General features: G+C 43.9%; 1 protein-coding gene and 1 long non-coding RNA gene across 2 annotated transcripts; one reads left to right on the top strand and one right to left on the bottom strand.

Annotated features, from left to right (window-relative positions):
* Positions 1-34,555: 34,555 nt before the first annotated feature.
* On the bottom strand, positions 34,556-87,402 carry LOC125746659 (GDNF family receptor alpha-2-like). Its single transcript, XM_049020918.1, has 8 exons — positions 86,530-87,402; positions 81,224-81,538; positions 65,842-65,925; positions 52,815-53,226; positions 44,716-44,825; positions 44,303-44,443; positions 40,336-40,511; positions 34,556-35,842 (listed from the first exon to the last, which is right to left on the bottom strand). The coding sequence occupies exons 1-8, from the start codon at positions 86,606-86,608 to the stop codon at positions 35,708-35,710; spliced, it is 1,452 nt and encodes a 483-aa protein (XP_048876875.1). The 5' UTR covers positions 86,609-87,402; the 3' UTR covers positions 34,556-35,707.
* Positions 87,403-91,482: 4,080 nt separating this feature from the next.
* LOC125746513 (uncharacterized) lies at positions 91,483-125,616 on the top strand. Its single transcript, XR_007398996.1, has 3 exons — positions 91,483-91,558; positions 116,491-116,612; positions 124,736-125,616. It is a non-coding gene; the product is annotated as an uncharacterized LOC125746513 (long non-coding RNA).
* The last annotated feature ends 18,563 nt before the right edge of the window (positions 125,617-144,179 follow it).

Genomic DNA, 144,179 nt, shown 5'->3' with positions numbered 1-144,179 from the left:
CAGACAGTCCACATTTTTCCTAAGCATCATTGGCGATTACTGGAAATATCAATTTACGTATTTTTATAACATTATTTTGATTTGCAAACATGCATGCTTGTATTTGCGGCTTTTTCACTCATGTCGGTCAGACCCCGCGAGCTGCATGGATCCGTGACTGGGAGAAGATCAGTGATTCACCATAGATGTGGTGTGTGTCACTGCAGGTGGCGGGATGACTCCATGGTTTTACTTTCAGATTTTGTTTGTACAAATTGCCCAAAAACATGGTTTCCTGAGAAAAAAAAACAGAAATGTGGCGAAGTTTACTGTAAGTGCGATACCCGGCTCGTCCGCTCCTCGTGTGTGCCACGCCCCCCGGTTTCCCACGTGTGCTTCCCTGATCGTCTCCAGCTTTGTCCGATTCCTTTGATTAGTCTTTGTGTATTTAAGTCCTGGTCTGACTTGTTTCCCCTGTCTGTCATTGTGGTATTGGTGTGGTAAATGTCTCCTGGTCATTTTTTCCCAATAAAACCCAGAGTTTTGCCTGTTCGCCTGCTCCTTACCAGCCTGCCCGCACGATCGCCTGCCGTGATCGTGACAGTAAGTGCACTGTACTGTATATATCCTGGCATTAATGCATTCGCTGACTGGCTTATCAAGTCAGACGATCTGCTGTCTACGTGCCAGAGAGACAATGAAGCCATATTGTCACAATCACAAAGGATCCTACAGCTACTGGCCGGAAAATCAAATTTGGCTAAACACCGAAGCCGTTTTCCAAGTCTTCGTTTTTTTTTACGTTCTGTTAAGGTTGCTGTGAAACACAATCACATGAGCCAGAGGGCCAATAGCATGATGCTGTCTACAACACAATGGAACGACCAGATTTAATTGGCTGATTCAGATCTGCTGCTGACAGTCACAGCAAGATGATAAAAGTCATTAACTGGGAGGCACCTACTGCAAATGGCCATCGAGCAGATAGCCTGGCTGTCAGAGGATTTCCTTTTGGTCGCTGTGGCACAAACGCTGTGCAAAAATACCGAGCAGAAGTAGTCTGCTAATCGATACCTGAAAGCCTCACTAGTAGGGAATGGCTAATCATAGCTTCTGGTTTTGCCTCATTACACAGTATAATGCTTCCTGGAAAATATTCAGGTTTCCAGTGTTTTGGGGTTTGAACCTTGTCAAGAAGTCTGTCTCTCCCTTCTACCCCTCCATACTACTTATTAGAAGGGACCAGTGAAAAGCTGATGGTTGGAGGAAGAAAACTTTACTTATGCATGTGAGACAAACAGGACCAGCAGCTTCTAAAACTTTGATTGGATGAAACCAATTAGAAACCAATTTGCCATTGGCAGTATGTACTAATACTATTAGTAACCACTAGTAACCATTTCTTGTTCTTCATTCTGTCAATCTGACTTTTCTAACTTTGAACTAATATTTTAACAAGTGGGGAAACTCACAAACAGCTTCCATTCTTTTTAGTAAGATGCCAGTTTCTGCAGAGGGAGAAGATACGGATTTTATTTCCTTTGTAAGACATTTCGTTAAGGCTTCTTATCTCACCTGGCTTCAGGTAGTTTATCTGACCTGTAATCCAGAGCCGCCCCAGCTCCTCGCCCCACTGGAATGATAACTGGTTTGGGTCGCTCGCATCACCAGTTACAATTTGAATCGTTCATTTCACAGTTTGTGCAGTCATACCCAGATTACCTTGTTTGTTTACACAGGGCCAATTGCGCATTCAGCCTGCCCTCAAAGAGACCCCCAACTTCTGCCAGCGTTTGTTTGAGGTCCTGTAGTAAACAGCAGAGTTCTGGGAAGGCTCTGCTAATGAACCGTGAACAGGGGTCAGTGCTGATGCAAGGGTACCACAGTAATTGCTCGTTAACCCCAGGTGTGGTTTTGTCAAAGTGCCTGATTTCCTTTGGCCAGAGCAGATGTATTCGTGTTTGCCCTGAGGTTCTGCCTAGCATCACACCTGGGCACTGGATGAGACGAGGCCACATGTGACCATGACGAAGTCGAACAGCAACCCTTGCGGGTCTGTTTACCGCCACTTAGACTTCATGTCCTGCATATGTCTTGTTTATGGGTTTTTTCAGGCAAAGGGTAACCAAATACTTCAGGCTGTGGTTTAACACTCATAGATGGGATGGCCTTCCTGAGAGCTTCAAAACGCTATGTTAACTGAATTACTCATCCCATACTGCCAAAGCAATTGTCATTGTACTGAACGTGTAACATTTTGGCTTGATGGCATATCAATGGAATATAAATGTAAAAAAAACCCAAGAGGAAGCAGACAGCATGGAGATGAAAGACCTGAATCTTTATCAATAAGGTTCTCTCTTTCAGCCCGATGAATGCACTGTGGTTCTACTCTTGACAAGGATCCTTATATGGACTTTCCCATGAGATATTCAGCTGTAAATGCAACAGCAAAATGAGTCACAACATGAACATGTGTCACATTTAATATTTTCTTAAGTAGTCATTTCTGGATTTCTGTTCTCATCCTTACCTTGATTTAGATGCAGAAATGCCGCGTGTGACAGCGGACCCTGTGTTCCCATTTTGAGCAAACAGAAGCCTCTTTCCCAGGACGCTGCACTGAAACCCCATTTCCGTTTGCGAACCCCGCACAAGAGATAATTCTGGAAGCCCCTTTCACAAGCATTGCACAGGCCAGCCTACTGCCAGTACTGTGTTTAATGCTCAGCAATCTTCCTGGACATGCGGGCTGTAAAGCGATGTTTTATTTTAATGTCGAGCTCTCCTCCACAGAGCTGTTTTCACTGTGCCGTTCCAGATAAATTGGAGACACGCGTCCTATCCATTCGTTTCACATTATTAATTCACGGCATATGTCTCCCCGCGAAAGGTGAAACAATGTCAGCCACTATCTAGTGTTTCATGCCGAGAACACTTAGCTACTCAAATCGTCACTCAGCCGCTAAAATCGTCAGTTTGTGGTTTTCTTTTTTATGTTCCTTGCACATTTTCTCAAAGGAAATGTTCCCGAAATTATCGCTCTTTGGAGGCCTGACATTTACTTGTCTAGTTAGCTTTTCTACTTCTGACATTCTTAACCCTGTAGTTAAGAAAACTCCTGTTACTTGTCAAGTTTTTTTGTACACCCATTAAAGTATCCATGTAGGTGATGTAGAAAAAGTCTGTTTATTTATATGCATGTTGCTATTGGTAGAATTGATGTCCAGTCAGCCTCACCCCTGATAGAATATAGGTCTCCTAATGACTAATGACAGTGAAATGGCAAAGTTACGGAGGAGTATGTGGACATTTTATAAATAAAGCATAAAGGCACTGGTGATGGGGGGAGATGAATATCCAACCCTACTGTAGGCCTTCCCATACTTTGATTCTTGAATCCACTCCCTGATGAAGACCTTCCCATGCTCTGATTCTTGAATCCATTCCCTGGTATAGGCCTTCTCATGCTCTGTTTCTTGAATCCACTCCCTGATATAGGCCTTCCCATGCTCTTATTCTTGAATCCACTCCCTGGTGTAGGCCTTCCCATGCTCTGATTCTTGAATCCACTCCCTGGTGTAGGCCTTCCCATGCTCTTATTCTTGAATCCACTCACTGGTGTAGGCCTTCCCATGCTCTGATTCTTGAATCCACTCCCTGGTGTAGGTCTTCCCATGCTCTGATTCTTGAATCCACTCCCTGGTGTAGGCCTTCCCATGCTCTTATTCTTGAATCCACTCACTGGTGTAGGCCTTCCCATGCTCCGATTCTTGAATCCACTCCCTGGTGTAGGCCTTCCCATGCTCTTATTCTTGAATCCACTCACTGGTGTAGGTCTTCCCATGCTCTTATTCTTGAATCCACTCTCTGGTATCGGTCTTCCCATGCTCTTATTCTTGAATCCATTCCCTGGTGTAGGCCTTCCCATGCTCTGATTCTTGAATCCACTCCCTGGTGTAGGTCTCCCATGCTCTGATTCTTGAATCCACTCCCTGGTGTAGGCCTTCCCATGTTCTTATTCTTGAATCCACTCACTGGTGTAGGCCTTCCCATGCTCTGATTCTTGAATCCACTCCCTGGTGTAGGCCTTCCCATGCTCTGATTCTTGAATCCACTCACTGGTGTAGGCCTTCCCATGCTCTGATTCTTGAATCCACTCCCTGGTGTAGGCCTTCCCATGCTCTTATTCTTGAATCCACTCACTGGTGTAGGTCTTCCCATGCTCTTATTCTTGAATCCACTCCCTGGTGTAGGCCTTCCCATGCTCTTATTCTTGAATCCATTCTCTGGTATCGGTCTTCCCATGCTCTTATTCTTGAATCCACTCCCTGGTGTAGGCCTTCTCATGCTCTTATTCTTGAATCCACTCCCTGGTGTAGGCCTTCCCATGCTCTTATTCTTGAATCCACTCCCTGGTGTAGGTCTTCCCATGCTCTGATTTGTGAATCCACTACCTGGTGTAGGCCTTCCCATGTTCTGATTCCAAATAGTTTGAAAACCTGACCCCTGGTCTTCTTCTTTCATATTACACTAAAGGGCTTTTCTGTACCACTGCACCCTTATAAAATCTCCTTTTCTTGCTGTTATTCCAGTGCACGTGGTTCAGTTTGTCATTCCACCTGGTACCAGCCTTAAGGCTCTTTAATGTCATCAGTTCACGAGCCCAGAGCCAAAGCTACTTCCTCATCAAAACCACACAACCTGGGACCAGTAATGCCGACTACAGAACTGACAGTGCCAGATTTCTCATGCAATGCACACTATGATACCGAGTCTGATATCTGTTTGTACCGACATATAACTGCTCGATAGTGCTCAATAGTGAAATTCATCCATGTGGGCAACTTGAGTTTTCACATCTTGCTCAGTATAAATGAGCTTGCCTCACAGGTACAGTACAGTGCTCACAGAATGCCTTGGTACACTTAATTGAGTAAACATATTGCAAATTTTTCGGTTTCATAACAAACGTCCATGGATAAGCATTGTGTAACATATGTGCACATATCTTCCGAATTTACATTTTCTTTTTAGCACACGTCCACGTTTTTTTTTTTTATTCATTCATTCAGTTCTAGTTTTACCATTTTGCTATTAATTGCAATTGTAGTCACTGGCTCCCAAAGTGATATTACACACAAATTTTCAGAGTTTTATTTTATTTCAAAGCTGCTACTAATTAAAAAAGGCACATAATGTAACTGCTTGTCAAAGAACTAATGAACTTTTTAACTCAAAACAGCTCTTTTAGAACTATGATTTGGGTTGCAATGTATTACTGTAGAAAACAATGTTTTACTTAAAAGTAATGCTTGTTTCTAATGTGAGCCATTTTTTTGTAAACAAATGATGAAAGTAATGATTTTGGTATAAAACCAATAATTCTGCAATATTTTTACTGAATTAAGCAAGAATCCCAAGACTTTCTGTGAGCATTGTACCGTATATATAAGAGAGTGAGTGTGGGGGGCAGGGCGCAGAGCCAGCCAGTATCCAGCACATCTGGAGCCCAACCTTGATATGAACTTCTGGCCAAAGGTCCCTAACTGGCTGAGCCACACACAGCCCCCCCCCCCCCGCATATGAAAGACAAGAAGGTGTATCCCGAAATATGTAAGGCTCTTTCATTTTCCCCAATGTTCCATGATTACTTAGACCTTCTCTTCCCACATTGACTGGCATTTGATTCTGGACACAGAATTCTTCACAACGCTACCTGAAAGCCCACAGACATACCTTACTGAACAGAATCCTGTTTCCTCGTCGGGCCTTTAAGAGATTTATCCTCCCTGCATGGATTTTGGAAGGCTGGGTTTCCCAAGTACATATGCAGGGCAGGGAGCAGAAATGATGTTGTTGCCATGGGGATATGAATGGGATGCCCGGAATTCCTTGTTTCCTCCCCTTTCTGTGATGACGGTGACGGCATGTGTGTGGCTCAGCCAGTTAGGTCACTGCTTCAAATCCCTGAATGGACGGTCTGATTTTGCCATTGGACCCCAGAGAAAGGCGCCAAACACCAATTAGTCCAGGGACCAGCTGACCCTGCCCTCAATTGCACGTCACTTTGGACACTGTAATGTAAAGGCAGCAGGAAGCAAAGCAGAGCACAATTGCAGCGAGTGCTGCGGGAAGCTGACTGGTGATTTTCGGGCCACTTTAAATGAGGGCCACACTCAGGCAAAACAGGTAATATCTGTTTTTTTTTTTTAGACAAGTGGTGCTGGATTCAGAAACTCTCATTTTTTTGTGGGCTGCTTTCCGTTGCATCATACTGCCCCCCCCCCCCCCCCCCCCCCCGCAAAAATCCCTGATATTTGTTTGTATCCACTCAGGTACGAGCCCATGAAAGGGAATTTTTAAGGCGAAACAAGATGTTTGCATACTGTAGGTGCAGACCCCACCTGCATCCCACCTCTCTGCAGCTTCTCCACCTCTATTTATGTTCACTCTAATGAAAGCCCACCTCCATCTCTCTGCATTCTCTAAATTCCCCCTGTGAAGATGTTGATTAGAAAATCAGTTTCGCCTCACGTCAAGGACAATGATTAATGTTCTGTATATGTGCTTAATAAAGTCTCTTTCACCATCTGGCCGTCCCCTCTGCCTCCATCAATAAAGTGTATTTGCAATTCCATAGGCCTGCAACCACAGTGAAAGCTAGTGGTAAATTATAAAAGCAGGCAGGGGTGAGATGTGGTGGCTGAGGGGGATTAATTTGCTCTCAGTGCTGTGTGAGGCAGAGTTTCACGCGCTGAGATGACCTCACAGCCTGCAGAAGGATCTCTGACCCAAATTACATACTGTAGATGGCCCAGCACATTTCGGACAATTTCCAGCGACGGCATGGGGCCACCATTCAGCGGAGTGGTTCCCGACACAAACACTTCAAGTGTCCTTCTGCCGTCCCTTTGAATGAAGCGATTAACCTGAGTTCCTCTAGCATAATATACAGTTTCGTAAATGTGCGGAAACCGTGAACTTTGTGTCAGCTAAGCACATAAATGTAAAGCTGTGTGTATGAAGCTGATACTTTTGCATTTTCATTAAAAGTATCTTCACTGTTCTTCCTCCAAAGTTCGGCAGCAAATATTGCAATGAGGTATTTGTAGTGTGGGGGAAACAGACAACGCAGCTATTAGAAGGAAACACGTTACCTGCCTTCGTGTGATTCTGTGAGGCTCAGTGCTTAGGAATGAAATGGACGGCATTCGGCACAATGCTGGAGGAAGTGAGGAGGAAAGGAAATGAAAAGTTCTCTGCGTATGCTGTGTGTCTGTTATGAAATGAATAGATGGATGGTTCTCATTTTAGCTTTAGGAGCGGTGAATTGTGTGTGTGTTTGTGTGTATGTATATGTGTGTATGTTTGTATGTACGTGTGCGTATATATGTGTGTGTGTGTGTGTGTGGACAGGGGTTGGAGGAGTAGTACTTAAAGTAGTGCATTTAAAAGAGCAAAAGGTTGTAGGGACAAATAAAAATAACCGTCTTTACACTGAGTCATTGCAGATGTTCGAAGGTTACATGCAGTTTGAAGGTTATGCGTCCTGATGGACTCATTCCGTGACTGCAAATGACCAACAGTACTGATCTTCAGCTTGCTGACCGACTCACAAAGGACTCATGACTGCAGCTTACAGCGGTGCAAAGGTGCCGACGTTCATGCGAGGAGCTTCGCCAGCACATTGGTCGCTGCACACCTCCAGGCTGGAGACAAGGTGACCACAGGATGTCGGAGCTTCTGTTCCGGCTCAGAAACGGGGCCTCCCTGTGCGCCAAGCGTATTCAGGGGTCACTCATGCCCTTCAACCACAACTCAAATTAATTTAAGTTAAAATGAAAGGCGAGAGAAGTACAGAAAACTCACGTGTTGCCACCATATGAGTGTATTTCCTTCTTCTGGCAGGATCTTTTAAACCTGCGGACATAGTAAGGTGCTTTTTTCATCAGAGCAATTAGAATAAAAAAAAAACAAGGATTTCGCTTCAGGGCAGTGTAACCAGGACCCTCGAGGGACTTGAATTTACACTAACAACCAGTTCTTAAGTCCATATCTGTTTAACAACCCTGCTACCTGCTGATGAACCTACATGGGCTTCTTCATTACGCCGACCGCCCAGCCGTCCAAAGCTGATGTCACATCACACACAAGCTCCGTGAAATAACAATGTGAGGGGAAAAGAGAAAAAATTTGGCATCACTGTGTCTCTTGGGGCAGTTGCTCAGCATGTCCTGGTCGTACAGAAGGCTGAGGAGGACAAAGGGAAGGGGAGGAATGAGGGACAATGGAGGACCTGCCATTCCCGAGCTTCAGAGTCCTACATCAGTTTGACGTGACACCAGTGTTATCTGACAGTGTACAAGCCGCCAGAACCGCTAGTTAATACACCTTTAAAAAAATCACCCGCTCCTCAGCACTGCATTAATTTAGGCCTACACTTTGGCTCTGTGGAAGCACAGAAAGTTTGAGGCTGTATGCATCCATGGAATTAATTAGCAGAACAAGGGGAATGTGCGATAGTGCCTTCACACCCATACGAACAGCTCCAGGACTGCAGCTATTTATGATACTACACTTATAATAGGTTTTATCTTATTATTTACTGTTAGGTATCACCGTACTACTTTTATAAAAATTTAATGCTAATTGTTGGTAATTTTTTTTTTTAGCTTTTCCAGCTTAATTGTCTGAGTTAAGGGTACAACAGAAAGACCTTTTACAGAGCTTTAAGTAACTTTTTGATTGGCCCAGAAACCATTCAGGCTTTGCATTAATTGTATATCGAGATGCAATGCAACAAGATTTCTATTCTCAGCTTAAGTTTGGTGGGAAGACCTCTACCATATAACTACTGTGTATAATAGCATGAAAAGAGATTAATGATCCCCAAGTTCTTCACACCATGGATTGCCAGTCTTCTGTTGGTCCTGTGCACTGGTTGTACCAGTGTTCAGATATCCCAGATAATCCACATTGTTGCTCCCTCCCGGGAGCAGGGAGGATGCAAAAATGTGGACTGTCTGTGGCTCCCGGAAGACCGGACTGAGAATGGCACCGCGGATTTGCTGCTGAGGGTGAATTTAAAGGAAGAACGTCAGAAAATATCTAAAGTTGCTGGCAGCTGTGCAGGATGAGACACTGTTTCATCATGTCCCCCAAATTCAATATTGCAGTTTATAAATTCCTTCTCCGGTGTGAATGTGAGTGAAAGAAAATTGATTGTAATTTTCAGACATTTTATGCATCCTGTAATTTCACTATTTCATATCTTTATGAGGCTTTTATGATGTGCAGATTCCATAATTTTACAGTGCAATTGCAATTATTTATCCAAAAAAATGACCTGACCCCGGCAAAACAAGGGCGAATGAAGAGGGCTTTGGCAGAATGCAGTGCGTGTGCAGTAACCAAAGTGCTGTGTACATCATCACTGTCATGATTCTACCCAGGTTCAGTACAATTCCTATGAATGCACTGTCTATAAGAATCTATGAACATATTCATGGCATAGTTTAATGTATTCATAAAGCATTATAAACATGGCTATAAATATTTATAAAAAGGCATAACCCATTATAACCATGTTTATTATGCATGATGAATGCTTTATGAAGCTCTCATCTGTAATGCACTCTAGATAACGTCATTATGTAGTACAAAACGTCCTTAATGCTTATACCGACTATTATAATGCATTATGAAGGTATCTACAGTACAGTATAGAGGAGAGTTTCATTTGAGCCTATGAAGTACTATAATCAACACTATAATGCCTTATGACTGTCAATTGAAGATACTGTAATGCTTTATTACTGTAATTATTATACCAACCATTATGATGGATTATAGATGACAGCTTCAAGTAAAGTGTTAGCAAACTTCCCTCATAGTGTCCCACCCTACCATGAAAATAAGAGGAAATCGCAGCCATTTCCTGTGTTTGCTTCCTACCGCTAAACCTTTGACCACTAGAAAGCCATTCGTTTCTGAAGCTAAGATTTGGTGCCTTTGGTCTTATACTCTACATCGGAAGCTTTGAACTTGATACCAATCTTGAAAATAACGCACCTCCAGGGATCAACAAAGTAACATCTCATCTCTCATCTCATCTCACACACCTCTTAATATCCACAACCGGCAGAACAAATCAGTGTATAAGTCCTGGAAAGCTGAGCAAATGACACAAAAACTGTGAATAGCTCAACAGATACATTAATAATTACCATGTGTCATATATGCGGAGCAACGAACGAATGACATGTAAAAATGGCATTGAATAGATTAGGATGCCATTGTATTTCCATTCTTAGTCCCTTGCACATTTCTCAGCAGGATATTTTAAAAGGTGTCTTAGATTGTCTGTACTACATTTGGGTTGACCTACCTGCCACATTCAGGGCTGCTCCCTTGGATTTGAGATGTGGCTTCTGTCCTTGTTGGTTGCATGTCACTATAACTAATATCACACTAATATCAATGCGTACATAACAACACAGTGAATTTACTAATTTATGCAGAAGGATTACTTACGTTAATGGACTAAATGTGACTGGTTGAGCCAGTATATTTTCATTTATTTTCATTCAGTTTCTATACATATCACAAATCCACGTCTAAACTAGCCACCGGCTTTCCTGCGTGGATTGCGCTGACTTAGATAAACCTCTCTGAGAAAACTTTTGATATATTGATGTACTTTGACAAATATGTGCATTGATTGATTGACTGCTATGCTACATTTGAGGTATTTCTGTGCCATATTGAAAACATTTGTGCTGTGTTGCTAAGTCACTGTGCTGTTCAATAAGTACCTGTGCTACGACGATATAGCTCTGTCCTGTGTTGATAAATCACTGTATTGGTTTATAAATGTGTGGTTCTTTTGAGAAATCGTTCTGCTTCTTTTCTTACACTGCTGTGCTAAATTTGATAAATCACGGTGCTATGTTTCATAAATATTTATTTATATGCAGCTTCCTTTTGGAATGGAGATTTGCATGTTAACTAAATGTGCTACCAACCTGCTCACAGTAATGATGGGAGAATGCGACATAAGTCAGGTGGGTGGGATTACTGTGATTGACAGTCTGTGATAATCCCGCCCACCCAGGTCTCAAAATGCTCTTCCTCCTATTACTAATTCAAAGACCACAACTCAGAATGAGCACAAATCCTCTTGTTAATCCTTTTACTTTTTTGCGTATCCTCCATGGTTTATTAAATGTACGACAGGTGGCAGGGTATCCCTACGTTTAGGCAAAAAGCAGCTTTAATACTATAAGATTCAGGATCAGATGGTATTAATTAGCATTAATTAGGTTGTCTTGTTCTTGGGAATTACCAAGTTATACATAGCTATATTAATTACACTCAATCTTTTATATTTTCTTTTGAAAGTTCCATAACCAGTTTCTTTCCCTTGTTTTATGTTTTAATGAGCATATCTGAATTATTTCTAAATCTTATCCTCTAAAAAAACTCCCCACTACTGCTGACCTTTTCAAAATTACACTGTAACAAACTTTTCAAGTCATGGACACCTTTGAAAAGATAAACTGCCATGTAATTTTGCTTCAGAACTTCGTGAAGATTTTGGAAAATCTCTGGCATGCCTATTCTTTATGAAAATGTCACATCTCTCTCCCACCCTGCTCATTATCTTTTTGGTCCGGTTTGCCTTTTAGCACTTTGAAATCCCCGAGTTGGGTTTCCTTGTGTTCAGCCCATGGAGGCATGATGGCTAAGGAAGGTCCACCAGGTGGAGCTGCCAGTAATGAGAGGACTGTTGCCTCCACTATCACTGTCTGATTAAACAAAAGGTAATGAGCGTTTTGGAGGCTGGACAGTGAGTATGCAGATTTCACAATCCTGGTATCACAGGAAAAAAATTCCATCAAGACAACGTCATTAAATATCGAAGAGAGCAAAACTCTCTGGATGATTTTCTCTCTTTGTAATATTTATTACAGTCTATGGATGTCTGTAAATTTCTAAGTATGTAAATCACAGGCAGCATTAGATGTTATAATCAGGGATTGACATAACTGGTACGCAAGTACGCATTCACCTTTAAAAGCGATACGTGCGGCAATTGGTTGTAATGTGTACATATTATATGTGCATTTGTGCCGATATGACAAGAAATTATTGTGCATTTTAACCTTTATATGCTAATTCGTACTTCATTTGAGGTATAGAGGTTAAAATGCACGGTGATTTCTGGATGTTGCATGTTCTCCCAATGTCGTCGTGGGGTTTCCTCCAGGTACTCCAGTTTCCCCCCATGGTCCGAAGACATGCTGAGGCTAATTGGAGTTCCCAAATTGCCCATAGGCAGAAACCATAGGTGTGTGTGTGTGTATGTGTGTTTGAATGGTGTGTGAATGTGCCCTGCGATGGGTCATCCAATTTTGATTAGAAGAGTCTAGAAAGCCATTTGTGACTCTGGGCCAAGTCAGTCATTCTAACATTCTAAACAGGAGCAGCACTGCAAAGGCCACTCACACTGGTTTTTTTTTTCAACCCAAACTAACAAAGGACCTCAGATCTGTCCTGCAAACCTTATGATTGCCTCCGTGGTCTTTCACAGAGATTTCTTGAAAAATGGACAATGACATCCGGCTCTGCTCTGCGCCTTCCGACCTGGGGCAGTATCAAGCATTTTATCAATGGCACTTCTATGGTGGTGGGATAACTTTACAGAGCTGACAGGACTGAGGCCGATGTCAAAGCCTGTCAAAGACAAATCCTCTTCAAATCCAAGTCCTCCAGGGCTCGGAAACTATTCAGCTGTACATAATGATACGAAAGCCGTTAAATTCTGATAATTCTGACCTGCAAAATAGCACCTAATAGGAATGAATTTTACCAATGTCATTTTGAAATGATGTTATTCTTGCAGGAGGCGCAGTACAAAGCAAAAACCTTTTTTTTAAGGGGAATTTGGTACTGTGACTTACCAGAGTAGATGATACGCATATGGTTATATATAGCTTTTATTGTGATACTTATTCAGTGGGCATTTATGTAAGTGTGATGAAATGTTTACACTGTCGTTTGTGACCTTTGACCTTTTGTTCTTTCTGTCAGTGATCATTGAGAGCAGATGTGGCACCAATGGCAGCAGTGCTTTGATTACGAGGTTAAGCCCTTTGTTTTGTATGGCTGTGGATGGATGCGATTTTTTCAGAGGCTGGCTGTCAATGGACACTTCACGGTTGAATCAGTGGGTTTTGAAGAGCCACAAACGGTGGAGGGTGTCCCTGAGATTTCCAAGTCTCAGGACCTGTGTACCATCCTGTTCAGTCCTTAACTGCTGCTCAATCAACACTTAGTCGCCTTAACGTGGAATTGTGCTGCGTCTTCCGTACACCATTCTATTAATGTAAAAGTAAATGGAACTAATGTGGGCAGGATGCTGTCACATGGTGGTTTGCGCATGTATGTAGGTATGTGTGTATGTGTGAATGTATGTATGTAGGCATGTATGTATGCATGCGTGCATGTATTGATGGATGGATGCACTTGTTTTATTCACCTTTTCCCATCTGATGCCGGTCCTCCAGCCTTCCAAAGCAGTACAATTCTCAGCTACACCAGTCTCTTTCCTCCTGTTTCCCCAGCTTATCTCAGACAGCTCTAGATAACAGCTGTTTCACAGTTAAGCTGGATTCTTCATCTGTTAGACTGAAGATGACAGTCATACTTCCCCGGGCACAAGCACATGAGCTCCCTGCTACCCCAGAAGCATCATTGCTCTGTATGGATATCACATTCTGATCAATTATAATAATAACACCAATTATTACTATTACCACAATTATGCTGGTTTGGGTGCCGGCGAATTATTGTAAATTACAACGTGTCAGAGCTCTGGGGAGATTAACTCCCAGATGTTACTCATATAAGGGACTTACTGTAGTGTCTGCCTCAGAATGATCTCCTTCCCCGTGTAGATTTGTTTTATTTAAAGAGACACAAAGTCAGTCTCCATAAGAATCAATGCTGTGTTAGGGGCAGTGAGGCGAGGATGCGCTCAGTGCTCTGTTACAAAGGAATATGTTAGGGGCGGTGAGGTGGGGATGTGCTCAGTGCTCTGCTGTCACTGGTAATGGAGTAGAGACAGATAAACTGCAGTGATTTGGTCATGATCTGTAAACAGTGCTGGGTCACTAAATCAGTCAATGGTTTAAGTGAACCTTCTAGTCTGGGCAAGTAATGATCAGTTCTGATCATTACTTGTTATCCAGCTCATGAGAGATGCAGGCAATCAGTGGCCAAGGAAAACAGGGGTAAGCATGAAATACATAAAGCTCTGGGTACAATGAGTAATATGAGAGATACACAGAAAGACAGACAGCTCTTAGTGAAGTACAGTGAAGATGCACTGAAATGGGATCGTCTTTATATTTATATACATATATATATAATAGGTTCTTTGTCTGAACTGCCTGACTATTAACTCTGGCCGTAAGGGATAGTTGATCTTTCCCTGGTTTGGTTGGGGATGGTTCCCTGGTTGGTATGGGAATGAACACACTGCAGTTTCCATCCTTTTTGTATGGTCCAGCCATCCATTCATTGTCTGCACCTGCTTGTCCGGAGCCTGTCTTAGAGGGAAGAGGAAGGAATTATCCAGGACAGGGTGCCAATCTATCACACACCATTCACACTTACGGGCAATCTGGTAACTCCAATTCACCTTAGCAAGTTTTCGGACTGCGGCGGAAACCGGAGCACTGAGGAAACCTCAGGATGACACGGGAAGAACATGGAAATTCCATACACTTAGAGCCAGGGCAGAAACTCGAACCCCGGTCTATAATGGTGTAAGGGAAGATGATCTCCAAATTCTAAGCACTGAATAATTTTGTGGGGCGGGGGGGGGGGGGGGGGGGGGGATGGGGGGGTTATCGGGAGATGATGTTCCAGACCCACTGCAGCATTTAGAAATTACTGGGAAGTCAGAAGAAGGTTCTTGAGATCAAAGCATTATTACGGCCAGACTAACACACCTGTTGCTCTTTATATATATGGAACAGATGGGAATTATTTGTTTTACCTTCGTATGCTGAGGGGGAAGAATACCTCCGACAGGAAGGAGCATTGTTATTACAGGATGAGTACACAGTGTGGTGGATTCAGCTAAAGTTTACAGCCCGGAGCTACTTAGAAATGTGCTGTTCTCCACATTGTTTATTCTCTGTTGATAATTTTGGGATATTTGCCTTGAGTATTTGGATTGATCTGTATATTTCCATAAAGGTTTCTGCTCTGGAATCTCTTTGGCGCTGGGCACTGTGCATCCTCTGAAAGTGAAGCATTTTTTAAAGCTTTGACTGATTTTAATGAGTGGGCAGACGTCAGGTTTAATGCTATGCGTCACATCATTAAGCAGAGCGCTAATTAATAAACAACTATTAATGAGTATTTAAAAGGCAGATTATTAAGGGTTTTCAAATATGATTTTAATGGCTTTATGGAAATTATGCTCTGAATGTTAAGGTTTGATTATGTTGCCCCTCATTTTTTGACTAACGTCCAGCGGTCCTGAAGTCGCTGCTGGTCCCATGGACGGTGGCTGAAGCGCCTGCTCATTGGGGAACAGTGTCCAACCTCCAGTGATAAAATCATAGGACCGCTGGTCCTGGGGGTGGGGGTGCGGGGGGGCGAGCAGGCAATCAGGCAAGCAGGAAATTTGTCTTCAGAAAAGAATTGAAAAATCCCCTCCAGTTGGACAGAGACCATTAAACGAACCCTCTGACCAAAAAATCAGCCTAATTTGTGAGAAACATTGTTCCTATGGGTGCTGATCAGCAGCTGGAGGTTGTGCCAAGGTCTAGACACCGTCCTCTCATGTCTTAATCCCTCTGTGAGCCCCAGGTGAGGCAGGATTAAATCAGGACAGTTTCTTTGAGCTGTTTTACATACGGGTGCCATTTTCCTCGGTACTAGCTGGGATCAGGTCTCTAAATCAGTAGTGTGGATGGCTACTGTGACTGATGAGGGAACTCAGTGGACTTTCAGTGCCAGGAAACCTTACAAAAAGAATTTTTATGGCACTGCTGAAGTGTCACAATTAGAATTTCTTTATGAATTTATAAATGGGGGGGCAACATCCTTCCAGAATACTGGAAATAACTCATGATTAACAATTTATAAATATATATATATCCATCCATCCATCCATCCATCCATTTTCCAAACCGCTTATCCTACTGGGTCGTGGGGGGTCCGGAGCTTATCCCGGAAACAATGGGCACAAGGCAGGGATCAACCCAGGATGGGGGGCCAGCCCATCCCAGGGCACACTCACACACCATTCACTCACGCATGCACATCTACGGGCAATTCAGTAACTCCAATTAGCCTCAGCATGTCTTTGGACTGTGGGGGGAAACCGGAGTAAACCCCACGACGACATGGGGAGAACATGCAAACTCCACACACATGTGACCCAGGCGGAGACTCGTTTTTTTTTTTTTTCTGCAGCAATGCTATTGGAGGGTGTCTTAAATACAGTGTTGATAGGCAGAGGGAAAACTTTCTCCTTCTTGCCAAAGTGTAAATACAATTTTAATGGGCAGATTCATAGGTGGCGGATGTGTGCGGTGTGTAGGTGCGGTGAGTTTTCGCTACACCCACCTGTGACCTTGGGCACTGTGTTTGGGAAGATGTCAGTCATAGGTCAGTCTGCACGAAGTCTGTAACCTTTCAAAGACAGACTGAACCAATCTCACTGCCTTTTCTTTGTCTACATTTTACAGGTTTATTTTCTCTCTTTCCGCCTCCATCCTTTGTTCCTTAGGCTTTTCTCATCTATCTCTCCCTTCCATCAGTCACTAATCCATCCTGGCCTTGTTTAGCTACGATTCGCAGCTTCCACACCGAGGCAGACAGACCTGCATCCCAGAATAGATAAATAAACAGGGTGGAGTAGCAGCCAGCTGTGATGCTGGTGGAGTGAGTCTTTCACTCAGGAGGATCGCAGGGGTGATTACAAATCGAAAGGTCATAATCCGGTCACAAAGCTTGGGATGAACGAGTCTGGAGTGGCAGAAGGAGCGGTTAGGCTTTGCCACTCAAGGGAAACTATTTGCGAATGCAGACTATTTGAAATATGGAGACCGTTCGTTGTATATGGTATTCACTGAATGTATGTGATCAATTTGAGCATATTGCACTTCCTTTATCAATATGAAGGTTAACGACATATATGTTCATCTATTTATTTTACATTAACCTCAGATGAGATAAGATGAAGTCAACTGATCGCAGGGGGAAAATCCTTTAATTTCATTGTCATCAAATTAAATCTGATTCCAGTATGAATGACAAGGCATGGAACCCACCATTGCATTCTGAGCGGTTTCAGCAGGGCTGCACAGACTGTTCTTAAGGGGCAAGTCGTCAAAAGTGAGAAAATGCAGAACTCAGTGCCTTTAAATCTCACGCACAAGTTCACATTAAATAGTTCTGTCAAAACAGGCAAACAGGCAGGGGCTCAGGTAATCCTGACCCCCCCCCCCCCAGTGCCTGGGGGTCACAAGAGGGTTACAGGATCTATACCTACCTTCCTCCTTTTCTCATTTAAAGATAGGTGCTGTTACATAATTGTCAAACGCTGTGAGGAAAGCACCGGAAGGCAGCGATAAAGCGACTGGAGAGGAACACCTGTTGTACCCTAGACAAACTTAATTTCGTAAATTGCTTCAGCAAAGAAACATGCAGCTGTGTAAATGCCACGTTATGCACGGCATTCTGGGTAAGTGCATCTGCTAAGATATTCAAGTATGGTAATGTGTGTTCCCTTCCCAGCAATACAAACAGCATATTCTGCACCACGGGCATCTGCATTCAGTTAATACTTTCGTCCTTTTGTGCAAAAGCAACGTATAACTAGAGCCGTTTATACCTGTCATAGCTGGACATCATACTACACAATTCATTCCTCGAGGGCACAGTGACTCACACGGGACATTACTTGGTGGAACGACAGTGGCGGTGACTGTGCCCACTGCTGCCCATAAAGAGAAAGCTTCAGGTGTGTCACTGGGGTCGCTTACAGGTCAAATGGCACTGGGTCATGTTTCCACGTTCACCACCATGAGCTCCCCATTACTGTGTTCGGGTTACCCTGGCAAACGTCTCTAAAAGCAGCCAAGACTGCTGCTGCGTCTAGCCACCCCAAACACCATGAATAAGTCAGGGTACATCTCAGGTTACGCCGTCTCACCGATCCCCCACTGCTCAGCTTTCGTCCCCCCACCCCCCCGCACTCAAACACCTGCTCTCAGGGGGTCCCTTGTAGCATGACAGAATTTTTGTTGAGAACGCAGTTATGGGTGGGAGGGACCTGCAGCTGCAAGGTTCAAGAAACACACAGGGGTTTTTATTTCCTGTCCCCTGTACACCCCCCCCCCTCCCCCCCACCGACTTACCCATAAAGCTTTCGCTGTAAAGTTATCATTTCTGCAATCCTTTAATGTCATCCGACTTTATAACTATTTGGTATTTTCTTCTTTCTTCTTCTCTGTTTGGGGTCTAAAGATGCAGCAGCAAGAATTCATCCAACAAATATATGCATAATTTGGTTAATAAGGGGACTGTGGGGCTCAGCGGGCATCAGGGGGCATCAGCGGGCATCTCTGGTGACTCGCCATTCATTGCCCTCACCAACATGTGTGTCATAGAGAGCAAGGTAGCAAAAAAAGGCTGACAAGATGAGAATTTCCTTGCAGTCCTCAATAAAGTGTTACTACTGTTATTACGAATATGATCATTGCATGAGATACATCATTAATTAATTCCTGACCCGTTCCAGCCTTCCAAACTCTGATGCTGGAAACTGATCCTTCATTTATGTAAAATTCCGCTATTTCAAATCCAGCACATAACAACCACAGGTAGCACGCCTCCTGCCAACGAGCTCGCGGTGTGCAACATTTACCAGTAGATTTAAAGTTACTGGAAACATCGCAGGCAGATGTAACAGCGGGTAAAGTTATACAATTTCAAAAGCCGCAAAGAAAATGAAATTAAATGAAGGCAGGAAGCAATACAGAAGAAAAAAAACTCCAGAGGGAAGAGTAGGAGAAAAAAAACCTTTGGAGATCCAAGGCCAGCTAGTAAACAGCACCCCCCCCCCCCCACTTCAGCATGCTAACCTTCATACAAGCATATTATTCACAGTCACAAAGACATATTTCCATCTAAACATCTTCCTCATCCATCATACTTTTTTCCTTTAGGCTTTGATCACGCTGTAGGCAAGTCAAACTCTGTATCCTTTGAGTACAAGAAGCAAAGAAGCGAACGAGGAACCAAGCAGCTGCTGAAGACTGTGAAGAACTTCAGTGGCTTGGCGGGTAAAAAGCAGCATGTCTGCAGATCTAAGTCACCAGCTGAACTTGCAGAAAAACATGAGCACATATGTGACCCGTCGCCTCGAAATAAGTCTTATGTCGCAGTGGTAGAACTGCACCCATAAGACTCATTTTGTGGTGATGGGTCACATGTACAGTACATGTCATATGCGTTGTAAATGAGAACCTTCTGAGCCAGACTGAATTCTCATTTTTGGGTCTCAAATAATTCTCCGGGCCTTACATTCAGACGACCTTACAAAGATGTTATAAAAACCATGCTGATTTAGAGTTTGGTCTGTTGTGTAGTGGACAGCAGACTCTGGGCTGATTAAGGGAATGAAGGGAATGCATGATTCTGCATAATTCTGCCCTTACAGCCAGATCAACACATCCTGGAGGAGATGGAACATATCAGATGCCTTTGCCTCTTTCTGATAGATGTCCTTTCTCTTGAAATACACCTTGAGCCTCTTTTATTGAGAATCAATAAAAAAAATTAACAAAATACCATTCCTTATATTAATCCTTCTTATCATTTTTCTAATTAAAACATTTATTGCACATATACTGATGACATGAATCCTCAGTGGAAAGTTTCTAAGAAATATAAAAATGTTTTAACGTTTTTCCCGTTTATTTGATCATTTTGAGCATAATGAGGTTATTACTGAGTAAATGGAGCAAAATCTTTATTTGCGGGTAATAATTCAAAACTAAACTTTAACATTTAAAAAGGCAGAATTCTTTGCGCTGATATGAAGGTTAATCAGGCATTTAATTAAAATGCAAACACGGAGGTATCTTGAGTATTTCCAACAGGGGGATTTAAGCTTATATTGAGAATAGCGTCACAGTACCGTTACACGGAAGTCTAAATAAATCAGTCACCTGTCATGTCAAATACCGCTAAACAAAAAAAGGGGCTTATGTCCAGTCCGTATTACACATTGCTTAGTCCCAGTCCGTATTACACATTGCTTACTCCCAGTCCATATTACACATTGCTTATATCCAGTCCGTATTACACATTCATTGCTTACTCCCAGTCCGTATTACACATTGCTTACTCCCAATCCGTACTACACATTACTTACTCCCAGTCTGTATTACACATTGCTTACTCCCAGTCCGTATTACACATTGCTTACTCCCAGTTCGTATTATGCATTATGTCCAGTTTATATTACAGATTGCTTATGTCCAAATCTTATTACTCATTGCTTATGTTCAATTACTATTTCACATTATGTCTAATTCGTGTTACACAATGCTTATTCCCAGTTTGTATTACGTATTGCTTACGTCCAGTTCGTATGCATTGCTTGACTATAATTCAACTTTTGATTGTTGAAGTTGCAGAGTTAGCGAGTTTAACATACTCTGGGTTATGATATATAAATCAAAATGCAAAAACTGCTGGTTGAAGCACAGGATACGGTTATAAATAATCCAAAACAGGAGGGATACCAAATGTAAATCACAATCCACATGCAGGGTCAGAAGACAGGTGCTATTATAGAAATCAATGGGAGTCGAAATAGAAGCTCAGAGCCACACATGTTCACAATGAGTTCAATATCTCACAAAAGCTTTACTTCACGAAGGTCATTCTATCATCCTTAGTGCAATCAGGGACCATGAAAGAGATGTGCTAGTAGTCATCTGAGACAGGGTGTAGTTTGGCTGGGTGCGACTGCAGGGAGTATTTTGGTGACAAAGACAACAAAGGCACTGACTCCCTTTAACAGCTCTCTCTCTCTCTCTGTTTATATATATACTACATATAAACATACACTGTTTTATCCAAACTAGTTAACAATGTTTTGAGGCTTTTTCTGTTAACTCCCAAAGAGCTATAGGTCACTCTTTCCCAACCTGGAAACACTGACCTCTAGCTTTCTCTCGCTCCCTCCCAGACAGTCCTCATTTTGGGTCCTTTCCAGCTCCTAGTATGTGGACTGTCTGGGGGGGTTGGTGAGGGTTGGGAAACACTGATATAGAGCATGAGGCAGGTCCTTTGCAGGTTACCCACATTCACCACTATATGCTATAGATAACTGAAAAAAATCAAGTTGATTTCATGTGTTTAGACTGCAGGAGGAAAGCTGAGAACTCAAACATGCAAATTACACACACATACACACAGAGTAATTTATAAACATATTCATAATGCATTATAATGCATTCATAAACCAATATAAACATAACTATAAATTAGTATAAAAAGGCATACCACATTATAGCCATGTTTAGAATGCATTATGAATGCTCTATGAGGTTCGCATCTATAATGCACTATAGATACCATTATAATGCAGAACAAAACATCCTTAATGCTTATACTGACCGTTATAATGCATTATAATGGTATCTATAGAGAATTATAGATTACAGCTTCATAAAGTATTTATAATACATAATACACTTGGCTAAAATGTGTTATGCCTTTTGATAAATATTTGTGACCATGTTTATAATGCTTCATGAATGCATTATCATTTGTTATGAATGTGCGTATAAATTACTAAAAACATTGCTTTAAGTAAAGTCTTACCCAACAGTGTTACCCACGAGCTACTATGGAACAGCAGAAGTTAATACTTAATAATGATACAAAATTTAATATCTTTAAACTGGATGTAATTCATTAGGAATATTCCCAGTCAGTGCCCTGGTCAAGGGCTCTACAGAAGAGCCCCTTATTGACTTTTTAAAAGCTCTGCTGCAGAATGCATTCCTCCTGTTATTTTATCTACAGATCTAACCCACCATTGTGCAGCGTCTTTATATAATGGAACAGAGTGCCAGGATAACAAAAATGAGGAAGAGGAACTACAATGGAACAGAAACCATTCACCATCGTTACTGTGGAAATCAGTGTCTGCTATGAAATGACCTTAATACTGATGTACAAGCTGTTTTCAGCACTTCCTGGGGAGAGTGTTATGTGCTGTACACATGGATGTGAGCGTGCCAGTCAGTGTGTAGCTGTGCAATCACAACCACACTGACTTGGTTCCTGGAGTAACAGTCCCTGGTTATTCCCTGATGGTGGTAATGCTTTGAATAGAACGGACAACACAGCTTTGGTTCCAAATAAACTGCGTTACATTTGAACACGTCACAAAAATTGAAGAGGCTTCATCGCGTATTCAGCCGAATGAAGATGGTATCTGTAGGAAAAACCGATAGCGATGCCTGTGAAACTGCGGAATCCAACAACCTCCTGAGCTTCGCTGTATGAAACTTGTCTTGTCTTTTCCCTCCTACTTTCTTCCTGCTGGGCAGAACAATGTGGCACCAGGTAATTAAAGGCAGCCACGGGCTCACTCACGTCAGCACCGGCGAAAACGGGAAATACTGCGTTTGGCAGCTCTTAATAGCAAGCAGACAGCTGCCAGTGCCGGAGCGCCTGATTACTACCTTTCAGCACACATTTTCTCCTGTGAACCCGCTGACTTCACGTACTGCATTATTGAGTCTAAGAACTTTAAGACCTTTCCAAGCCGCCTTTGGCCAACAGCAGGTCCATGGTGGCTTGCAAACCTGCCAATGGCCTTTCGTCCAGGAGTAAAAAGCGTTGATGTCCAAAGTTCAGACACCCATCTGAAATGCCATGGATTATTTACCCGATTAAATTATCTCAGCTGAATCATACTGCAATATGTCAGTTGTTCGGTTGTATGATTTCTCACTGTGAGTGTTTCTCAATACCAAGAACACAAAGATCATACTTCTGGTCTTGGCAAGACAAGTCTTGTTAACTTGCCTTCCAAGAATGAACTTGGGGCTCAATGAATCATGGGATTGGTCTTGCTTGGCGAGGATGCAACTGATGTATCCCTGATATTTGGGATTGGGCAGGAATGGCATCCGGAGATTTTTACTATCCTCTTCACTTCTCTTCTTGAGTATTTGAACTGGTCTTCGGCAATGTAAGATGACGTAAAACGTCAAGTGTTTATGAGCGTATGTGTATTCATGCCCACTCTGCCACGCTCTCTGCGTCATTACGCCGTCCCTCCTCTGACGCACTTACGACTGAGATACCAGCACTACTCCAGAACGTTATTGCTGGTTTATAACTGAATCATTTGGCATTTGAAAAACCGCAATGGCTTCACTGCAAATCATGCTACAACACAAACTTCGTGAGTCTGACCATCTTAGCAAAGACATTGCTGGGGCATTCTAAAACTTAAATATGTTACAATATATATTCGTGTGTGTGCATGTATATAGGGTTATATTTAACAGCCGGGATTGGCATTAGTACAATCAATTGCGGTTCGCTTTCTCTTCAACGCCATCTCTAATAAACAGAATCTCAGCACCATGGAGAGCTGCCCTCCTCCGGTTTGCGATGTGCCTGCGGAGAAGTAACCCCTTCACAGCTGACCAGTCGTGATCAAGGTGATGGTCGGCTTCTTTCAGAGAACCTGTTGGCTGTAATTTGATTTGCTAGTCGCCACCATCAGATGTGGTGCGTCCTCCCCCTGCATGATTAATGCTTGCCGTCCAAGACATCCAGGGGGCGAGAACATAATCATTGAAATTCTTGACTAATTTGCCCGTACCTCCTGCTATTAAAGTACATCCCTTTAAATTTCTACTGGGCAGTGCATTGAATTTACAGATCTGTAAATGCGTTTTATTTCCATCTTTTTTTTTTAAACCACTCAATCCCAACTGGGGTAACAGGGGGGACCGGAGCCTAACCCAGCAAGAATGGGCGCAGGTAGGAAACCAACCCTGGGCAGTTGCCAAGACATCGCAGGGTACAGACAGTCACAGGGCCAATTTAGACTTGTCAATCAACTGTGGGAGGAGACCCGGTGAAAACCCACGTGAACAGTCATTATTCAACATCGTTTAAGGGTATTAGCAAGTACTAAGAAGTGGGACGCTGTGAGTATGCACGCTATGTTGCTACGCGGCGGGAATAGCGTCCAGGAGTCGCACTAGGCCGGAATTGGTGCGCAGAAAAAAAAACTTGATGTTGCGGACAGGAAACGGGAGCCCGATGAACACAATTTGGATTTGCAGTCCTCTTTGCTTGTATGTCTAAAAGTTCGTAAGTTGAAAGTTCGTAAGCAGAGGAGCATCTGTATTCCAAATTTAGTGCTTGTAGTGCTGAGTGCTGAGACTCATGGGCGGTTTTTTACTGCAGTCTCAGGGATCGAAGATTACACACATTTAGTATTGGTTTCTGAACTTGTCCTTCACGCACAGTGATTTCTCTGGATTCCTCAAATCTTTTAATAACATTAAACACTGTAGAGGGTGAAATCCCCAAATTCCTTGTAATCGCACTTTAAGAAATGGTCTTAAATTGTTGGATTACTCAATCACAGAGTTTTGCGTAAAGTGGCGAGCCTCAACCCACCCTTGCTTGTAGATGACTGGACCTTCCATCCATGCCGCAAAGCGTGACATCCACATTTCGCATTGTTCCTAATTACTGTCCCAACTTTTTCTGAAGGCACCAAATTTGGCACGAGAAAATATTTCAAATAATAATAATAATAATAATAATTATAAAGTTGTCTCTTTGCCGTTTCCAATTTAAAACAGATCAAAGAAGATTTTCAGATCACAGCTCTATGATTGTATTTGCATTTCACACCCTGTTCCAGCTTTTCAGTAGATTTGTAAGCAAGTGTTTGCTTCCTGCTTCCTGTCAGGCTGGTTTGTCTTCTGTTATCCATCCAGGTCTAGGTGCATGTCAGCCCCTACAGCACTATTGACGGCTTATCAGGAGGTGGATTGGCGATCGGCTGCTTCGCCTTCACGCTTCTTACCCCAGTGGGAACCACGGCCTGGGGAGCAGGAGGAGGACTGGAATTATCTGACACAGATCTCTTTGGAGGGAATCCAAAGCAGACTTAATGGTTCAGCTGTGGATGCCAGATGTGCGGGGCGAGCGACAGCTGTGCAGTTCCTGAAGGACAAGGACAGATAATGTCATCAGCTGTGTGATGCCCCCAGTTCCCGCCTTCCGTGTCGGCATATTGTCTCTGTACGTGCTTGTGTGTGCGCGTCCGTGTGCCGCGTCTGTGTGGGTCGACAGATAAACGTCTCCTGAAATGCCACCCCACTGTGGCGGCTTATGCGGGAGCCTCCAAATCCGTCGAATTATGACACATCAGTCACAGGCTGGATAAGCGGACAAACAACTGCCACCCCCCCGCCTTCTCACCAGCCCCTCCCATGGATAAACTTCTCTCTGTATGTCTATGCTTTGGACAAACCATACATGGTAGGGGGTGAGTAGTTGAGACGTTACACAGAGTGCTGCTGGTCTGTTGCCTGAAGAAGACACCTAGAATTACGCTTTATTAATGCGTGCGTAAGACACATTGGCAGCTAAACCGCTGCTAGCTTAATGAGTAATGGGTGAGAGAACTGACAACTTCAAGCCTTTAACCACTGCAGTTGGGGCAGTTCTGGTGACAAATAGTGCTGTAGTTTACAAATATGGTGCACTAATGGTCACCAGTTCCAACCCCAAGGAGCTTCTAAGCCTAAATTGACCTCCAGCTGTAAATATAGACAGAGTTTCCTTGATTGGTGTGTAATTTACTGGACTGGGATGCTGTGGTTCCCAGGCCAACTGTTACTCACTGTTTCACGGGTGATCCTCTGCCAGCGAGAACTTGGCATTTGTTTTTTGTTTTTTTCTTTATTTATATGACATCTTCATTAAGCTGTTCAGGGCTGTTGCAGGCATATCAGTCTTGCCAGTGAGAGTCCCTTTCTTACACTAAGTCCCAAGGTCCCTCAGTCAAGACCATGATCGGTAACTTGTCTGACACTAGCTTGTCACATTCTAATTACTGGTCGGCCTTTTGTCGTGAAGCTGCCTCACAAACTAAATCGATCCAGGAGAAACTTACTGAAAATCAGTCAAAAAAAGGAGAGACTTAATGCATCTATTAATACATCTACTTCTGTTTTTTCTGAGTAGAAAAAAAGGTGATGAGTAATCGCCAGGGGAGAGTGGCTGTTCAGGGCTTCTATATATAACGGCTGAGGCGCTGGCATGTAACAGCACGACATGCCTCGTCTCCCTGCGACTGATACTCTGTAGCTGATGCGATGTCTGCGCCGCATGGGGTGGAGGCTGAACTGAAGACTGCAGGCGACTGCTAGGTATTGGTGCTGGGTCAGGGGAAATGGACTGCTCTCCCAGCTCAAGCTACTGTCAGGATTCTGTTTCCAGCCCCGCTACCAAGTTCCCACGACAAACTCTCCAGCCAGGGGACTGATACTGACCCAGTCCTTGGAACCCTGGCGCTGATTCTGCTGTTGTTTTACAGGTTCCGATCTCGCCCCTGATCCCAACGGTGCTGTTAGGTTCCTGCGTTTCCGTTCCTCCTCTCCTGTCCAAATCTCAGGCAGCGAGCTCCATCACTAACGGATTTCAGCTCAATTCATCTTCATTGTGCCCTCCCAGAAAATGTTCTCCCCAAAGCACTTAACAGTGGATCCAGCAGCAATATAACAAGTAAATGAAAATTCATCAGAACGCAGACAAAAAAAAAAAAACGCAATTAACATTAGTCATGTGAGTAGCAAACAGGCTTCAAACTCAAATTGGATGAGGTGACAGTATCATCCATCCATTTTCTATAGCATTCCCAAATGTTTCTGGAATACTGCTGCTGTTTCTGTTGTTCTGTTTCATGACAATGTCATTATGATGATCTCGCTTTATGCCGAACATGTCACTAGGCTTTGAACCGCTGCAAGAGGCTTCACATTGCCGTGTTCCTTTATAACTGTGTGCAGCTATATAATTCAGATTTCATACCTAATGGACAGACTTGAGTGCCTGATCTGGCTCAGTGTCCCTGTATACCACTTTATATATGTGTGTATCAGAATGGCTGATCTGAATTGAGTGAGTATGTGAGTGTGAGATATATTTACTTCTGTTTAAGTCCGTCTTTCATTTTATACATGGGGTGTATTTTCCTTTGTTTTAGCACTCGCCTGAGTTCAGCGCACACACACACACACACACACACACACATAAAATTCCTGTTTACAGCTCAGTGCCCGCTGTGTGTGCGTTCCCGCACAGTTGGAGTGGTGTGGATGACATTAGGGTGAGTGAGGCAGACACAGCCGGGTGGGCAGGTGGGCAGGCGGGGGCGGGGGCCGGACAGTCACGTCCCAAACTCCGGACGGCACAGTGAACACACTTCGCACGCCACGCCTGAAAGTCCTGATCTGGGTATTTTTAGTCCACTGCAGTCGGACGCTGCTGAGAAAAACTCGACTGACTGAAGGCTGTGACTTGAAGAGACCCTGCACACTGGTGGGAACCGCAGTGCTAATTTACAGTACAACCTACAGGACCCCAGTCGCTCAGTCTCCTGTAGCCTTTCTTCATTTCAGCAGGACCCCTTTTCACCATTGGTAGTTTTAATTTATAGTGGATACTGCAATCTCAAATCCTCTCCTCTTCTTTCAGAATTTCCTGCCTAATATGTTGCAGAGCACGTTTACCAGGCATGTTTTCTGTCCGCTTATGCACGTAAATAACTCAGTCTAGCAATCTCAGTAAGCAATGTAGCTATGGCTGCAGGCTCTGTTGAAGAGCACAGCAAGGTGCATTGGAGTGCTAGCGGTGAAATTTCCTTCATGCTCCATATGATTTAACGCAGATGCCCCCCACCATTGGTGCCTTTTATGGTCGTTATTTTAAATTAACATCACATGTTCTCCATACCCCCCCCCCCTGTCTTAGCTAGCCAGTGGACACCCTCACAGATGTTATCTTCCAGCCTGACACCCCCAGCCAAATCTCTGACACCCCCAACCCCTCTCGACGGTGCATCATCTACCCATAAAAAAAAATATGTGATGAAGATAAACCTCCTTCTGTTGATCCTCCACAGTGTTTGATGTTAAAACCTTTTCCTTTAACCGTTCTTTCTTCGGCCCCCTGTTTCTCGCACAGACGGAATGGAACGGCTTCCTTTTCCAGAGCTGGCCACAGAATTGCCTCTGTACTGTTTACCCTGGGTCTCTCTGCTCAGCCAGTAGCCAGACGGAGACCACATTACCTGGTGTCTCCATGTGTAAATCACGGGGAATTTAATGGAGTCCTTAAAATCCATTTAAGCACTTGTGGGATTACAGAATGGCCACTTTGACAGGATTGCTAATTGTCATGTGACGCTAAACACAGTCTTCCACAGCTCTGCTGGAAGGTCGAGGGTCGGTTGGGCAGATACTAAAAGGAGGGTGATGATTCTTTTGTTTCCACCACCTGTGGAAGCCCTGCTATCTGTCATCCCATATAAATCAGCTGCATTATATGAGATTCACAGTTTTACAGTGAATTTTCTGGGATACACCTAATTCTATTTATCAAATTAGGTACTACTGAATTTAAAATTCTTCACCACTTTAGCTGATTAAAAAATCACGTTGGTGTAAAACTATGATATTATGCCTGTACAAATGTGTCAACTTTTCCATTTCAAAGCCTCTGCTAAAATCACCCAGCAAACCTTGCAGTAACCATCCAAAATACCAATGTCTTTTTTGACTAGACCACTACCCCACCTGGTTTTGGCCAATCAATGCCTTGCTGACGTACTTAACTTCCTTAATTAATTAATTGGCAAAGTTGGTGGTGAAAGGTAAATACATGGAACGGCTGAGGTGCCCCTGAGGAGAGGTTTGGGAACTGAAGCGGCGTCCATCCAGCCATCCAACAGGATATCAGTAACTTTTTGGGGAACAGAAGGAATTCTTGTTCATTTTTTACTGTGTTACATTTAATTTGCGTGTGTTTCTAATGCTTTTTCCTCTGAGCAAACATACACCAGTTATTACAGTATGGTTACCACCCAAATAAACAGCTTTAAACATTTTCTTTGACTGCATAAGACATTTGCAAAGAACTGTACTTTACATAAAATTCTTCCCGTAAGAAGTCAGATTGGCTCAGAGGTTCTCCGTGCTCGGCTCAGAGGTTCTCCGTGTTCGGCTCAGAGGTTCTCCGTATTACCCCAGAAACTGATATTTATCTGAACATTAAATACATGTACAGACCAGAAACGCTACCATCCTATTACTAACGGTTACATTGCAGTAATGCTTTCGTTTTTATTTTTCTTTGGTTGCTACAGACTCATGCTAGTTTGCTAGATATTTGTTACATGTAGTTTGTTTTGTTAGTTGCATGGTGCTGTGTATCCAGATGTTTGCACTCCAAACTCCAATCAGAAGTTCTGCTCGGTTGTTCATTTGCAATAAGCGTGACGGTTCGTTCAAGAGGCGACTCCTGGCGCACCTCTGCTTTGGCAAACCCAGACGTAACATCTGCCATCTGATCCGCATCGATCTTTACGGTATTAAATAGGGGATGAATGAAAATCCCTCCTTTCAACAACAGACACAGAACAGATGTGGAGCTCGCCATGAGCTGTAATTATAAAGCCAGATTAAGAAGGGGGCAGGTGCTGGTGGCTGTTGGGTGTCACATGCGGTGAAATCAGGCGTCGCTAAGATGCCACTTTGGAGTGTGGACCAGACTTCACTCCTTTCGCGCCGGTGTAGTGAAAAGGGGAATGGTGCGCCAGTAGGTCTTAAGCTCAGGGCCAAATCGGACGAGTGGGATGCTTATATGATATGGCTTCCCATTGTTGTCGAAGTCAGGCTACTTGTTTTCAAACAAGGAAAATATACTTCTCTGCAGGATTATTCATACCCAGGGTAGACCATGTAAAATGTGACAGTAGGGGTGGGGGGCACATCCCCTTTCATTTATTTATGGGGCGGGGGCAGCCCTGTGGAAGTCACTTAGCCACTTAGCTACCACATTTCAAAAACTACAGCCACTGCTCAGAGGATTAGCTGGCCCCAGTTAGCCCAGTGTTGAAATGTCCTATTTCCCCCACAGGCCCCGGCACCGTAGCAAGACGACAGGTGAGCAGGCGTACGTGTATCGGATTGGTAGTAGGAGGATCAGCGGATGGGGGGTTCACGGGGGTTAGAGCACGGAAGGGGGGGCACAGAGATACGTTTGGCACCAACAGAAAATTAATCTTCTCTGAGGAGAGTGGCTGTTGACATAAACACAGATGCACAAGGCACCTAGGGAGGCAACATTCCCGAGGTTACAGCATCCCCGAGAAGACCAGAAGCTGCTGATGGGACAGGCCTCGTGTTGCAGCCCTGATGCTACCCTGCACCTCCTTTTCCGGCCTGACATGGTTTTGCCCTGATGGTGCGCCCCCTGGGGCCATACCCCTCATTGGTGTGCCTCTGAAGGCCATCACGCCCTGGGGATGACTGGACCCCGCAGTACACCACACTGCCTCTGCATCCCCAAAGGCTATCCTCCCAGGCCCAACTGCTCCACCTAAGCCTAAACCAGAGCCTGGTACCAGCTCCATAGAGCACTTGCAGGAAGTGTGTTACTGGGTCCGGTTCGTACTGCCTCTGTTCATCTATCATTTTCCATAACTATCCACCCAATGTAGGGTCATGCCATGACTGGACCCTATAGCAGGGAGCAAGGGGACAGAGCAAGGAATATTCTGAATGGGATGCCAATCCATCACATTCAAACACATACAGGCTTAGATATGTAAGCTGAACATGTGATTTACCATCACAGTCAATTCGCTTTCACTGGTTAATATTGATGTATTATACATGAGGAGTTTTCTGAAGAACAGGGGGATGCTTTTTTAAGACAGGAAGTCTCTTCTGCAGAGGACGTGTTTTAAATTAACTCAGAGGTACAGGATGATATGCATTTATTTTCTCACCCTACCATTCTGGATACCCTAGAGGAAGATGTTTTGGTTCTGGAAATGAACAATGTTACTAGATGTGTGAGTGGATTTGTTTGGGTAGAAGGTTTTAAATAGATCACTGGGGCAAGCGGAACATTTTTGTACGCCTGTCGTTCAGTTTCCTACACTTTGTGGAACAAAAGCGAAAAATAAGCATAGAAGGTTTACACTTGCGCTTGGTTGCCATGCTGAAGTCAGGACTCCAGAGAGCAAAGAAATTTCTGGAACAATGAACTAGTCAGATTCTGTAGATACTGATATGATGACCTCAAATGAAAAGCACAAGGAACCATTTCTCAAGATCTACAGTTCCAAGTGACCATCGTGCATCTTAGATATCATAACGTCGGAATGAAAAGAGCTAAACGAGAATTACACAAAATAGTCAATAAAAATAAACACAGAAATTTAAATGAACACTTTAAATAAAGACTGGCTGTCTCTCTAACTTTGACATGAGGCTGCGTCCTTTAATGTTTAGTGTCACCTAAGAATCATTTCATGCTTTTTTAGTCATTTATATTCTCAGCCTGACCTATCAATGGCTAGTTCAGAGACAGAGGTCATACATTGCTGTCTACAGCTTGTCACGTCTATGGATATACAGGTTATCATTACCTAAGCTCCCGAATGATCCTTTTTAAACATTCATTCAGTCTGGGAGATTTGTTTTGATTACTTGGTCAATTCTCTGACTCACATTGGCTCCTGCGTATTTATTACCTTTGCTAGTTGGGCCGATGTCTTCACCTTAATCATTAAAGTGCAGCTTTAGGCACCATTCACCCAGGGAGACGTCGTCATGGGAGACATATGCTCATGACGCAACCTGAGCTTCTGTCCCTAATAAGCCTGTTGTTTGGCAAACATGAGTCGGCCTCTTCTTTATAGGGCCAACCTAACTGTTAATGCCGAACCAGCGAAAGAAAAAAAAAACACAAGTAGCCTTTTTACAGTTACTTTTGGCAGCCTGCTTGCATATTATTTTGAAGCTGGGCTTCACTCTTGCTAATGCATCTTCCTTATTTATACTCATTGTGTATATTTATTTATGTAGCATCACTTCTATCCAATGTGACATACAGTTGAAAAAGCAGGGTCAGTCATTCCCTGGAGTAGCTGGAGATAAGAACCCTGCTGAAAGGCCCAACAACGACACCACTCTGCCAACCTTGGGATTTGGCCTGCTGGGATAGGGTCCTAACCTACTGAGCCAAACACCATGCCTACATGTCACCAAATCATCAGCAGGACTTGACCCCGGGTTCTTTTTGAGCTTTGACACAACACCTGTGATGTTTAATCCGACTCTTGTATGATGGGAACTGACCCAGCAACCTTCTGATCAGAGATAAAAAGTCCCAACCCCTAGAGCCTCAAATTGGTCAAGACTCAAACCTGAATCAACTGCTTGGAAATCAGGTATGCTAACCACCATACCACCAGTGCTTTGGGTGTCATATTAGATGTGTAAAAAATATTTAAAAAATTGAAAGAAGTTTTCATTGGAGTTCCCCAGCTAGCAATGAAGCGTTTTCATTGTAAACAGGGTAAGGAGATGCATGGTGGGCAGAGAAGACCTGTCAGGTAAACGTTCAACTCCACACTCCCTGCTAAACTCTCTAGTCAGCAGTTGGACTAAAACACATTCTGCTGAGGTCCAGATTTGGGGAAGGTGACATTCTTAAAACAAGTGCAGAAATACGATCTGAACAAATACATTTTTTCTTTATTCATAAGAACCAAGCACAATACTACAACGTCTGCAGGACCTTGCTGCTGTCAGCAAAGGTAGGTGACATTTCAGTCCACGTAACATACGTTTTGAACAAATGTTAAATCAATATCAGCCTCTACTGATGCTCACAGTCCTGGAGGCAACAGCATGGTCAGTTAGAATGACTCTTTTAGCTTATTACCAAAGGCATTTAAGTCCGGGTTCAGTTTGCTGGAAACTCGTATCTGCTCATTTTTGTTGCTGTACAGCTGCCATGTCTGTGACCTTAAGCTGACTTTAATATGGGACCATGAAATCTGTGGAAAGGTTCCCCAAGCAAGTCTGGCAAAAGCAGGGGGGTAACAAAAAAGGTGCCAATATTTACTATGAAATATTTGGTTCAAAGGTCTATAAGCTATTTACTCAAAATGTTCTTGTGTTACGGTAAATGCCAGCAGAAACGCTTGCCTGACAGAAAGTATCACCCAAGAACTTGCAGTGAGTCTTTCTGTCTTCTCTCTGAGCTATGAGTCAGAGACACACAAGGTGAATGGCTTGGCGATGACCCCAGCTATCAACGCGACAGCTTAGCTTCATTGTTCAATAACAACAAAAACCAAAAAAGACGACCCAATGATGAAAGCTTGTACTACTTGCTGCCAGCCACATGAGGATGGGCCTCACAAGGCTTCTTGCTCTCTCAGGGAGGTTCACCTTGCCATTGTCACCTCAGACTTACTCTCTGGGGACTTTGGGACTCTGTAAAGTGCTTTGTGACAAAGAGCTATACAAACAAAATTAAACTGAAGATACCTGATATCTTACCTGGTAACCCCAGAAATGCTGTCTAAACATTTTTTACACATACATTTGGTTGATTTATAGACAAATGTACACGTTTTGGTAATCACACAAATCCATTTTTATGTGTCATAGTTTTACTCAGTTCAGCATGGGTGCTACCACAAACACACCAATCCGTCTCAATGCTTAGCTAACACATTCAAAGCAAATTTCCCTACAGTAACTCACTGAGTCGTAATTTTAATAATACATTTGAGGGAAAGTATTTCGACCAAGATTGAACAAATAACCTTTATAGTACTAACCTACCTCAATAACTGACTGACGTCCCTCAGGACTGTCCCGAATAAGCCCTACATCGCAGCATCTCACCAAGCGCGGTCACCATTGTGAACAACATCCCATAATTCATGATATCCCAATGTTCGGATCGGCTGGTGTCTCACTCATACCAAGGTCAGAATTCCTGCCAGCTTCCCATAAGCTACACCACCGCATCTCCTCCATACTCTTCGTACAACGCGTCACTGTCCAGTTGCAATCTGCAGTTGTGTAATTGTTCTTTACGCTGTCATTTGTACTCTGGCAGCTTGTAGTGAGGCTGCCTGCTCGATTAACGAACCATAACAACAGCAGTATCTCTACCGCATTTATTTACTGTTATTTAATTACACAAAAAGATCAGAAAGCAATTGAGTTGAAGGTCAGACAGTAAAATACAGCTAAGCTCGATTCTGCTTTTAAAAAGAGATATTTAATTTGTATTTTAAGCACTGGAATGTTGATGTAATAGGTTTCAGCTTTAGCTCGCTCGCTAAAAGCTGCAACTTCCAAACACTTGCCAGCTCTATGCCCCCCCCCCCCCCCCCACTCCTTGTACTCCCTCACCCACTGGTGGCTCTCTTTGAAATTCAGGGGCCGTTATGTAAAAGGAAACGAACAAAGACGGGTAAGTAAGGCCACGCGATGGATCACACGCTATAACGAAAACATACGGGCAGTTTCCTGTCCCCTGCAAACGGAGACCAGCTCTAGTGTGCCTTTTTAAAAATGTCTCAGTTGGCAAAAAAAAGGAAATATGATGACACATAATAACACCTCGAGACACCAGATCATTATTGGCACTGTCAAGTTCCACAGTTGAACGTCGAATGCAACCTCCTCCTTCCAATCTAATTAATGTTCATATAGCACCCATCCCCAACCAAGCTGCCCAAAAGTGCTTTATTTTCTCGATACTCTGACCATCCTGTTAGACCCCGGGAGTAACTTATAGTTATATATCTGTGATTTGTATAAAGGTTTTACATATGTACAATAAATGGGAAATATCTCTTATCTACTCTGAGAAAGGATAACACACACACTGAGGTTGGAAAATGGCCAACTTCCTTTTTGACTGTAAAAGGCTCCTCAATGGAGCTCAGTTTGAGTTTGAAAACCTCTGCTTTCTGTCTTGGTCAATTTTTTTTCTTCATTTAAAATTCATTAGTACAGTCCCCAAGAGCTGCAGGTTTTTTTTGTTTGTTTCGTTTTCTCTACACCATTACACACAAATAGAGGTTTACACCTGAAGGTTTCCCAACATCTTGTGAACAGCTGAGAGGAGTGCAGGAATTCAGGGGTGTGCAGCTTACATCCCTGTGGGAGAGAGATAAGGAGAAAGCGGAACTGTGGGGCTGTGAGAGCCAATAGACACTCCTGTGATTGATTATGAGGTGCGAGGGGGTGGGGTCATGAACTGATTCATATGCAGGTCATAGCGATGTCTTCTTTCCAGTCCTGGATTTAGGATTTGGAGTCTGCAGCTGCTCCCTCTCTCTCTCTCTCTCTATTCCTCCCAGCCCTTGTGAGAGTGGTTATTTTAGATTTTCCCCTCCCTGTGTTGTCACTGTTTTCCATACGAAAGGTAGAGCAGGACGGCTGGGTATCCGACAGTCTCCGCAGGAGGGCAGTTTGTATGCTGAGTGCATGCTCGTCCAGTTACTCGGTGTCATGGCCCGCGACGGGCCCTATAGAGCCAGTCCAAGCAGGACGCAGGACATGCCGAGGGCCCACGGCCAGATGGCGGCCCGGTCACCTGCGGACCGGTCACTCCCCACTCCCTGTGAGGTGCCGGAACTTTCCGTGATGAGGTCCAGAGGTGTCTGTGGAAGTGGGAAAGACCAACGTTTCGAATGAATCAAAGTGAACCTAACTGTGCCTACAGCAAACACACAAAGCCACATGACATTAGCTATTTATGTGCGTTTGTCATCCATTCTTCCAAAGAGCTTTCAGGTCCCAAGCTGTGTATGAGCGGGTTCTGGTCAGCAGCGGACATGCAGGGGAAACTACATCCATCATCTAAGCATCACCCCCCTACTGGAGAGGCTCCCGGGCCCCCAGGGAGCAGCGCCTGTCCGAGGACCAGTCTTTGCGTGACCACTGCCCGCCCAACTGACTTCATGTCACTATTCCATTACCAGCCAGCCCAGCGTAAGCACACTTCACTGAAAGCCTCACACACACTGAATAGTGCCTTTCATTTGATCGTATCCCTCTAATAAGATACAGGTTTCTCGGTTGATAATCATGAATCTCTACATACTCCACATAGTTTAAGATCCTTTCTCATTCCAATGTATGACTACAGAAATTATTCAATTCACATCAGCAGTTAAAGGAAAATTCAAAGTCTATTGAATACTATTCATCATGGCCATTAATGTCTTTTTCAATTTTTAAAAATAAACAATTGATAGTATGACGACTAAACTAACACTTGTTTGAGGACGCGTGTGAATGGGATCAAAGTTATGGGATATGCAGAATACACTGGCATATCACAGAGCCTATCAGCTCTTCTTTTCAAAGGAAGCGCAACTATTGTGTTTTATTTTACACGGTTTACTGCTGCCATTGGTGTGATTACGAGTCCATAGCATCAGGTGGCACTGTGGTCTAAGGAAGCAGATATGAAACCAGGAGGGTTATGGGTTCAAATCCTGGGGTCGGGTTCTCATGCACTACAGAATGCCACTTATTGTGGCGACTGCTAATTAATTAGGCACTTCTTATGCTGTTTGTTATTCCAGTAAAATAGAAAATGACCAGGGCATTACCAAAGCTGATTGTAATTAAAACTGTTGATATTGTACACTGTCTAATATTGTCTGATATTGTGCATCTAATAAGCTGACTGGGAGGAGATGCGCAATGAATAAAATCACAAGGACTTTTTTGTTTGTTTTTGATCAGTTTCAAAGAACAAGGACAGTTCTGACAATGAGCCCCTGCTGGATTTCTAAGGATGTTTCACGACAGTACAGCAGTATTGAATTTATCAGAAGGAGCAGAGTAATGAGGAGTGTGAGAGGGCCGACACGTGGCTGCAATACACTGTAGCGCACGGCTGTGAGATGGGATTGCAACTGTGTGCCGGCTGACTCGCACTCCCTGACTCCCTGACTCTTCTTCCCTCAGACAGCCAGCAATCGCACCACTATGAGATGGAATCACAGCCACATGCAGGCTGTCTCATGCTCCCTTGCTCTCCCTCCCTTATCCAGCACGAAGGCACACCATTATGAGATGGGATCACAGTTGCATGTAAGCCATCTCACACTCTCTCGCTCTACTTCCTTCAGCAGGCTTGCAGGTGACCGCTATGAGATGAGATCACAGCCGCATGCAGGCTGTCTCACAGTTCATCGCTCTTCCTCCTTCAGCCTGCATGCAGGTGACCGCTATGAGATGGGATCACAGCTGCGTTCAGCCTGTCTGTCACTCCCTCGCTTTTCCTCCCTCAGTCCGCATGCAGGTGCACCGCTATGAGATGGGATCACAGCCGCATGCAGGCTGTCTCACGGTTCATTGCTCTTCCTCCCTCAGCCCACATGCAGGTGCACTGCTATGAGATGGGATCACAGCCGCATGCAGGCTGTCTCACGGTTCATTGCTCTTCCTCCCTCAGCTCGCATGCAGGTGCACCGCTATGAGATGGGATCACAGCCGCATGCAGGCCATCTCACGGTTCATTACTCTTCCTCTCTCAGCCCACATGCAGGTGCACTGCTATGAGATGGGATCACAGCCGCATGCAGGCTGTCTCACGGTTCATTTCTCTTCCTCCCTCAGCTCGCATGCAGGTGCACCGCTATGAGATGGGATCACAGCCGCATGCAGGCCATCTCACAGTTCATTACTCTTCCTCTCTCAGCCCGCATGCAGGCGCACCACTATGAGATGGGATTGGAGCCGCATGCAGGCCGGCTCACGGCCCATGGCCCCTCCTCCCTCAGCCCGCACAGGCAGGGCACCTTCCAGCCAGGTGATTGATGCCACGTACCACTGAAATACTTGTGCTGCTCACTGCAAATTAAAGCCGGAATTTTCTTGGGGGGGGGGGGGGGGGGGGGGGCGGGGAGTTGCAGTGCGGTCCCATCTCTCAGCCTTTGATTGCTTGTCTGGGCGTGGATGGGGAGAAGCCACCATTTATCACGGTGTCTGGAGACTAATAATAAGTCTTTGGTAGTGGGCCTAGGCTGCTGTTAGCCCGTAATACAATATTTCTCTATTAGTGCCCTTGGAAATTTTCAAATGCTGCATCTATTTATTTATTTACACACTAACAAAAAATGGCTTTGTAAATATAATAGTGGATCATAGCCCTGCTCCCTGTGCTTGGAGGCTTGCATTCTGACAGACGCTGGGGGTCAGTAGATGGCGTAGCTATTTAACATTCCGTCCATCTTAGAGAAACTCTTGCGCTCCTATTTTTTTATCATCTCACCAAAAATTGCAAAGATTATTTGCGAGGTGATTGATGCTGTGCCAGCCCCTCTTCTCAAACTGCAGTGCCCCTTCCTGCAGCAAATGCAGTCAATCTGTATATAAGTGCATTACAATCCCACTGACAAGACACGGTTCCCCTGTGACGGGAAGGGCAGGGTGACCCTGCTTGGGGCAGACTGCATTCTGGCATAATGACTATCGTCTCTTGCTGTTGGTACTGTCCCTCGTCTGAGGTTTCCTCTGAGTGAGCTGCGCCGTGCCACAAAACGTGCAAAGAGGGGAGGGGGGATACATCTGGCTTGAAGTGCAAAGGGTAGGGAGTTACAATGCTTGAATATGGAAGTTTGGAGAGTTTTGAACATAGTTTAATTACCACCTAATTTACAGTACAATCACAGCCATACCACCTGCAGTTCAGATTAAGTAATCCATCGGAAGCTAAGCAAGTTTGGGTCTGACTGGTACTTGGATGGGAGACCAACTAGGAAAGCTGTGTTGCTGCTGGAAGAGGTGTTGGTGTATCTAATAGGTCAGTCCATCCTATGATCTGTGTGGATCGTAATGTTAGAGTGCAGTGACGGGGACGCTGTGGCCAACAGGGGAGCCCATCCGGTGGTCTGTGGGGATCGTAATGTTCCAGTGCAGTGACGGGGACACTGTGGCCAACAAGGGATCCAATCCGGTGATCTGTGTGGATCGAAATGTCCCAGTGGAGTGACGGGGACGCTGTGGCCAACAGGGGAGCCCATTCGGTGGTCTGTGGGGATCGTAATGTTCCAGTGCAGTGACGGGGACGCTGTGGCCAACAGGGGAGCCCATCCGGTGATCTGTGGGGATCGTAATGTCCCAGTGCAGTGACGGGGACACTGTGGCCAACAAGGGATCCAATCCGGTGATCTGTGTGGATCGAAATGTCCCAGTGGAGTGACGGGGACACTGTGGCCAACAAGGGATCCAATCCGGTGATCTGTGTGGATCGTAATGTTCCAGTGCAGTGACGGGGACACTGTGGCCAACAGGGGAGCTCATCCGATGGTCTGTGTGGATCGTAATGTCCCAGTGCAGTGATGGGGACACTGTGACCAATGGGAGAGCCCATCTGGTGGTCTGTGTGGATCGAAATGTCCCAGTGCAGTGACGGGGACACTATGGCCAACAGGGGAGCCCATCTGGTGGTCTGTGTGGATCGTAATGTTCCAGTGCAGTGACGGGGACACTGTGGCCAACAGGGGAGCCCATCTGGTGGTCTGTGTGGATTGTAATGTTCCAGTGCAGTGATGGGGAGGGACACTGTGCTGTGAAAATGGTTCTGCTCTTCGGATGACACATAAAATTGAGGTAGTGACTTTCGGGGGTCAAAAAAGATCCCTGGCCATCTTTCTAAAGGGTGAGGGTGATTGCCCGATGTCCTGGCTAAAATTGCCCACTGTTGCCCTTTCAAATCTGACCTCTTAATCATTCCCTATATCTAACTGCCCCATCACTACCTTATCTATGGTGTGGTGAGCATACTGGTGCAGAATGGCTGCCGTCTCTTTCATTCAGGTGGGGGCTACACATTGATTGTGGTCGATGTGGCTCCCCATTGGTTCTGTAAAGTGCTTCAGGTGTCTTCAAAAGCGCTATATAAATGTGACATTCATTCTTTCGATAAGGTGGCTAACCATCCATCCATCCATCCATCCATCCATCCATCCATCCATCCATCCATCCATCCATCCATCATGCAACCACTTATCCTGGTCAGGGTTGTAGGGAGACCTGGAGCATACCCCAGACAGCTTAGTGCACAAGACTGGGAGTAAAAGCTATATATATGTACTGTAATATCAGGACAGAAATGCCACGGCTGACAGACGCATACCTCCAGGCTAGCACACTCTGAGAAGATGCAGGCGTCTGTCTCCGGCCTGGCAGGTGGGGCAGTTTCTGTAGAGATGCTCATCGGGCCTACATACGTCTTGGATGAGGGGGTCACCGGCTGGGGGACGGGGTGCATGCCGGGGTCTGGACCATACTCAAAGGCCTGAATGGCGTTCTCTATGCAGGAGGACAGAAAGAGAGCAGGGTGAGGCGCTGGTTGTGCCGCAGAGGATGTAGAGGAGCATCCTGTGTAGGAGCAGGAGCCTTAGAAGCAAAGCAGAAGCCTGGACATGGACCTTTACCTCAAGAGTTTCCTCATTTTGGCATCACAAGTTCAGCCCCTGGCTGCCAGACCAGTTACTTACCTGAAGTGTCCAGAGAGGTGGAGTTTCATTTCTGCACAACGAATTTGTTACACAGGAAGGACTAAATTGACTCCCCCAGCTGTGAACTTGCGTCTGCAGCTCAGCGGGCTTAGATCCCTTGACCAATTATGTTGCCTTGCTTGGGTCACTGAAAGCAAACATACCGGCAAACCTAAAATCATGCTTTGAGTAGTTCTCCTAGTCATCAGTCAGGCTGTAACTGGCACTGGTTGGATCTCTTGCAATCACTTACGTTTTATCACCTTATGTGGATGGACGCTTGTGATGGGACCCTTGACACGGAACCGAATTCCTTAATTACTGACCAAGCTGCTGCTTTTACAGGTTATAGGGTTTTACATTCCTTTTTCATGATAAAGATCATAATTATGATCTCAAGGTAACTACTCTGCTGTTAGGGAGATGAGGTGGAGAGATTTAAGAACACTCCTGGAATAAAGGCTTCTGATAGATATAGTATCGTGTGCTGACATCCGATTGAAAAGTTTTTATTTTAACTTGTGTCCTTCTTATACACTCTGTGGTCAGTTCATTAGGTTGACCAGCTTGTTAATGGGATTGGCCTGCTTCCGCAAACAGTGAATCATACTGTATGACTGCAACTGAGATACAGGGTCAAGTGGTTTATCTACTGTTTGGCTAAGCGCTGGAGGAGATGCATATTTTAAATGCGGGTGTGATTGTTGGTGCTAGACTTTGTGGATTTAGGATCGCAGGCACCATTCAGGAATTTTCACACGTTTTTACTACAGTGTCTGCAAAGAATAACGCAATAAACCCAAAACATCCAGTTAGCGGCTGGTCTGTGCATGAAAACACCTGGTTAATGAGAGAGATCAGAGGAGATTGGCTAGATTCATTAAAGCTAAAAGGCCACAAGGGCAAAAATAACAGCTCAGTACAACAGTGATGTACAGAAAGGCTCTCTGTGAACATACAGCTCTACCCCTAAAGCAGAAATAGAGGCAAAAACAGGTCTCAGCGAAGAGGGCTTAACAAAGCGGCCAGTGAGTGTATTACTGGGCATCACTTAGGTGTTTAATGTCTATAACATTTTAATTTATTACCACAGCATTGTTGAATTCTTAAATCTGATTGGTCAGAAGGATGTTGATTAATTTTCTTTAACTGCACACATAGTGTCAGTCAGGTATTAAATCAATGCACGATTATAACCCATAACTCTAACCAATGCTGTTTCAAATGTCAGCTGTGGGACACAATTTAAAATGAACAGAAATGACACAGAAATGTTTAATCATTAGCTAGGAGAAAGCAGTTCTATTAATGAATATGTTTTAAGCTCATAAATGTGGAAATAATGTCTTTAGGTACAAATGTGTAAAGCCAAATGTATTGTAACTGTGGCACAAGCGGGTTGATGCACTCCAAGCTGCGCGTTACACGTTTTTAAATGCACTGCATGTCGGCTTGTTCTCTACCTCCCCAGTCATGTCTTTAAAAGCATAAAATGCAAAGCTTGTCGTGCACTAACCCATGCATAAACATTTACATCTCACTATTTTATAATTTATACATGTCGTGTTACTTTTTTTATCATTCTCCCAGCCACAGAGATATATTAAGCCAATAAGGAAAAGTTCAAAATGAAGAATTTTGTTAAAAAAATAAATTAAAAAAAAGTGTGACACTGTGAAAAAGGCCTAAAGCCGGAATGTTCGTAGTACACGCGCGGAGGACTGCCGGCAGAAGGATTGTAACCGTGCGAGTTCAGACCCCATTATCGGTTGTATAAAACTGTGAATTGCAACTGATGTCAATGAAAGCAAATCTGTAAAATGAACATTGTAGCTCTCAAAAAAAAAATAATGTGAATACAAGCAGCTGGCACATTGGGACATCCTGCGTGTGAGCAGTCAGCGCCCCCCCCCCCCCCCCCCCCCCCGGTCGCTCAGCTGGCTCCAGTTTGTTACGGCTCATGTTGTTCTTTCGCATTATAACAAACTACTAAAGTCCCCCCCCCCCCCCCCCCCAAGTAATTAAAAAACAAACCAATAAAAAAACAGGAAACAAAGCTTCTCTCTATCCTCCTCAATGCTCCTGGAGGATGGAGAATAAGGGAACATACAGAGTTGGTGTAATGCTTCGGTTTGACATCTGCTAACAGTGCTGTGAGTGTATTTTTCACAGGATGTCTGGTTAGCTGGCTAGGTGCTCCAAAGGCGGCGTCTGCATTACACCTCTCCGTACCACATACATGACACATAGGTATCATTGCTCCATTCCTTTCTTTAAAAAAAACTTTGCACGCATGAGGTCCTCTGTGCAAATCCGGACTGAAATGCCCTCTCACCGAGGTCACAGGACACTTGTTTCAGAGTTTGAGGAATGCAGCAATATTGCATTTGTAATTACATAATTTAATCACTGTGTCTTTGTTATGAGAAATGGCCAAAAGTAGCAATTTAGCACAGCGGCAATTAAATACCAAACTGAATCATCCGCTGATGTCAGTCCTTTTGAGACACTTTTGATGCAGGGCCATTAATATTCATAACTACAGCAAACAAGCTTCATAAACATTCATAGCCCCTAATTTCCATTATCGTCGGATGACACAGAGCATCAAGTGTGTTATAACTTACTCATTCCTTAAAGCAGTGTTTCCCAACCTTTTTTGAATTGTGTACCCCCTGAGAGATTTTCTCATACCACAAGTACCCCCTTTGTCAAATGTGTTGATGATTCAATAAAAGTAGAACGTACAACTGATTATCAAATTTAAAACATTTTATTAAATCTCCATAACTTGAACATTTAATTCATTAAGCAACACATCCCAGATAGATTTTCTTTCTATACCAGGGCACAGCTAATGGAATGGCTGATAATATTTACCCATCATCAGGGAAATTAAATATAAATTTTTTTTCCACGTACCCCCTGTAATGTGCTCGCGTACCACTAGGGGTACGCGTACCCCCGGTTGGGAATCACTGCCTTAAAGGGACTTATATAAACTGCAACAGCTGTGATGACGGTATAAACTTACTGTGCTGCCTGCATCTGTCGGAACATGCCCCAGACCAGCCAAAATCACAGACCTATTTATTATACATATATTCCCAGTCAGTGCTGGGTAACTCACTCACAAAAGCCTTCTGTTAAAGACAGCGATGGAAAGTTCAGGTCTACAAAGTACAAGCCGGACTGGTTGGTTGAAACAAAACCTCGGTCTGGATTTGTACTTTCCGGAACTTTCCACCTCTGTCTGTAGTGGATCGCTTTTCCGACATCCCCAGCACTGCTCCCAGTTCACGTTCGGGCACCATAGAGTAAATAACATCAGGGGGAAAATCGAAAGTACAAAACTTTGATACAGATCTTTTGAAAATGTCAACAATTTGCCTAAGAATATGAGTCCTTACGGACCACGAAGGTGCAACGTTTTATGTGGCCGATTAATCAAATTTAGCTTAGAAAGGTTATTTTATTTAGACCCCCCATCCCAGAAATAAGAGATGAGAAGACTAAAGCAGTATACTTTAAGGCTGAGACTCATCCCTTCCTTAGGGGGGGTGGTCATGCACAGTGCAGTACCCAGAAAGGTGACATACTTACTCAGGCAGACGTTGTCCCGGAAGTCCCTGAGGAAGGCGGAGCACTCCTCGTCCTGGTTCCCGCTGCCCCGGCACGTGCACCACGGTGAGATGGTAAAGTTGCTGTGGCTGGCATCCATGTAGTTTGGCGTCATGTCCGTTCCTGCAGAGTCCCCCCCCGGCCCCCACCCCAGACCAGATGGGCGTCACACGCGTGACACCCCATGCGTCTAGGGATGCCTCTATACCAGGAAGTACTTAGGAAGTTTCCGGCGCTCTGCGGCACATGCTACAAACTATCGAGCGGCGGATTGGGCGTGCAAAGAGAGGCAGGTGTTACGGAATACGGTATGAATCAGCAATCGCAGGGGAGCTCTGACGCGTCCATAAGACCACAGGGTTTCGAGAAATGCTGGTATAATGAGTCGGACTTACCGATCAAGCCGGTGTAGGAGGCCAGACAGGCCTGGTAGTTGTCGTTGGGGCAGCTGGTGATGGAGTGCACCGTCGTCTCGCAGTTCATGTGAAAATCGGCCAGACGCGACCTGCTCACAAAGAAAAGGGGTACAGCAGCTGGTCTGGTGAAGACCCCTGTCTTTGTCACTCCTGAACTAACAGGCAGGCCATTGCTGATTGAAGCCCAAGTAGAGCCCAAGGCAATCTTTACTGCTGGTATTCCCTCATCACCCACCAGCGAGGAGTAAGTAGGCCGCCATTAACCTCTGGGGTTGACGGCACCCTCGGCGATGCTGCGGATCTTTGTCGTGTATTTAAGTTCATAACTCCCTGAAATATAATTGTAGAAACATGAAAAACGCTGGCTAAATCTGTAATGTGTCTTCTTTTCAAAACGTCCATTGTCGGAAGTATTAAAGTTTTAAAATTTAGGTTAAAACGGCAAAAAAAGTAAAGCAAACCATGTAACCTTACTTTGTTTTACCTGCATTGGGGGCGTGTAGTGCCGCCCTCACTTGAAGATCGCCATTCACATTCTAAACAGCCGCACACGTAGCCAAGACTTTGGTGATCAGATCAAATCTGGGATCAAAACAAACTGGCACCATTGCTTACTGTGTACTTGTATAATGTTTCTGCAAGTGCTCCAAACTGCATTCTGCAATATCTATACTTTGATGTCAAATTACAACTTAACATAAATCTGACATATTTACAAAGCACATTAAAATAAATGTGAGTGTAATGCCAAAACAAATATATAAGAAATAATTTATTTGCCATGAATTAAGTTTATGATACTGAATGAAATGTGTGATCATGCCCCAGTCAGTGAAAGTGTGTTCCCTACCCCTAGACCCCAGAGGGGACTCATAACTCGCTGAGTTGGCCCTCTCCCTCAAGGTGGAGCTCTAGGCCTGGATGGGCTGACCAGCACTGAGTGTGGGCCAGGGGTTAAATATCCTTGTTAATACAAATTCTAGGAAATGCATGAATCGATATTTTGGGATTATTATCATGCTCAGATTCTGATTGTGCCTTCAGCTCTCTTTACAGTCATTAAAAAGTATAAAAAGTCTCAAAATTGATTTGGTCAGGCTGATTAGCGGAATCGGGTGTCCTGGCCTAGTTTCTAATGGCCCTGATAGCGTTTATTGTCAATGAATGGATCTTCTGTCAACCATTACATTTTCTGGATAATTACAAATATTCCACTTAAGAATCGTTTTGTTACCATTTCTGATCAAAAAAAACCGCACAAAATTATTTAACGCAATTTCAGTCCCTGGTTACGCTTTTTTATGAATATGACTTGCGTTGGTCAGGAGTTACTATGGTGATGAAGAGACTAACTCAATATTATAATAGGCCGTTAAGATGAAACTATTATTTGAAATGAACAAATTAAAATATTTAGGGGCTTGTATAGAGTATTAAACATTTTTGAAAAGAAATGATGAAGGACTAGCAAAGCCATTCATTGTGTCAGTACAATAGGCCTGCAGAAGGGCCGGAGAGAGATTTGTAATATAAAAGCCATTTTGCTTCATTGTCAGAAGCAGAAAAAATAATACATTGTTTACAGAATTCTGATTCACAACAGGGAGGGACTCTCAGCTGTATGTGCGCGCTCTCTCGTCTGCTTTATCGAGCACAAGGTACGGCGACGGTTAATTAAACAGGCAGAAGTGCTGTGTTCTTAATTGACTGAATTAATCGCGGTACGTGCCGTGAATAGTGGAGCGAAAAGGAGAAAAAGCCGCCAGAATCGCGTGCAAATAGACCCAGAAAGTCTTCCCCAAGTCAATTCGCTGGAGAGGGCCAATTTGCTCAGCTAAATGGCGTTAGATGGAGGGGGCAGACTTCCAATCCCCCCCCCCCCCCGAACTCATAAACAATGCTGAAGCAGAACAAAGACACGCAGCATTTCCTGTCAGAGTCAGCGGCTGCCTTGTTTGCAGCAGACAGAGCAGTCTGGGCAACACGCGACACCGAGTCCCATCAGTCGTTAGCGAGACGCTCCGAGAGCAACCTGACTGCTCACTGGCAGGCGTAGATCGGGGGGGGGGGGGGTGACACACCACGGAACAGCACCCCTGGGGGCATCTGAGAACTTACTCTTTGGTATGGGGTGATATAGGTAGCAGGGGACAGGACAGGGCAATAGGGTGGGGGTCACTGGAGGCAGCACTGACAGAGCTTCATTCATATACATTAAAAAACTTCTCTGTATATTTATAAGCGAATCAGTGCTTTTTGATTGCAAAGAGACCCGAGACCCCTTTCAGTGACTCAGTGAAGAGGAAATGGCCCTTTAAAAATCAGGTCTATCTTGTTGTTAACAGATCACCAGCAGGGTTCATACAGCATTTGTCAATGGAAAGAAACCGCAGCTGAAATGAAAATGATTACCAGCACCGGGCCATTTCGCAGAGGCCGCTGTCGGATCATTACGACAGCTGCTGCTTAGCGTGTCTTTGTTCTGTTCTGCTGTGGCTGCTCCCCCCCCCATCCCCCCCCTGCAGTGGCTCCCGGTGCTGTTACCTCACAACCTTGGTGTTGTGGGTGCTGGCCTGCTTGTCCCACTGACTTGGGGCTACAACCGCTGGAGCTGCAGTCTGAGTATGTGTGTGTGTGTGCTTGTCCCACACATGTGCTTCTGCCTGCATGTATACACACACGGCTGTGTACGTCTATATGACTGTGCCAATACATCTTCTGCAAACGCATGTGTATATACCGAGTTACCCTGCTTGAGATTTTATTGTCAAACAGCAGCCTTACGCTGACCTACATTTTAAAGAAGCCTTTGAGAGTTACTTTCCCTAAAGTGAACCTTCCAGTGTGACTTTTCTGCAGCACATAAAAACTCCACACTGAAAACATCTTTCATAACTTGCAAATTTTCAAAAAAACTGGGCTGCTTTTCAAACTGTCACATTATGCATATCTAATTTTCCTCCAGGATAATACAGTTCTCTATATATTTACAGTGACAAAATGATGTTCATGGAAAGTAATCCGATAATCTACATCGTCACACTGGGCACTGGTAAGGACAGCTTGCTTTTCAGTGTTGTGGGGATATACAGTACTGGACTGGAGTTTGTTAAAGTTGATTAATGATCATTTTTCCTCCGGTTACTGACCTCTGATGACGCACAATCAATGAGTGAATCATTCTACATCACTGACTTCGGTGTCTGTTTTTATAGTATAAGGTTATGAGGCGGCACATAACCCACTGAGACAGAGGCCAGTTCTGCCTCCAACCTACTGCACATTCATCACCCAACTGCAAGTCCCCATGACAGAGTGGGGGTCAAAGCCCCCTGCAGGTATCCTTTGGGATGCCTGACAGAAAGAAAAAAATTATAAAAAATGCAGAATCCAGGGAGTCCTTCCTTGGTGGCATGCCAGCACTCTGGGGGGAGAGGGGGGAGGAGGGGGGGAAGGGGATTCTTCACAGTAACCGGAACACCAAGCCCAAGGGACTGTTGCAGCCAATGGATAATTGTCTAGCTGATAAGAAAACTGTGTTTAAGCCAATGGCGATGGCTGTTACTGGCATCATGATCACACCAGCCAAAGGAGAATCACACCCAAGAGGATACCAAAACTGACAGATCTAACTATCATAAGTACGGTGCTCAGCAAATTCTTCAGCGGATTACTGATTACCTTCGGTTCATTGTGCTAAACTAAGCATCGCTAAATGAGCATTAATTTGCTTCTGGTAAATGAATAATTTATCGTATGTATAAGTTTTACTCCCAGGACTTGGTTCTCTAATTAGGAAGCCATCAGAGACGGTGGTGAAACCCCAGACTCTGCATACGGATTAATGGTCAAACATTAAGGACTCGGAGTAGGAAGTCACACCCAGGCAGTAGCGTCTGTGGAGTCAGTCATTCCCAGGGCAAAAACAGAGCTAAAAAACTGGACTGCTAATTAAACAGGTATAGGGTTAAATTCTGGGATGGGATTTGCCTCTGTGTGGCAGACTTGCGGGAAACTGCTTTTATTTTATAAGTGGGCAGAAACTAGCAGTGTTTTTCTCAGGGGACACCAAGCTGAGATGTGGCGTGCATACCCAGCAGTCTCTGCACTCATCCTGCAAGCTCCGGCAAGTCTACGCAGTGTTGGAGTAGAGGGGCGTCCTTCACTGCGATCTCAGTCACGCTGAGGTTGCCCACCAGTGGTCCAACAGCTTTCTGAACCATGGCAGCGCTCATCAGCACCCCAGGTCTGAAGAGCTTAGATTTCTGCTCAGGACCTTGGAGCTACTCATCATGGAAGAATCACCTCACTGCCAGCTGAAGAATTTCACTAGGATTTCCAGCTCTGTTCATCCTGTACTCATGCGGAGGGCTTTCTTCACTGTTCCTTGCTTTGTAATTCCTGACCGTGCTCTGAACAGTCCCACAAACTCCCAGAGTTTGTTCACCCGCGGTACTGATGCTCGTTTCAGTACTTAGAGGTGATTCTCAGGAAAACGCGGTAATTTGCCAGTTTGGGGACCCGGATGAGCGACCGAATCGGTGCCTGAGCGAATCCTTACTAATGCAAAATCATGTCAGCTGGCGGAAAAATAAAATTATAAATGATTTCATGTCAGCAGATGTCTGCAAACAAATAAAAAAGGATTAAGATGTCTTCACAGCAATGAGCTCAGATTCACAGCAAGGCTTCAAAACAATTAATCCACCAGTGTGCAATTTGCTGGGATATAATTTGTGCTGCTGTTTGATGAAGCAGGTAGTGTAGCTGTTAATGGCACAGACTTGTAAATGAAAAGGTGTTGGTACCGGTGCCAGGAGAGGCCTTGCTGTAGGATATACAGTAGGGCGTTTAAAGCAACTGCTGAAGTATAAATATCTTGTTGTATTAAAGGCCAGGCACATGTCTCATCGCAGATTGACAGGCACACTCAGTGGCCTCATTATTTGATATCCCGGTGTAGTATCTGTTACGACCCCCTTTTGTCTCCAGAATCACTTCAAGGGTTGGTCATCTGTTTGCACGTAGATGCCTCTCTGTTATTTTTGCATCTGTTAGCATTAAATGTTCTGGTCAATCTCCTGTGACCTCATTAGAAGGTATTTCTGGCAAAGGAATTACCATAGACTGAATGTTTTTTCTTTATAGCGCTATCCTCTGAACTCTAGACACTGAAGAAGGCGGAAATCCCAGAAAGCTGTTTGTGAGACGCTACTCAGCCGTACCGATGCTTATCTGCATGTTAACTGAGCTTGCAGATGCTGTCTGCATGCTGCGTACATTCAATCAACAGGCTGATTGTGTCAAAGACCAGGTGTAACTAATAAAGGGCAGTTTACCTTATTTAGGGTGCATCTGAAATCACAAACATGTTTGCTGTGTAGTATGAGAAATATAGTATGAAAAGTGAGCAGTAGGCGAATGGTACCGGAATGACATACTGCTATGTCCTGCGAAATTTCTGACTGTAACCGATGGATACTACACTATCCCACAAGGCCATTGGAGTCAGGAAGAGCATCACTGGCTCAGAAATTTTTGCCAAGATGTGTACAAATTTAAGTAGAAAACAATGCTGTTTTTAACATTTGTGGAGGTAAAGCTACATCATCGGTGAACATCTAGGTCAGGCAAGATGGTGACCACAATACTGTTCTCATACAGACCCACAGTCTGTACATTAATGGCCGAGTAGAAGGCGTCTAATGAAATTTGGTACCTACTGTGTAAATGAGAGATTTTGGATGAACCGGTTATTCAATCCACCTGAGCTGGTTCCATGCTTATCGTACTGCCACAGCAGCAGTATTCGGCAAAAAGGCCAGCCATTAAACATGACCTGAGGGGTAACCAATCGCTATGCCACCTGATGGTCTTAAGCTCTGCACTCATTGGATCTAGAAGCTTCTGATGTGATCAATATTATAATAAATGAGAAAATGAATCTCATCAAGGGTAAAGCCTTAAATCAAATTATCTGGCAAAATGATTGTTACTGGTGATGCTGGTGATACAAATGCTTTTACAGAAGGTTGAATACAGAGGCGATTCCTGTTAATTGGTTTTCTCGAGGATATAACACCATGACACTTGCAGACAGCAGTACTGGACAGTTACCACCAATCCCCACGTTATCCGCCACCCTGCATAAGTCACCACCTTTTTTTACCACTCAATTCTTATTAAAATACTCCTTTGTTCAGTGACTCTGCGGCTATTTGAAGGTATTCATCGTATGTGTTGCCTAAATCTACTAAATTACCTGATATAAGGGACCGATGACAAAAACAATGCAATGAGCCCAGTAGCATAGAGGACCAGAGCCCAAATGTCACTGGCTGTTAGTGGCAGAGAGGCTGAATGTCTCCCCACTGCTTTGATTGGTGACTCATCCAGAGAAATGAACAGTCAGGAAGAGTGGGTGTCACTTAGCTGGCACTAATGGGGGCTACTGAGGGCTGAGGAAACTAGCTAACCTGTACTCTAAGAGAGCTTCCTTTAACTTTCATTCATAAGCGAGACAAGAGTGTGAGCCTGGTCAGGCCCTCATCTGGCTGTTTATTAAGCCAAGCATGTCTTCTCCACCCCAGAGAAAGCCCTTTGTGAGAAGCGTCCATCTCTCCTTGTTTGTCTTTCCTCATAAAACGATACTGTTCTTGCCCCCCCCCGCTACCAGCAGAAAAGCAGCACAAAATAATCTCCAATGCAGTGCAAGTCATTTGCCACGTTACAAGCCGTTTGACATCTCGGTCTCCGTATCAGCGATACTGGTCCTATATTTCTTAGCTGAACCCATCCGATTTCCAGTGATTTTCCTGGCAAACCATAGGCTCAGGCTGTGGTGGGATTGGAGGCAGGGTTTCACAAATCCCACCCCCACTAATTTTTTGCCTGAGGTAATGTCTCCTGGCAGCTGGAAGCCATGCCTGTAACTATAATGGAGGCAGAGGACAATAAATCCCATCTCTGCTGAAATCACCGTCTACAGTAATTTCCCGTGTCAACCCATGATGGGACGGAGGCAGGCAAATACTCCCCTGAATGACATCAGCTACCACCCCAGACTCGGAAAAGGAACGATTCCAGAGGTTGAGCTTAATGGATTCAAGTTCCTAGCTCACCTCAACTTAATGAACACACGCCTAATTCACCTGAGCTTAATGAATGTACTAATTGCTTATAAGACATTCAACATCTTATTTATATAATGCTCTTTATTTACTTTAATCAAATCGGTCTTAGCTTACAAGAACATAATAGATGGGCACATGTTGCTAAATTAAGGCTAAAGATTTTACACCCAACAATTACTGCAGTGAATCCACTCAAATGTCATTTAGTGGCACTACTGATAGCATACAAACATATTGGAACTGGAGCTGAAGTAAGGTAACTGTATAAAAAGCTGCTTGCGTTCGCTGTGTTAACTGGGCCTAGTGTCGAGTGGACAAAAGCATCGCGTTTGGGATGCGTGGCTGTAACATTTGATGGTTTATCGGCTGATAGCTGGTCCCGCGTTTGATGTCACTAACAAGCCGTGAATTCTGCATGTTCCCTTCTGTCTGTTATTGACTGCGCTTACTAGTTATGTGTTTCGCAGTTTTACTCCTGACATATTTATCTTGCTTGTTGATAATGAGCTGGCTGAATTAAAGCTTTTTTTTCATCCCAGGTTGCAGACTGCGCTTATTATGCATGTCTGTGGTTTTAACCGTCAACCTCATATCGATTCCCGGAAAGGTGATTATACCACTGAATGCTAAACTTGATTTTATTTGTGTGCACAGAGGAGAACTCTAAAGGCCACCAAGGTAGAAGAAAACCTGTAACTGCGTTTACTAATAAGATGCTCCTGGGGACATTTACCCCAGTAGATCTAATCTTTCATCTTAGAAATAGATGCTGTTATACTAGGAGAGGCTGGACCAGCTGTAAATCCATTTGAATCCATTCAAAAAGATGTACTGCTTTTGTCTGTTATTTCCATAAAGGGCCATATATCACAGTGCATTAAGCATGCAGTGCTGCTAATGGTTTCATTGCACTTGGCTAAATGGTAAAGAGGGATAGAGGCTCACCTGCAGAGCGCGTCCGAGCGGCAGATCCGCCGCAGCTCCAGGCAGTTGGGTTTAGTCCGTTCTTCGTAGGAGCAGGAGGGCACGATGGTCTGGCGGCGGCGCTCAGCGCAGGCCTGGTCGCGGCACGGGCAGAAGAGCAGCCGGTAGCTGTGCTCGGTGGGCACGCGGTCCAGGAACTGCCGCAGCATCTTGTGGCAACGCTTACGGTTGCACTGCTCGATGGCGGAGGGCGGACGCCCGCCACCGGTGCCTCCTGCCGCCGCCGTGGCCTTGACACACACGGAGATGTAGAGCGACCGCATCTTCTTGCACGTGTCGTTCAGGTTGCAGGCCTTGGCCGCATCCAGGCACGGGTTGCAGGGCCGTGCCGAGTCCGCGCATGGGTTTCCTTTCACAGTGGCCGAGTCCATTCCTGCCGCCGAGGAAACACAGACGGGATTTTAAAATTCACCGTGATGGACTGGCATCCCGTACAGGGTGCGCCCTGCCTGCTGGGACAAGTTCCAGGCTTCAGAAGTGGACAGAGAAGATTTATGAATGGACGAGTAGTTGAGGTCATTTCAGTAGCTTAACAGATACATACAGCGTCAAGAAAATTAAGCTTCCCGGGTTGTTAAACCTAGAACAATTTAATCACATTTTTTCAGTGCGGTTTTTACAGCTTGGTCGAGGAACGCCCTCAAGAAAGCGGTTAGAGTATTTCCCAAGGCTGTCCCTGTTAACTTTCCTTAACACCTGTTTTGGTGTCACACGGCTGGCAACCTATGTAGTTAATGAAATATTTACAAGGGTACGTCTTCCTGAGTGATTGATCCTGAGCGTCAAACATGCTGAAACGGTGATTAAGAGGACAGGACAGGCACGGACGAGCAGCTTCAGCTGGCTTCAGCAGCATGGATTCAGAGAGCACCTACAAAGCATCCAACATGACACTTAATGTCTTCTGATAAGCAAATCAACCGGCAGCCCATCAGGTGCCGTGAATGCGTCAACACTTTTAAAACAAAAGTAATGCAAAAGAACTAAAAGAAAAAAAGAAAAAACAAGCACCGTGGGAATTTGGAATTGTACGATCAAAGTACCTGAACAGACGCTTTCCCTGAAGTTTTCTGTGAGAATGCTGCGCACATAAAGTATATTACCTCCTGACACATAAGTACAAGATGGTTTTGCATCCTTTCCCACCTCTGTAAGGTCCCCTGCGCCTGTCTAGCCTATAAACACTCCAGTAAGCGGAAGTGAGGCTTTTAAGGAACAGACCACACACATCCTCAGGTGCGCCGTCCTCCTCCTCCGCTCAGGCTCACAATCGCCTCTCAGGATACCACTCAGAGGAGCACAGGAAGGAGGAGTAATTACAACAGCCGCTGCCATGCTCCTCCACACTGCGGGAGGGCTGAACCCGGAGGCGGAGGGGGGCGAGAGGGGCATGCGAGAAGCGTGGCTGTTGCTCTGCTCCCCAAGATAAACAAGGAAGCAAAAAAGAAGAAAGAAAAGAAGGTTCTGCAAGTTTTACACATCTGGTAGAATCGCAAAGTCCTACATGCAAGGTCGCCTGCACTTAAAAACGCTGCCGTTCGCTGACCTTGGCGGCTGATGCCGTATTCATTCACAGGGAATTCTATGGAACGTATAGAGTGCAAAGGAACCCTCTCGGGCTTAATTTTAATTGCCAGTGCCTCAAGACAGATGGTTTGACGTGATACAGAGAGCAGTCCCAATCTGAGACATAATTAAATTTTAGGCTGCGAGCTGTAATTACTGATGCCAGGGCTGTTACTGCGGCAAAAGATGGATGAATTGTAGACTGTGATTGGAGTTTCAAGTATCCTCCTATTGTCTTTAGCAGGCAGAGAACAAAAAGAACAATGAAGAGAGTGTTATTGGTTTACCAAGTATGTTTTATTAATATAACTGGTCGGGATTTTTTGTGGAGCTGGATTGATAACTGCAGGGGCACAGTGAGCTTGGAGATTATCCAAGGAAGCACTGGGCACAAGGCAGGGGACACCCTAGACAGGATGCCAGGCTTTAGAGACGGCAGTACCCCCGTCATTAGTCTACAATGGGAATCCCATGCAAACGTCATTCACAGATCTAGAGCCTTGATCTAGTAAGGCTTTAGCACCATGTACTTTGTTAGTCTGGTGTAAGATCCTGATCTAACAGCTCTGCTGAGTAAGATTAATGGATGTTACCAAAACAGCAAGATGCAGACGCAGTGTGGTGAGCGCCCTGCAGCTATAGGCAGTGGGGCAATTTGGTTTAAATGGCTTCCAAGCAGCTCTAAATCCTGCTATTTTGTGGAGGACCCAGCAGTTTATCTGCATCTGGGTTTGTTGTCTTTAGCTCTTTGCAGCGGAAGCTGTTTAACTCGTTCACGTTTAGCATCCCTGAGTGGCTGGCTTGAGTGCACCGAGCTCCCATAATTCATTATGAATGTTCTTTTTTCAGGTTGGCTTTCTTCCTGTGCACTCTTTACAAGGACTCCCTTTTCCCCACCTCATTCAGCTCCCCTCCTACAGAATTATTGCCCATTTTAAGGTTACTATAGCGAGGCCCGTGGGGGAAACCATCAGTTTATGAGCCTACTTTGGGTACTTTGCCGCAGCAGAAATGTTGTTATTCACACTCTGGTGCTGAGGAAGACGGCTCTGGATGCTGCAGCCCTGCTCACTGTTTGGCCATGTCAACGGCAAAGGTCTCACACCATAAAGATGTTTTCTCCTGAAGAGTCCATGGCTAAGGCAGATCTTTGAGTAACACGGAGTTATTTGATTAAAGGCAGTAGCGCAATGTCGGGAGCCTGTCTGTGGGATTTCAGTGCACAAACACAAACAGAAAAGCCTACAATGAAGTCAATTACTGGATGTGCTGGATGCTGGATAAAAAAATAAATAAATAAAAAAAGCTATGTAATTTTGAGCTTAATCCTAGATTTGAAATTTCACTAGTTTGTCAAATACAACTCTCTAAGCTCATTAAAGCAGTAATTTTGCCCAGTTCAGTCTTGCTGTTGACGTTCTCATTGTCATTTCTGGGTCACTGTTGCACAGTTGGGTCATTGTTAGAGTGTTCTGTGGTATAATTGTTATTTTCTAGCACATATTCTTTACTTTTTGACTTCCCTGATATTCTTTTTTTCCCCCAAGAGGTTTATTATTAACCAATATGTCATCCTTAGGTGCACCCTTATTTCACAACTGCATTTACAGTACAAGGTTGCAGTGAGCTTGGTGTCCTTATCAATAAGCTAAGGGCACAAGGCAGGGAATGTCCGGGTATGAACACTGGCCCATTTCAGGGGACAAACGGGGCACATAATGTACTCAAAGGGACATTTTGAGACACCATTTTACTTGAAAGGTTTTAGTCTTACGACTAAAAGGAAACCAGAGAAGGACCCTGTTTGAAGACAACGAAAATTCCTTGCACACTGTAAGGGGAGGAATCGAACCTACTGTATGTCCCAGTCAATGCTGCCCGCCATACCTGCTTTCAGTGCAAACCCCTGTACGCAATACAACGACACAAACTCTTCAGCTGCAATTAACATATTCGGGTCCCTCAAAATATGCTAAGATTCATTAGCTGCAACTGACACTGAACACGTATTCAAAGACGGGTGCAAATCAGGATAAAATGTCAACAGCAACAGCATGTGCCCATTTCAATGGCCTCAATGAAACGGTACGTGTCAAACACTGGCATACCCACGATAACCCAGAAGCTTAATAACGAACTGCAGCCCTTCGAGCCAGAGACTTTGGTGAATTGTCCGTTAGCAGGCATTGGCATTAGCCAATTAGCACCTCGGCGGGCTGCCCTGTTAGAAGCCTGACAGGAGCAGTTTTTCACAGAGTTCTCCCCGGCAGCCCTGCTGTGTGTATGTGTGTCGCATTTAGGTTGAGAGGATCCAATTTCGAAACTGCCTCAACTTGAGCTTCCTGTGCTCTGCACATGACTCACATTTGCAGGGAACACGTGTGGTACCGCAATGAGGCACTGGAGGCAGGAGTCAGCCCCGTGACGATGAGATTTATTAGGCTTTTCCCAGCAGAGTTTCCACAAATGGAACAAGGTGAAAATCAAAGTTAAGCCTGAAGCTTCTTACTTGCAATGTATTTATCAGTTAACTTCCGTCCTTCCATTTATATTAAATGTTATAACAACTGGCAATTAAAAAAATAGTATTTAAGAGACATACGGTTTTATTATAGTTTTTCAAAAAGCAAACAGAGGGGGGGGGGGGCCTTGTCCCAACTGTACATGGGCATCCCTGTTGCATTCCGCAATCCGTGCCGTCCCTCTCAGTGGCAAGCGAGTCGGCAGGCAGGTTTTTCGAATTCAGACACAAAGCAATTAAACGGAATGAAGATTAACTAGCATTTTGGGTTTGCTCAGTTCCAGCATGAATCGCTCTCTGCCTGTCGACAGGCAGAGAGTGGGTGTTCCCAGAGCGTAACTCCCCACCACGCGGTCTGTGGTTATGAAAAGTGATTAAAATTTGAATTTAAAAGCCAGCAGGTTATCAGCCGAGCAGTCAGCAGTGTATCACATCTCCTTGGGGAGTTCGACAAGCATGTTTTATTTGTCCAAGGTCTGACGCGAAGCCCCCTGAATCAGACCCTTCCAGGTACAAGCACAGCAGGAAACAGGCAAAAAAAAAAAAATGGGGTGTCTACGTGGATGGAGGACTCAAGTACAGCTGACTGTTGGAGGCCGGGGACAGGATCCAAAACAAAAGGAGCCAGGAGAGCAGGAGTGAAAGACAAAACTAAATAAATTACGGAACCATAACCACAAATATGGAAACAAGACTCTGACAGGCACGACAGGAAATGAGGCTGCCAGGGACACAATGGGAGCTCAACGTCTTGTCCTCCAAGAGCAGCAAGACTAACCCCCAAGCAAAGCCTGCTGCTCACTATAAACCACAATTTAGTTTATTCACTTATTTGTTTTTCAGCATCAGTTTATTTTAAAGAGACAGCTGCCTGCAAGCTATTTCTGTAAGAACTAAAAATTGATTTCACTGCTCATACTCCGTACAGCGTTTACAGTTTCCAAGTAACTGGTAGGTTTGGTAACACTTCAGGCCGTGATTTTGGTCATTTAGAAACACATTCATTACAAATAATGATGCATTTATAAAGTGTTATAAACATGGTTATAAATATTTCTCAAAAGGCACAACACATTATAGGCATGTGAAACTCTCATCTATAATGCACTATAGATACTTTTATAATGCATCTTAATGGCTGGTACAAGGTTCATTAGAGATGAGAGCTTCATAAGGCAGTCATAATGCATAATAAACATGGCTATATCGTGTTATGCCTTTTTATAAATATTTATAGCCATGTTTATAATAGTTTATGAATGTGCTATAATGCATTTTGAATGTTTCTAAAATGCTAAAAACATGACCTCATGTGAAGTGTTACCAAAGATTCCTTTAAAAATACACAAAAAATCTGAACTCAAAATCATTACAATACCCCAGATATGTCACAGAAATACTTTAATCATTCTGAATGGCATGTGAACAGTTAAAACACCTTGAAAATCACATTATATTCTCCAAAACTGGAGGTTCCTAATCTGCGCAGTCCTTGTCAAGTTGTTTGTTGGTGTGGGATTTAACTGTGTTCAGCCATTTCTGGGACAGTATGAACAGAAGGTTTAAAAAAAAGAATCTAACATTTCATTTCGGAAACCCAGATAGCAGCTACGTGCTTCCTAGGTCAAAATCTCTGCAGAAAACAGAGATATGCAGTTTGCTCGCTGAGAGGTACTGCTGTTTGCACGGGCAGAGCCCTTTCGCACAATCCTATGCCGACCCTAAACACGTTCAGACAGGGACAGCAGAGATCCTGATGCAACCAAAAGTCAGTTAACAGATGGGCACGGGATGGCACTGTTTGCCCAGGCTGGAAAGCACTATAACATAGAAAGCCTGGCATCCCCTTCAGTACCCTGAGGATGATCGCTGGGTTGCTATCCAATTGGTTTTGTTGACAGGAGTGGGACTATCATTCATCTGAACTTTGCCTTTTGGGCAATTACGCTGTGGAACAGAAGTGAATAGAAAAATCAGGTTTTCATAATAAAAACAACTAGAAAATAGATCACAAAACCTTCATGTATACCAAGTGACATATGGTTAACAGATTTATTTATTACAACTGCATATTCAAAACATAATTAAATAATTTCTGAAAGGTTAAAAAAAATAAATGACGTGTTTTTAAATTTCTGGCACATGCTTATAAGTCCTGATCAGAAGTCATTCTCATTTCTTGCATGATTCACAATGCAGTTTTATTAATAGTTTCCAAAAGCCTTGAACCCGAGAAGAAGAGTCAGGCTCTCCCCGGCACAGAAGTACTGTGACTTTTCTGCAGGTTTCTGTTTTCCGACATCCAGGGAATCCCTTACTGATCCAGGCTGAGCTCATTTATTTTTTGCCAACTCGGTCCTCAGGGACCCTCCCAGACAGTGCACATTTTTGCTCCCAGCAAGCAAAAATGTGCACTGTCTGGGGGTCCCTCAGGACTGGATTGGGAAACACTGCCCGAACATCTAAAATTCTCTACTGGCTGAGCATCTAAAATACCCTCTCAAAGCCATGCAGCTCAACTGGCATCCAGACCCCTGCTGGGCGCCTTTATTCTCTTTTCCTCTGAAAACATTTATGTCTCACTCTGCCTGGTCTCACTCCATTAGCTACCAAATGGAGCCTCAAGTTCAAGACCAATACCATCGTGCAGCTACCGTCACATCAGATCCAGTACCTCGTCGAGATTGCTGTGATCCTCAGTATTAAGGCAAGTGAATTCCATTTCTGAAGAGTGAAAAGTAAAATTCAGGGTGTCAGCACAGAGGTGTCAGCTTCATTATCACTCATTTTGATTGGGAGGTTCTCTGTGATGAATCATAAAATCAGACACCAGTCACAAGACAGCAAATCTGATAAATTCATTCATTCATTTACCCACTTACCCAGTGCAGGGTTACAGGCAGGCCTGTTGGGTGCTCCAGAACGCACAGGGCTTGAGCCCAGGGTCACCACACCCTGAATGGCATTTCTGTCCATCACAGTGAGCAAAGCCAGGGAGGCTTTGAAAGACCTGTAGCTTCTCTCCCCAGCCCCGGTCATTACGGACCTGCCACAACGAAGAGCTCTCTCTCACCCTCACTCCAGAGCTGTGACAGGCGGTCCTTTAACACTTCACTGATTTTTTTTATCTACCTTTGGATTTTATTTTAATTTGTATTATTACCATCTTATATTTTGCTTTATATCACGTATTGTATGAACCAATGACTGTCCCACTCTGTGTTTTTTCTGTTACTTACGGTTTCTACACTAATTTTCCTTGTACGAGCTGCGGTACTATAAAGTATCTTATCTCACACCTTATCTGAATGGGGTGTAAATAACACACAGACAGACTCTCATCAGCCACAACACCATCACCTGCTTCTGCCCTTCTCATTTCCCGTAATGGGCTTTTCAGTCTGCATGTGCTGCACAGAATGTACAGAGCAGAATGTGCAGAGCAGAATGTGCAGAGCAGAATGTACAGAGCAGAATATGCAGGGCAGAATATGCAGAGCAGAATGTACAGAGCAGAATATGCAGGGCAGAATGTACAGGGCAGAATGTGCAGGGCAGAATGTGCAGGGCAGAATATGCAGGGCAGAATATACAGAGCAGAATATGCAGAGCAGAATATGCAGAGAGGAATATGCAGGGCAGAATATACAGAGCAGAATATGCAGGGCAGAATATACAGAGCAGAATATGCAGAGAGGAACATGCAGAGCAGAATATGCAGAGATAGAGGTAAAGGTCTCCATCCCTCGGCCCACAGCCGGAATTCCTGTGGACTTTTGGGCATTTCGCAGATGATCTAGTTAATTTCTAAAAACAAACAATATTCTTAACATTTTTTAAGACCCCTCCCCCCCACATAAGCATGTCCTATTCTTGAAAAAATGGAGATGCTTGAACTAATGAAATTGCCAATTTACCCACCCAGCCACCCCCCACTGGGAATTTTACCAGTCCATTACATTTTTGTATGACATAATCTGTACTGCACACATGAAAAGTTGGAAATCTCTTCCCCTGCCTGCGTCTCAGACCTGCCGTGTGTATACAGCCCAACTCGTAACTCATCTTTGGAAGAAGTGCATGCGGAGTAAAGGCATTTAAACAAACACTGTTAATCTTTATTTGAATACAGAAACTGCAGCGGTATTTACATAACCTTGTTGTGTGTCGGACAGTTAATGATGTAATACTTAAATTGCGGACAGGGGTAAATAACGTGTCTGCCTACCGCCTTGTGGGCATTAATGAGTCCCCCTGAATCACGTTCGGCTATCACAATCTGCTTACTTCTACAGAGCAAGCTATTTGTGTTGTGTGCTCCTGGCCCCAAGTTTGGCTGGGGGCACGACTGTGCCCTACATGTGACAGGACAGGGAGGAAAGACCAGGAGAGAATGTGCAGGGCGATTACGGGGCAGTGAGCTGACAATGCAAATTAGGCCAGCGCAGATCTTGCCGCATGTGGAAGGAGCTGTTCAGGACACACATAAAAGGGAGCTTCGGTGTCCTCTGGTGGGACATTCTGCCTACGTATCTTTCAGCTCGGAGCTCAGAACATGAATGAAAATACAGAAGATAATGACACTATCCGACAGGTGGCAGATTAACGTTGCTTAATTCTACATCTCCTACTGCAACCGTGGGACATTGGCTGGTGTCAGGAAAGCTGATGTGAAATAGTCCATAACGGTGCCCGTTGTGCGTCTTCAATAATTTAGTGCTGTTCATGGACCAACAGGGGGCACTGTTCTCTCTGACAAAATTAAAAATCATTGTCCCTGTGCAGTTTAAGTGCGGATCTGACCCTCTTTAGTCATTAAGAATCTTCATTAAAGATCTTACTGCAGCCTCTGAAAGTACAGAGATCGTCACCACAGACTCCTGTCTGACCACAGTCAAGACCACAAAAAATTCTTATATACTAATGAAAAACAGTAATACAAGGAGATTATAGGGAGTTTCCTCACCTATAGAGAGCACCCTACCCAACCAATAAAACCACAACAAAAAAACCCAAAACAAAACAACAACAACAACAACAATAATAATAACAACAATAATGCAGCGTTATACGCAACAATAATGCGTTTCTGCATTTCTGTTTACATCCATTTAGCACGTTTCATGCAAAGCAGTTTAATAGCAAGACAAATGATTGGTCAGCGCACACTGTGAGGTGGCACACGGCCGGGCTGATGTTAATTGGCTTGTCAGCTGGAGCTGAGCCACACTCCGATTCAACAATCGCTAATGGCGACCAGCCGCCTGCCGTTCCACATAACAGACTGCCGGAGCGAAAGGCCGGCAAAAGAGGCCTGACCTGGGGAGGGACCGTCACTCCTGTCACTCTAGCTAGAATTACATGAAGACATTCGCCATTTTCCCCTCCTGTTACGACCACTTTATTACCACGAGCGAAAATAAGCAGGCATGGCGGAATCTAAAGTGGGGTTGCAGGATTTCGAATGTTGCCTTAAAGAAGAGCAAATATTTTTCAGCCCTGAGTGACTGTTGAACAACAGCTGCTACATCATAATTTGCCTTCCTTGTCTTGTTCAGCGAAGATGCTGACATATTTTGAGCAGAGCTCCATCAATATTGTGCCAGAGGACTGAATTCTGTCCCATATAACGTGAAACAACAGCAACAGTAGCCAAAGCAGAGCTGTTCTACCGGCGCTGTCAGGTAGTATTGGGTCTGGGCCCTTCTTATTAAGCTGCGGGTTACCATCGAAGCAGCGCCCTCTTAAGTCCAGCTGGGACACCACACGACGTCAACATCCAGGGAGGATAGGAAGGCAGACTTGCTGTGAACAGCTGGTTCACTCCGCAGCAGGAAGAAGCCTGCTCGCATTAAAGCGATGAAGGCACAAGCTGTGTTCGTCTGCTTGGCTTTGGAGGGTTTGCCTGGAAAAGGTCCACCTGAAGCTCATGTTCCAATTAGGCACCGCTAATCCAGCTGATGACTACGGATCCGTAGAAGCGATTATTCACGAAAAGTCACTAACTGTTTATGGCAATTCACCGGTGCCTCTGTGTTCGACGAGTGACGCGACGAAGCTATGCACTGCTTCTAATGTGTTTTGTTTGTATCAGCGTAAAATAGAACGACAAAAGGTTAGCGAGGCTAATTATCCCCTACTTCCTTTAATTTCCCAAAGGTCCTGAATTCATTATTCATAAATTCATTTTGACTGAAAAAGGCCCATTATGCCATATAAACAATAAACTCATAAACGCTGCAGATTTACAGGCAGTCAGCTTGATTGGCACAAAATATCCTACGTTACCTGATCAAAAAACCCGCTCTCCCCTCAAACAATATTTAATGGCCCGGATAGTGCGGGCCAGTCATGGAAACCGTGATTTATTGATGTACACGTTTGGGATTCATGTGGAACTGAATGAGAGACTGCAGGCTACAAGCAACAGGCGATGATCGCATTTCATTTCAGCACTGTTACACTGGGCCATAAACGACTCCATAATGTGGCCTACATAACAGCAAGGCAAACTGGCGCATCACAGTAAGGGAACGGAAATAACTTCCCATAACACAATAGTGGAGAGCTATTCTTCAGCCTGGTGAGTGCAGAAGGAGGTCAGCGGCATTCTACAGACATGTGTTCCCTGGTTGTACACTCAGGTCCCCCATTTCAGATAAAAAAAAAAACATGTTAAATCCTTTCGAGCCAAAATCAAAGAGAGACAGAGAAAGTAAACATCCAGGAAGATAACTGGACCACCTATCTGTCGTGATTCGCGCCTTTTGAAAGTTTTTCCCCCCAATGTCTAAGCAGAAGATGTCAGAGGAATTCAAATATCTCGTGAAACTCAATCTGCATGTTTTATTTGATTTAGTTATCTTTCATCTGTTTACCTATTTTATCTTGGAGGTTGCTTGCTTGGTTTCACAGAGCAAATGGAAATATGTTATGCTCTGCCGGGCGTCGGGGTAATTCCCAGAATTGCGTTGCAATTGGTTGTTCTCTGTGCTCAAAACGTGGACGATTACTGGGCAGACGAGTCCTCTGGGCACTGCCAGACGGTAGTGGAGGTCGGTAGAGTAATTCTCTGTGTGCTGGTCGTACCTGCATCTTCCACCTCGCCATATTCGATTCAAGCATTATTGTGGATCTTTGCAATCTAATCCTTGATAGATCTTTGCAATCTAATCCTTGATAGATCCAAGTCCAACTCCAATATTGCCCCTTGGGCAACATTCCTGTTGAAGATGCCCCATCCCTGCAGAAACTCAAGGAAAGTGTTTGCATGGACCTGCCAAACAGCAGTAACAGGCCTTTACAGGGACAGCAGCAATCTGCGATTGAGACTCGTAAGAGCTACAAAGGTGCCCTTGGGTGTTTTTCTATAAAGGCAAGACTTTGCTGTACTTTGTCATGATCTTTGCTTGCCCGTCTCATTCAACACCCTGCATAAATCCTGCAGCAAGCATGTGCGCTTTGTGGAGCTTATGTTTGCAGGCAATACGGCCTTCGAGAAATTAAGGCAGGAGGCAAAGAAAGCATGGCGCAGAAGTCGTGTCCCTGGGGCCCAAAAAATAAAACATCCCTTGTAGGTAAAACCAAGATGGATTCACTCGTCTGCAGACCTGCAGGTGAGGCAACAGGGAGATGTATCACTCAACCCAGGGCTATGATGTCAGCCTCATAATGGAGGTGACTGAAGAGAGATGACAGAACTTCTGATGTTGCACTGCAACAGCCATGGGGAACAAGTAGGTTGCAGTCCATTTAATGATTTATTGTGCCTCTCCTCTCCCACTTCCAACTCACCAGAAGAAAGTCTACCCCCCAGGTATCGTCATAAATTCATTTATAAAACATTTATGGAGTGAGGATCCTACCCGAAGGGGATCTCTGCTGTCAGTGGGCTGTAATTTGTGTAGACACTCCTTCCTTGTGAGAAGAGGAGGCGTTTGTGGGTGTAAACAGTCGCTGGGTTTGATGAGTGCTGTCATATGAAGTGATACTCATTCGTAGCTTGGGGAATACGCTTGTAATTACGCTGCCACAACACTGCTTACGGACCTGATGCTCCACGCCAGAGCCCAGTTCTGTTGCAAATCTACCGATGAAGGAAAATATCATCCGATGGTACGTTGTGGCAAAAATATGAAAAATTATCCTGTGAAGGGAGCCGCTATTTTTCTGGGCCTGCCTTAAACTTTGCAGCACACATTCAATCAAACGGGCTCACAGGTATACATAACGGTGCCACTTTCATCATTCCTGCCAAAGGCGGCTCTCGGTCGCGGGTCGGATGACGTAGTTGACGCCATGCTACACGAACGCCATAGATGTATATTAACTTGCGGCTCGCGTATCTGATTTTGCATAGGCCGCGTGCCTACAGCAGGCTAATTTAAATTAACCGTCCAAAAGCAGGGGGGTGGGAACATATGCGAGGGGGTGGGTGCATATGCGAGGAGGTGGGCGCGTACGCGAGGGCATAGATTTATAGCGTGCACCCGAACACATGTGACTTTCTTCCTCTGCACAAAATGCTAGCAAATTATTAATCTAATCATTTGAAAACAAATTGTTTAAAATTAATATAAAAACATAGATTGTATAATATAGACTTAAGCATGAGTGTACAGTAGTTAGCTATAAATGGATGGATGGCTAAGTCTTTACTGGGGGGGATGACTTACATCAATAAATACACTTTAATGTGGGGGGCTAAAAGCATTTTAGGGGGTATACCCATGTTTGTCAGTTTGTGAACGACAGTATTGTCATAATTTCTGCTTGCGGTTATTTTGATTCTAAAGTGTTTCTGAGGTTTCTACTGTCAGGCACTTTGCCAGCTCGGGGCTCAGAACTTCATCTGCTGCCGAAAGAGGAAAACACAGGGTTGGAATCTGCAGAGAATCATACCTGAGATAATCGAAGCCAGTCGAAAGGCGTCCGACACGCGAAACGTCAGGGGCTCGTATGGCGATGTTTCGTAGAACTCCTCACCTGTGAATGGCAGATAAACACGGGTTATTAAATGAGTGTAGAAAGTGGACTTATCCTGGCTGCTGTCTTCCAGTAGAACATGGCCAGAGGGATCAGCAGGGTCCGCTGATAGGAGCACCAGAGAAAAAAATACACATAAAAAATCCTGCTCTGAATGCAATGAGGTTGAAAGATACGCATAAGCAAATGAACAGGGGAGCTTAGACTGCAAAAGAGCAGCATTAGAATGTGCGAATTATCAGTGTGAAAGCTGTAAATATCTTACTATGTTCACCAGTTGTTCCCGAAGTGCAAAGTTTCAGGACATTCTGAAGAAAGGACTGAAATAAACTGTAGCGATAAAGATCTGGGGGCAACCACCCTCCTCCCTGGGGCAAACCCTTCCCAGCCTCATAATGCCCACTAGTCAACTGTTTAACAAAAGAACCCGAAACGTTAAAAACATTAACGTTAATAGTGACAAAGCTGACTAATGGAATCTGACTTGTAACTGATACCTGATAAACTGAGGCTCTTTAACACGGAGGCAGGTATAACTTCAGCAGCAAAGAACAAAACAACCTAGAACCTTTGGGGACATTTTCAGTGGCAGTACAGTCTATGCCAAAAGGTTTCCACAACTTCAATTCCTTACCTACTTATACAAACATATAATTCACAGTGAAGCCGAGACCAGATGCCTTGTGAAAATATGACAATGTGACTATTATTCAGTGGTGGAATCTCTTACCCTCTACCACTCCAGCCACCTCATGGTGATTTGTGAGAACAATCCAGTGGGTGTGGTAGCTGGGCAACAGGAGCCATGATTGATGCAGCTGTGTGACATCACTGCATGCCTGTCTTATGGTGACTGTGGGGCACTGTGAAGAATTATTATCCTTCAGAAGGAGGAAACCACTTTAACAGTTAGCTGATTATATGGACGGAGTAATGAGTCCCTCAAGGAACATAGTAAGCTGGACTGCATGAACGAACACTGAGCACCGGTCACAAGATACACAGAAAGGAACGCGATATAACGGGTGGAGTTAAATCAGCAGCACTTGTGTGCCGCACGATCACCACTGACGGAAAAGGAAAACTGCCCGCTTCACTGATAGCGTCAGGCATTGTGGAGATGGGTCTCACTGGGCGAAGCTACAGGAAAGAGAACCTCGGGAGATGAGGAGGGGGGAGAAACAACATCAGGATCCAGGAGAGTGAGAATCGCTGCAAACTCACATTGATTTCCGCTTGTTCAGAAACACCAAAGGCTGCACTTATCTGTCCTGACAAGCAATGGGGGAAAAAGGTGTCTCAGATCTTATCATTACTGCAGGACTGAGGGATCAGGAAGGTGAATGGTAACGCTGGCTTCAAAGTGCTTTTCTTTGCCAATATAAAATTTGACACCATGCCATGGGTCCAGGATGGGATCATCCTGCCTCTGTTCTTAAAGAAAACAATTTCAGATGGACAGTGTCATGTATGACGACCCTCTGGCAATTTTATGTCATTAAGCTTCTGCTCTCAGTAGCTTTTTTTAAATATCAAATTAATAGCATGAATATCACTGCTGATAAAGGTGTGTTTGAAGAAATTCAAGCCCGTTTCCAAAAGAGTTGCGATGCTGTGTAAAATGTAAATAAAAACAGAATGTAATGATTCACAAATCACATAAACTCATATTTCATTGAAAATAGAACAAAGAAACTGAGAAATGTTTTATGACAAATATATGCTCACTTCGAATTTGATGTCAGCAACATACTTAAAAAAATTTGGGACGGGGCATGTTTACCGCTGTGTTGCATCACCTCTTCTTTTAACAACACTCTGTAAACGTTTGTGAGCTGAGGAGACCAGTTGCTGGAGTTTTTAAAGTGAAATGTTGTCCCATTCTTGCCTGATATAGGATTTCAGCTACTCAACTATTCAGGGTTTCCTTTGTCATATTTTTGTTTCATGATACGCCGAATGTTGTCAGTGGTGTCAGTCTATCAGCCGGACTCTTCTGCTGCGAAGCCCTGCTGCTGTAACATACACAGAATGTGGTTTGGTGTCTTGCTGAAATGTGCAAGGCCTTCTCAGAATAAAGGACGTCGTCTGGTTGGCGGCAGATGTTGCTCCAGAACCTGTATACATCCTTCAGCATTAATGGTGCCTTCACAGATGTGCAAGCTACCCAAGCCATGGGCACTAATGCCCCCCCATAGCATCACGACTGCTGGCTTTCGAACTGTCCGCTGATAACAAGCTGGATGGTCCCTCGCCTCTTTAGCCCAGAGGATGCGGCGTCCATGATTTCCAAAAAGAATCTGAAATTTTGATTCGTCAGGCCACAGGATAGTTTTGCATTTTGCCTCAGTCCATCTTAAATGACCTCGGGCCCAGAGAAGTCGGCGGCGTTTCTGGATCATGCTTAGATATGGTTTCTTCCTCGCTTGCAGAGTTTCGTCCTGCATACATGTATGCAGCAACAACCCGTATTCGCAGAAGCATTTCTGAGTGCTGCATGAGGACCGGAACAGCACGGCCATAGAATATTGGTTTTTGGCTTTGTCCCAAGTGTACAGAAATTTCTCTGGATTCTCTGAATTTTTTAATGATAACTAGTACTGCAGAGGGGCGGCATGGTGCTGCAGTGGTTAGCACTGTTGCCTCACACCTCTGGGTCCCAGGTTCGAGTCTCCGCCTAGGTTAAGTGTGTGGAGTTTGCATGCTCTCCCAATGTCGTCGTGGGGTTTCCTCCGGGTACTCCGGTTTCCCCCCACAGTCCAAAGACATGCTGAGGCTAATTGGACTTGCTAAATTGCCTGTAGGAGTGTGTGTGAATGGTGTGTGAGTGTTCCCTGCAAAGAGCTGGCCCCCCATCACCAATTATCTTACAGACCTGTTGCCAAATAACCAAATTAATTATCAGATATTCAACCAGGTGTCTTGTTTTATCATTACGCAACTTTCGTTGCCTCTGTCCCAACTTTTTAAAAATGTGTTGCTGATATCAAATTCAAATTGAGCATATGTTTGTCATAAAACAATAACATTTCTTTTCCAACATTTAATATGTCGTCATAAAACCCATGTTTTATCGCAATAAAATATGGCCTTATATGATTTGCACATCATCCTATTCTGTTTTTATTTACATTTTACACAGTGTCCAAACCTTTTTTGCAAACGGGGTTGTAGACAATTACATGCCAACTGGAACTGGAAGACAGACAGTCCACCTAAGAGGATGAACAGCGGGCAAATGTGCAAAGCACTAGAATTTGTAGAGTCAACAACTGCAGAAGTCCAAAGGGCTTTTCATTGATAAGTTTCTTTAGGTGGTTACTGTGGCAGGCTTTACGATTTGAGAGCTAAATCAGGGAATCATTTTACATTTTGAGTGCAAAACGATAAATTCTGTCCCTCATTATTATTGTGCAAAGGGCCAGATATTGTGCCACCCTGTTTTGGGCCCCAAAACCCCCAAATTCCTTTGGCAGGATGGAGTCAAACAGAAAGAGGTTAGGCAGAATGTGACATGTCATCAACCTGTATAACAGATCGGATCATATTACTCAGGTAATGATATGCTCTAAGCCTAATAAACAGTGAGACTGTTGCAGCGATTCCATCACTGTTGTGATGACACATTCGAGATGAATTCCAATTTAACGGCATTCGCGTTTTCATTCCCGTTTTGTTTTTTATCGCCATTTGCACTGCCATGAATATGCGGATGTGTTTTCACAGTGAAAAACTGATTGCTGAATAGATGATCTACAACAGGATTGTGTTACTGCTGAAGTCCTTGGGTTTCAAAGATAAGTTTAGAGTTTAAATAATCAGGCTTCTAATTTCTAATTCAAGTATTTTCCTTTTCTACCCCAATGTCCCAGTTCACCACAAAATAAATATATTACTTGTTTTTTCTAATTAGCAAAACTCCAAGACATGTGCTCACTGCTTGGAAAATTCCCTAGTTCTTAAAATGAAACGGTATGTGCAGTGTCCTACTACACATCCACCACAGGAAGGCCTGAACTTCTTGAACCACATACTGTTTATCAGAAGCCAGCACTGTTTCCCAGAAACAACTTCGAAGCAAAGAAAACAATGGTCTTAAAATAGCAATAATGAATGCAAGCAGAACTGGGAAACTTGCTAATTATGAGCTGAAGATAATTATAAAGTATTTACGGGAGAGAGGACAATATCAGGGCAACTCCCCAAGTAGAGAGGGAAGGTTATAAATGTGAAATACTGACAAACATGCATCACATATTGCACATATATCTTGGCTGCTGAGACGTGTTGTTTATGCCTTAGATCTGTGTCACCGTCAAATAACGTGAACCATACTGTACAGGGGGAGCGATTTAAATGTTTCAAAACATATATATGTTCACTGACCATGCATGTTTGCGAATTATTATACCAACAGCCCAGCTTCTTCAGTCACAGAACATCATGACACCTCCAGACTATTTATTTTGGTTTCATTCAGCATGACAGTAAGGTAACTGACTCTAGTACGTCAACTTGTCTCATGGCCCAATCATGTAAACTGATGGTTAAGCCATTACTTAATATTCATTAAGTTGAATATCATATGGTCTGGGTTTAAGGTTACATAAGTTGCACAGCCTTAGGAGAGGAGGCGACCGCAGCCATAGTTTGGTTAATACAGCTTTATTTTTCCTCAGACCAAGACGGGTACAAGGACAGTACTACCAGGTCACTGCCAGTACTGGATATGGATTCTTGGATATGCATTCTTCATTTTTTTTTTCAAAACACCATTGATGCCATCTATCAGTGCCTTCTCACAATCCCCCTCTATCATCCTCCTCTGGATTTCTCCCTGTGCCTCCTGTTAATCAGTTAATCACCAAATGTTACTCATCTCCTTGTCTGTTAGACGCTGCATACTCCACGCTCCTTAAAGATTGTTTACCTGACATTTCAGCCTCCACCTCACACCTAGCTAACCAATACCTCATTTCTGACATTGCCGAACTGGATCAGAAAGATTTTGCAGCCATCTGTTTTTAAAACGCCTGACTGAGATCTTACTTACAGACTGATTACATGATAGCTAAAATTTTAGAAAAGGCTGTTAGCTCTCCACCGCTAATCTGTTTAGCTTCCTGTAATCTTTATGATTCTCTTCCCATCAGATTTCTCTTTTCTTAGCACTGGAACAGCTCTCCTTAGTGTTGCTGCTGATTGTGGGACCGTGTTTGATACAATTAGACGTGATCTTCTACTCAGTCGTCTTTTAGTTGTTGGCAATACCAGCATGTTTCTCTCCAGCAGTTTACAGCTCAGTTCACTGAGACAATACATCATCTCACTTCAGAAAGACGAATCATGCAACCGTTTCTCCCACACAAGAGTTTTGGGCCCTTTATAATTCACATGTCCACCTAGGTCAAATAATTTGTCATCAACATGTGAGCTTTGTTGTCATGACGATGACATCATAGCTTCACACCTCCAGAGCTGTGGATTTGTTTGTCATTGTAGTGACTGCATATTTGAGTATGTACATTTGTAATACACTGACGCTTCATCCAGGATGCCCCTAGCCTCATGCCCTGGCTTCCTAGGATGGGCTCAAGAATCACCATGACCCTGCACTAGATAAGAAGTTATGGAAGATGGGTAAATTAATGCTTTAAAAATATATATTAACCTGCAGTGCATGATGAGATGTATTACTAATAAAATGCTCTGCTGCACATTACTGTATCTTTCCATCAAACCCCTTTAGGTAATAGAGGTCTCATTGCTCCTAAGCTGGAGAACTATGCAATATTTCCAAGCTTGGCTGAACAATGGTTACCCCATTGTTACATCATTTTGCTTAGTAGCAGAATTGGCCTAAGTTCATACTTCACATACTCTGTCATACGCTCTGCCACACTCAGTCATACTTCTCAACCATACTATCATACAAGAGGGAATAATGTGTGGGAGAAACACAGTGCAATGTGCAAGACAGTTTGATGTGTGTCTGAGTGTGGGAGTGAATGTATGTGAAAGGTCTGATATCAAGCAACAAGTTTTATAGTGTGTAACAGAGAATGCAATAGTATATGCATGTGAGTTTGATGTAAACAGAAACCATTGTGCATGAGTAGTTTGATTGACTTTGAGGTTTTCCATTTAAATTCACAGTTTCAGCACGTTCTCACTTTCAGTGCCAAAATCCTCCCCTAAGGCAAGTAGCTAATATCACAAACCTGTGTTATAGCCCCTTACAGTTATGTGACAAATTTTAACATTACCAATGTCAGGGCTGAATGATCGTCACTCCATGAAATGAAATATTCCAGAAGCTCAAAGTCCATTTTCTGTTATTGACTCTCCAATATACTCATCCGAGCAGGGAAATGATGGTGAAAACTGCCAAGACAACATATGTTGTATTGTAGTAGTATACTACCTGATGCTAGACAGTAGGGGTGGGCGACATCACCTCAAATTATCATGGTATTTTTCACTTTTGGACGGTATTATATCACGGTATTACTCTTTTAAGGTTTTGGGAGGATTAGCACGCCCTGACTCTTAATATAAATTAAAGGAATATTTATTGCTAATGTATTATGTGCACTTTAACTGCTAATTTACACTTTAATTACAGTTGGGTATGGGCGGTTTTATTTCGAAAAGATACAAAAAAGGGACATAAGTGATTTGTTTTATAATTCTGGGAGTAACAACGCAAAAGGAACAACAAGCTGCTTCAGTCAAAAACAGTGAATTTACTTTTGATTTCAAACAAAACACAGGATTGCCAAACTTGGTCAGCTGTCTGGAGTGAGATTTTCGATTCAAGACAAGTCTGCACACCTATTTACATGTATGTAACAGTTTTCATTTTTACCGTGTAAATGGTCTGTAGGGCAAACTACCTTTTGATGTTGCTAATCTTTGTTTATAATGGAGTGACATAGATTTGCTATATTCTTGCGTGAGAGTCTGAAAGCGTGAGTGTCATGCTGGATGCCTGAGAGTTGGCAACCCTGAAAACATACGGTTTTTTATTGTTTCACCTGAGTTGATTTGTATAAAATAATAAGTTTATACAGTTGTTAAATAACGTGAACTTTGACAAACATGAAGTCACCAGTAAACTACACCTATTTATCCAGCATTTCATAAATTACATACTGCGTTTCAAAACTTTTAAGGGTCATGATTTCAGGGCACAGCAGCTGCCCTGCTAGCAAGCTTAGAGCTTTTTGGTTGAGGGTGTTAGACTCGCCGCTGTTATTTACACTGATGGCACATTAGCGCAAACAAAAGGGCTGCATATGACAAAGTACATCTTGCTTGGAGATTAAAGGAGTTTGATGTTCATTGGTCTGGGAAATGTGAGCTTCCAGAGTTAGTTGGGTAGTTGTGCTTCTTACCACGCAACTTGCATGAAGGCAGCGGCGTGTACTTATGCTGATTTAATGAATATGTTTAACTTTTTAACTTGCTAATATATATAAGTAACCAGGTTATTTTGTTTAATGTGCATAATTACATAAAATCTGTTTATTTTGAATTCGTTCATTTGCTACCGCCCCGCACAGCGCAGATTACACACATATCCCCTGCTCTTAGTTCCCTGCCCTGGCTTCCTGTTACGTTCAGGACCGACTACTGAGTTCTCCTACTTAAGGCACTTAAAGGTCTAGCACCTGCCTACCTAACAGAACTAATTCAAGTCTACAAACCACATCGTCTGCTCGGATCACAGAATGCAGGTTTCCTTGTCATTGTGGTAAAGCATATTGCGGTATGGTTTGCAGCTCGCGAGCTCATATTCGGGATGCTGACCTGATACTTCAGTTTAGCTTCCTCACAACTTAATACGTAACACACCCCAACCATGGCTGCTGGTGCTGCTATACATGTCATTTTTGTCTACTGTGCTTGTCCATTAGTGTATCTCTGCATGTTCTGACCCTCCTTCCTCCCTGCCTTCCCTCCCACATGTCCGGACGGTGCCTGGGGTGGGCCCATCTGAGCTTGAGTTCTGGTTCAGTTCCATGGAAGGGTGACATTGTGGATGTGACTTACAAACTCTAACATCATGGGTGCAGATTTTAATCTGCCACCCAACACAGGCCGGCATGGAGAATTAACTCATAGATGGACTTTGGCTGTGACCTCGACCACGGTTTACACCTTGCTTTTAGTAAGCATGCCATTCTCATTTTTCTGTAATGTTAGCATGCCTGGGGGGGCAGCCAGCTGACCTTGGACCCTGAGAGGGTTTTTTCCTCCTTACTAAGGAGTTTTTTTGTTCCTCTCACTTCCGCCATCTGGTTTTTTACCTTTCATTTCTTTCTTCATTTTCCCCTGTTTTTGAGTTATTCTGTCTTAATGATGTTACTGTAATATATTACAACATACCCCTGTAAAGTGCCTTGTGGCGACTCTCTGCTGAAAGGCGCTATATAAAAATCAATTTCATTGAATGTATATACATTAATCCTCTTTCATAAACATGTGTTCTTCATGTCGCGAGAACCCCTCCCACCCCAGAGATATATAATCTCTCTGCCATGTCATTAAAATTCCACCGAGTACAGTGGTTCTCTCTTGAGCTCCATGACTGGTCAGTAGTGGGAACTCTGGTTCAACTACTGCAACGGGAAGAGAAAATCCCATGCTGTGTTTATGTATGTTGTGGTTTCCCCCATCACATGTGTTCTCCACACGGTGTTCATCGTCATGGTGACTGTATTCTTTATCCTGTACTGTATTGTTACAAACACCCACAACCTTAATTATGCCTTTTTTAATTAGCAGGCTACTTGTTGAAAATAAACCTCCAAGAGAATCTCTGAATTTATATATTTAATTTCTGTTACCAGCTCACCACTCAAAAGTGTATTTCTTTTTTTTTTAATTAAGCCAGCAGGATGCGTGGAATTTGATTTAAGAAAAGATTTCATATTATTACTATCCTGACTGCCAGCTTGAATGTGGTGCACTGTGGAAATGGGGGTTTTCCATTAATGTGACTGAGCGGGGGGGGGGGTGGGGGCAGGGGGGGGGGGAGGAGCCATGCTTACTAGCTGTATCATTCAGACTATCCCAGTTGAAGAATCACCTCAGTACAGACCCACCCCCGCCTATACAATACTGTCACTCTTTTTTGTGGTGTACCTGTTCTGGGTTTTGTTTAATAACTTTTGTTTGAATAATAACTTATTGCATAATAAGAGAAACCAGGCTTGGAAATCCCAAAATAGGGGATTGGGGGGGGTTACTGTGTACGGGTTAATTGATTATATCCCATCAAGTTAAACTAGGTAAACAGGTAGAGTAAATCCCACGCACCCATCCATCCATCCATTCGCTGAAGCCACTTATCCCGTTTAGGGTCTCTGGGGGTCCGGAGCCTATCCCATAGGCTTCAGGTGCAAGGCAGGGAACAACCCAGGAGGGGGCACCAACCAATCGCAGACCCCATACACTATTAAATTAAAATACTCGTTTCTCCCAGATTGAATGTGGTGCACCAGGAGAAATTGAGATGTTCCTCTGAGCAGCAGTCTCCCACTCTGAAAGGCATGGTTAGCATTCAGCACTGGGCCCCCAAAACTATAGGCCAAAGTTCTCTTAGTAGTAGTGTTTGGATTGTGGCACTTTCCTGTAGCTGGAGAACAGGTCATATACTGTATTAGAACCTCAATGTACATGCACTCTTCTTATGTTCCATTTTGTACAATTCTGACTCTTTACATCCCCACAACTGCTGATGACATCATTTATATGACCAGGTGGTATAATACTGCAAAAAAACATGTTATAGTGATTTATTACTTAGCGTTATTTAACCAAGGAAATTTTTTGATATCAAGATCTCTTTTACAGACGAACCCTGGCCAAAATGACGGCGTGAAATGGTAAAAGTACCAGTAACGATAGGATGAAAAGCCGGACGAAAATCGAGGGAAGTAAAAAGAGAGGAAAATATCACCCTTTTCTTTGTCCTACATCTTCCCCCCACACCAAACTAAATGTAATGTGACCGTTTCGGTGGGACTGCAGGTTCTGTTTGCATCAGTGCAATTTATACCCTGTCTGGCTGACTTAATACTGAAAAACAACAGAGGAGTATTAGGAACTCCATCAATAATGTATCACATCTGCACATTAGATTATAGAGAGAGAAAACTTCCAATGAGGCCTGTTACTGCAGGAAGACTCACAAGCTGTTTCCATTTGGGGGACCTGCTTTAAGACCGTATAGAGGAAATGACATGTCCTTTTCGTGTCGAACTATCAGACGTATTTGTATTACAGATCACAGAGCATGCACACACTTTTTAAATGGCAGGTTTGTCCAGCCATTCCTTAATATCAAAGCTACATTATCTTTCATGTGCTTCTGCAAAACGCGTTTCTCCCATAATGCCTAGCGGCTCTTCGTTCTCGCACAAGCCCATCATGCTTTGCATTGTTTGTTTTCAGGTCTGACCACTCACAGCTCTCATTAAATTAAGCTCGAGTGGCACTCGCGGGACGCCATGTGGGCACTGATTATTTTAATTTTTGCCCCTCTCCCCATATGAAGGAAGCCTTAAAACTTGCCACTTGACAGTTCTAGCATCATTAAGGCTGATTCACGCGGTTTCAAGGACATCGAGATAAAGTACTGGGCCGAATCACTATTTCAGCGCTGATGTGGGCGAACCGCAGGCTTTCTGATGTGCATTCAGATTGCACTGACACAAGTCTGCCTCCTTTAATCATGACGCCGCATTCGGCCAGTCGCTCAGCATCTCCGCTCGCCGTTTTCATGGCCATATAAATCAAACTGAAATTACAACTCCTTGTCTTGGCCCCATTCAGAGCTAATTGGGATGCAGGAGGAGACGGGGGAAGCAGCAAGCTGCATAATTAATCACCCCATGCTCTGAGCGCCTGCTAAATATTTCCTCGGATATCGCAGATTCTCCGGCGAAGGAGGCAGGCGGGTTTCCTATCTGGAGCGCCAGCAAGCAACACAAAATGAGCAAAGTGACACTGGGGACGGTAGCTTAAAGATTCTGCTTTTCACCACAAATTTGTGTGCTGTAATCTCCAGAGGACCGATCCTGGGAGATAAATATTCCTCAGTATAACATTATGTATGGCTTGACTATTAAGCAAATACGTAAGTAAAACATTACAAAGATTATATTCAAAGCGCATATTGTTTGTTCCAATTCATTCCTTTATTGCTCTTTAAATCACATTTATTTTTTTTACTAATTTCTTAACTGCTTTCTAACTCATTGTCCTAACTTACAAAGCCATCTCACAATAGCTTGAATGAAGTCATCATGTAGATGAGGACCTAACCTCTGCTTGAGGAGCAGATGAACTGGAAACTGAGAGGTAACCCAAGGACCGGGCCGGCTCCAAAGCAGCCCCCAGTAAAGCACACGCCAGTGTTCAGAGAACCATTAACACAGCAGCTTCAAAGGATTTCCCCAAAGAATAATGTGCCCGGAATACGTATAAAGAGGAAAGCACCACACACAGAGTTCTGGTCAGTCACAGGCATGGGGCAAAGTGTCATTTCAGTTTTAAAAAACAAGTATTTAATATTAATACTAGTTAATATTAACATCTAATATAATCCATACATTTTCCGAGTTGGGCTGCAGAGGGCCGTAGAGTAATTAAACAGTTACCAAATGTTTTCTGCATAAGCAGTTTTATATAGAGAATTTTTTTTTTTTTTTAAAAAGCGAAGTTTTTAAAGCGACTCATTAAAGAAACCAGGTCGTTTTTCATCTCTGTGAGTCACACTCTGCCTATACCGTAGATATTTTAATTACAGATCTGCAATGTATTTTTTATTTTTTTTTGAGGTTCTTTGAATCGGTATCGACACTGATCCAGGCCTATTTGGCGGATCGCGTATTGGCCATATGTGACCGATCCAAATCCGATACTTATTCAGTTTCCGGCAGTCTGTAAAATGGTAGCTCTTGTGTCTTGTTAAATCCATTTGTACAATCGCACAACAGCCCTTTCTGGTTTATTCCATTTTTTTCGGCTAAGAACATCAGATAAGCATAAGAACACATGCTATATTAAAACATTAAAAGTGAGAAGAGCTCTTGTATTGGAATCTGTGTCAGACTTTTTGACTAGACCCAGTATTTAAAATTATACAGCCAAAAGATGGTCAGGAAGATAAAAACCTTGTTTTTTATAAAGCTGCTTTATCTAGTCAGATGCCATTTCTGGACGTATTACATTTGTCTTAATTGCACTGTAATGGTGTTAAGAAGACTAATACTGTTGTTAAATCACACTTACAATACGTTACTATGAACACTTGTGGCCGGACCTTGCTCCATGTGCTACCTGGCCTAGACTGGTGGTTGGAGTCATTACTGTTCAAGGAAGAAGACAGAGACAGAAGAAAAATGGCAAAATAAATGAAAGTGCAGAGCAATTTTTAGTACAGTACTGCGAGTCCATTGGCCTGTATTTCTGAAAAGAATTCATCACATCCTGAAGCAGAAGTAGGTTGAAATTAGCTGCATACTTAGCTTACAGTTTAATGATATCCAGTTTTAAATAGCAGGGCAATTTAAGGAGGTATTTGAGGTTAAATACCATGCTATATCTACAGCTGTTGTTCCAATAGCATTACAGAACCTGACCCTGTAATCTTCCTCTTCATCCCACTCCATTGTGCCATCTATTTCCTGGCATCCAGAACATCCCACAGGATTTAAAACCTACGTCTCACAGCTTGGTTGCCGTGACTGGGACTTTGACCCTTGCTACTCTAGAGGATAAAAACTCTCGCGTGGTATCCCTCAAACTGTGCAAGCTCCTTAGCGCTCCGTGACAAAGATCCGGGTCAGAGCAGAAGATGTGAGGAGCAGCCAATTCCACGGCTGGCATTTAACTGCTGCTGTCAGCCGACCGAAAAATACATCGGCGTCAATGTTCTTCGAGGCTCAGGTGGAGAGTAACGTTACTGCCGCCTCAGTCTGAAAACACCACTTGGCAACTTTCTCAGTTCTTCCATTCAGCAGAGACAACCACTGTTCTGTCCCTTTGTCTAGTTTTTTTTTTCAATACAAAAGAGCCAAACGGGTGACCAGTGTCTTTATCTTCTGTCTGAACTGAAATTCATGTCTGTTTCCATGTTGGCAAATAAAGCTCGTTAACAAATGGGTGCAGATATGGAGCAGCCAATAAACTGTGTGTGAGAGAGAATGTAGAAGGCAAGGCTGAGATTCTATGGTGGGGTTTGGGCATGTGCTTCCAGGGATGCTTGAGGGGTAATTATTTGAATAGGAAAATGTTACCTTGTGTTTCCTTTAATCTAGTCCTGTTGTTTTCAGCTTTTAACATTTATTTAATGAATGTCCGTTGGGGGAACAAGATTTGCGTCTCTTGACAAAACTTAATGTTCGTTTCTGCGGCCTTCCGCCTAGGTACTCCCGGCAGCTCGATTACGAGCCCTGCATTCTTCTGTGTGCCGGTTTCACGCTGAGATTTCGAAATCAAACCAGACATATGGCCAGCACACGTGTGTCAAGTTCAAGGAGGCAGCGACTTCATCGCAGCCTCTCTGTCCCGGACGCTTTCGCAGACACAAGCCCCGCTCAGCCACTGCTCTTGGAGAAGCTCAGCTGTGCACTGATCTCTCGGGCCCAAGGGCCATCTGTGCGACGCAGCGGGCCATTAAGCGGTCCCTGAACGGAACACCGGGCTCACGGTAATTCTTAGCCTCCAGACTTGCCGCCTCCACCATGCACTTCAAATTCAGCTGGGCCAGAGTTTCCCGCGATAAAAAGACATTGGCCCTCTGCCGACAACGCCCCAGTAAGCGCTTCAAAAAAGGCTCCCTTTGTTTGAGAATGTGACTGATACAAGCACCATTCCATTGCCCCCTCCATCACCCACCCTCATTTTATTTTTATTTACCTAAAACTATTTTGGCTAAGTGAACAAAGTGGGACATGGTGTTATTTGCTGGATGACAGGGCCTGGGGGCGGCAGCGTGGGAGAGCCGACTGGCTGAGCTCTAAGCTCCAGTCTGATTCAGCACCACAGCAGCAGACAGCTCCCGACCCAGTGGCCTCTGCCGGCTCTGTTTCCATAGAACCTTTCAGTCCTGGCACCTCCTGGACTGAGGCCAGGGCTGGCACCACAATTAGCGCCTGGGGCGGCTCTCCAACCTGGAGGGCGTCTGAACGATGCTGAGATGTAACAATAAACAAGAGCCCCCTGAAGGTCAGATAATCACGCTGCGGGAGACAATTCCACTTCTCTCCATTGGCCTTCAGAGAGTGACACGGGGAGATCTCTCATGATTGGCTGACTGAGCATTTTCCAACGAATATATGCATTCGTAGTTCGGGTCTGCCAACTGTGTAACAGACTCCTAATGGTAATACTCTCTCTTTGTTGCCTGTCACACTTAACAAGCTTTACCAGCCTTAGCTGCTGGGGATTGGGGTGGAGGGGGGGCTGGTTTGGACCCTGTTGTGAGGTGGGGGGGCAGAGCCAGGCAGACCATCTAGCCCTTGGCTCACTGGCAGATGTTTATGAAGGCAAATAGCTCAATATGATGATGAACAATGTGTACCCATCAATTTTTACTATGATATGAACATTAAAGGCAGGTGTCTTATACAAAGCATTTACCTAACAGAAGTATTAGCATAAATGCTGGCCTCATGACGATGATATTCATCTCATAACTGATACTACTGCAGTCAACGCCGAAAGGTTACAGGCTAAAGCTCCTTTCCTGAATATGGCTGTGGAACCTTCATCAAAGTTTCTAACCTGCATTGCTATGTAGCGTTGTTTTTTGCTACTCGGAATTAACAATGGCTCTGACGCCTGCAGGGCGCTACGACGACCCCTGTGCATCTCACTCTAAGACGCCGCAGAGGTGTGTGCATAGCAGTGTCCAGAAAGGCCCTGCGATGATGCTGCCGTAAACACATCGCCATCTGAAATACCACAGGCGACAGCCGCCGGCCGGCACCAGAGGATGCGTCAGAAGTAACGCACACACGCGCACACGCACACACACATGCACGCACAAATACACAGGTCTGTAATGATATCTTTGTGGAGACCATCCATTCATTTCTATGGGCAAAACCCTAATTGCAAAAATGACGACCTTAACCAGCCATAAGTAAGCAAACAAAACATAAGACTTTTAGTTTTTTGATTGCAGTCACAGATTTTTATGAAATTGAGTCTCCCCTTGGAATGGTCCCCACACCGTCAGAATAGCAGGTCTGTATCACACTGTAAGGACGCACGATCTTACCTTCGGTCAGGCCCATGTGGATGCTCCAGTAATTCAGGAGACACTGCAGCTCTTTCTTCATGCCCCTCCTGCAGCGGCAGTCGTACAGCGGGCTGTCCTGCAGCACCTCCAGGGCCACCTGACACTCGCGGTTGGCCAGCATGGTGCTGCGGTCGCGGCCCACCAGACACTGCCGCATGATGCGGTAGCGCGAGCTGCACTGGGGGCTCTGGTTGCACATGTCGCTGGCCCGCACGCAGTCCATGGGGGCCCTCCAGCCGTGGGCCCCGGCCCCCGGCAAGGCTGAGGTAAGGGCCAGGGAGAACACAACTTCCTCTGAGGGGAGAGAAGGAGGAGAGGCATGGGTGGGGATGATAGCGTCAGCGCTTTTACCGGCTGCAGAATTAGGGCTGTCATCTGTTTTTTGTGTGCGTTTTGCAAGTTGCCTTTTCGGAAAATTGTGACAGCTGTGATTAATGATGTGTTAATCACCTATGAAAAATTACACAGTGGTTCAGCAGAACTAAACCTGAAAATTGCAGGCCCAAAATCACAGAACTGGAAATGCTGTTGCATCTTCGAGCAAGGTGTCTAATTTGAATTTCTAAAAAAAAAAATTATTTAAAAATGTAAATTCCCTTAGGTAAGAAAAAACTGAACCAGTAGTTACAGTTACATTGTATAGGCTGCAGTTACAGTAGCTAATAATCCTGCATAGCTATTGTAGCACTAAGTGTGGACATGGCTGTACATTTGCAGTCACGACGTTCATGCTAACTGCGCTGCTCACTTACAGTACGCACACTTTACAGCTGTCATCTGAAAAACCTGCAGAAGTTCACCTTGGGCACACATGGACCTGAACTGTTCAAGACTAGCACCTCAACTAGAGGGTGACATTTTGGAGCTTGAGTGGTGTATGGATTTAACACACTTTGCTGAAGGTTCATTTGATCTCCTGCATGCATGCTGCTGTGTTGTAGGATTTAGTCCACAGTTGGATTTTAAGACGAATCCAGAGTCTCAAACTTAACTAGCTGTTTAACAGATATCGTCTGCCAAATCCTACAAAGAGGTCTGCATATTTAAACGGCAAAGTTTACCAGTCTAGACTGTGCGCCAGTTACCTTTGGTTGATTGGCTGGCACAGTGATCCTTTCAGTTTTAACCCAATTAAATGGCTGGATATTTTACTGGAGCAATGCAAGTTGAGTACCCCTGACCAAGGACACAACAGCAAGGCTCTTCCTGACACTGGACAGACAACTGGCATGCCTCATTCTGTACATTGGCAACTACAAGTCAAATCAAGTCAACTGAGCATTTGTGCACCATACTGTTTACTATGAATGTGTTTATAATGCATCATGCCAGGTCCAAGGTGGTCACTCGAAATATGCTCAATTTGGCTGGTAGTAAGGGGGTTTACCACCTGCATCCTGACTGGGACTGGCAGTTCGCGAAGTGTGCCATGATCCCATTATGTCAGCGAAGGAATCAGGTGGGAGCCACTTGAGGAACAGCACTGCCCACCCCTGCCACAGCCAATCAGAGCTGCAGATAGAACGGCATTCTGTCACCATGGTGACAGAAGGCCACATTAACATGATGCCTTACCACATACGGTGAAGCAAACATGGCAGGTTGCCAACAGCAATAAGCTCCCCCAATGCCATTCTGTGATTATTGCTTCCTGACCCAAAGTGCTTTTAGGTCATTGTACACCTGATGGCCGGGCTCACATCCGAATAGAAGCGTATCACAGGATTTTATGAAACAAATCATCTCAGGTTAACTATCAGTGGAAGTTTTGGTAGGAGAAGATTTTTCCTTTAACCACCAAAAATAGCTTCAAGTGCCTTTATGCAAGCATCTGCTTGCTTAAGTGTTTCAAAAAGCTGGACCACTTCACAGGCCTTCAAACGGCACATTTTCACATGCCTTCAGTACTCAAACTGTATTTTTCTTCATTTCTGGAATAAGGAGCCTGGCACAAGGAGTTAAAATGCTTTCTTGAGGTGCCCTAAAGAAAGGGAGTGGGTTGGGATGGCAGATGAAAGTCTGTCAACTAGAGTTAAAAATAAAAGTCTCTGGCTGAAATGTTACAAAGCACGATTGTCTTATCACTGACTGTGCTCATCTGAACCCGTCACACCCCGTCTCCCAACCGAAAGCCCATGAACATACTGCAATTACAGTACACAGAGCACCCCAGGCTGGTCCACAATTCACGTGAAGACTGGGTAAGAGGCTGTATTTATAACCAAATGGTTATTAGCTCATATACTATAAAAGAACGAGCTGTATCCTTGGCCAGTCATTTGCCCGTCAAGTCCACTTCCAGCAACCTCCAGTCACTGGGAAGCACTGGACTCAGGGCAGGGCAGCCCCTGGTCAGAGTGCCAGTGGCGGGGCACCCCTTGGTCAGAGTGCCCGTGGCGGGGCACCCCTGGTCAGAGTGCCCGTGGCGGGGCGCCCCCTGGTCAGAGTGCCAGTGGCGGGGCGCCCCCTGGTCAGAGTGCCAGTGGCGGGGCGCCCCCTGGTCAGAGTGCCTGTGGCGGGGCGCCCCCTGGTCAGAGTGCCCGTGGCGGGGCGCCCCCTGGTCAGAGTGCCAGTGGCGGGGCGCCCCCTGGTCAGAGTGCCCGTGGCGGGGCACCCCTGGTCAGAGTGCCCGTGGCGGGGCGCCCCCTGGTCAGAGTGCCAGTGGCGGGGCGCCCCCTGGTCAGAGTGCCAGTGGCGGGGCGCCCCCTGGTCAGAGTGCCTGTGGCGGGGCGCCCCCTGGTCAGAGTGCCCGTGGCGGGGCGCCCCCTGGTCAGAGTGCCAGTGGCGGGGCGCCCCCTGGTCAGAGTGCCCGTGGCGGGGCGCCCCCTGGTCAGAGTGCCCGTAGCAGGGCTGTCAGACATAAACGGACCCTCTGGCACAATCACACACCAAGGTCAAACTGTAGCTGCAGATTCTCCTGAGCCCCACGCATGCACAGAGACGCAGACACACCACATCTGTCCAGCTGGGTAGCCCTGGAGACGAGAAGGCAGTGACTGAGACTGCCAAGACTGAGAGTCTGCTAAATGATGAGGCACTTAAACAGTGAGGACAACAAGGAACAGCACTGGATCTGGTTAACAATGACCCCCCCCCCCCATTCCTCCAGGCGGGGCTATGTGGGACACTGTGACTAAGTGACTTTGTGTGTGCCTGTGGGGGTGGGGTTAACACTCAATTGGTGTTGAGGTTTCACCCTCCTATTCAGATCAGCTTTAATCAGTTCGAATGCTGGGGTAAAAAAAACCTACACAAATTATTGCACAATAATTCCTGTTTTTAAATGTATACTATTTTTGCAATTATTTAATTACTTCCTGTATGTGGAACTGTGGTCTTGGGGGAGCGTTATCTCATGCCACTGTAGGCTATACTTGTACATAAATGGTGTAATAGTAAAGCCCACTTTACTTGATTTTCTGAGCTGTTGTTGATTGCTTTAATTTAACTCGCTTTATTTGCCGTCGACTTTTTAATACGTCATTTACTTCCCAGGATTTCGGTCTTTTCAGTTGGTTTTTAATGCATTTCATGGCTTTTCACCCTCACTGAGCATCTTTTTCGCCTCTTTGTATTATTTCTCCTCCAGTTACTCCCTCCTCGGTTAACTGCTATTCTACGCGCCCATCCAAATCCCTGCGGCGATTCATTTACCCTACCGCAAACGTCTCTTTCTGTTGCCTTTACCAAACTTTTAAGTGGCAATTCAGTCACGAAAAGCGCTTAACAATATAACATCTGATTGAATATGAATAATTCCCCACCTTTGATAATGACATTATCGCTTGCAGGTTCCGCATATAGCGCCAAAAAATGAAAGAGAGAGAGATTCTAGACCCAAAGCAATACAATTAATTACCTTCAGCTTTTCCCCCATTCAAGCAATCAGTCATAGAGCCGAAATTGTCGGAAGCTCAGTTTGCACGCGGGAACACCTCTATTGCCCGCAGGGCACTGTCTTGGGAAAAATATTAGCTTAAATCAATAGTAAAACCGTATTGTACCTTATCAGAACAATTACTGCTGTAGCTGGCTGGGTATACAATATAAGTGACACTGATAACATAAGTAAAGCACATGCAATTCCATAAATTAAAAGTACATGTAACTTTTCTAGGGTAACCAATAGCTGTACGCCAGCGACGCCAGCAGGTCTGGGTGCAAAATGCAGGATTTATTGCAGCTGTCTAAAGGTGTCCGTTTAATCTGCAACTAGGAAGAAGGTGTCGTTACTAACTCCATGTCGGACTAGTCTTCAGCGGCTTGGAGAAAATATATTTCTTTCTATGAGATACCATTATAATAAAATCTTTTCCTAACAAAATTGACTAAACCAGCCACACGGGTATTTCGGTTTGCAGAAATATGTCTTTTTCTCCCCCTGCATAAGATCTTCACATAACAACACAGACTCACCACCATAAGAGACTGCCAACATTTTGCTATCCTGACTAATATTACGTGACAAACGTTACATAATAAGACCTAATAATGTAGGCTACTTGCTTGTGCATAAAAATAGTGTAGCCCACAGTGGACAGCGGCATTGATTGAGGAGGAGGAGGTGTCTCCCCCCCCTGTCGTCCCGAAGGTCTAATCCCCCCTCACTCAAGTGGTGTTGGCCAGATTTCACGTTGCTTTTTTTCATTCTGTCGGTTCTATCAAACGAAGGACGCGTGTGTCACATCACGGGACACCACGTTAAATGTCTCTCTACTCCGACTCCACTTCTGCACATTAGTATGAAGGGAGGATCGGTAGGTGACCGGATCGCGACGCACATTCGCTCCGTCGCTCAGTCACAGCTTGAGCGCATCCAAAACGTCCCGTGTTTGCGATGGACGCTCAGTCAAAGCACAATATAATAAGAAAATATATTTTCAATAAATGGGCAAACGGGGTGAGTGGTGAACATAACAAATTTGCGGCGTAATACACTTTTGATAAGGTAAAGAACAAAATAAACTAACGTAACAGGGCTATTCATGACCATAACCGGGTGGATCTGATTACCTCAAATGAAGGTGTAAAACGGTACCCTTAATAATGACAGTAAAAATAAGTCTAAGACATATTTAAATACAAGTTGTAACAACATTTCTAAAAAAACAATACCTATAAATACTGGCTGAAGGGCAAATTTCACTTTAAAACAATAAAGCGAAAACGTGCTCAATATTTAAGTGAACTGATGGTGTTTTGCGAAACGGAAGATTAAAGCATAAACCATTTTGCCGTTTGTAAAAAATGCGTCCGAGCTTTCGCGCGAGCCGAAATACACTTACCTAATAAGAGCAAGACGCTGAAAATGTTCGTAAAAAACATGATAATTCCAATGGCGTGAAAATCTAAATATCCAAGCATCGCATCCACGCTGTTCCTGTAACTGCGCGCAAAAACGCGTCCCCCTAATAATCCAGCGCTCCGGGAGGGGGAATAAACTTCACCGCTGTGCGAAAGTGAAGCAATTCAGTTTCAGATTCCAAGAGGAAGGTTCCGCTTCGCAATGCACCGCCTAAACATCTCTTCGGACCTTCAACGCCAGTCTCCGGACGAAAAGGCAGATGCGGCATTTAAATGTACAACAGCCACCTCTATCGTTTGATGATCGGGCTTCGATCGCGTATTATCCGCCTTATAATGAAGATCGCGGCTGTGAAGGACTCGAACTTCGTGCGGCAGAGCAACGCAGGCTGACTGATGAATCTGGGCTGAAAACAGGGAGAAAAACTTATCTCGCTCTTTTTTTTCACGATTGAGTTTAGTTGGAATATGACGTAGAAATCAAAATGTACTTGAAAGGGCAAACTTTTTAAATTAATGAAGCGTCTAAAAGAGTGGTGAATGTGCGCGTCTTCTGGAAAGCTAAATATTTTCCATGGTAGATACCGGTGCTCATTCTCACCATCCTTATGTGAAAGAGAGAAGCAAAGAAGAGCAGTCATAGAGCGATCTGCTCAGCATATCCATAGGTTTGCGAAAGCAGCCGTACGGAGTGTAAATCGAGTCAACTGTCGAATAACAAACGTGGTTTGTTCACGTCTCAGCGACACCAACCCAGTGTTTTCTGTACTGCAAAGTGGGTCTAATGGCTTTAATACTTTTTTTTTCTTCCTGTCGGACAGAAGTTGCAGCTCGTGTCCCCGGGCTCCGCCGCTCGACGTCACCGCGAACGCAGCATTTAGTGCACTAGTTGGCGCTGACACTGGCCGTCATAGGCGGTCCGACGCTGGAACGCATCAGCAGCAGTGCGCGTGTTTAACCCCCACAGCCAACAGTACGTTTTTCGGTAGCACATCCCAAAAGCAAAATAAAATAAATTAGATAGATAGATAGATAGATAGATAGATAGATAGATAGATAGATAGATAGATAGATAGATAGATAAGCATCTACAATAATGTCACATATTTACACATTCCCAAAACCTTGAGTCTTTACACATGTTTTTACCACTACTACTGTGATTTAAGAATTGCTTACTTATATATTGTGTATGTGTGTGTGTGTGGGGGGGGGGGGGGGGGGTCATGGGTTGCATATATCACATTTGGGGAACAAAATGTACCCAAAGTGTGGTAAAACCTGAAACTTCCTTACTTACACTTCTTCAGGTCCCCATTTGGATAACCTCAATATTATAAAAATCCATCCATCCATTTTCCAAACCCCTTATCCTACTGGGTCGCGGGGGGTCCGGAGCCTACCCCGGAAGCAATGGGCACGAGGCAGGGAACAACCCAGGTCGGGGGGCCAGCCCATCACAGGGCACATTATAAAAATCTGTGAATGCACTCAAAAAAGTAAAAGTGACAAAAGTCTTGTATTTTGGTTGATTACTGATGGTTAAGGTTAGGGTTGGGTAGGGGTTAAAGGAGTCGTGACTGGGATTAGGATTTTTCCCATAGAAACGGTGCCCATTTAGATAGGTAGACCAACTTGTGTGTGTGTGTGTGTGTGAGTGTGTGTGTGTGTGTGAGAGTGTGTGTGTGTGTGTGAGTGTGTGTGAGTGTGTGTGTGTGTGTGTGAGTGTGTGTGCGTGTGTGTGTGTGTGTGTGTGTGTGTGAGAGTGTGTGTGTGTGTGCTCCCTGAGAGGGTCTTACGCTGTCCTTCCTCTAAAGGTGCACTTTTGAAGGGTCCCTCACATCTCAGTTTGAAATGCATCCAGCTAATTAGACGCACACATCTTAATTTGCGGTTCTGCTGACTCCTCTGAAGCCTGCTGTGGGCCGAGCAATTTCTCTGCTGGTACCTGGAGTAGAAAGTGGGGCAGCCAAATGTCCACGGGTTTCCTCGGAAGAGAAAAAAGTGCATTATAGAGCCATAGAGGGGCGACGGAGCACAACTGTAAATTGTCGCGTGGCTTCTTAGTTTGTGGACACAAAGACGACCAAAGCGACTGAGGTCGCCTAGAGAACGTAGATTGTAAAAATGTTGGAAGTGCTGCTTAGTTGTATGAAGTTACTTTGAGGTAATTATAGAGTGTTCGCAAACGACAAGATAAAAGAAAATACAGTTTTGAGGAGGAATTTGAGAAGTTTTGCATTTGGAGGCCGGCCGTATGGGAGTGGGACTCCCACTGGGATGTTGAAAGTCTTGGCAGCCTTAACAAACATCCTCGGTGGGAGAGTGTCTGCTTTCCAGGGCAGAAACATACTTTTTAAACATGGATCTTTCACAGGCCTGTGTAGAGATTCTTTGAGGAGCAGGTGCTCAAAGGTTTAAAAAAAGGGGGGGGGTGCTTAAATTTCATGCATAAGTTCACATTAAACAGTTTAGGCAAAATGGGCAGGTGCTCAGCCCCCTCCCCCCAGCCCACTTGCACATACCCAGTGTTGGGGTTCCTTGGGGTTACCCTCCCCGTCTCTGAACAGGAACAGCACAGTGCAGTGACCCAGTGTAAGAGAAACCCGCTTTGAATTATACGACCTTCAATGTGCAGAAAACAAAGCAATTTCTATTGCAGTGAGGTGAGGTACACTGAGAGGTGCACTCAACAAAAATGAAATACCCCCCAGTGGGTTTAAGCCTCAGACAACCTTCTGACACCCTCCACCCACCGCCCCACCCCCCCCCCCCCCCCCCCCCGCACACACACATACACACTCTATTCTCATATGAAAGTCGTTGAGTGATTGAAAGAACAGGACAGACTGACACAAAGGTTTACATCCAAATTTCTCAAGTTCACAAGTAGCTGCATACTGTCTCAGGGCCCTGGGTGAGTTACTAACTGTGAATCTCAAGGACGCCACACTATTAGGAGTTGGATTTGGCAGGATCACCCTTATTTTCAGTCACCCATTTCTACGCTCACTTACTTGGGTTTCCTGTAGCGCTGACTTAATCGCAGTGAGATCTTCTGTAATCAGTGTCTACTCAGCAACCTGTTGGATCTGAGCTCCAAGACAACGACTGGCAGGTCCTTTATTTGTGTCTCTGTACTATATGTCATCATGAGATTTAACTTTGACTAGGTGGCTTCTTTTGCTGGGAATTTGTCTTGACCTGTTACGACGGCCATGATTGCAAAGTGAATGCGGTGATGATGATGATGTCACGCCTTCACACTCGGGGTAGTACTGTGATCACCAGAAGTGTTAGCAGGGATGTGAGGTGGATTTTTAGGGGAAATGAATGTATCCTACATTTCCTATCTAAGGATTATCTGAAATCACACACTACTCATATTTCTACATGATAGGTTATTTTTCGCTTTTACTCAAAACAACACTTTATTCTGAAGGGGATTTTTAATACCACCTAGAGTTAGAAAAATTGTTTGTGTGTGTGTGTTTGGAAGATCATCTTAAAAATTGTGCGTTGAATAAATAATAACAAACTGTTTCCTTGCACATTGCAAGGTTTTGTGTTCTTTTAATGGATCCTCACGATGGCATGTACTATTCATTATACTAACTTTATATAAAATTTTAACAAATTTATTTTATCGCTTAACAAACTTTCATCCAGCATGCTTTGCAGTTTTACAGTATCTGCGCAGAATATCGCTTGGGTGGCAATTCCCATCTTCTTGTGATCTCCATTCCAAAGCTTTTCTGTAACATGATTTCATGTCTTCATCCAGAATTATGCATGTTTAAAATGACGGCACTTCCGTCCCTGGTTTTACCAAAACACACCTCGTTCAGATGTACATGTGCAAAGATCCCTGATTTGAATTCCTCACAGTTGGTCCTTTCTGGAATATCTCTCCAACCCAGAGTGCATCATGTCTGTGACTTTGGCAGCTCTTATTAACTGGTTGGTGCCTTAGAGCTCATGTCGTCGCACGGTTGATCCAGTGGTTCATTCTGTGCAAATAACGGCCATGTCCTTCAGCTTCTGGGTCCTTAGATATAGTCATTTACTCTTGAATTTGTTCTTGCCTGTTCCCGCTTCTCCTTGATCTGGGATGAGCACCATAAAATGCACAAACCTCAGAATAAGTAATTATTAGCTACTCTGCCTCCATTACCAAGCTTTTCCACATTTGAACCCTGTTGAGACAACTCACAATCTGCTCCAGATGTACTGGTCAGACCATTATGTCTTGTGGGGGGGGGGGGGGGTTATATGTTTACTGAATCATCACAGTGCTTATTTATCAATTCCATGCAGTAAAACAGTGAAAGACCCAGTGTGACGGTACAGGAAAAGAGAAACCAGATGTGGATCTGATCCAGGAAGCAGGCAATAATCGGTCAGACAATCTGGACCACAACCAGAACAGGCAAAAAGTATCCAAATACCACATAGTCAGAAAACAGGAGAGGGTCGGGGGAACTGGCAAACAGGAGGACAAGGTCATTTCAGGGCCTTGGGACAAAAAGAGAATCAGAAATCCAGAGAGAGTCGGAAGTAGGTACAGAAATGCTTGAACTCTATTGCTAGGTCTGCATTACTACGTAAAAAAAAATTATTACGCGAGTTTCCGAAAAGAACGATCTACGTCCGACGCTACCGTTGTCACTAGCCTTGAAAAAAAAATACTAATGCATTCACAATGCTTTGTGTAAAAGGCAAATGACACAGCTATAAGAGTGGTTGTTAATGTAAATATTTCTCATTTCACAATTTTCATTTGCACATTTACCCAAAAGTATTTTATGCTATATTTTCAGAAGTGACGCACTTCGCATTTCATTTGTTTGTCGCAGAGCACAATGTGTCCCCTGTGATGACATAGGAGAAAAAAATAATTATCGCGTGGCCACGAGATAATTAAGTGGGGGCCACTAGACAATAACGCGTATAACCACGAGATTTCCGAATGCCTTGGAAACACATGGACAACTTCGAGAGTGGATAAAAGTAAGTATAGTTTTATAAAGAAATTGTATTTTTTTAATTGGTAACATAATTGTGAGAAGTCACGTCAACTTCCTGAAGGAAATTGATCAGCAATTATAGGTACAAGTGCATTAAACCAACGTACGACATCCCGGAAATTTAAGTGGCTCCCACGCTTTAAGAAAGACTTAGCCACCACTTAATTATCTCGTGGCTACGCAATATATATATATATATATATATATATATATATATATATATATATATATATATATATATATATATATATATATATATGTTCGCTGGCTGGATGTCTTCATCATAAGCTATAGAGTTGCACTTAAACTTAGCTCAAGTACGTCTCGTTTTTAGCTCCACGATACTTGTAAACAGCATACAACGTACACAAAACACAATTTAGCCGCACATAAGAAAAACAACATATGCCAAGTAGCGAAAGTTCAGTAGCCTACATCCTCCAGGTTCACATGTGGATTACTGAAAACAAAAGCAAAAGCATTCTTCACTCCCGTGAAGAATAACGAATTAGAGATACAAAAGGTATGGGAACGAAGAGAGCTAACCAGGAAAGGGTCACAAGCTAAGTACGAGCCAATCGGAGCTCACTGGTGCAGACGTGACACATTTTTTACATCTATGAGCCTCCGCACGTTACAGAAAGATTAGCTGTCGGAGAGCGGCGAAAATTTTCTCCATTTTGGGGGGAAAAAATGATCCGTGGTAGTGAGGATGGAAGGCTAAATTGGAAAAAAAAATTTTCGTCACTAAAGGGAAACGTATTAGTGCTGACAGTGATGCAGTGATTCCCTGGCGGGTCTGTGACAGGTCAGCTGGAAGCCCCCCCCCCTTCACCCCGCAACAAATATTTATGTAGCCCTACAGAAATTTGGGTTTTATGCAAAGGGATCGGAGCACTTCCATCCAAAGGAACCCATGTGTAAGGGAGGCTATTTTATCATAGCAGTCATGTGACATACCTGCACCAAGGGTACAGCAGACACACCTTAAAGTAGCAACCAAATCCATGTCTCAGTCGATTATGTTACTTATTACAGCATCTTCAGTGTGACAGGCAGAGATGGATATTTCAGGTACAGAAAGTAAGAATCCAGATTAGGGTTTTGTTTCAACCAGCCAGCCAGTGAAAAAGCCAGTGACAGAGTACTCAGTTTACTGGTTGAAACAAAATCTTGGTCTGGATTTTTTATTTTCTTGACCTGAAAAATCCACCTCTGCTAATATACTTAGGAATTTTTCCACAAAAGCATACCCAGAAAGTAGTCACTGATATATCCCGGGACCAAAATGTCGGTACTCTGTATCCGCATCGATTTGCATCCGCAGATTCAACCAAATATATAAAATATATACATCCAGAAAGCTTGAAAAGGCAAAACTGAGCACAATGCCGAATCTTCGCAAATTAAGTAACGTGTAGTTTTGGGTGTTGATGATTGTTACACGTGTGTAAGAGGGAGAGAGAGAGCAAGAGAGAGAGAGAGCGCAAGAAGGAGGGAGGATGAATTAATATATTCTCTGTTTATAATTATATTTTCCATATGTACGATGGCAACGATGGTTGCATCTATACTGATTTTTTTTTCTTGTAATTATTCCCTAATCAATACATTATAACTGTTTACATAGCACTCCCATTGTATTGGGTACCTAGAGATGGTTTAAAGTATATGGACAGATGTGTGTAGGTTATAAGTAAATAATATGCCATTATATATGAGACCTGAGCGTTTTATTATTACGGGCAGCATCCTGGAACCAGTATCCCACGGATACTGAGGACTGACTGTATTAACACATATGAGCACACAGCTCTATCAGCTGGTAAAGTGTAGCTTTGTCGTGTCGTTACATAGTAATTTGCTATAAAATCACTATTCCATCAATATTCCACATATGTGATGGTGGTTCAGGGGATGTCAATGTTGCTTCATACTTTCCAGGTTGGGGGCTTGAGTTCCACCTCTGTGTATGTATCCCAGCCATGTGATCAGTGCTGCCTGGGATAGATTCCAGGACCCTGCAACCATATAAAAAAAGCCACCAAGTGCTCAATGAATGGAGCATACAGTAGGTGGCGTGGTTGTGGGACTGAGTGTTTATATCTGGTGTTGCCAACGTAGCAATTTTTTTGCTAGACTTAGGAAGTTTTCAGCCTACCCTGAGTACTTAAAGAAACTAACAGAGTATTTCACACACATTTTCCATGTAAATGACACAAAAATGATTTTCTTAGTCTCGGCTGTTACGTTTGTTATTATGAATGACTGCTAACTAGCGAATCGTTTGTTAGCAACCTAAGTTACGTCTCTACAGCATATTATTTAATGTACTTTTGCATTTCCCTCTTGATCTACGCACTTCTTTCACTTCTAAATGCTGACTTTGGATTTCAGAAACCCAAGCATGCCAAGCGAGATCATATATGATATATCTCATTATTAGCTTGTACCTATAATTGTTGATCAGTTAGGTAGAATATTAACAACCAATACACTGATTAAAAATATAATTGTTCAGAATGTTTTACTAGTCAGTAAGAAAATAAATATAATTATTCAATAATGTGCAATGTACAGTCGTTCAATAATTTTGTGTTTTGTTTAAAAAAAATCTGATAATAAAATATTTATATTACTTTTACAAATAGAAACATGTGATAATAAACTAATGAATTTACCAAATTTCTACTCATATTTTTCACCGAGATGGTGAATCGATTTGAATAACGTCACCGAGTACTCTCCATAATAACAGTGTTAGCGTCATCACGAAATGACATCACAGCGTCATATGGCAACTTTCGGCAACAAATAGACTTGAACGTAGCAACGTCCCCTAAAATTTAGTTGCAACACTATTTAAATTCTGCTTGTAGTTTATAGACGTGCATAACCGGAAATACTCCTGGCAAACTCAAACTGAAAACAGCGGTACGAAATGTTTAAAGGTGTCAGGAGTGTAGATAAAAGTAGATGATAAAAAATGTCAGAACCTGGCGGAATAGATCATTTAAAACATATCGCCGTGGGTCAGGCAGGACACGTCTGATCCATGAGTCACAGACTGTGGAGGTTTAACTTTATGTGTGTGGAAATGTGTCCCTACTTTCACCCCCGCCAGATTTAATCCAAAGGAAAGTGGCGGGGAGGGGGCAGTCGGCTTACCAATGACTCTTCAGCAGGATAACAGCAAGTGGTAAAGATGGGCAGGAGCATGCCGACGGCTTCCGTTGTGTCTACCCCCACCGCGATCCCCTGGCTGTTTGGCTGCTCTCCGGTTTCTCGCTCTGGATTCGGGGATGTGGGGTCGCACTCGGAAGCACTTGCCATCATAGCTGGCTAAACACATGATCCTGAAACTCGATCCGTAAAATGAAATGTAATGTGCATTGTTCTTTTAAGGATAGCTAACCAAAATTAGACGCATTGACGTCTGGTTCTCTCTCAAACGGCCGCTGAAAGATGATTTTACGTCTCGTTATTTTTCTTTTTCCTCGCCAGGATAGCTTTCAGAAGATAAACTGCGCATTAATAACGTCTAGCTGAGCTCGCAAACAGTATTTACCCTTGTGGTTAGTGCTTTGTAGGCGACTCTTGGTTTTCTCCACGTCGGTTTTTTGATAATTTATGCGCAGTTGTGCTGTGGGGTACAGATCTAACTTTCGATTAGTCTGCTCCGATATGGTTTACTTAATTGTAATACATAATTCTTTCAGTCCTAACCTTCTCCAGAACCGATGAAATTACTAAATATTGCACACACATATGGGCCCATATATAATATGCATCATGAATTAGTAAAAATGTACGTATATATGTAAGACAGGCTTATGTAGAATTCTTATCTGATATGTATTTTATTTTAAATGTAAGAACTTTTCGAATCGATAATGTCGACATAAAGAAACTTTCATAGATTTTCGTTATAGTATGCAATTAAAAACGAACTGCTTCTGATCATTAAAATGCTTTGACAGTTGCCGCGTTTTATTTTGCATTTCATTATTCACATAGTTGATGTAGGTCTTATGCCCAGTAACGCATAACATACAGAAATTCGGCCTTGCATTTTTCCCCCCACAATTACTTAAACACTTAATTGCAAATACTTCTAGTCATTATTATATAACATCTTCAACCAACAGTATACGACATATATAACAATATTTGCGTAAAACTAATGAACGTTAACCGTTTTGCAATTAGTCTGGATTTTGTATTGGGGGCCCACTACGTATATCGTTACCAACACTTCGTTTAATTAATAAAGCATTCCCTACAAAATGCTGCGGCTGTGAGATCCTGACTTTATCCAGCTTTGAAGCCTATTTCTATGCCGGGGCCGGTAACTATAGCTGCGAAATGGCCGTGGTGGTCAGGCCACTTAATCTGTGATGGGCACCAAAGCATAAGGGCGCCGCGATTATCTTCCCTAAAACTGACGATAATCACTTTATAGCCCACCCGCTATTAAGCTCCCACTAGGAGAGTTAAATTAAAAAGCCCTTTCCCGTAGAGCTTTCACAACACGACACTGTGGCTCGGCAGGAATTATTTACATCGATCATGTTCCTAAGCAGAAACATAAACCCGGCGTCTCGATGATGTTATACCAACACTGACGGATGTAACGCTGCAGGGTGAGCGTCGTTTGGCGGTGGACATTAACTCCCCAGATCAAAAGGCAAAACGAATGAGTCGTCAGATGGATTTGACCAGTGGTGTATAGCACTTAAGCAACTGTACATCGTTACTGTACTTAAATGTTATTTTCGCAACGTTGTATTTTAGCTGTTAACATTACTAACATTATAATGAATATTAGAAATTTCCGCGTTCTACTGTACAGCTACGAAGAAATTCTTTACATTTCACTGTAATGCATTTCCATTTGACAACTAGTTTCATTTTGCATGACAAGCCTAATTTTGTCTGCGATAGCGTAGTGAAAACACAAAACACAAGAATTATAATGGCCAAATGGAGAATGCATATGGTTTTACTACATGAGAGTAGGAAAAAAATAATAGAAGGGAAAAAAAATATTTGTGAGATCTTGCCAAACTTTCCTGTCACTAATCCATACTGCACTCAGTCTGTTAAGAATACAAATGGTAGGGTTGATGGAGTAGTAGGCCTAACTATGAAGCTAAGTAACATAGACATGTCCAGTAAAATGTGTTTTAAGCATTGGACTATAAGCACAGTGCAGGTAATAAATACATATAAATTACACAATCTGAAAATTAAATGGTGTTCACTGTCCCCCACAGCCTATTTTTTAAAGCACACTTTCCTGGACATGGCTGTGCCATTTAGTTTTATAGCTGTTAGTCCATTTATTCTACTCTTTAGCTTTGAATGGATACATTACAAATAATAAATATGTGTTGTGAGAAAATGCAGAAGTAGGTCTGTTTTCAGATCTCATAAAAGTACCGATACACATGGTTATTGTCCTGCATTTAATATCAGCTAAATACTTCTGATACTTAAGTAATGTCAATGTCACATACTTAAAGATTTTTACTCAAGCAGTATTTTGATTTAAGTGATTTTCCTAGTAATACATCTCTACTTTTATTCAGGTATGGATTTCAGATACTCTATCCACCACTGGATTTGACAGTTCATTCCTAGTTTGGTCTGTCATGATATGGCAGAAACCTAGCTCCATAAGGCGTTTTAACAATAAAAATGGTATCATTCATACAGCAGAACATGAAATAGTAAATAGGTCTTTTAAAAATATGCTTCTTCTTGGCATGTCAAATTTCTATGGTAAAAAAAAACAACTGAAAATAATGGGACCCTTTCAAAGAAATTTCTGAGTTAAGACCCATTTCCTTCTATACCAGTTAAATAAAAGTGCAAACATCTACTCCTGTATTGATCTTACGCATGTGTATATTTTCTTACTCAGTTATTAGAGATTGCATTAAACAGACAACAATATCTGGATATATATTTTACTGTAGCACATTCTGCTCGTTCAGTGTTTGATTCTGAAAAGATGTTGCATGTCTCATTAAGGAAATATGCACTTTCCTTGCAAACGGGTCACTTGGGAGACTGAACCACTCTAGCTTTTTAGAGTTTTAAGAAAACATGTTGCAGGATTGGTGGTGGGAGAAGGTAACACTAAAAAGACAAATATTTTTACTGTGAAAATATTTTACTGTGGAAATACGCGTAAAGAATTAAGTTGATATGCACAAAGTTGGAGCTGCCAAACCCTGTCTTAAACAAAGTTTTACCAAAGAAACGGTGCGTAAAAAATGCATAGGTTTATTTTTCTGAAGTAAAATTAAAGTCGAGGATTGTGTCCAGCGTGGCATGCTGGTGCAGTGGTTCGTACCATCCCCTCACCCCTCTGGGTCCTGGGTTCGAGTTTCTGCCAGGGTTGAAAGACTCAAGTATCAGACAAAGCGAACTCAGCACATTCGCATGTTGTTGATTTTACTCATAAAATTCTTAGACCCATCTAGACGTAGATAAGCCGCTGGTCCTTCCTACCACTTTATGTAGAATTTGGTTTTATAATAACCCAGAATCAACACACCGATTCCACTAGTAAAAGCCACGGATTAGCAGGATCAGGTCTGCGCAACATTTAAATAGGGAATGTGCAGCCCAAGAGTGGACCTAGAAGAGAGCCAGGCTGCTGTTTCATTAGGGTTTCAAGGATTCGTCGAGTGAAACTGAAGCCTGAACCCACTTCAACAGCTACTGTATAAATGTCAGGAATGGATGTTTGCAGCAGACTTTGATCAAACAGAGATTGGAGTGTCTCTGACTTTGTTCTCCTCTCTTTCCTTTTTGTGTATCTGTGGGTATCTGTCTTTACACCATATCAGGTCCGTTTTATATATATATGGGAATGGAAAGAATGTGCATGTGATGAAAGGTCATGTGTCTGTATCGCAACGATTACAATATCAAATCAAACAGACAACAGAGTTGGCAGTATGGGCACACTGCTGGTCCCAGGTCAGTAGGGTGTGGCACCTCCCCAGGCATGAATACATTCCTCCGGGTCATGGCACCACTCAGCAGTAGCCCCTGCGCTGGTGTTAGCAGCAGCCTCCAGCAGATGCCAGTCATGGAGACATGTTGCCTGATGACACGACGATCCTCCCTTGGTGTGGTCCGTCTTGGGCGACCAGAACCTACAGAACATGTGTGGGTGCCCTCACGTGCCCACTGCTTAGCACATCGGGCGACTGACATCTGCATGCCCCACATGCCGGGCAATTGCACGATACGACCACCTGGCCTCATGCAAACCCACAATGCGACACCTATCAATCTCCATCAAGCGCTGGTAATGCTGTCTAATGCGCCTATGAGGCATCCTCTGTGTCTGGTGGTTAGACGTGCCAGCTCCTTGCAAATCCAATCATTTACATACCCATCACTGGTCTGCACGTGTACGAAATTACATCTAAATCTGACCATTACTTCTGGGTGCTTAACTTTCTTTTGTCATTGAGAATGTATACACACACACACACACACACATACAAACAGACACACACATGCATACACACAAGTAGTCAAGTTTGCCCGTCTGAAAAAAGTTGCACAAATACATTGAGAATCAAGTGGGAAACCTCAGCATCTTAGCAGGAATAAAATACCGTATTTTTAGATTAATGGTAGGTTTTGAAAGTTAACTTGCCAAAACGGACTCATGTTTGTAAAGACTGTCAAAAGTTTACGATTTGCTTCTACAGCGCTGCGTGTCTGGTCAATGCACTGCAGTGACAGCTTTGCGGCTGCCTTGTGTCTGCTTGTGACTCCGGCTGACAGGGTCACACGCAAGTAAAACTCTACCTTTTCAGAGGCCCTAGGCAAAACTTTACTTGGGATTCTCCCCTACCAAGAAAACTGACGATCATTTCATTTACTCCACAAAGCTGGTGATTCGGGGGCCCTGCGCTGCTGCCTGTTCTGCCTACAGCTGGAGGTGGCCCTGGTGAGTCGCATGTAACGGCGTGTATGTAGCGTTTTCCCTCTTACAGTGCAGCAGCAGGCTGAGCAGTGAGGTGTGCAGTGTCTCTGTCCGGGGACGTCTGAGGATGCTGACACATTTGTGTTCCTGCTTAGTGTGATACTGAGGAGGCCTCCATAAAAAGGGGGGGGGGGGGCAGGGTGCATAGTGCATTTATCAGAGAATAATAATATTAATGACGCAGCAGCGATATGCTGGGCCTGTATCAGGTAGGAGGCACAAGAGACTGTTATTCAAAGGCTCGGTAGAGTGCATACAGGCAACAATACTTCGCGATGGATGCAAGGATCGAATGCCTTTTATAGAGTGATGGAGGCGGGGGGGGGGGGGGGCTGCAGTGGAGAGCCGATTTCCGCTCAGTTTGTGCATCCCACCCCTCAGGCCATGACAGGTCCATTTAAACTGTGGTAACCTTAAATCTACTCCGGAGGTCACAGGGCACCGGCAGGGGAGCTGTGAGCAAATTTACAATATATGTCGATAGAAATGTAGAAATATATTTAAAAAACAACAATCAGCGCAGCCGGTCTACTGAGGGGGACCCCCCCTGTACCTCCCGCGGTCAGTGACATCTACTGAGGGGGGCCCATCGACCTGGATTAGTGTACCAAGGGAAACCCCCTGCAAACTTGTAACATGAGGCTCTCTGGCATTGTTATTTTGGGGGTGACGGGCTGAAAATGTCGGCACCCCATAATCTAGCCCTTATTAATGAAAGTGATTGTTTGCATTTACCTACGCAAAGAGTTTCATTTGGTTCATAAGGACTGTGACATCAATTGCTTTGCCCTAAGCCTCTGTACTGTAATCACCACTCATTGGCGTTAGACATTCCTCTGGCATTAAGTTAAATGTGTTTCCTGGAACCTGCTACACTGGTCCTACATGGGAACCCTAGTTCTTCTAGTGCTATGCAGTAGTAGGTGCTGCTCTTCTCTCCCTCCTTGTGGTGGGTGCCAGAAAGTGGATATAGGGTGGGGTCATTGCGGAGGTATAATGAGCCCCCCCAGGATGGCGGGCTGGCACACTTGGTGGCTAGAAGAGGGCAGAGGGGGCAGATTGCTTCTTTATCTTCAGGGTCTTTCCATTAAACATGAACATGAAAGCACTGACAGGTTGTCTGAAAAGCAGCTTTTAAAGGGCCGGATGCAACCATCTCATCCGTGGCAATAAAAACCTCTAAAATGGCCGGAGGGCTCCGAGGGCTATTTATGATTCTGTTTCATGTTAAAAGGCATCGGTGTGGTGCAGCGATGGCTCTTCTCACCACTGACCTCCATGTATGACAGACGGCATGTGTCAGTCAGGCTAAAGACACATGACCATTTATGGAAGGCAGATACCTGAGTTTAATTTATTTTTTTTGTTTTTGTTTTAATTAGGTGTCGTTTCTTCTCTTATATGTAAATGAATAAATTTTAAGTAAATTAGTTAATTTCTAGCTCTGATTTAGCCTGACAGCTAGGTGAGCTTGTGGTGCCTCTGCTTGCTCTCCCAGCTGACTTTCAGCATGACCTCTGCTGACCTCTGCAGTCCGTGCGTCTGAACTGTGGTCTCTAGTGGGGCCGCCACTAAATGTACAACGGACACAGGGTCCTGGTGACAAGTGCCTTTGTGGCTTTGGCTACAAATAAGGGCGTAACCGGTCACCTGATTTTCAGCTGCAATAATGCATATTGTGAGCTATACAAGGTACTAATGTAACTTACTTTTACTATTGCTATAACTCTAATAGTATAATAATAATAAAATTTTGAGTTCCTGATCTTTACTATTCAGACTGTAAATCATATGCTGTGGCTCTCCTCAGTGCTATCAGGAATTAACCGGCCTTAAACTTGTGTATGTCGTTACTGCTTGGATTGCAGCCCCCACACGAGTGCAGAGGATTGACTGACAGGGGACCTGCATCTGAAAGAATGACAGCTGTTTTTAGCCTCCCCCTAAAACAATCACGCAGGGCAGAAAAAGAATTAAAAAAAAAAAAGTTTGGCGTGCTTTCCTGTAAATTAACATGCTTGATTATGCAGTCCAGGAGTGAGAAATGCTGGGGAAAATATTCTCTACTCCCCCTGACCTCAATTAAACATCGTCACTCTGCTGCAACAGGAAAGCAGCTCCACAGCCAGGAAAACCTTGCTTGGCAGAAGGCATTATATCTTTTCCGCTTCACAGTGGTGGTGGGTGGGGGGGGGGGGGGGGGCTGGGGGGGTTGAGAAGCGAGGTCTTGCCGGTGTCATGGAAGGGCTTCAGAAAGCAGAAGCTGAAGTAGAAGCAGAAACTGCTTCAGATGTGTGCTGGCGGTCATGGGGAATGTGTTTGGCTGGGGTGGTTTTTACCAGGACTTGAGCCCCTTATATTAATAAAATGGGTTTGACGTTTTGGTGGGGGGGGGGGGGGGGTTCTTGGTTCTTTTGGTAGCTGAATGCTTGTTTACACTCAGTTTTAGGATAAATGCAATATGATGTGCTTACGTGCCTGGCCTGCATGGGTGGAACCTGACACGGTCTCTGTTTTGCTTCCAATTTGAAAGGCGAAGGAGGGGGTCGGAGCGGAAGAGGGGGATGGATCCAGCCTGAGGGGTCTGTTCAAGGCTCTGTGCCATGCAGCATGCCCCCCACCAGGCTGCATGTCAAACATGTTTGGAGCGACATTTCCAGAGCCAGAAATCCCCATCTGACTGGCATTAGGTTACTGCCGTCCTTTGCGGAAAAACGGCACAAAATGCACAAAATGCAAAACTAGGAGAAAACCCTGTGGCTGCCATGGAAACACGCAACTCTGGCTGGGAGATAAGCCAGCGATAGCGTGTGTGGCACAGGGCAAGGAGAGCCCTCTCATGGCGTCCGCTCTGGGCTTTGATTGATCGCGGCCTCCCATGGTATTGCATTTCTCGAAAAAAAGGCCTTGTCTTGCCTCCGAAGTTTCATAACACGCTGCTGCTTCAGGATATGTGTTGCTTTCCGCTTGCCAGATCTGGAGATATTCAGCGGGCGCTGGATACGGCTGCCGCCCACTCAGAAATTGAACCGCCTATGTTGACCATGCTTACAAGGTCCATTGTTCGCACAAAGCTGTGCCAAAGACCACAGAGGTCAAACTCACTCTCAAGTTTTCCACTTGGCTTTGTAAAGTAGTTTATAATTACTTAATATGCGCCGTAACTCTTGTAGTATTGTATAATGTGCGATCCATTCATCCGTCCGCCTTTCATACTGCTTGTCCAGTAAAGGGTCGCAGGGAGCCTAGGACTTACGCTGGTCCAGTACAACACATGGTATAGCATCCTATTATTTATCGAATTACTTTTTCTCTGCGGGAGGCACGAATGAAAGCTGTTCTTGGCATGTGTTCAATTTCTCCCGAGAATTTCCAGTTCCTGCCAGGCCACTGTGGTCCGTCTAATGAAACCCGAACCTTGCAGTAATTTGGATAAATAAAGAACAGCACTTGAGGTTTGGCCCCTCCGGCTATTAGCCACGATGCCAGCCAGTGCATCCTCTGTCTGCATAGCAGGTGAGACTAAACTGTTCTAGAACAGTTTAAACGAGGGAAGGTGAATATTGAGGAAAACAACAATTGAAATGAGTACTTCTGCCTCCTAAACAAGGCTCCTTGCCCCCCCCATCATTTCATATTTAGGCAGTTCTCAATTGACGTAAGTAACCCTTACGTATGTCAGATTTAATGTAAATTGGATTTACCTTCTCATACTACACAAAACACCGTATAACAAAAAGCACATAAGCCAAACATTTTACTCACAATCGTAGTAAATTATACACCTTAAATAAATGAAAAGATAAAGTGTAAAGATACTTATAGGTGCATGTCTTCCGTAAATTTCATTATAATTAAATTATAATTTTTGTTGCATAAATCCTGATTTAATGAAGTCAGTTATATGTAGGTCAAACGCTGCCTGCACATGTCTTAATTTACCTCTGGAACAACTGAGTTCACCAACAAAGGGGTTGACTGTCAGTTAGCAGTTTAATTACTTGACTCGGCTGAGCCGCTGGAGGAGCACTGCGATTCTTCAAGGTACAGGCACAGCGATACAGGGTTCCAGCTAAGTGAGCATCATGTGATGCTGGAATCTTCAATATGTACTGATTGTGCTTCTTTCAAGCTGCTTTTAGTGTCTATTGAACGTAAAGGCCTGGATTTATCGGCTTCTTGGTAAATTGTCTGATGTCCGTGGTGTGAGCTGCGATCGACCGCTCATCTACTGCAGCATTTTGTCTCTCCTTCCTCTGCTCTCAGACCAGAAACAATGATCTTAGTGCCACTTTCCTCTTTTCTTTACCCCCCCTCCCTTTGAAAATAGGGCATCGGAGGACACATTCTATAAAATCTGGTTTGCAGGAGTCTTGCTGTCAGGAGAGACACTTTTTTTTTCCTATCCAGTTGCCAGGCTGCCTTTGTTGAATGCTCATGTTAATGCTGCCTCTTATCAGTTTAATGACATGCCATTATTTATCAATGCGCTGGCACAGGGGCAGCCATCGTCTGAGGTGCCTTCTCTTCATGCTTCTTTGCATTTACTGACTTGGTGTTTATGACATAAATCCCATTTCGGAATTCAGTGTAAGTGTACAGTGGTGACACTGAGTGATTTCTATTTTGCTTGGTTTTTTTTTCCCCCCGGTGTGTTTACATAGGTGTCCGAAGCTTGCTGGGATGCTGCCGTAAAACCTGAGCGTTTGCCTTTCAGTCAGATCACCAGCGGTGACTCACAAGCCCACTGAAGGTCACTGAACTCAGTTTTGACCAAAAATGCAATGCGCATCTCATCCAGGGTGCAGGAAGCAATTAGAACACATTGGAAACAAAAGACAATACATCTTTATACATGTAGAAGCCTAAACTACTCCACCCACATGTCTGTCCACTGGGTGGGTCCTGATTATTATCTGCTCGTCTAGAAAAAACTCCCTTGAACAGCAGACTGTGTGAAGAGGGATTCACCCTGCCCAAAAAAGGCCTTGATGTTCACCATATCACTGACCTGTCACTGACATGAGATCAGATTTCCCCCTGAAGGGAGGAAACCTTTGTTACTGTTAGAGGTACCCCCCAGAGCACAGGCCAAACACGCACAAGGAATCAATACCCTATGAGTGACTGCTTGGAATACAATGGCGTGTTCTGAAAATCCCTTGCGAAACGTTTATCTTCTCTGGCCAGATTGACCTTTAGTGTTTGCACGTGTGTCCAGCCTCCAAACATAATGTTTAGCGCAAGATGTTTGTAATTATGGTGAGAGCTTCCAGCTTGGAGGTTTCTCAGCAGGAAAAGGAGCGGCACTTTCTCAGCTGCTGGTCACAGTTCTCTGCTAATCAGCCCTGTCATCCTCACACATGATATATTTGTAAATAGTCCATCTTTCTTCATGATGTTTGGCCCCATGACACAATGTGAGAGCAGGGCAGGTTCATGCTGGGAGACGTTGGTGAGAGTTAGTCAGTCTGAATGTCGGAGAAGTGGGGAGGTGCGACTGGGCAGGACCAGGATTTAATACCTGAATGACCCAGATAATAATAAAAGCTGCTAGAATTTCCCTGGGATCAGAGGTCACATGTGCGTTGACTCCTGGGACAAAGACATTGATTTATTTTTTTTTCATTAGGAGGGAAATTGCTTTTTTTTTTAACAGACTCGCAATTATTAGACACGAAGGAGTAACACTGCTAAATCCATGGGTTTATTACATAGTAGTTAAGTTCTTGCAGTAATTGATCTGAATATTGAACCCAAGATCAGATCTTAACGTACTGCAAGCCAAGACAACAAATCATCCAGCATGCATTCAGAATACAAAATGGATCACTCATTCTGCCCGTTCAGCTTTTCCTTCTGTTCAGTCATACAAATGATTTTCTCTGTTTTTCCTGGATGAATGGCAGAAAACAGAGTTTTCTTCCCGGGTCGAGTTTGTTCCTGTGAATTTCTGTATGATATTAAATATTGATCCTTCAGGGATTACACTGGTAGCTGAGTTAGAAACTTCTAGCACTGTGTGTGTGGAGCGCGTATGTACCCTCCTTGTTCAGTATGGGTGTCTTTTAAAAGGAGTGCCCCCTAGTGAAATGTATTGGCATTTTCCCTGTTCTTTTTCCTGACTTCTTCCCATTCTACATGACCTCTGACTCAACCGTGACAGAGCTGGATACAGAACCGTGTATTAATTAGCGTGATTAAAGTTGGTAGTGGGTTACTATCTGATTGCTGTCGCCACTGTGCTGTATCTGGGCAGTTTGAGGGATGTAGCGATGTTTCCAATCGGACACCTGAAATATTTTTCAAAAAGCCATGTATTTTCTATATGGCCCAGGCTGAATTTTTGCAGTGGTTTCAGTCAGGTTTGACTGTTGCATGCTGGGAAAAATATTGATCATCCACGTGACCACACCTAAATGGGGGTGGGGTGAATATTCAGTAGAAAGTAGCTAAATCCATCCTGCAGTGCACATTCTCACTGATGTGGCGGTGATGAATATATAGAATGGAGCCGTTAATACCTTTACAGTAAACAGAAAAATTGATCATTTGGAAAAGCAAACTGCCGAGAGATGGACCCAGCATATCTTGATTAAACAGACCAAGCAGACAAAATATACCATCCTGTGTTCGCAGGTCTGGGCCGTAATCTGCATGATTTTGTAGTTCTGCTGATTCTGGGGAAGGTCCAAACAGAAGCGTAACTGATATGATTTACAAGGTTTCAGGCTGTCTTATATCTCAGCCTATGGAGGGGGGGGGGATAGTATCTGCAGTAGCTAACAGCTGGATTCTAGGGAATGTGAAACCAAAGAAAATGATTGAGCCAGGATGCTTGTAAAGGTTGGGTGAGAAAAATCCCTAATATATTAGCTGGATCCTCCAAATCTGTGGAAGATGGTTTCTATAAGGAGGGGTGAGTTTCCTGGATGGGAATGTTTATGTGTGGTGATTTCAGGAAAACATTTTTCATTTCTGCTGCTTGACTTTGTGCATAACAAGCATCCGAAGCAGCAGACATGTGAGAGCCAGGCTCTTGGCCACATTTGTCTTGCATTCATGCATTGCATCATACTCTCAGCCAGTCCGGGATGTTGGTCTTGCGGAGCGATGATCACAAGCCGATCTGGGAGTGAAAGGTTTGAGCTACTGGGTTAGAACTCTCCCGGTTTCTGGCAGCCCGCTGCCCCTGTCTGTTGGGGAAGGGGTACCACTTACCTGGTTGGTATAGATTTGGTGGACGGCATGCTCTGTCCTTGGCTCAGGTTCGACTGGGACGTGGGAGCTGGTGACTCTGCAGGGGATGTGGGCCATGGGCTTGGCCAGGTTTGTTCTTTGCGTGGGCATAGCCTGTCACTCCTTTGGAGAACTGTGGTTTTAGCAGCCATCTTGTTTATGAGTGTGCTTAGCCCAGAGAGGGAATAATCTTGCCAAATGTAGTATTTAACAGGGGCGGTTATTTAATCCTTTAAGGGAAATCTGAGCCGTAAGAAATCTGAGAAGTTATTTAAAATGCCAGTACATCCTCTGATGAATGGACTACATCTAAGAAATGAATTAAATGAAACTGTGCACGTTAAAAGTCACGGACCATGGTGTTCTGCATGTTGGCACACAGCCAGGCTGCTAGACCATTCGAAATCAAAGGTCATATGTGAATACAAACTGGATAAATATCAGCATAAAAGCGTCAGGAGGAACGTTTTGGTTAAACAAATATAAACAAAGATAATGGCAGGAAGAGCTGATTTCGCCTTGCTGTGCTGTTCGCCAGGCATGCTGAGGCAACAGGCTGACATTGAACAACTGCTGTTATTGTCGCACAATTGTTGGGGAGGGCGGGGGGAGATGGGGCGAGGAGTGCCAAGCTCCTCCTTGGGTTTGAATGGACCCACTTTGGTCGCAGCTGACCTGCCACTGGTGTTTGGACCCGAAATGCCATGAAAAGCGTCAAGTGGAGCAAGACGCCTTTCTGTCAGTTGTGACATCAGCACTGCCTCAAAAAGTCACACGGAACCAGATTAGTGTGTGTTGTCAGTCACTGCCGAGACGAACCCACCGCTCCTTGGTTCTCCTTGAGTGGATGCGGGGCGTGATTGACGCTGCACTGTGAACACCCCCCAGGTCAACCCCTCCAGGCTTAGTTTACGTCATCGTCGTATGTGGCTGAATTTGTATGTTGGGATTTCTGCAAGTTCAGCTGTGAAGCATCACAGTTATCATAAAGTACTTGTATCTCTGAGGGTCCATCTGATTTCTGCTCTTATTCAGAGGCCTAATCTTCTCTCGCAACTCACGTTTATAAGGAACGCTGTAAAACCAGAGAAAAGGCTGTTTGACTTATATTCTATTACTTTTGTATGATTCTTTTAGGTGAACCCTAGCTACACATTTGATATAGTTATTATAGATATTTCTTACTGTTAGTTACCATCCTCAAGGGTACAACAGAGGGGCCCTGATGGGGGCCACAGCCCAGGAAGCCCACATCTCTCTCCGTACTGTAAGTCCTGCTCTTCCTCCGTCAGCTGCTGGCTTTACACGCTGCAGTTCTCTGCTTTTCGAACATCCCTGTAATCATGCCATTTGCTGAAATACACTCGCTGTTGAACGTAAGACTTCCTGGAGAAAATGGACAGACGTTCCACATGTTATAAAGCAGGTTTTTTTTTAAATATAACATGGGGGGGTACATGGGGGGGTACATGGGGCGAGCTATCCACACCAAAAAATGGCTTATTTCTACAAGACGACTAATTGGAAATAAAGGTAAAATAACGGCCTCGGAGGTACACAGAACTTTTGTTTCAATTTTGAGTTCTTAGAGAACTTTCTTGTGTGAGAAGATATAATTGGCACCTTGCAGCATGATTCCGTAGCTCCTGCTTAACATAAAAGCAACTTCAAGTCCTTAGAGGGGGCCCCTTTTCTGTCTCTCCTTTTTCCAAACTTTTGTTTTAACCTGTAGAACCCTCTGCTTAATAGCCCCCCTGCTGTCTATGAGGGCGGCTCACATCTATTCAAATGCAGCTTGCAGAAGGGAAGCATGACATTTATCAATACAGTATGCATGGGCCATTGGTGTCCATAGTGGGCCCCCGGCTTTCAGCTTTGGTGGAGCATTTAGACAGGAGTGCAGAGTGGCAGGGGCCCCCTCCTCAAGTTTGGCGTCAGGAGGCGGTGCCTGACCCGGGAGTCCCCAATTCCTGACAGAGGTCTACCAAGGCCTACCAAAAGGTGCTCTGGGGAGGACCATGATACTGCCCACATCGATGACAGCACTCAATTTAGAAAGAAAATAGTAAAACATCTCATTTTACACTGCAAAGGATATTAAATAGTAAATTTTTTTATAATTCAAGTTTTTTTTTAAATTTCATTTCACTGAATACATTGAATGCAAATAGTTCTGTCTTGAAAATTTTTTCGAATTATGTATTTATAATAATATTCAGAACTTCCTCTCTTACGTTTGTTGACTGACATCACATGAAATCTCATCAATAGTTTTGTGTGAGTTTCACGCTATTCACAGGTAGGACATCGCAGTCATTGCGGTATTATTGCTGCAGTCGCCATATTGCGTATGTCTAAGCCTGCTTAAGAAAACATGCGGTAATGAGCGTCACTCAGGCCAACCCAGATATAATCCAGGCCCAACCATCAGTCATTTTCTGCGTCCGCCAGTGTCACGATGAAGAGAATCTGGAATTCGGGATCATCCAGTAAGTAAGGGACTAGGGACTCAGTAGAGGTCATCTCTGCACGCACTGCACCTGCTCTTTGGGACGAATGACGGCCTTCCAGCATTCTGCTATTCCTCTTGTCTCTTGTGGAAATGCATGGCAGTAAAACGGGGGTTTATCTGTTATTGTGAGCGACACCTGAAGCTCCATAGCACCACTGTCCACTATCTTAGATTTACGCCCAGTGATTGGGTGGCCTTTTAATGGCTGCAATTCTTCAGTACGCAGTATCCTCTTCCCATAATCCCTCTGGAGGACGCGCTACCCACCATCCTTTTCTGAGATACACTGAAATGTCCATGAGGAAGCACATTCTCTTAAACGGATTTATAATGACCTCTGGCCACAGGACAGCATTTTATTCATCATTCCCCCCCCCCCCCCCCCCCCCCCAAAAAAAAAAAATTCAGAGTCACCATCAACCATCCCGCTCCAACATGGAAAATCGGCTTCAGTTCACTGCTCCGGCTGCGGGTTCCAAAGCCACGTGAAACTGTAGGGAGGGGGGAACGTGGATCCCACACTGTCCTGCGGGCACCAGCCATCTGCAGGTGATGTTGTGGAAAGGCAAGTGGCAGAGAAAACCAGCTGCGTAACCTGACTGTACTGTAAAGGATCCCCTTTGATCTGCCTCCTGCAAAAGGAATCCCAGAAGGAAAATGAGACACTGGGTGTGTTCGTTCATCAGAGAAACAAATTAATGAATGAACGTATTCATTAGCTGGGACAAAGGGAGACTAGGTACTCAGGAGGACGTTGCATATCATATAGTTTCTCAAATTCCCAAATGCCTCAAGTATTAGAACGGATCTCCTTGAGTAATTTTGTCCATATATCACATATAAGGTACAACAGCAATGCACTCTGTGGGATTTTTTTGCTGTGACAGATGTTTCCCAGTATGGCCATTTCTAAGGTACAACAGCAATGCACTCTATGGAACTTTAATGCTATGACAGATGTTACCTACTGTAGAATAGCCACATCTGAGGTACAATCGCAATGTTCTCTGCGGGACTTTTTTGCTATGACAGATATTTCCCAGTATGGCCACTTCTAAGGTATAACAGCAATGCACTCTGTGGAACTTTGATGCTATGACAGATGTAACCTAGAATAGCCACATCTGAGGTACAACAGCAATGCCCTTTGTGGGACTTTTGTGCTATGACACACATTACTCAGAATGGCAACATCAACTACAGCAGATGATGATGATCCAATCCCGGTCCTTTTTGTTCTCCTGTGGCATGGGGTGGGTGCTGTGCAACTCTGCAAGTTATCTCCATCTTCTTCAGGAGATGTTGCATCTTCTTTTCCTGCGCTGACACCCGATTGTTCTGCAGACAATGCTGAGTACCCTGTGATGGACCCATAGAGCCACATGTATCACACACAGCTGAATGAGGAAGCTGATTCACTCAAAGTCAATTTCCTACTGATGGTTGATTAATTGAAATGATTTTAAATATAAAAAAAACATTTATTCTGGAATCGAATGCAATTAAAAGGTGTTTCCAGGGCCATATTTAGGGGGAGGCATTTTAATAAAACTGTAAGAAATATTAGTGCAGATTTATGGAGATATAGTTGCCTGAGAGACCAATTTGGACAGATTCCTTGGGGAGGCAGGCGAGATAAAACAAATTGAATTTTTACATTCTGATTTCCTCTCTGCACCAGCAGAGTTTTTGAGAGCCTCCAACGTTGTAGTTCAGCTGAAATGCGACTCGATGTGCAGCCTTGTGCGCAGGGATGGAGTTACCTGCCATTTAATTTCTGGGGAGGTCACAGGCTCCAGCTTGACAGTAAGAATTAAGCCTCTTGGGAACTGTAACGTTAATATGCAGCGATAGTGACTCGGAGGAATGTTTTGAACGTAAACGTGACCACGGGACATGAGTGTTGGTTAAGGAGCGAGAGAGTCATTGTTCTTTTTCCTGGACTGGTGCATCGTGGGGATGGAAAACTAAATCAGGCTTGAGGTCAAATTTATGTTGCCATTTTGGAGGGAAAAGCAAATAAAGGAGAACCACAAACAAAAAACAATCACATTTTGCTATAGTGGTCTGGCAATAGAAGAATCCAATTCAAAGTATACACTGGGAGCAAGAGATGAGAGGAATTAATATGGGTAATTACTGTCACCTGCTTGTCCCTCGTGAGAGAGACACGACTCTGCCCCCTAATACCATCAAACAAACTCGTCTTGTTCTCTTTTAAGCTGCCAGAGCTCCATAGACCTTTGTGATGCTTTGTTTGTCCATGAAGGAGTGAGACAGATCTGAAAGGGAGGGGCACATTAAAGGCCAGTGTGCCGCCGATATGCCTGAGACACAAATGCGCCATTTACCACATGGACTGTTCTGCAGTAACACTGGGTTCCCCCTCAGGGAAAACGATGCTCATGTTGCCCTCTCAGTGATCCAGAAGTGATATCTTCCACTTAGGGGGCAGGACATAACACCTGAATGGTAGCCAATAGGAATGCTTCAAATCATTTAAAATGAATATGTATAAATCAGAGGAACCAATGAAAAGGGGGAGTGTGTCGGTAATTTACATATTCTCTCCAAGCTGTGCTCTTTTCTTTGGGTTCTCCGCTTTTCTCCTGCCATTCAAGGACATGTGGTCAGTGAATTAGTGTCACACAATGGCACATGGTGTGTGATTGTGTGTGTGTGGTCTGTGATAGGCTGGCATCCTTTTCAGGCTCCAGGCTCCTGAGAAGTTGGATGATAGACAGATGGATGGGAACCATATCACTTCCTGAGTGGCTCCTTTTGGCCCAGTGTTGTGGTGGCTGTGGCCTGGAACTACCTGGCTCATAAAAGATGCCGTCAGCCATCGTTGACTTCCATCTGTGCCCTAGGTGAAGCTGTGACTCACCAAGCTAAACCTGGAGTGCATTACCTGCTGATGAGTGGCAGTAAAATTTCACTTCATTTAGGTGTGGGAACAGACATGTGTTCTGACGTTGAAATAATATATTTTTTCCAAGAAGGGTTTGGAGAGAAGAAATTGAGAAGGAGCAGAGGAGCATTGCTGTGCTTATACTAGGATGCTTAAAAAGCATAAAAAATTTCCTGTATTAATAGGTGCAAGGAAAGTCAAACATGTTATGAAAGAAAAACAATCTATCAAACAATTAAATAATTCAACAATGGTGTATTTTCCAGATGCACAACAAAAGCCATGTACATTTGCGTCTAACTGAATATGTTCATAAATGAATAAAAAAATCTTTTTTTCTCATCACGCCACATACAGGCATCACTGCAGCTGAGTTATAGCTGTTGTATTTCACGGAAATGGGAAGTTTTTCAGTCATTACCGTATCTAGCATGGAGGGGAGGGTGACTGATGTATCTTTAAATTATTTATATAAGCACTTCTCAGCCTGCCCTCTTTGCCAAACAAGCCCGTAAACGGTCCTGTTTCGCCGAAGTCGGTAGGAGGAGATGCCCACCGAGGCCCGACCTTGAAAACAAACAAAAAAACAGATGAAATTATTACCAATACAATAAAATGTAGTTCAAAATGGAAATCTTGAGGTCATTATTGGGGGTGGGGGAGAGATACACTGTCTGCCTGTAAAGAAGAAAAATAAACATGGAAAGTGCTGCTTGAATAGGGGTGATTGGGTTTCTACCCATTTTCCCCATGATTTCTTGAAGTCTTAAAGCAGCCATTTTCCACTGGTTCACAGGTCTGGCCCTCTGGAGTTATGCTGGTAGTTGAGCTCACAGTGTTGACAGGAAGATGAGATGGACTGGAAATTCTTGATATTTCCACTGGACCCAGAAGCCTTGAACCAATCCCCATCTTTTCCCTTACAACCCACACTGTCAATGCCCAGAATTCCCCACCCTGGGCCCTAAGTGCTTAGCGTGGCTGCAGCCCTAAAAACCACAGGCTCGTCTTCCTCAGTCACCACTTCATCACTTGATCAGCTCAGAAGCTGATACCTAATTTATTAACGGCAGGGAAATTTCCAGAAACTTGTGGCTTGTGAGACCTGAAGTCAGTGTCGTACAGATGAATTGGGGCTTGTGGGGTCGGAATCAGGCCTAGTCCTCCCTGGTCACAGGATTTGGTGCTTCTCGTTTTGGGCTTTATCTGCCATGTGATTGCATGGCTCTGGAGTAAATCACTTTCTAAAAGGAAGATTTGGATACTGTGGTTCTCAGAGACAACTTTCCCAGTCCTCTGGCTGTTAGAAAGTGGGCATTAGAGGGCAGGTCCAGAGGTCTTCATAGCTATAAGAAATAGTCTTCTAAAGAAGGGTTAATAAACTTTCAAACTAAAACTGAATTATTTGCCGTATACATGTTCTGATTTCAGAGTGGCTTGTATGTGGGTGTGTGTGCGATAAGAACTCTGATGTGCAAGGACTACATGCCTACTTGTTCTACTTATTAATTAGTGACTCATTATACCTGAAACATAAGGTTACGGACCAGACAAGATTTCAACGAACCAATTAATAATTGAAAAATCACAAAAAAAGGAAGAAAAAAAAATTATAATTGGACATGACTATGGTTGGGTTCAAAGTCATTCAGCAGATGGTGGCGATATTGTGTAATTTCAACATCGATGTTATAGCATAAAACACAAGGTTGGTCGGTATTTGGAACTATCTGATGTTGTCTGATATAAAACAGGAAAACATGTGGAACTCCGGGAAAATGTTTTAATGTAAGAAGTACCAGAGCACATTTCTCTGTGCCTTGTCTCCACCTCACAAGCTTATGATTAGCCGCAGTAATTTTTTGCTTGCCCTGCATGAAACCTCAAGCTCGTCCTCTCCAAGGTGGGGTGCGGCTCACCCAGATGGTGTCATGGACCCACAGGCCTAAGGCGGGGTGACATTTTCTGACGAAACCACTGGCAACCCAAGGTGTGAGACAGAGTGGAGCTAAACAGCGTGGATAAGAGTTAGATGGTGCTTCTGGAGAGTTGAAATCAGCACTGGCATTCAGCCGGGGACCAACACGAAGAAAAAAATGAAGGCACGGTTGAATTACATACAAATCAACTGTGAGAGACAAAACACATACAATGTAAAATAAACAGTCTACCAGACTTCCAAATTAGGTACAATGTCAGACTGACATTACCAACCAGCATATCAGCATCCAACATTACAATATTCATGTCCTACATTTTGATTATGTAATTTAAACTTATAGTGAGTGGCGCAGAGACTGAAGGATCGAAATAGCTAGCTTACGTTTTACTATTTTGTATGTAGTGTTATATATATATATATATATATATATATATATATAATTAACTAATTATTAATTTTTTTTAGGGGAGGGGGCAGCATGGTGGTGCAGCGGCTAGCCACTGTGTGGGGTTTGCATGTTCTCCCCATATCGTCGTGGGGTTTCCTCAGGATATTCTGGTTTCCTTCCATAGTCCAAGAACGTGCCGAGGTTAATCGGAGTTACTGTGTCCAGCGATAGCTTGGTGCCCCATCCGGAGTTGGTCCCTGCCTTGCACATAGCTTTTGGGATAGGCTTCAGACCAGGACAAGCAGGTACAGCAAATGGATGGGTATTATTTTAATAAACATTTTTCTTCAGATCTTCACATTCTTTTGCCATGAGATTAGCTAGCACTGCAGCAGTTTATCTTCCATCAGTTTATCTTTTGTTTTTTATCTGTAATCAGTTTATCTCTGCACTAGCTTATCTTTCTGACCATAAAAATTTATTTGTTTTGATGTATTAGCACCATGCAAGCAACCTGATAAGCCATGATCAGCTTTTGGGGTCAGGTGGAGTTTGGATGAAATGCATGACCTTTAGTGAAACAAATAAATGACTCTTAAAACAAGAGTTGAAGAGGTAGTTGTCAGATTTTGGGAGGGGTGATTATTTATACAAGCATGTTTGCCACATGTCATTGCTTTCTAGCAAGGATTAAATCCATAAGACGCTGCATGCAAACTGCGTCCTCATCCAGTGAGCTCCCCTTCTCCAGAGGCCTGGAGATTTTTTTTTTCCTCTGTGTTGTCATGGCTACCTTCCGCCTAGGATGAAAAGGCAGTAAATTATAGCTTTTATGACGAGGCTAAGCTCAATCGTTAGAAAGTCCTTTTTCATGGCGCCATTGTGACTGGCAGTCCTCCGAGTGTCTGTTATCAGTGTCAGAAATCAAAATGCTCGCTCGGACTAGAGAGAGCCGGCAACTCAAGGTGATCCGGGGGAAATGGCGCACGACGCCGTCATTAATGCCGCTCGTGGATGCTGGCTGGCATTTCGGCGTGGTTCGCTGTTTGCGTCACACGTCGCTTTCGTATCGTAACTCTAAACACTGACTAATCCTGAACCTGTAACTACTAAATACAGAACAGCTGTCAAAAAAAACTGAATGTGAAAAGGGCAAAAAATTCCCTAGTGCAATCAAAATGTTGATAGATCTGCTCCTAGAACAGTGTTTACCGCAAAACTGCGATCAGTGATTGCCACTGACACAACACTTTCGACTAATTGCTTGTTTACATGGGAGCTGTCTATAGTTAATGTAACTAGCATAACGATCTGACAAGCTGCACTATTTTCATTTGTTTATTGGTGTACAGCCCTTTAAGTCAAAATAATTACCACCGAGGAAGATCAGCATGTGCAGCACATGTGAAAAAAAAAGAATCGCTTTCATTCTTCCATCTTTTTGTTTGTCTCTAATCCTCCTGGATTTCATTTTTCACATTTGTACGCAGGTTAATTGACTGTGCAACCGCAGATTTAACATGACAGTGTGTCATGGCTGGGATAACAAGGGACAGCTTCACTGCTTTCAAAGATCCGTTTTGCTTTTAGAAAGACCTCACACAATGCTAGACCGAAAGCCGTGAATTTAGCTATAATGATGGGAGGGGAGGGTGTTGGGGAGAGAGATGAAAGGTTCTTCTGAGTAATAACATGAGGAAGAAAGGGCCTGACATAATTTCTCGCCAAACCTCAGTGGATTAGATTAAATTGGGTATTGCTTCTCATCTGAAAAGTTAATTTGACATATATGTAATTTTGCAGTAGCATTGAGGTCTTATACCGCCTGGGTTGTAGGTTTGACTCTAACCTAAGCACTCTGAGATGTTTATAAATGTCTCTCCTTGTGCATGTGTGTCTGCTCTAGGTGCTCTGGGCTTCTCCTTCAGTCCGTCCAGGATGTCCACCCCTCGCTCCCCTGGAACAGACTCCAGCCTTACAGTCACACTGCACTGAATAATCAATCATGAAGGATGGACAGAATTTAAGGTGTAAGTGAGACTTTTGGAAGTATTATTAATGAGAGGGAAGGGGCTATCCAAGCAGGAAAGGCCTGCATAGAGTGCCTGGGAGTGTCCTGCTGTTCCCTGTGCCCTGACCATGCTCACGATGGCGTGAGGAATGGCCATCTCTGCATTGAGCTCTGATGGAACATATGAACTCACAGTATGTTTGTGACCCCCCAGCTTAATGAGGTCACCCTGCATACATGATCGGCTCAGCATCCCTTTGGCCCACAAACATATAAAGTAGGACAGGAACATTCAGGGTGGAAACAGTGAATATCACAAATATGTCATTATTCCATAGCGCGTCTGATGATTATATCCAGATCAGGTGTAACACCATCAACAGTTCCTCCTGTTTATGAGAACCTTCTTTGATGGGTCAATAGAAAAATCAACCATGACCAAGAATAGCCCTGTGCTGCTATGTGCTACTGATCCTATCCATCGTCTGACCACTGATCCTGATCAGGGCCATGAAATGGCTGGACACCAGCTTCAGGAAGCAAAGGCACAAGGCTGGCATATATTCTGCCTGATACACCCACCCATCACAGGGCACATACACAGACTACAGGCAAACTAGGGAGGCATTTCATCACAATTGCATGTGTTTGGACTGCAAGGAGAAAGCAGAGTGACCTGGAAGAAAACCAGGGGACACCTGGAGAACACGCCACCTCTACACAAAGAGCAAGCATGGGATTCAAAGCCCCAAATGCAGAGGTGGCATTTGGCAAAGCTAAGTTCTGAGCTAGGATGCCACCCAACGCAACCCTGTAATGTGAAAAATCTATTTGTCACCTACTCCGAAAATCCTGACCAGAATAAACAGCTAGAAGATGGATGGATGGATGGATGGATGGATGGATGGATGGGCGCTTTTATTGGCAGTGCTGTTTAGTGCTACCACAGCAGGGTGGGTGGTCTGTGACCCCCACATGCAGCGTTCACAGTGAGCGATACAGTACAATGAAGTGATTGCGTCTGACAGACATGTGAGTACATGGAAATGTGCTGTTGAGAGGCAAATACATTTTTCTTCCTCTTTCTTCATTTGCTCATAGTGACACCATGGGTCATTTAAAAAGTGATAAAAAATAATATGTAGTTTAGTCTATAGTCTGATTTTATTGCCAAGTTAATAGTTATGGGACTGGCCCACCTGATTTTCTGCCAGCTCACCCACGCTATGATTTTTGGCTCCACTATTGGTTTAGTGACTATCAGTATCAGCATCCAAGGCCCCGAGACACTTTGTGCTAAAGCTTGAGGGTCGGTGTATAGCTCAGTGAGTTTGACTATGGCAGTCTGTAGAGTAATCACATCGCCATTGGACCCTTGAGCAAGACCTTGAACCCTGATTGCTCTAGGGCAATGTTCCTCAACCTGGTCCTCGGGGACCCCGAGAGAGTCCACATTTTTGCTTCCTCCCAGCTCCCTGCCAGACAGTCCACGTTTTTGCTTCCTCCCAGCTCCCTGCCAGACAGTCCACATTTTTGCTCCCTCCCAGCTCCCTGCCATACAGTCCACGTTTTTGCTTCCTCCCAGCTCCCTGCCAGACAGTCCACGTTTTTGCTTCCTCCCAGCTCCCTGCCAGACAGCCCACGTTTTTGCTTCCTCCCAGCTCCCTGCCAGACAGTCCATGTTTTTGCTTCCTCCCAGCTCCCTGCCAGACAGTCCACGTTTTTGCTTCCTCCCAGCTCCCTGCCAGACAGTCCACGTTTTTGCTTCCTCCCAGCTCCCTCCCAGACAGCCCACGTTTTTGCTTCCTCCCAGCTCCCTGCCAGACAGCCCACGTTTTTGCTTCCTCCCAGCTCCCTGCCAGACAGTCCACGTTTTTGCTTCCTCCCAGCTCCCTGCCAGACAGTCCACATTTTTGCTTCCTCCCAGCTCCCTGCCAGACAGTTCACGTTTTTGCTTCCTCCCAGCTCCCTGGCAGACAGTCCATAACATTCGAAGGATATTAAAGGCCGATTAACCATAAAATTTTACCTACTCGTATGAGGCAGCACATTGACCCTGTTGGAGATTGCGATAAAAATATGGTATCTGATCGACTTTGTCAAAACAGCCAAGGAAAAGCCACTCGTGACTGATTCATACGATATAAATGTGCATTAGGCCGTCATTTCTGATGAGTCCTCGAAGAGCTGAGCAACCGCTTAAGCACTTTGAATGCGACTAGGAGAGAGCATGACTTATTAAAATGAAACGTCTGTGCGGAGACTCAGCTGACATTCACGGAAGCTACCTTCACTGCTGGTTTATAATTGGGGACGGGTGGGGGGGCACGTAAATTCAACCCCCTTTTTGTATTATTCTCCCCTTGGGGCACCATTCAAAAGCCAATCAGGCTAATAGGTGTGCAGGCGTGGGTCAGTCAATCAGTCTGTCGAATTAATAAAGCGCAGCGTTATGCTGATGACGGCATGCCCCGGGGTGCTAAAATGGGGGGCGGGGCTTGTCACAAAAGCAGAATGCAATTATATCTGACTAAGGGCTGTTCGCACCAATATGTCCGACACCACCAGAGGCCAGTTTTAATTGAAGCATCATGCTAACCTTGTGCCCTACTTACATGAGTCACTGCACAGTGATGCTAGCAATATTTGGGGGTGTGGGGGAGGTTTGGAAAAAAAAAAATACTATGTGCCGAGAATCACATACTCCACAAATTTGTGCACGCTGCGATTTGAGATGAAAGCATGGCGACTGACCCAGTCATGTCCTTGGCACTGAAACAGCTGGGTTCATGGTGCTACTTTCTCTACCCCGACATGTGTACCCAGTGACCCTCCCACAAACGGCTGCCATACCCAGTCGCGTGTCGCAGAACAGGCACAAATTCGCCGTGCATTTAATACTCGATTGCCGCTATCTCCTCTTAATGGCCTCACCCTGCGGCACCGAAAATAATCATATCTGCGAGAGATGAAGCGCCGCAATTAAGGAAGGAGCTGAGGAGCTGGGGTCCGGCCATTACAACGGCCTGGATATTCAACCCTTAAATTAGCCTTTTTTAATATACAGCATATTTTGTTTGTGTCAAGTATCACTACACTAATCATTTTTCAAAGACACTTTTCAATAATAGGCAATAAGGTTATGTAAGCTAATTATATCAATTATAACATTTTTATGGTGGTGATATGCACTGTGAAGAGGCAGCCACTAGGGGCAGTGTGTAGCCTTGTGAATATTACTGTTGCGTTATTAGCTCACTAGGAATCTCTCCCACTCAAAATTACAACAACACTTCCCAGTTTGCCTGTCAGTGTGAAACTTATTCTTAAATACTACAGTTAGGACATCAACCATTATAATACAGTAAATGTAAAAATATAAACAAAATAATTATAATAAGTATTTAAAAAAAGCAATATGGATCCAGCAGCTATTGTTGCTTGAACCCCTAATAAAATAGGCCTAATTATCTCAGTGACAATAATAATACTCAGACCCAACCAACTTCTGAGTGTGCAACTATTCTTGCTCCATAAGTTTGCATGCTTGTAGCGATTCTGCTGTTGTACCCTTGGGTGTACTATTTAAGTGCTTAATTCAAAAGAGAAACAGTCATTGCAAGATCCATCTATCCATCCTTTTCCTGTAACAGCCTGTCCTGTTCAGGGTCACAGGGCATCTGGATCCTGTCCCGGAGGCTACAGGCGCAAGGCAGGTTACCATAACTCATTAAAGTATATCATGTAATGAGATGCATTGCTGCAGTACGCCAACATCATGCTTTATTCTCATCTATTCCCTGTTGAAATTAAATATAATTATGAAAGTCAAGTGACAGCAGTTACCCTTTGTCACTCGTGAGACCCCCCCCCCATCCCCCCGCACTCTGTACCTGAATCCATTTCAGCGACAGTCCCTCCTTTGTGACCAGTGCAGGCTGTAGTGATAATAATGTTTCATTGAGTCTGAGGTGCTTATCGTGAAACATGAGAACATAAAGTGTCTCTGACTATCCTAATACATCAGTGGGGTCTCTCCTGAATTCACCTTTTACTGCTATGCTCCTGCCTATATTCTTTACCATATTCTGTCTTCTGGTACAGATTAATATTTGATTTTCATTTAATATATTTAACCATCATAGCAAGACGATTTTGATGGAAGGGTTCTTGATCGACAGTTTAATTTGTTCTCCTATCGATTCCTAGTGGCCCTCTTGGCTGAAGTTCATCCTTGTGGGCCGGCTGGTTGGAGTCTGACCCCCCAGTTTTGTGGATCCGCTGTTCTTTGAATCACTTAATCCCAGTTACAAGGTAGGCAAACATCATAGGGAACAAAGAAAGGACAAGAAAAGTAGTCAATTCCATTACATCACTCTGACAGTCATACGGCCAAATCACCCTGACAGCCAAAATCGCTCTACCTCAACGGCTGGGTTTTACCGGAAAAAAATCCCTGTATGATTAAGAAAATTTGTATTATTATTATTTTGCCATTTATTTCATAATGGCTCATTGTTGCAGCGACACAGGAATGGCGGAGTTTTCGGTTTTAGAGTAACATCGTTTTCAATGGTAACACATATAGCAAAAACTAACGTTACGGTTTGCTGTATGTTTTCAGCATAAGATCGTTTCAAGACACCACACCCATCAGCCTGGTTAACTAAAATTATTTTGTGTTTTTATCTGTCATATAACTGGAAGTGTCCCGCCCCGATCGTCCGCTCCTTCAGTGTGCCACGCCCCCTCATTACCCCCGTGTTCACCAGCTGTTTCTGATCGTTGTCATTAGTCTAATGCATTCACTCCGCGTTCAAGTCTGTGACAGGAAGATTATGTAAAATACTAGAATAAGAGTCAGTTTGACTAGTTGAAGATAATCAGGCCAAGTTATGTTGCTCTCTAAATTGAATAACCTCATCTTAGACTTTACAAAAACATACATTTGCCAATATTATTAAAAAAAAAACAGACACGCAATTATCTGTTAGCTAATTTTGTCTAATTAAAAGAATTCAGAAAGGTTTGTTCACATACCTGAACTATATACTTAGACACTCAAATGTGTTAAGTTGCTGCTGAGAGTGTGCAGATTGTGTGTTAGCTTGCATATTCAACTTGTACTGAAAGAAGCACCAATGGACCCACACACACACACACACACACACACACAAACTTACAGAGATCACGTTGTTAGTCAGTATTTTCTCCTTTATTACTGTCTGATCCATAGCATGTCACCCTCCCACCAAACGTTATATAGATGACAATCATTTTTGAAGTTCTAATTAAATCTTTCATTTCTATAAACTTTTTTTCTTTCTTCCCTTGAATTCTGGCCTTTTCACACTTAGGGCTGCTAAAACGGCACGACATCAGTTGTACAACATTTTAATTGATTTACTTCAAACCTACCTACCATACTGTATAATGCTTTACGGTAAAATTTGTAAATCTAAAGCACCTTAGTGAGTTTTGTGTTTGTCAAGGGCACTGATGTGTATTAATGCCTGTGAAGACTGGGCACAGCTGTTATGGAGAATCCTTGAAGATCCATTTAGGAGTTACTGAGTTCTTCTTTGCCATAACATCTATGCTGTAGACTCCTTCTCCCACCAGAAGGAGGCCTTACATCCATATTATGATCCCTTGGGTGAAAAACAAGTAACACAGTTTGACGGGAACTTGCAGTAATTGCCTTCTCCCTTAATGTTTTGTTCCCAGGTCAGCAAGAAAGAGAGCGATGTGAGGAGTTGCTATAAAATCGGGGGGGGGAGAGAGGGGTTTATGAAACTGCTACCCTCAGAGTAGGTCCCTTTGCTGACAAAGTCTGAACCCAAAGGCCTACTTTTCCTTTCAGAATATGTTATTCATCCATTACTGGCGCCCGGCTCCGGCTTGGAGGTTCCTGTGTGACAGTGGGGGCAGGTCACCACATTTGTTCATTGATCTCCCTTTGATTGACTGTGGTTACATTGTTGCTTAGCGAAGCTTAGGTACAGTGGCAGGGAATGACAAGGTGATTATGCGTAGGAGAGTCACAGCAGGCTTCCACTTCACATGGATAGAAGAGTAGATGAGGTCACGGTAATGATCTGGCCCATGGTCAAGTCAGAAGAGGATCAATCGATCAGAATGGATCCTGAGGTCATCCAGTTGCCCTGGGGTAATATTAACTGCCTAATAAGGAGGCTTACTGTGTCCATGTGAGCGGATGAACTGTGGAGGCTGAAGCTCCGATGGCCATGCTGACCCTGAGAACTCACAGAGGTGTCTAAGCTGTTGAGTGCTGTGGTCTCCTTCTTAAGGGACGCAGGATGTGGTTTGGCTGTAGACACGCAGCCCCTTTCTGAAGGGTAGCGCGTTTCACTGCATGTTGAATTAGTCTTAGGTCCTCGCTCTTCATGGCTCTCCAGAGGCCACCAGAACCGCAACACAGATTTCACTTGTGCGTGTATTTATTTTCCAGTTGGGGTTTTGTCTAAAGCACAAAGGGTTGATGCAATTAAAATAAATCAGAACCAAAGAAAAGGGAAACCGGATTTATATATCCAGCCCTGCGTAAAATAACAGTTTTAAAATGTAAGCAAAACTTCTTTCTATGCATTAGGCTATTGTGTGGAAAATGTTCTTGATTTTGCCCATTGAAATGTTCCCAACAGAAAATGCAATTTCATTTTGTGTTAGAGCAGATTAGACAGACTGGAGTGTGACACGAGAACATAAAAAATAAATAAACTTCGGTCTGGACTTCTGCCGCTAAAGAATTCACCGCAGTCAATAATTTTTTTTTTCAGTTTTCCAGTTTGAACACTTTGAGATAAGTTATCAAAGTCTTCCAATGATAAAAAAAGTGCTTTCACTGAGAAACTCAAGGAAGGCATGATACTTCAGAGAGTAGCATAAAGCTGATTACCTTTTTCATCCATGGTGATGCTGAGAATTTTGGGCAAAACCACCACTTCCCTTGTAATACCTTTGCTCCCTTTCTGAGGTCTTATACGGCTGTTTCAGTACTGTATACTTACTGAAGTCTCCATTATCCATCCATCCATCCATTTTTCAAACCGCTTATCCTAGTGGGTCGTTGGGGGGTCCGGAGCCTATCCCGGAAGCAATGGGCACGAGGCAGGGAACAACCCAGGATGGGGGGCCAGCCCATCGCAGGTCTCCATTATAAACAGTAAAAAATAATGATCACTAGGGCAGAAGTATCTTTAAGTGTCATAACAGAGTAACAACGACTATCAATCATTTTAATTACTCGTTAATGTATTGGGTGAGTGATTTAGGGCCAGGCCTAGAAAGGACAGGGTACTTTGGCATCTAAAAGGGGATGACAGTAAGCAATATGATATGAACTATATTCAATATAATAATATTTAATTAATAAATGGGTTTGTGAGTGTGCCCTGTGATGGGCTGGTCCCCCGTCCTGGGTTGTTCCCTGAATGACGGACCTCCCGGATAAGCGGTTTGGAAAATGGATGGATTGATGGATAATAAATGGACTGAACAGTTATTGTAAAAGATGGATGCTTTCGAGAATAGCGATACTAATGAATTCATGTTTCATTTGCCTTTTTTTGTAGTTAATTTTCATTCAGATTTGAATCAGCTGTAAGTCTGTCAGATTTCTCAGCTGGAAAGTTGATGAGTCCTGGAACCCCGATTCAGTTAATTGAAAAATTACCAATCAGACAACGCTGTAGAGAAATGTCACTCAGTGATTGGAGGAGCAGTTTGCCTCTTTGAGCTGGTACCTGACAGCTCGGTCATTCTGCATCGTGGCAGGTAGCTGTGGTGTCCTTGGCGACTGATCTCTCCTTGATGAATCCAATCCAACCTGGTTGCTTCCAGTGGCCTTCTGATGACAACGAGAAAGCAATTTCCGCAGTTAATGTGGTCATTCAGTGTTCCTCAAGATGACTTTCTCAAGCAAGCAAATTGGACCCATTTCATTCATGCTATTTATTCATGCTATTTTTTTACCTGTCAAAGTATGAATATTGTGTAGGTATGTAGAAAAACAGTCTCATCATTGTTAGTATTTTCCTAATGAAGAAACTGCTTCTGGCTCTTTATCTATTTAATGTTCTTCTGACAGCTGTACCTCTCCTCTTTGTGTTTTTATTAGTGGATGATCCCTGAGCAGGTCTTCTCCTTTGTGAAGAAGAAGATCATAACCAGTCACCTGCAAGCTCATGAGGTGGGCCAGCATGCTGGAAATCAGCAAATTTCATGAGGTGGGCCAGCATGCTGGAAATCAGCAAAAAGCGACTGGACCATGCCCCGTTCACATTCATCCCTGCTTTTCCCATTTCCAAAAACTGCCAACTTCAGCATTTAGGTTTTCAAGTGGATTTTCATGCCGCAGTCTTTTCTACAGACTCCCAACCTCACATCCACACAGGACAGCAGCCTACATGGCACTGTCAAGGAAGTTTGGGCTTGTGATTACTGCATTTGTTTTGGATGGTTCTACTTTGACCACTTGCAGCGTTCCTTGGCTTTCCACAGTGCGACATTCCTCGCTGCGTTAGACGCTCCAAGACACGGCTGTCTGACTGTGTGAATATAATGCGGAGGGGCTGGTGTCAGAAGTCATGTTTCAACAGTTAATTTGCATTTTCTCCCCCACTCTCCTGCAAATCTTCTGCTGAAATAAATTTTAATGGTTCCCTGTGGCACTAAACACACATAAGTTACACTTTACTTAAGGGGACACTGATAGTAGTAACTCAGTCACTACTGAAGTACAAATCATGAACAAACAGAGTAATACATTGAGATATAATTTGCGTCATGAGTCATTATTGATCAACAAACATGAGATTTCACTTGCGTTGTTCATAGCTTGTTCCTTCAGTCGTTCACGAAGGTTTACAGAAATAACAGATGTAGTAACCAATGTAGTACCTGCTTGGGATGAACGATGTCACGATTCATTAATGATGAATGAATATGGGATTAGTATGTAAGTAAGACTTAGTTTGAGGTTCATTAATACATATGTAATAGCATAATACTACATTATTTGTGTCATGTCGTGTAAAGTGTTACCCACATATTTTACAAAAGCAAGTCTTCCGGTGTATATTATGGCGTTTAAGTAAAGTGAATGATAAAACTCCAGGTTCATATTTATTTCTCATCCAGTGCCTGTCTGATACTGTTCCTATTATGTTTTCTCAGTGTTTTTCTGTTTCTTTCCTCATCTCTCTCCCTCACTCCATGTAATAAAAGAGTAATACGTTCCAGCAGCTATTGATCACCTTCAGCCATTTGTTTCACTGTTAGCGTTGCTATTGTTTACCGTCAGGTTGTACGTTGTGTCACCAAGGCCTGGAAATGTCAAGGCCGAGGAAGCGGGTTGGTAAACAGCAGGGGAATGAGGACAGCAGAGTGCCACTTTGGGCCTTCAATGGACGTGCGATTCCATCTCCTCTGAGAAAACATGTTTGGGATTTATTCCTGGAAGCGATTAGACCAAAAAAAAGAAAAGAAAATAAAATCAATTTTAGCCATTTTTTTTTGTTTTGCCTCAGGCTATTTGAAAGGAAGTGGCACTGCAGATGTGGTGAAAAGGACTCCAGTGTCAGAAAGAAACTGCTTTTATGCCCATGAGTGAAGTACTTGAATTGAAATGGTACATGCAGATATCAGGCTTTATTAATGGGCAAAGCATAAAAATGTCCGCTGCGTATGCTACGCAGGAGAAGCGTATTTGTTAGGCAGATAAAATGTTATTTAAGCATTTTAACTTTCATTTGCAGCTTAGCACACTGCATAATGCTCCCCATTAGTTTTCTTAGCTTCCCCCATAGCCGAGGATCTCCAGCCCCCAGCTGAGCGTACTCTGCATGCAGCCAAACCTGTCCATCTCTCTCACTCTAGGTTAGCATGGGTGCTTCTGGCCTGGAGGTCCAAACGGCCCGTCTCACCCCTCAGCCGTTTCATTTATCACTGCTGCTGGCTTTGTGTTCCGAAAGATCGCGTCTGACCCCATGACAGATCCCGATGGCCGTCACATTCATTAAACGGGATGCGTTGGCATTTGTCACTGGTTTCATTTCACATTCATGTGTTCTGTGGCGCTATAGGGACAGTTTTCAAATCTCCTTTCCCATAATGCTCCACTGCATTAGGTTTGTGTCTCCTACATCAAAGGGTAGTGCACCCAGCTACCGTCCAGATAAGGCTGGTTTGTTTTACTCGCTTCTTTAAAGATGATATGATTTTTTTTTGTCAAAAGCAGCAGTTTACACTGAATTAATTGTTTGGCCTGAAAGCCTTTGGCAAAAAGTCCAGATCCACCTTTTTACCCAGCTCTGTGGACTGTGGACAGATTTCCGAATGGTAAGGAGCCAGCAAGGAGTTTATTTATAGAACTAATGCAAAGGCACAGGGGGATTTAAATGTCCAAACAGTCCAATGAGATACAGGTGAAAACAATAATCCAAACAGTGTTCTGGCAAGGGGGAGCCTTGATGATAGGATGTAGGAGAGAGCAGTGCATGGGAGCGTGTGAGAGAGGCCTGGGATTTTTTCTGACAGGGTGAAATTTCTGGGGACGGTACTAAATGGAGGTTGCGAAGACCTTTCATTTGGGCTTGTGTCCACGGGGGTTCTCCACCTCCTTTTGACGGTGTTGATTATGCCAGGTTGCCCCCCTCACTGTGGAAATAGACTGGGCTCTCTGTGAAAGGCACAATCATCTCTGAATAATGAGCTTCACTCGAGGAAGAACTCCGTATCCATGGCTGATTATCAAATCACGGCCCCCTTCGTCCTGTCCCCCGTGCCCTTGTGTCCCTCATGCTCTTGCTAAGAGAAAAAACAGACGCAGAAGTTTTATTACTGAGATAAAGGAGAGGACGTTGCCTGGACTCACCCTGTAACGTGTAATAAAAACTTCACAGGTGGATTGTTTTTTTTTCCAATTACCACAGAACTGAAACAACACAAATGTCAGGTATCACCATGGCAGAAAGAGGTATTGATCCCTACCTGGTATCCTCATTCTCTCTCACCGGCTAATGCAGACAGAGGGCACACGTGTGTTTTCTTTCCTAATGTGTTTTCATCAAACAAAGGGACATTGACGCCCGTCTGATATTTCTGCGAGGAGGACAGGTTACGCCCTGTAGGGACAGCCACTTCTGTGTCGGTGCTGTGTTTGTCTAGCAGTGCGAAATCTCACTGCAAAATCCCAGTGCTGCCTTGCGGGTTTCCTTGGACACCCTGGGCCCGCCACTGGCTCCTCTAGATGCTGCCCCTATTTGCTGAGGTCCAATTCGTGCAAACACATGCTTCTGCTTCACATCTGGAACCAGCTTCCCTGCAATGCATCCTGCCTCATTATTCCACACCAATGCCCATGTCCCACTTAATAATCCTCTTCCCCCCCTGTTCAGGCCAATGCATTTAAGGCATATCCTAGAATCTCACTGGGCTCACTTTTTCCTCTCGGTTGGCTGATTATTTGTGCCATTGTTACGCCAAGCCACATGATTTTTACATATCAATAGCTGTAAAAGCTTGATCAAGCACGTCCACTCATGCCATGTAATAGGCTCTCAAATTCACTCTCACTGCTCTCACGATGGATATTGGCCATTTAAAACAGCCGCACTGTTATCGCAAGAGTCCTGAAGTTAATACTGCACCCTTTTGAAAAACGACTCTTTTGCATCAGGAGATGCGTTTAAACTTTATGATCTTGTCTCACCTCCCTTAACTGTCGATGCCACTGCAGCGTATCTAGTAAAATATGTATGAAATTATTTTTGAGTTCGTAAAGAGAAAATTGATCTTGGCCACTGTTAAGGTGTCACGTAGATATTACCAATGCTTTAGAGTGCCTGGGAGCTCTTGGAGTGCTTTGAATTGAAGTAGTTATCAAAATAAACTTAATCCTAGCTTGTCAAGTTAGCCTAGTACCCCACCCTTCAAAGCTGGGGTGTGGGGGTACTCCAGGGGTTATTGACAGTCAGTGAAGCACACAGCTAGAACACTAGGAGTAACATCTGTGGCAGTGTCTCGGTTGAGATGTTTGAGGTACTTTTATGCTGTCAGGTGAAAGGGTATAGAAGTGGTGGACCAGCGGAGAAGAGGGGGCCTCTTTGAATTTTCAAAGGAAACAAAAAGTATGGGAAAAGGAAGACGTCACCAAAAATCAGAGAATCACCACAAACCAACTGAAAACTCACTGCACTCTGTCCAGGGGGTACTGCTGTCATCCCGAATCGAGCCATATTCCTTTAAAGCTGTAAGGAGTCTATCAATCAAACTTGGGTCAGCTTGTATTCACTGACTGAGGCACTGGAAACACAGAGGGGTCAGCTGGTATTCACTGACTGAGGCACTGGAAGACACAGAAGGGTCAGCTGGTATTCACTGACTGAGGCACTGGAAGGCACCAAAGGGTCAGCTGGTATTCACTGACTGAGGCACTGGAAGGCACCAAAGGGTCAACTGGTATTCACTGACTGATGCACTGGAAGACACAGATGGGCCAGCTTATATTCACTGGCTGATGCACTGGAAGACACAGAAGGGTCAGCTAGTATTCACTGACTGAGGCACTGGAAGACACAGAAGGGTCAGCTGGTATTCACTGACTGAGGCACTAGAAAGCACCAAAGGGTCAGCTGGTATTCACTGACTGAGGCACTGGAAAGCACCGAAGGGTCAACTGGTATTCACTGACTGAGGCACTGGAAAGCACAGAAGGGTCAGCTGGTATTCACTGACTGAGGCACTGGAAAGCACAGAGGGGTCAGCTGGTATTCACTGACTGAGGCACTGGAAAGCACAGAAGGGTCAGCTGGTATTCACTGACTGAGGCACTGGAAGACACAGAAGGGTCAGCTGGTATTCACTGACTGAGGCACTAGAAAGCATCAAAGGGTCAGCTGGTATTCACTGACTGAGGCACTGGAAAGCACCGAAGGGTCAGCTGGTATTCACTGACTGAGGCACTGGAAGGCACCAAAGGGTCAACTGGTATTCACTGACTGATGCACTGGAAGACACAGATGGGCCAGCTTATATTCACTGACTGATGCACTGGAAGACACAGAAGGGTCAGCTAGTATTCACTGACTGAGGCACTGGAAGACACAGAAGGGTCAGCTGGTATTCACTGACTGAGGCACTGGAAAGCACCGAAGGGTCAGCTGGTATTCACTGACTGAGGCACTGGAAAGCACCGAAGGGTCAGCTGGTATTCACTGACTGAGGCACTGGAAAGCACAGAAGGGTCAACTGGTATTCACTGACTGAGGCACTGGAAAGCACAGGAATGACTGTGTGGCTGCAGAATCCACCACTGTCCCACCGCACCACACCAGCTACTGTGTCTTGGGACAGTCCTTTCAAAACACATGCAAAAACAATGCATTATCTAGTTACTCAGGATGTCGTGGCAACATGTGAGGTGGCCTAGGAGTGGGTACCCAGTCCAAGCAGCAGGTATAATGCATCTCACCTCCCCTGCACCTGGTGCGGTCCTTCCAGCTGCTTTTAGTTCTAGGCTGGGGAGGGGGGTGAGGGGAGGCACCTATCAAGATAACAGCTTTCTTCAAGATGATTTAAAGAGACAAGTCTGTTAAAGTTTGACAGTAATTAAGCAAGCCCATTAATTAAACGACATGCACACCTCACATAACTGCCCGCACCTTGTAGTTCCACTATCAGTTTTTCCCAGATGTGATGGAGTATTTGCGAGGCAAAAGGGTGAAGGCCTGAGTTTCGATATGTCTGATGATGAAATCAGAAAGACTAACGCGGAGACCACGTGGCTTGGAAACGAGATAACCGCAGTTTGCGTGCGCCATGTGTACGCACTCCCTGCGACCTGGAAAGCTGCAAACCTCACGTTGCCATTAACTGCCTTACCTTTGCAGATGATTTATATGCAAATGCGGCAGCTTCATTACATGCTTGATTACCTCTCTGAAGCCGGGTGTGAGCTTTAAACAAAATGTGGCAGGAAGGCTGTGGTCACTGGTATGCGGGGCGCTGGCAGGCGACACGAACGCCTGCTCAAGCAGAACGGTTTTTATGAAGGAGGAACTAAGTGGACATTTTTACCCAAAAACATCTTGCGTCTACCCAGTCCAACATTTCTGAAATAACGAAATCCTGGTAAATAGTCATTCTCACAAACACGGCAGCATTGCCTGGTTCTAAGGCGAGAACCACCGCCCTTCAGTGAGATTCCTACCATTATCCGCGAGCAGCTCGTGAGCCAGTGGGCTGATAAGCTAAAAGTCGCCATTTTCACTTCCTCCGAACAGATACGAAACCTGCCCAGTAAAATAATCTGCCGTACAAATGAGCGAAACTGTTACGTGTCGAAGGGACTGAGTAATGCAGCTAACGGATTCACACCAATCGATCATGAAGTGAATGGCGACCATGTTCCTCTCTGATGACAACGTCTACCAGCTGCCAAATGAACAGCTGCCTCCCGCAGCTGTCAGCTGCGGAAATATGAACTCCCCCCTCCCCCTTCATCTCCCCCATCTCAATCAGACGGATCGTGCCACTTTGGGACTGCTGTACCCTCCACCTTTTAGTAGTTGCTGGTTGCCACTGCAGAGACGTAAATGCTCTTGATGTTGATTATAGACGTGGGGGGGTGACTTGTGAAGTGGACCAGGCCACTTTGAGTGTGCTTATGGTAACTTTAGGTATGTGTTAATAGACACCTGCTTCACACTTAGAGCTGAAAGTGCACAGAATGACATACCTCACATACTCCGCGGAAAAACCACAAGCAACTGCACTTATACTTCTGTGAGTGTGTTTTTTTTGTGTTGCCATTGACTTTTTTTTACCACAGGATTGAGTGTTTCAGTGGTTCTGTGTCAGGGTTCCATGAATTCTTCCCTTAGCCCAGGAGGTCCAGACCAGAATCCACATACGGTTACCAAATCGACACCTGCAGAGTGCAAAATCCAGTGCAGAATTATGTCTTTTGGTTGTTTATTAATGGCGATCTTCATTCCACTCAATAACAAGCCCATTTAATGCTTTTAGTGACACCCCTTAGTGTCATGCAGATTGTGAGTATTTATGTGCTTCTCCTACCTCTGCACCCTTTAATAGGACCAGGGCTCACTGTAACGCTGCACTGAATAAGGCATTTTGTAAGATGGGGGAAGTAAAATGTGAGAATTAGGCATAAAATATTTCATCCTGAACGGTACCATGGTGCAGTGGTTAGCACTGTTGCCTTATACCTCTGGACCTGGGTTCAAGTCTCTGCCATGGTTCCATGTGTGTGGAGTCTGAATGTTCTCCCCATGCTGTTGTGGGGTTTCCTCTGGGTTTCCCCCCTACAGTCTTAAAACATGCTGAGGTTAATTGGGGTTACCAAATTGTGAGTGTGCCCTGTGATGGGTTGGTTCCCTGTGATGGGTTGGTTCCCCGTGATGGGTTGGTGCCCTGTGATGGGTTGGTTCCCCGTGATGGGTTGGTGCCCTCTGATGGGTTGGTTCCCCGTGATGGGTTGGTTCCCCATGATGGGTTGGTGCCCTGTGATGGGATGGTTCCCCGTGATGGGTTGGTGCCCTGTTATGGGTTGGTTCCCTATGTTGGGTTGGTGCCCTGTGATGGGTTGGTTCCCTGTCTTGTGCCTGTAACCTCCCGGAAATGATCTGGGCCCCCTGCGATCCTAAATAGGACAAGCGGTTTCAGAAGATGGATTGATGTTTCGTCCCTTATGATTATGAATATTTGCAGACTGATTGAACATTGTTTGCATATATCTTTGTTGTTTTCTGGTACGTAATTGCACATATTATCGAACTACCCACAACGAAATTGCACATCTTTCTATCCTTCTAACTTAGACCTTTTTTATGTAACCGATTTGCACATTTTCCATGTCTACTTAGGCTTAAAAATTATATTTTTATAGTGTATTTTTGTATCTATATATGCAAATTCTGTGTGCCTTTGGTTCTGTAAAACTGGAGACACGTCATCTCGTCTCTCTGTATATTTGTATATAGTGGAGATGACAATAAGTTGACTCTGACTTCGTTCACTTTGACATTGATGAATAACACCATTTTATAAGTGTGTGGAACTGCAGCAGGTGTAGGGGATGGGATCGTAAACACCACACGTTACCTGGCCAAGCAGGCGCCACCCTCGATGAGTTACTTGAGGAGCTTGGCAATGCCCCTTGGCAGGGTGCTCAGCTCCATTAATGCATCCAGTGCATAAAATGTGCACCGCAAAGTGGCTCAGTTTGCTGTGGATGGAATATGCTGAGCATCTGCTAAGCCTCAGTGTTCAGCCTCTGCTCCACAAACTCCACTTTCTGTTCATGATACACATAATTAATTAATCTTAATTAATTAGGCTTGTTAGAAAAGTGTGTTACACATATTACATGTCTCAAAGGATTGGGGGCTCAGATAGCTAATATGAGTCCAATACAAAATAATCCAAACCATGCGGTGGTTGCCGGTGCAGGATATTCCCAAGGCTGCAGTTGAACGTCTCCTCTCCCATCACTCCTACTACTATTCTGACATCCGCTGATTGTTTTTAAATATAAATGTGACTGTGTGCTTTTTTCTCCAGACGTTGTTGTTGACATGCAGTCCAGGCCTGGTTTCCATAGGCTTTTATCTGACTCTTGCACATCATTCCCACACTGCTTCAGCCTTTTCTACATGTTTGCTTTTAATTAAACATGCCATTTAGCACTGAAAGGGGAGACCCCAGCTTTGCTCCATTCAGACCTCATCACAAACCCTTGTTCGGACCCCACAAATATACAGGGAAACATAGTAGCAGAAACAGTCACGGATTCAGTGCAGCCTCTTGTGGAGAACCACACCAAGGGCGATTCTGTCTGCTGCGGTGCTGTGGCCTGAAATGGAGGGGAAGATCTCGAAACTGATCAGCCAGTTCATGGAGGGCCTGACCCTGCTGGGGACCAAAGTCCTTCTCTCAGTGGATCTTTTCCCTGGCTGGGACCAGCTCAGTGTAGGACCCAGTATAGATAGTCGTAAATTCTGTGCTGCAACGGTTGTCAACTGATGTGTCATGACTTAAAAGTGGGTCACAGAACTATTTTCATTGGGTCAGGGACTGTGTGGTTTAAAAAAATAATCATTTTGAAAAATTTGTGAAATGCCAGACTTTTGCTTGTGAATCTTGTCACCCCAGAAGTCTTTTATTTTTGTTTAACTGCTAGCACCCCCCCTCCCTTGATGGAATAAATAAATTAATAACTATCAGCAGAAAACCTAGGGTTATGACTTAATGATTGAGGAATAGTGTGGGTTCTGAAGGTAGCCCAGTTCAGAACCACTGCCCTACTGCTCTCTCTGGTCTTGCTGTACGTGCTGTTGAACAAGGGATAGAGCCTGTTCTGTGGTCTCCTGCATCACCTGCATGTGCTCGGTCATGCACCTCTACGCCGATGGCTGTTACCCGTAGCTATGCACATCCTACTGGCATCTCATATCCCCAGTGCTTGTCTTACAGTAATTCAAATGGGATGAACCCTGCGGAGGCCTCAATAACAAAGAGGGTTACGAGATCCTCCTCCTCTACCACGTGCTTCCTCAGCATCCTCTTTAAAGTCTAGCTGAAACGATCAAAAAGCCTGGGTGGGGGTGTTGGATGGAAGTGAGGATGTGCTCTCTGCGAAGGAGTCAGCACAGCTGTTCCATGAGCCATGACATGACGTGGTCAAAGGATTTCTTTGTGGATCCCAACCCTGACAAACAGCAGGATCACATCCCTGGCTTTCCACAGCACCTTGGCCTCTGAGTACATGATAGAATAATCTAGAATGTAATCGTAGCCCAGGACTAGCCTTGGTAACTGGTGACGGCCCTCAGAGGGAATATCAGTGGTAAGCAGGTTAATAGGAGGGGCAAGAGGCTGCTGGTGGGAGGCTGTGGTCTAACTGGTAGGATTCCTACCACCTTAGGCCTGGCCACTGGAAACAGTCGGGAAGTATAAATGTACAGTGACACCATGGAACATGGACAGGAAAGCTTACATCGACGTAGATGTGGCTGGGAGAGAAGGATAAACTTTCAGCTGCACCTCATTGGGGATGCGCACGTACTTAATTGGTCTTTGTGATGGAGTAGGAGCGGCTGCTGTCCCGCAGCGGGGTGCTGGTCCGCTCTGAGGTGTTGGTTCCCAATAGGCTCTCTGTCACAGTCTCTTTGAACAAAAGCGTTTGCTAAATAAATAGGAATGCACTGAAGGACAGGACAGCAGGTGGTAAGCAGATTCCTAAGCACATACACATTTGTACCAAAGAATGCAATTATACACATCTAAAGCATTTGTCTGAGCATCATGGATAAATGGCTTTTTAGTTACCACAATACCCGGCTACTATCTGCTTTCAGAATAATGATTACAAAACATGTACTGTACACATGTTACATGCTTATGCCAGTAAGTATAAAAAAACTTAGCAAGGCTGTACATTAAAAATATTTAGAACTCACCATGTATTATGCTAAGTGACAGCAAGCAACATCACCCATTGTTATACCATCAGTTACATTTATTACATGTACATTGCATTTCAGTATGGAACTGAGCGTAGTCCATGTAAGCTTTATCTAATTTACAGTGAGCTGTAAGCTTTGCTAGAGGTTCTCAGTCTTGCTGTTGTCACTCTCTGAATGTGGGGCTCAGAAGGATGCGGTTTGGTTTGGAGTCTTGCGGCCAGGTTTATGGGGCCAGTTTTAATGTATTACTCTTTTGAGTTTGTGGTTCAGTGTGCCAAGGTCTTGTGTCTGAGCTCTGCAGCTCTTGCCTGGGGCTGCTGGAGTGTGGCGCTAGGTCTGCTGCCTCTTTGTGTGTTTCAGACTCATTTTCTGGCCAAAATTATTACTGATTCACAAGGAGGCAGGTGAGCATACTACAGAAACAGCACACATATTAAACCTCAAACAAGCTGGATCACCAAGGGAGGTACCGCTAGTCCATTAGACTCGTTCTGTAGGATGCTTCAAAAGCTGGTATTTTGTTCACTGCCCAGACAGACTCCTCATTTCCTCTTTCTGCTGGTGATCTGAATTGCTTGTTCTCCCTATTGCTCTGCTCATTCCCGAAACGTCTTGCTTGCTCTGCGTTTAATCTCTGTGTCCAGTACATCATTTACTCCGGTTGTCTGCTAGCTGGCAGAGCAGAAGTGTGCTCTGTGGAATCCTAGACTAAGATGACGGTTAACAAGGGTCAGATAATCGCGTGTGTCATGTAGAATGTTACAAGTGAGGGGTGCAAGTGTTTTCCAAGTGATGCTTGTTTGAATCTCTTCAAGGATATGTTTAACAGTACTGAATTGTCTGGACACACAGCACTGTGCAAAAGTCTAAGGCTGGCTAACAAAATCCTTGAATCCGCGTTGCTGTGAAACTGATTTTATGCACATCAGTATGTCAGCTTAGCTTACGGTTGCCGTGAAGTGCAAAAGAAACCATTAAGAAAATGCAAAACATTAAGTATATGGGGGAAAAATCAGAATATGACAAAACGGAATTATATTTTCCCAGCATGATCAATAGATCCCTAGAGTATTGTTTTTGATTATAGATCGGCTGTTGCATCCTTCTTGTTTTTGACTATCGATTGGGTCTTACGTCCTTCACCACTAAATGACTGACTTGCTGAGGTATCTCCACCTTGGTGTGATTAATTTGCTTTGTTTGTCCATGACAAAATCATAAATTTCCACTCTAGAATTGTGTCTTCTGCAGTTCCAAGAACAAAGTCTATACATGTCAATCCACAAGACACTATGGATGTTTCTAGAAAAGCAGGAGAACTTTAACTTAAGCTTTGCCACCTACAACCTAGATCCAATTTTTATTTTTCATTTTTAAGTAAGTTTTAGACTGCTTCAGTCACAGTTTTTTTTCCTGGAAATGGGTATGCTTGCAGAGGAACTGTAGTTAAATCTTTTTTTGAAGGAAAAAAAACTAGATTCTTGGAAATGTGAGATATAACAATTGTCAGTAAAATAAAAAGTAATTTAAACTACTACATTTAATATAAACAATACATATCAAAAAATCCATCCTGGTTTTTGATCAGGCTGCAGTACTAAACCAAGATTATTGAAGGTGGCAAATGACCTTAAAAGAAATACTGATTTAAATAATTCCAATTCTTCATTTTATTTCTTGTCAGATTTAACCATCTGCCACAGCGTAATGCTGAAATAGCTCAAAAATTGGTTTGGTATTTATGGAACTGCCTTCAACTGGCTTGAAGGATATTTAATTGGAAAGCAGTTTTTGCTGATCTGGTTCAGAAGATAAAGAATGATATGGCGTACCACAGGGCACTGTACTTGGACCACTTTTATCCTCTTTTATCCGCAATAGGTCAAATTCTGTGATAATAGGGCGAACTACCATAGATATGCATACAATATGCAATTATCTAATTATACCTAATGATGAATCAGTCTGTTTAGTCAATAAACACCAATTAAGTATAACTGATAAATAAGTAATATGTTTTTAATAAAAATGAATGAAAGCCTCCTAATTGCAGGGAACAGAAAATGGAAAACAGCTATTAAGAAAAATGAGACATCTGCCCAATTAAAATTAAAAATAAAAATCTTAACATTTAAATTTGATATTCGACAGTATCACTAACACAGAGTGTGAGTTGAATCCAGCCTCAAGCTGCATGATACCAAGAAGTTGAGCCCTGCTTTGATATTTTCTCACCTGGACTACTGACTGTAATGCTTTATTTACAGGAGCACCCAAAAATATAATTTATAGGACACAGCTGTTCAACATAATACGGCAAGAATGGTCACACCCACTAGAAAGGGGAGGCATTTTTCACCTGTCTTATCGTCATTGCTGTCACGTTGTACGGCAAGCCGAGCGCAGACAGAGGAGCAGGATTCCAGGAGTCGGGGAAAATATGGGGTTTAATTGAGGGGAAGGCAAGCGAACAGGCAGCAAACGCAGATTGACAAAAACTGACCGGACTGGGGAAACAAACTTAAACGCCGACTTAAATACATTGAACTAATGACAGCAACAGGAAACAGCTGGTAAACACGGCGAATCCACCCGAGGATAACGAGATGGCATGGCACACGGAAGGAGCGGACGATCGGGGCGGGACAATTACACTCTCCATTTCTTTTAGAACTGGTTTTTAAACCCTTTTTTTCCTGGTTTTTAATGTTCTAAAATGCTTAGTACATTCATACATCTCTGAATAGACTATGTTGCAAATCAAGTTTTGAGATTTTCAAGTGCGGGTCTACTAAGGAATCCAAGGGTCAAGCACTAGAAAAGTACTGAAGTGGCTTTTTGTTTTTACACCACAAAGATTTTGAATTCACTACCTTTGCATATTCGGCAAGCACCTTCGGTCACCATTTCCAAAAAATTAGTGAAAATGCATTTCTGTACTTAACTATTTAATACACTATTTACTATTTAATTAACTCTTTTTGTATGATTATTTTAAGCACTTATTTTTAGCACCTTTCCATTTATTCTTTGATTTCTTTTTACCTTCTGTTTAATCTACATTATTAAATTTTTCTTTCATATTAAATTGACTTGTCTTTTCATGCCTTTGAATATTTTTAATTGTATTCTTTTTTTAATTTTAATTGTATTGTAAAGCACTTTGAGCTTTATTTTACATTTATATACATTCGCCCACTGTTAATGGGGTCAGATTATAAACTATTATAATCTGTTAATGGGCTGTCAACTCCTTCAGTAACCGCTATTAAGTCCTGCCCACCTCTCAGGTGTGAGTTCGACGCTATAATGGCCATGATTCTATCCAACCTGGCACAATCCCTGGCATTTTTCATCACAAAATGGAGAATCCCACCCTTTTACACTTTTCACAAGTTGAAGACTTTCAGAGGGAATAGTCCATTACAGGTAATAAAATACTGTCAATGTTTGAGATTATCACTGTAATGGTCTGACTTATCTACGAGATTGTGTCTTTAAATGCTTTAAAAAAAAAATTGACGTTGAGTGCTGCGTGGTTCTGATTTATTCAGTGTTTTTTGGGGGGTGAATTACCTGAAAATGACTTTGAAGAAACTATTGATTGCAGAATCTTGCATGAAATGAAGAGGGGGAAATAAAAAAATGGTTAATAACCTAGGATTTTGTACAATTATAATTTAAACCTGAGTGATGTTAGGTTAGACGAAGCAGCCTCTAATGGACTCTAATGACAGAGTAATAGTTTCAGCGAGAGCAGTTGAAGAGGTACTGGTGTTTGGCTGGTCTGCTCAGGTGGTACCACTGGTTGTGTCTGATAAAGCTCCTATTGACTGGCCTTTTCAGCTGCTACACAAGGCAGCAATTCTGCACTAACTGGCTGATAAAGCATGCTTCTTTATTCATTATATTTGATAGTCTCTCCTGCTTATATGTATAGAATATTCCTGATTCCTGTTTTAGAATGTGCATGTATTACGTTAATTACGGGAATGAAATAGGGCCCCTGGTTATGAAGAGGTCGTACCAGCAAGGCCGCCGGCCATTATTTAATTTGGATTCATTCATGCCCTCAACAAATAATAATTCCACTATTTAAATAATTAGGTTCCGCCTCCCCCCACATTAAACTTTCTCCTCTGTCATTGGCTACCTGCACCTTCATGCTTGCCCACCTCACACTCAGAGATGGAGCTGTTGAAGTTCCTTCTCGGCCCCACCCTGCAAGAAGAAACTGTGTTAGTCCTGCCTGTGACCTCCAGTGTGACCTTTAACCCAATCACATCACCTGTTTGTTGTCTATTCATTGTTCACACATGTACATTGCACTGTCCTTTGTCTTGCAGTGTCTTCTCTTTTATTGCACTGCTGTTTGTCCTGTGTTGCACTGTTGTTGCCCTACTTTCCTATCTCCACCTACCCCCCCCCATACACCTGACCCCTACCCTGCAAGTGTGGCATAAGAATTTCACCGTGTTACTTCAAACAAACGTGACAAAAAAACTTGAAACTTTCCCCTAAAAACATCTGCTGCTTCGTTTACTCGAGTCATATTTTAAACCTATTTTCTATTTTTAATAGGTCATGCATCACAAATAAAAAGTAGTCTGTCTTCCTGAGTAAAATGACTTTTCACCAAGAATGACTAATAATAGCAATTAGTAGTACATTAAAAAAGACATAAAGTTCATGCAGCTGTGTGTGTGTGTGTGTGCGCGTGTGTGTGTGCGCGCGCATGTGTGTGAGTGTGTGTGTGTGTATGTGTGTGTGTGTGTGTGTGTGTTGTTGGCTGCAGTGTCACTGGGGACTTGTAGACAAGGTATTGAATCTAACTGTGATCCAAAAATGTATTTATGGCCCGAGAGGAGAAATGTGAACATGTCTTGTTTTGTTCATTAAAGATAGGATGCTCTCATATAGCTGATTTAGCTATGAATCTTCTTCACAAAGATACCACAAGGCTAATCAGTATAAGAGTCAGTGTCTGATGCTGAGTTGACCTTCCTCTTGTTTTAATGTGTTTCATGTCTCCATGTGCAGAAAAGGAATAATGAGCAGAGTGCATGTGCTGTTGGAGCCATGCACAGCAGACAGAATGGTTCTGATAGGCCAAGGCCTTTTGGTAATGCAGTGCTAACCACAGTCACGGCAGACCACATGGTCATGAGGGACATATCCATGGTTCCACTTCCTTATCTCCATCTCAAATGGCTGACAAACAGGCCCAAGACTAAGCCTGCAGGAGACAGCACTTAGATTTTTCTTCCTGATGAGCCAGGCTTTGGATTTGTCAGCAGACTTTTGCAGATAAACAAACCGCATACATTAAACGCAGAGAAGCCAAAAGTCAGGAAAAGTATACAATGGAAAACAATAGCTGTATCTGCTGATAGTTTTTCAACCTATAACATGATGAATGTTAATAACCCCAGCATAATTCAATGTATGTATTTTCACATACGAGTGATTACCCCCCCAGCCCCTAGAAAACAAGGGATTGAGGGATGGATGAGGAATTGGGAGAGTGGAGCTACAAACTGTGGACTTGTGTGTGTGTGTGTGTGTGTGTGGGGGGGGTGGGATGTTAAGAACAAGAATTGCCGATGAGCTGGATAAAAATAAGTAGTCTGAATGGTTTCTACAAACCATGGGTACATGATCTTCTCCATCTTCACAACTACACTTCATTTTCCTTCTGGGATTGTGGGTGTCTCTAATTGTTGCAACAGTAGGTTAATTGACAGACCCTTTAATGCCGCTTGATGCCTAATGGCCTTTTATACACATCCTGCACCATGTTTTAAAATCCCTATTAAACTTAATTACACCTTTAATTTGCGCTGAAACATTAATTCCAGCAGGACGCTTCAGCTGTATTGACCGAATAATGAAATTTGCTATTGATTTACCTACGGCTTGGAGGCTTCCCCTTGCTTAAGATGGACTCGTCCCTCCAGAGACGTTGTGCTAACATACTTGAAACAAGCCAAGCTTGTTAAAATCACATATCAGGTGTTCCCACATTCCTTCCTGGAATGACAGAGGAGTAACATACAGTTATGTATCAAATCATGCTCAGTGGTATTCTGCCGAGTTTTAACCGCAGTGAAGTATAAGCTGGCCACTGGTAACATTTCAAAACATATTTGTCCAAAGAATCTTTTCAGCATATGGAGACAGCACTCCTGAACATAGTGTCCTTCACAGTAGTTTATATAAAGGTAGTGAAACTAAGTGGCTTTCAATTTCTGGTAACAGTTTCTATGAATGCCATGTGTATAATAATGCATTATAATGCATTCACGAAAACTTACAAACATAGCTATGAATATTTAGAAAAAGCATAACACATTACAGCCATGTTTATCATGCACTTTATAAGGGTTGGTATAAGAATTAAGGATGCTTTGTACTGCATTATGAAGGCATACATAGTGAATTATAGATGAGACCTTCACAACACGTTCATAATGCATAATAAACATGGTAATAATCTTTATTGCCATGTTTATAATGCTTTATGAATGCATTATAATGTGTTATGGATGTACTCATAGATTCTCATATATGTGGCATTTATAGGAAGTGTTACCCAATTTCCCTCAGCAACTGGGGATCACAAAACTGAGAGATTTAGGCCACATAACAAAGTAGAGTTCCTTCAAGTCCCCAGGTAGAGGCTATATTTTACCATCACCAGGTTCCTGTCTTTGCTTATGGTGATTAGCTGGGCACAGGATACCCCACCCCCAAGAAGCAGAAAGTGATGATTAAGGAACTCATCTCTGAGACCAGTTACTGGCTCATACTGCCGTCTGTTTGGCTAGAGGACTATAGCTGTCTACCTTATTTATTAGGCGTGCATTGCCGTTCCCTGTATTTTTCCAATTACTCGTGCTGTTGACATTTTAATTGCCTCCCGTGTGCTAGCTTCTTTAGACGCAACTCACTGCTCCTCAGCATAAATTGGAACAGGGTGCTTAAATGTCAGGAGGTATTGACTGAAACTGACTTGGGGGCCTTTTCAGTGGATCAAGTGCTTGAGTGTAATTTCAAAATTAAATGACTTTGCTGAGTGGATACCCCGGGATTCTGCCTGTGTTCAGAAGGCTACTTCTTCTGCCACCATTCCTTGTAGTTGTAAAAAAAGAATAGGTTCATTTCAGTTTATAAATCGGAGATTAAAGCCACATGCAGAATATAAATGTACTATTTTTTATAAGTACTACATTTTCCAGAATTTTGGAATAATGCATATTATAAATCCTTAAATTGCCTCAGATAATGGAGTTGGTATGTCATTGAACATACTTTTGAATATGCCATTAGGCATGCCTTTGGGTATGCCACTGAGCATGCTATTGAATATGGCATTGAGTATGCTATTGAGCATGTCATTGAGTATGCCACTGAGCATGCCATTGAGCCTGGCATTGAGTATGCCATTGAGTATACCACTGAGCATGCCATTGAGCATGGCATTGAGTATGCCATTGAGTATGCTATTGAGCATGCCATTGAGTATGCTACTGAGTATGCCATTGAGTATGCTACTGAGCATGCCATTGAGCATGGCATTGAGTATGCCATTGAGTATGCTACTGAGCATGCAGTTGGGTATTACATTGAGCGTGCCTTTGAGTTTGCTATTGAGAATGTCATTGAGGATGCCTTTGTGTTCAGATGTTCACACAAGAACGTCACAAGTGGAGCGAATTTGGACAACAGCCACACTTGTTTGGCGAGATTGAAACCACGCCACAAGCCATAAACCCTCTTCCCAGATGGAAGTGCATGGCTGTTGAGTGCATTGTGGCCTGTGTCACAGACTCACCTGAGATGACTGATTCAGTTTATGCTTCTTCCGTGTCAGTCTCCTGGTGCCCACAGTGGCTGCCATCGTCATCCTGTCAAAGCTTCACATAAATAAAAATGGTCCTTTAACCTCCATATATCCACCTTGTAATCACTCTACACAGGACTATGGATAGAACACCGCCAGCCGTTGATACTGCAGCAGAACTACCACATGCCATTTTTGGTCAACCCCCCCCCTGGCTTCCTGTAGCTGTGGCATGCTTTTTGACTGTCTGCGATGTGCTAAATGCATATAGCACCATTTACATGGGCTTGTCAAAAAACTGTAAAAGTGGCTGTCAGGAGGCTTTGCTGGGGCTGATGGACCTTTGGAAATAGAGACTTCCAGACTATGTTTTTGAAAAGTGCAGTCGATGCTTCCACATGGTGGGGGTTAGAGGCACAAGCCCCCCCCCCCACAATCTGGAAAAACAGTACAAAATTTTTTGGTTCCCTTGGTTCCCTTTGTCTGCTTGGCGAGCGAAGCAAGTTTGTGAGTGGAGTGGAGCGAAGCGATATGAGAAATGTGAGATCCAAGATCACGGCGAGATTTCACCTGTCTGGCTCCATTTGTGAGTCACTAAACTTTTTGTGTGTCGTCTGCTGGCCTTCGTGCAAAAAATTCCAGTTTAATTGAATATATCGAAAACCACGATGGGAAAAGCCACAAGGCAGAAGGGTCGACTGTATTATGCTCAGGTAACATCCCTAAAAGTGTGTAATGAATGAGTAATGAGAGGAAATGCTAAGACGCTTATTGGTAAAGGATGAGGACATCAGACCAGCCCAGAGATGTTTTATTCCCATTCTATCCCACATTGTACGCTACACTCTCTCTTTGTCATTGTGCTGTTGTGATGCATGGAGAGGAAGAGCTGAAAACCCCAGCGGACTGAAGTGTAATGAAGTCTGAGGAGAGCATGATTCAGAGAGATGGGTCAGTGCGAGTGGGGCATTGTGGGACACAGGTGAGGAGAACACAAGATTGTAAACAGGGACCATGGAGAATGGGTTAGCGGCTGAAACTGAGCCTTATGGGTAAGGCTCGTAACTAAGGTTACAGCTGTCAATCAAAGTAAGATTTGCTCCGTCAGGATTGGAGACAGGTGCATGTGAAGTTGGGGTAGGAGCATGGAGTAAGGAATTTATTAGACCTCAATAAGTTCAACAAATTGGCAAATCAACAAATTACCTCACGCCTCCGGGTTAGGGGGT

Source organism: Brienomyrus brachyistius, chromosome 7 (genome assembly GCF_023856365.1).
Source record: "Brienomyrus brachyistius isolate T26 chromosome 7, BBRACH_0.4, whole genome shotgun sequence".
Taxonomy (NCBI): Eukaryota; Metazoa; Chordata; class Actinopteri; order Osteoglossiformes; family Mormyridae; genus Brienomyrus; species Brienomyrus brachyistius.
Note: the sequence above shows the minus strand (reverse complement) of the source record. Positions and strands in the feature narration are given on the sequence as shown.

What these genes read in the sequence shown, in the direction of transcription:
- LOC125746659 (XM_049020918.1), bottom strand. Translation starts at nt 86,608, where the DNA reads ATGCTTGGATATTTAGATTTTCACGCCATTGGAATTATCATGTTTTTT. An exon ending in CAGCGTCTTGCTCTTATTAG is followed by an intron (nt 81,539 to 86,529) that starts GTAAGTGTATTT and finishes CTCTCCCCTCAG; the next exon opens with AGGAAGTTGTGTTCTCCCTG. An exon ending in CTCCTACACCGGCTTGATCG is followed by an intron (nt 44,444 to 44,715) that starts GTAAGTCCGACT and finishes GGGACTCTGCAG; the next exon opens with GAACGGACATGACGCCAAAC.